This window comes from Erythranthe guttata, chromosome 14, assembly GCF_056151865.1.
Source record: "Erythranthe guttata isolate IM_541 chromosome 14, IM_541, whole genome shotgun sequence".
NCBI lineage: Eukaryota > Viridiplantae > Streptophyta > Magnoliopsida > Lamiales > Phrymaceae > Erythranthe > Erythranthe guttata.
In genome coordinates this window covers 20,096,012-20,215,884 of record NC_142546.1, presented here as the reverse complement: position 1 = coordinate 20,215,884, position 119,873 = coordinate 20,096,012, and the positions used below count along the sequence as shown (strand labels likewise).

The window sequence follows — 119,873 nt, the reverse complement described above, 5'->3', positions numbered from 1 at the left end:
CTGATTATAGAGACCTGCTTATTGAGCTCGGATGCTTGAAATTGATCTGGATCACATGGTAGTACTATTGAGTACCGTTGTCCTATTAAAATATTTCGGTGCCATACGTTAATTTTACTAGTACTATTGTAATTCAAATGAAATTTTCGGAAGAAAATCAGCAGAGTAGAACACCCCTATTAATAGGGCTGTTTGAACAATTCTCCACTGATTTTTTTTTTTTTTGGTAAATTATGAAAAACTCTCTCAACTAAAGTTGAATTAACCAACTGAACTTTAGTCTAGTGGTAATAGGAGTCTCTCTCACAATGGTGTTCGGTAAAAGATTGGGGTTTTGAATCTCTTTAAGTGTTGGATGTATGCGTTGTAAGGTTAAATTACGAAAAAACTCCTCATGTTTGGGTAATTACAACTACAATCTTCTTACATGTCCACTCTTATGGTGTCAAATTCAACATAATCTTTTAGATTCCGTGAAATGTTCTCTAGTTTGTACTCGTTTCGTGCAAAAAATGTAGTTTCTGATGTACCACAATTTGATATATAGGTACAAAAAATGATCATCTTACTTTAAAATGTGGAGCTCGAATGAGATAAAACGGGTACAAATTTGAGAATATTCCATATAATCTAGAAGATTTCACTAAATTTGACACCACATGAGTTGACGAGTAAGAAGATTCATAGTTGAGAGGGTGGTTGTAATTACTCAAACAGGAGGGAGTTTTTCGTAATTTAACCTTATCTCGAGGGACGACCGTAATTTATTCTATTTATTATAAGGCCACTTTTTTTTTCTTTTATAAAAAGAAAAAGTTAGATTACCAAAAAAATCTATAATGTATTGATAGTTAACAAGTTCCTTTGACTAACAATTGACTAGAGTTCTTAACAGAAAAATATGTAAAGACTATAATGTCCTCGAGTTAAATAAATAAGGGGTCATTAGCAATAAACCCCTCATATCGCTAAGAAATGGTGATATGTCCACCCATTAAATCTTTCTTTGTGATAACCCCCTAGAACTTTTATTTCCAATTTTACCCTTATGTCAATTATAATATGTTGCCTCAATTATTCCTTTTTTCTCTCTTCTCTCTTTCTCTCACACACGTTTAAATGCTAAAAAACTGCTACCAAATATAAAAAAAATATATTTTTTATTTTTATTATTTTCGAACTTTATTTGGTATTTTTTATTTATTTTTTAATATTTTTTTAATAAACATATTTTTTAATAAAAATATTTTTTTTATTTTTTTTAAACAAATAAAATTAAAAAAAAAATTCGACTGATTAACTACCCGAATATGACTATAGTTGAATATGACTATATGTGACTATATCAACTATAGTCATATTCTTTTTTATATTATTTTTTTACATTTTCAACTTAAAAAATCCAATTATATAGTGTGGAACAGTCATGTTTACTAAATAATATAAAACAACGAATATGACCTAATGTTTACGAAAACAATCCAATCAACATCCACACAAAAAAATCACTATTTTGAATCTTGTTATTACAAGTCAACTTGAAACGATAAGAAAAAATATATTCGAATATGACTACAGTCATATTCAACAATAGTCATATTCTAATATGACTACAGTCATATTCAACGATAGTCATATTAGAATATGACTACAATATGACTATATTACTGCTGTTCAAATTAGAATATGACTAGAATATGACTAGAATATGACTATAGTCATATTACTGCTGTTCAAATCAGAAATTGTATTTTTCAAAAAATACATAAATAAAGATAGAAAATAACGAAACAGAGGGAGGGCAAGTCGATGACAACGGCCGTTGCGGCGGTGAACGAAAGAGACAGTAAGAGAGGCGGTGACGACAGTGGTGAACAAATCTGGCAAAAAAAAAAACTAAGAAATCGAGAGAAATAATCAAAAAGATAGAAATAACCTTATGTGGAAACAAAGGAGGCAGCGACGACAAATGGTATCCACGCTCAAAGATTCTTAGATAAATAAACGAACTTGAACAACATAACGAAAAAAATAAAAATCACAACTCTTATCATGCCAATCCACAAGTGTCAGTGTATACAAACATGCTCTAGGATCCGAAATAACAAAAACTCTGAAAATTAATTAAATGCAAGATAATTGAAATCTATGCATTCATGACAAACAAATGATAAAATCGAAAAATTCAAACCCAGAACGAGCTTTACGGTTAATAAATTGGAGAAAAAATAAAAAGTAAATTCTGCCGATTAATATTATATATCTCAGCAAGCAGCGTAGGGAGAATGGATGCATAGTTCGAGTGAGACTAAGAAAAACTCAGAAAATTAATAAAATGCAAGATAATTGAAATCTATGCATTCATGACAAAAAAATGATAAAATCGAAAAATTCAAACCCAGAACGAGCTTTACGGTTCATTAATTCGAGAAAAAATAAAAAATAAATTTTACCGATTAATATTATAGATCTCGGCAATCAGCGGAGGGAGAAGGGATGCATCGTTCGAATGACACTTCGGAGTAGCGCGACGGCGGTTCTGGTGAAGGGCGGCGGCGGTGATTTGGCGGAGAGCGGCGGGTGTGGTGAGAAATTGGGCGGCGTACGGTAATTTTCAGAACTCCGTCGGTGTCTAGCCGCTAGTCCTTTACCGCCTCTGTTTGTCGACTCCGGCCACCGGTGATTTTCTGTTGCCTCTTCGATTTTGTAGTGATGGAAAGAGTAGATCTAGGGTTTGAAGAAGAAGAACAATGAAGAGAGAAAAAAGATCGGTTGAAAAACCGAGAGTGACGACTAATAGCGGAAGAAAAAAATTAAGATTTAAGGTTATAGGGTTGGGGGTATATTTGTCTTGTCACATAAGTCTAGGGGGTTTCACAAATTAAAACTGGAATTTGGGTGTATGCAAAAGTCATTAAAGTCAATTGGGTTTAGTTCAAAATATTTTCTATTTAAGGGGGTATTGCATATTTCCCCAATAAATAAATAAAAAATTGAGTACCAAATCCTTCCTTGGCAGATTTCGCCAGTAACCGTCGATGGTCGGCAAAGGCAAATGTTGAACTTTTTTTTGCAAATTCCGACGTATTATGTATTTTAAATTATCAGAAAATAAAAAAATAGGATTCCTCGACTATGATCCCTTTTCTTTTGGGTCAATTATTTTCATTTCAATTTTCAAAGTTTTGATATCCGAGTTTTCGGAATTCTTTTGCAACGAAATTTGAATTGTTATCCGCTTCAAAAGATATTGATATTTTCCAAAAGTACAACCCCCATGACGTGTTTTAGTAAATATAGGATATTTTATGGGTTTTTTGCAAAATCCACCCCTGTGTAATCTCAAATTGCTAAAAAACCCCTCGTGTTAAAACAATTAGCACATAACCCCCTTTGAAAGTTAGTCAAGGGCAAAAAGGACCCTGCGAGCTCGATGTGTAATACACTCGCGGTTTGTGCGACTGTGCATGTGTTTTTGGACGTGAAAAACCACAAATACCCTTTAAATCACAAATTTAGAAAATTACAGATTCACCCCAAACTTTTCACAAGCCCAAAATAAAGTTTTTAGATTTTTCAATTTAATCCTCGACATTTTCAAAAAAACCCTCTCTCCAAATCAACTAAAAACCTATCCCATTTTTTCATGAGTCTAACAGAAAGTGTATTCAAAACTTTGTCTAAATCATTATGAAAGAAGCTTTGTGTATATATTATAGTAGATACGATAATTAGTTTTGTTTGGGTTATTAAAGCTGCAAATTATAAGGATATAATCAAACTCCCTTCATCCGCCGGAGCAACGACGGTTGTGGCCAACATTCGGATTGATTAGAAACATACGCCGGAGGCCCATTACTCAATGGTACGGTGGATGCCGCAAGCTGTGAGATGCGGCCAATTATTTCCCTATTTCTAACTGGCGAAGAAATCAGCTCGATTCCTTTAATGGTAGAGAGGACGATTTCAGTTGTTGTAGAGGGTGGCTCTCCAACATGTGCGGCGGGAGACACACCATTATAGTACTCTGACAAGTAGTTGTTTGGATTTAGATTGGGGATGGGTTTTGGGTGGGATAAGGGTGGAGGGGCAGGTGTTTTGCTGGGGAAGAAGAACATAACATATTTTTATTTCATTTTTTTTTACTTTTTTTTTGGATTTTATTTTTCAATTTTTTCTTATTTTTTGGGTTGTTTTACTAGTAATCAGGGTAATTTTGTTATTTCATGTAGGTCAACAATCAAATATGATATAAGGGGCAGTGTGCTTTATAAAATAAAATATAGGGGGGTCTTTGCTAATATTTTTAACATAGGGACTTTTTTAGTAATTCAAGATTACACAGGGGGTTATATGCAATTAACTCGATATTTTATTTTAAAAAATCAAAAGCTAATATATATGCCATTTTATTGGGAGGTGCTATTCGCGGTTGCAAAATTACGAATGCGGGTTTAAAAAATCTACTATCTATCTTTCTTTCTCTCTCTACAATTTTAGCTTTTATATTAGAAATCATTCTAAAACTCATGTTATTGTAGTCATTTGCAAAAAAAAATGAGTGCATTGAATGAGGATCGAGATACGGAACCCAATGAGGTAAAATTTGTTCGTTTTTGTTCTTTAAATCGCGAAAATGCGACCCACGACTGTTGAGTGTAGATTTTACGCTCAAATACGTGTACTTTACGTGTATCTTTTGCTTAGATTTAATTATATTTATGCTTTAATTGATTGATTTTGTGTTTTATAGGTGAAAAACGAGAATTAGGTGTCCATGAAGGAAAAAAGATCAAAAAAGAAAGGAAAAAGTTGCAAATAAGGAAATAAATCAAATTGGAAGAAGGAATCTCGCCACAGACCAAAACGCGGGTCCTTACTAGAACTTACCAACTTACTTGACCAACTGGGCTACAGCTATTTTGATAACTAATATTTTTATTTAATTATATTCAATAAACTGGGCAAAAAATTTGAAAAGACAACCCCCATGACGTGTTTTAGTAAATATAGGATATTTTATTTTAAAAAATCAAAAGCTAATATATATGCCATTTTATTAGGAGGTGCTATTCGCGGTTGCAAAATTACGAATGCGGGTTTAAAAAATACACTCTCTATCTTTCTTTCTCTCTCTACAATTTTAGCTTTTATATTAGAAATCATTCCAAAACTCATGTTATTGTAGCCATTTGCAAAAAAAAAATGATTGCATTGAATGAGGATCGAGATACGGAACCCAATGAGGTAAAATTTGTTCTTTAAATCGCGAAAACGCGACCCACGACCAAAACGCGGGTCCTTAGAGCAACTCCAACCCGGTTATTAAATGGGGTATCAAATCCCTTAACTTCCATTTGACTCCCCAATTTTAAAAGGGGAAATATGCGATACACCCCTTACTTAGAAAATATTTTGAACTAAACCCAATTGACTTTAAAGACTTTTCCCATAACCCATATTCCAATCTAAATTAGTGAAACCCCCCTTACCAGCCATGATAAGACTAAAGTGCCCCTATGTGTTAGGTTTTTAATATAATACAATTTTATTTCTCCCTCAATTTCATTCTCTCGGTTCTCGCCTCTCTCTCTTTCATTATCTCGCTATTTCTCTCTGTTTACAGCTTTTTTTTTTCTTTTTTTTTTCTTTTTTTCTTTTTCCTTCCTCTTCACATCTGTAGACCGCCGCCGTCGGAGTCACCCTTCAAACGCCGCCGCCGAAACCCGTTGCAGGAGGCCTCCTACGCCGATGTTGGAGATCGTCTCCCCCCTCGTCGAACACCACCACATCGACGCCTGGTACAATTGGCGGTGGCGCCTCCCCACCCTTGTCTGCCTCCGTCGGATTTCTATATGGAGATTTCCCTTCTCTCAACGCGGAATACCAATATATACTATATTAATTGGTAAATTTTATTTTTTATTTTTCTCGAATTAATTGTCGAACTAGCAATAGAATATGTTATGGATCTGGATTTTCAGTTCTATTATTTGTTTGTTATGAACGAATACATTGATTTTCAATTATTCTTGATTTTATTATTTTTTGTGTTATTATGCATATTCTGAATGTTTAGATCTGGAAAATCCATTGAATTACGAGATTAGTCGGTTGTAGTGCAATGTATTTTACAGAGTAGTCACGTTTGACAGAATAGTCATGTTTAACGACTTAGTTATATTTGTCATTTTTTTTTGTATGCTGCATATGTTCAACAGTGTAGTCATATTTAACAGAGAAGATCAAACGGAAGATTAAGTGCAGTCGGTGCAACCGAGTTGGATACCGCAACAAAAAAACATGTTTGATGGCCATTGTTGAAGGATCACATTAGTTATTTTTGTTTTTCCGTAGTCATTTTTCTTTCTTTTTGCAATGTATTTTGCTGTTAATATTGCAAGTTTTTTCAAGTGCTGATTACTTGTAGTCACATTACGCAGTTGCTAGTCACATAATAGTCATATTCATGTTTCTACAGTCTGTTAATTATAATGTTTTACAAAGCACAGTCACATTCACATAGTAGTCATATTCTTACTGTTATATTAATAATTATGCTTCTATCATATGTTAATTACACTATTATACACAGCGTAGTCACGTAATAGCCATATTCAACTATAGTCATATTCGGAGTTGTATATCTGTCGAGAAAAAAAAATCAAATTTTTGTTTAAAAAAAATTAAAAAAAAATATTTTTTATTAAAAAAATATTAAAAAATAAAAAAATAATAAAAAAGTGGCTATAAAATCCGAAAATAATACAAAATAATAATAAATAAAAAATCCTATTTTTTGATTTGGTAACAAATTTTTAGAAATTTGGAAGTAGATTTTTAGGAATTAGATTATTCTTATGGAAAGAGTGAAAAAAAGGAATAATTGAGACTAATTATGTTAATTGATATAAGGGTAGAATTGGAAATACAAATTCTAGGGGTTATCACAAAGAAAGATTTAAGGGTTGGACATATCACCATTTATTATCTATATGAGGGGTTTATTGCTAATGACCCCATTTTAAAAACTCTCTCCTCCAATGGGGTTATTAAAATAGGGTTCTATTTTGATAACTCATCATTCGGGGAGTAAAAATACATCCCAAATAAATAGTTATCAAATATTATCCTAAAAAATAGGAGCACGTGAAAAAAGAAAAACCTCAACATAATTGAGTTTTCTTTTCTGTACGTAAAAATCTCAACAGAATAAAATAAAATTTTCTACATCTTCAACAAATTTCTGGAAAAAAATCTCAACATAATAAAATTAAATTTTCTACAATTTCAACATATTTTTTTTTCTTTCTCTAGAGCTTCAACAAAGTTCCACGGAAAAAATAATCTCTATTTATATATAAATTTTTTTTCTATTGAAAAGGTAAAAACTTGATTCATATTGATTTTGAAGATAGTTTACCAGAAAAATCGGTTTGTATGGTTATTTAAAATAGATTGAAAAATAAATAATATATAAATAATCATAAATTTGTTTGATAATTGTTTTTTTGATATTTGTGGTTGGAGTTCACTAGTTGTATAGAGATATCAAAGTATAATCCTGGTTATGGTTGGAGTTGCTCTTATGACAAACTGGGCTACAGCTATTTTGATAACTAATAGTTTTATTTAATTATATTCAATAAACTGGGCAAAAAATTTGAAAAGACGCGCTGTTGCCAAGAATCGAACACGGGTGTATGGTTTAATAGACGAGACACCTGACCAACTAGGCTAAAGCAAGTTTGTTATTTAATACTTATTTAAATATAATAACTCATTTTGTTTATACTAGGCAAAAAAAAAAAAATTGAACCGGACGACCGGTCCAGAACCGGCGTATGGACCTGGTTTAGGCGTGAAAACTGCTTTCACACTCCCATTTTGGGCGTGGAAAATTCGAAAACCCAACACTAAAAACAGTTCCAAATCGCGATTTTTGGGGATTTTCACATGATTAACCACAAATTCAATATATATAACTAATTTAGATGATTAATTACCTTTTAAATTGACGAGATTTTCGGATTTGGAAGGATTTGTGAGAGATGTTGAGGATTTTTGTGAATTTTGGGGCTTTTGGGGGGTTTTGGGGTTTGAGTGGATTTTGGGGTTTTTAGAGAGAGAAAGAGAAGACTATTGTGAACGACATTCATAATTTTGCTGCCGCGTAAATCATTTCAGCATTTTATTTTGTCAAATCCTTTTCTTTTAGAAGTTTTTAACGACATTATTTTGACAGAAGAGTTTTAGTAAATGTATATTTAAAAATTCTAAACCTAATATATCTCATCTTATTCTTTCAAACTTTTTTTTTATAAATATCTATCGACATTACTTTGGAAGAATATCACACAACTAATTTATCATCAATCACCAAGAACATGGATTTATTGGTTTTGGAGAATGATACGGTTGAAAGTGAGGTAAAAAAATCATTTCGGTGCAAACAAAGTTTCATGTTTTCTGTGCCAAAGTCCCTTTTTTGTTTTATGTGCCAGATTTTATGATAGATATTAATTTTGTTACTAATTTGGACGAGGATCATCACGAGACGTTCAAAGAAGTCGATTATTATGAATATTTTCCATCGGACAAAATTTTTTGTTGTATAAACAAATTTAAAGACTTTCTTCAGATGTGTTGGAGATTAGAAATTGTAGAGAATAAATGCAGTTCTGTAGATGATTAATAATAAATATTGGATGAGAATTAATTTTTATATTAAAATGTGTATAGCTACTAAAATACGTTCTAAAATAGGGATAAAAATTAAAATTAAAAAAAATATCCTACATTTACTAAAAACCGTCCTATATTCATCATTTCCGGAAAAAAAAATCACCAAGGAAATGTAGTAAGTAAATAAAAAAAAGAAAAAAAAATATATAGCATACACATTACATCAGTAACACAACCAAATAACCCAAAATATCACAAATAACACCCTCTTAAATGATAAACTTTTACAATAATACTCCTTTTAGATAACCACTAGGACAAAACGCCACCGCATATTGTTCTAACAAAATATATTACAATTACCCTCTCATAAAATAATGTTATCACTTATCACAATTACTTGATGAATATTCCATGAAATCAGAAAGATTCAATCAAAGTTCACACCGCGAGGGGCAATATGCAAAAAATAACAAACTTTGGGAGTTTATAGTAATTACTAGAACATGAGGGGCTTTCTCATAATTTACAAAAATAAAATCTTTTTCTTTTTCTTTATCTTTTTCTTACGATGATGTCATATTCAATAAAAGAGGGCCAAAAAAGTTTGTCGTTGAAAATTAAACTCACCACCGTGACTGGACTGGATCACGCCTCCCTCTCACGAGAATCTCATCCAATCCTCACTTGACCGCCGCCCCTCCTCTCCGTTTCCATCTCTCTCTCTCTCTCTCTCCTCTTTCTCTCTCTAGAAGAAAAAGCTTTTTGTTTTCTACGTAGACTGGCTTACGCGCGTTGTCGACCTGCACTTTTGAACTCCTCCCCACCATGTAAATAAAATACGTACAGTACAATCAAACGTGACAAATGGGGGTGTGGGGGAGAGTACAGTACTGTAGTTTTCGCAGCCAGTATTTCCAATTAATTTATTAATTTATATTTTATTTTACCAATTACTCCTCCTTCACACACACACACACACACCAACCACCAAACCCTTGATCGCATCGCCCACCAACTCTCTCTCTCTCTCTCTCTCTTATAATTGGAATTCGTGAGAAGAAAATGGGGAGTAGTATGATGGAGTTGCAGGGATCGGAGATTGCGAAGAAGATGTGGAAGAAATTGAAGAACGGAAGGGCTTTAGCTCTCTACAGCCCCTTTATAGTATGCTTGGCCTCCGGCACTTTGGACCCTAACTCTTTTCTCAGCTGCATCTCTCAAGATCTCTTCTTTCTTCAAGCTTTCGCCCACGCGTACGTACTCAATTCATCGTCGAATTTTGATGAAATTGCAATTTTAGGTCTCATTGGAGATCTGAAATTGGGGTAATTTGTTTGAATTTTGGCATAAAAAAATAAATTGTGTAATTACTGCAGGTATGAGCTGGCAGAGGACTATGCAGATGACGAGGAGGATAAGGAAGCCATTGTTAAGTTGAAAAAGCGCGTTTTGAAGCGATTGAGGAACCAAGACGCACTTATTCGTGTAAGCCGATTTTTTTTGTTTTTTTTGGAAATTTAATATGTATTTTGTTCCATGGTTGATTCCTTTGTGCAAATTGTGTTCAACTAGTTGTGGGTTTGCATCTATTTAGATGAAGGTGGTACAATGTTCGTTGGCTTTTCTCGATAAGTGCAAAAGTTTCGCGGAGAATTTGATCGTATTATAAGAATTACTCTAGAAATGCAAAAGTTTCATGGATTAAAACGATTAAATAATCTGACGAATTTGATCATATTTTAAGAATTACTCATTACATTGACCTGCTATGTTTTACGTCGACAACTATTAGCAGTGGCGAGTCGCCGAGTCCTGGAATTTGTTACAGGGTGGGCTTAAATTTTTGGGGGTTCGAAGGCTGCGTCCCTGAAATTTTTTTGAGGACTTTTTGGTGACAAAATCAGAAAATAGGAAAAGAAAAAAAAAATTAGAGCTTTTTTTGCATTAATTTGTATTTTCGTGGGCTAATTAATAAAAATTGGGGTTTTTTTTTTGCTTAATTTCGATTTTGGGTGGGCTAATGAATAAAAAATGAGGCTTTTTTTTTTTGCATTAATTTGGATTTTGGGTGCGCTAAATAGATATATAGGTATAATTTAGGGGATAAATTATCAATTGAGTGTGGACTTGAGTCCACCCTTGCCCAAGGGTGGACTTGCCCTTAACTATTAGGTGCATGTGATCTTATACTACAACTAAAATTATGGAGTTAAACATACATTCATAATTATTCAACCGAAGTCTTTAAGTATAGTACTTGAATGAAGAAGTTTCAATCCATATACTAATTATAAAATAAAGAAAAAAAATGAATTAAATCATTTTAGTCTTTGCCTTCCAATAAAAAAAATGATAATTAAGAAAAAAAAAATATATGTTCCAATTATAATAAGTACAAAATGTTTGAAAAATAACAGTGTACGGTTATATAAATTTTATTGAAAGGTATATCAATATAAGACTTTCTATTAATACGATAAAAGAATATTTCAATAGAAATAAATTTATCCGATCTTAACAGAAAATAGAATTCTGTTTGAAGAGAGAGATTAGTGAAAAAGAAAAGTGAGAATTACAGTGTAATATTCTGGTCTTGTTTTCTTACATTGGCTTATATGATCAAAAGAAGCATGTACAGTGTAATAATGTGTTTGTTCGGAGAAGTTAGTTAGATTTGTTATTACGTATTTGTCGGTTTTCTCTGTCATTTAAATTTGCGGGTTTTTCAGGAGTGGGGCTTCGAGCCACCCGAAGAGAGTATCTGCGAAAATGCAACTCTCAAATACACAGAATTCTTGAAGGAAACAGCCTCTGGCAAAGTCGGCGCAGAAAAATTCTCCGTCAAAATCGTTACACCTTTCGAAAAGACCAAACTAGCCGCCTATACTCTCAGTGCAATTTCGCCCTGCATGAGACTGTACACCTTTATCAGTAACGAAATCCTGGCTCTTCTACACCCCGACACTGACAATATCTACAAAAAATGGCTCAACAGTCTCTCCTCCCAAAAATTTGAGGTTCGTTCCAATACATAGAATAATAATAATAACCCGTCTGTAATAATTAATAGTGGCTATTGTTTTTTACTGTCTTGCTCCATTGTGACTGCTCAGGCTTCAGCTTCGAGAATTGAAGACTTGCTAGATAAGTTAAGTATTTGTTTGACCGGTGAAGAATTAGCTGTTGTAGAAAGGCTCTATCATCGAGCAATGAAACTCGAGTTAGATTTCATCTGGTCTCAGTCGGTGACTCAGCGAACCGTGGTTCCCTTTTCACGTCTCAACAAATGTGCTTCCGAAGAGAATAATCTCGTCGTTTTTTGCGACTTTGACTTGACTTGTACTACTATCGATTCCTCTGCCCTTTTAGCAGAGCTTGCAATAGTCACAGCAGCTAACGAAACTGCTGATATTCGGACAACATGGAGCAGCCTTTTCGGACAGTATGTTGAAGAGTACCAACAGTGTCTCGATATTATTATGCCCAGCAGTGATATAACGGAACAAGGTTTGATAAATTATACTTGTCTTATGTTGTAGAAAGTTAGTCGATCATAATTGCTAAAATTTTTTTAATCTAATTTCAGCGGAGGGACTGAATTATGATGGTCTGTGCAAAGCGCTGGAGCAAATATCTGATATCGAGAAGAGAGCAACTTCAAGAGTTGTTCAGTCGAATGTATTGAAAGGATTAAATGTAGCAGACATTAGAAGGGCCGGTGAGAGGCTCGTTTTGCAAGATGGATGTAAAAGATTCTTTGAGAATGTCGTGGAATGCAAAGATTCTGCGATGGAGATTCATGTGCTGTCGTATTGTTGGTGTAGTGATCTAATCACGTCTGCTTTTTCATCAGGTATGCTTGTGAGTTGTGACTACTTTTTTTTTTGTTTGTATTTTATGAATTGTGATTTTTCTTGGTTATAAATATTCCCCCGTGATCATAAATACTTCACTTTCGTTAAGCAGGGGATGAAACTCCGTTTAATGTGCATTCCAACGAATTAGTTTACGAAGAATCTATTTCGACCGGCAATATGATCACGAAAATGGAGTCTTCAATGGAGAAGCTTCAATCTTTTAACAACATTACCAAGAGCATCAACAATGAAACTAAGCCATTGACAGTATACATTGGAGGTTCAGTTGGCGATTTGCTTTGTTTGTTAGAAGCAGATATTGGCATAGTGATTGGCTTGAGTGCCACTCTACTGAGGCTCGCAAATCATTTTGGCATTTCTTTTGTTCCATTGTTCTCTGGTTTAGTAAATAAACAAAAAGAACTTGCGGATAGTGGAACTTTGGATTGCAAGAAAACATCTAATATTCTTTACACAGTCTCTAATTGGGATGAGATATACGCGTTCGTTTTCGGGGCAATAGATTCCTCCCATTCATCTACCTCGTGAAAGAGTGGCGGAGGCAGGGCTAAAGTCTAAGGAGGCCTCACCACTTTTTAAGATTAATTACTATGTAAAGATTTGTTATCTTTGGAATAGTATAGTAGTGTGGGGGCTCTTAAAGAATTTTTATAGCTTTATTTGTCCCCGCAAAAATAAAATTATGACTCCACTGTTGGAGTAGTAAGTTTTTTTGGAAGGTTATTTGTATCGGTAGGTGATACTCGATGGTAACAGGTGAGCCCTTGATCTATTTTTGGGTGTTGAGGATCACCTGGCCTGTGGCTGTTGCATTAGTGTATTAGATGGATTAGTTTGTAATGAACATAAGTAGTCACATACTTGTGATGTATGCAAAAACTGTGTATGGAATTTATGTCGTTCTTGTTGTACTAATAGAATTTTGATTATACCATGTTGTGTTGTGTGGTATGAAGATAATTTGGATACCGTTTTCAATTTCAGTTTCCCATTTCATTATTTACTCGGAATACTTGACAAAGTGATATAGTTAGAATCAACTTGATAACTGAAAATAGCCGTATATTTGCTCGGAATACTTGACAAAGTGCTATAGTTAGAATCAACTTGATAACCGAAAATAGTCGTATATTTGCTCGCAATACTTGACAAAGTGTTAGAGTTAGTATCAACTTAATAACTGAAAATAGTCATATATTTGCTGGAACAGATGTAACTATATATATATTTGCTAGAACAGATGTAACTATTTATTTGTGTATTTTTGCTAGAAGAGGTGGGTGATTGACCATTGACCCTTATCAGCATTTACTTGTTCCTAATGATATTATGTGTACAAATGTTATTATCTATGAAATACTTTTTATTTTTGTTCTTTATTTATTTTCAGATGGAAAAGAGTGCCTGAAAGATGGCCTTCAGGATAATAGATCACTTCAATATTGGGCTGGCCTTTCCTAAAGGCCCATATTTCAGGATAACAGTCCAGTTCAATGTTGGACTGGGCTTTCCTAAAGGCCCGTATTGGGTTTATAGCCCTAGCTGAGATTATATATCTAATGGCAATTATGTAGATCTGTTTTTATTTAATATAACCGTTCTAAATCTTGTTTATTATCTATGAAATATGTTTTATTTTTGTTTATAAAATCTTGATTATAAAAAATTACATTATGATCATGAGTAATTGTTGTGCTAGTTTTCAATAGTTTGTCCACATGAGTTATTGTCGCCAATCTGTTCCATTAACAATAATGGTTTCCAGTAGTTCTGAGTGTTGTTACCAATTTATTTCATTATCAAGAAATTGTGACGTCTTAGATCTTTTATGCCCCTCGTTATAAGTACTTTAGACACTTACAAATGAAACTCTAAGTCCTCATTTATACTATACTCCACATCCCTAATGAACGATCATGATCAACTTGATTTAATGGCTATGAATAGTTCTCTACAACATGCTCAAGAATCCCTTGAAAACATTTACATGGGTTTCTAATATGTTTCTAAAGTCTCTACAAGTTTTACATATGTTAGAATACTTGGAAAAGTATCATGATAAATTTAATTGTGTATTATTCTCTCAGAGTGCGTTTGGATGGAGAAATTTGGGAGAGGGATTTCAAATCCATAATAACAAATCCCTTGGACTTGTTTGGATTGAGGGATTTGGAGATAGATTTCAAATCACCACAACTCATTTTTAGTTTTTTTTTGAGCAATTGTTGTGGATTTGAAATGACACCAAATTGGAGTTATTTCAAATCTCTTCCCCAAATCAAATCCCCCTCCAAAATCCCTCAATCCAAATGGACCCTCATAGAAGTACCCTACGTATAATAAGGGATATAAGTTTAGTTACAATCTAACTAGAACTCATAATCTAATTATACTAGCAACTCCTCAAACTCAAGGTGGATGATAGACCAAGTTATTAACCAAATCGTAATGACGTCTCTTCAGATGAGGCACATAGCGTCGGGGAGTTCCGACACTTGAATCCGTGCAAAGTTTATGACAACTCCAATGATCGTCTGGTTTCCATTGATTGAATAAATCGGCTATAACGACGATCTTGATGATACCTTGATAGCATGTTGATTGGAATTTCTTGCACGGTGGCGAATGTAGGACAACAGTGATTTAAGTTATTTTTTCTATCTTTTGATTAATTGTCGAACTGTATGCCGTGAGTAGTTGTTGTCACATGACTAGCTCGGATGGACTATGTATGTGGTCTCACTCCGCTGCAATTTGTATGAGAATTGCTCCATGTTGATAAGTCTGGCCCAGTTCATTTGGTTGGATGCCAAAAAGTACGGTAGGTAGCTCTGGCTCGAGTAATGCGTTAGCCCTCTTCGTTTGCTCGTCGAATTGGTGGTAATAGTTAAGAAGCTCAACTTTGATCCTAAAAGTTTAAAGTGCTTCGTTTATAGCTTTCCCGTGAAGCGAGAGTTTTGGTCTCTCATTATACTATTATATCTCAATATTACATGACGCTCTTAAAGAATAACCTTCTCACTTTTTCAGATGTACACTTACTCAGGTCGGATGTGCTATGAACATCTTTTGAAAAATGATATATGACTAACATGATCAATCCAAAACTCAAAAATTATTCACTATTTAATTTGAGATAGATTTTTAAAAGTATTTGAACCCGGTTCGTTAATCAAACTTGAACATAAATTTTCATTCAACGAGATGCAAGTATCGATTGGAGCTCAATTTGGTTAGGGAAAAATGATAATATGTGTTAAGAAATCAAACTACTTGAGTTTGATTCGTGTTCGGCTCGATTAAGCTCGTTTGAGATCGATACGATTGATTATCAAACCAAACTCAAACACAACTTTTAAAGATTAGAAAATTTTCAAGTAAGTTTATATGTTCGACCAATTCATTCAGCTTACTCTACTACATCTGGGGGTGGAAATAAAAAAAATGGATTAGAAACAAATTTGTATTATTTTTTCGGAGTCGATTCCGGTTCTAGTTCTGAATGATGGAAAGATGGATTGAAACCAATATCATACTTAACGGAATTTTCATGATATTTTTATTATTATTATTATTTTTATTTTATTTTTTGAAATTGTGTTACTTCTGTATTTTCGGAAAGATGAAATGAAAATTTCAATTGTTTTGTCAAAAACATATCATTTTTAAAATGCAATTGCTATCCAATCGTTACATCAAGCGTTACTTCATCATAATACCACTTTAATATTTTATGCCTATATATTTATATTTCTTTACATATATTATATTTAAAATGCATCACATAGGAATGATAATATTGATAATATGATATATATTTTTTCGTAAAAACTCGGAATTGCAAAATCAAAATCAATTGGAAATCAAAATTTTCAATTATTTTAGATATTTTCTAATTCCGATCTGAAAGACTTCTCTTCAAAATTAAATTTTTTGAATCAAAATCGACAGAATTTGAAAAAAATATATTCCAATTTTCATCCAATCCTAGATCTCATGACCAATTGCTACAATGACCTTTCTATTAATTAATGAAAAACCTTCCAATTTATAAATAACAAAATATAATACTATACAAATTAAAGTATAGATCTTGAAAATGAGTTCACTATTCGCAGAATCACATTATTGTGGTCTCCTGGTGTCATCCAGTTAATCCATTACCCTCCATTTGATCTAATGGGCCCACGTATGCATGTGATGCCACGTGTGCATCTATACATGATTCTTTCTTCTCCATTTTCTTAATCAATTAATGATTATTGTTATATTATTAGACATTGTCACTATTTTAGAACTTCTCACATAATTGCCAAATCAGTGGTTATTCATATATGCTCCATATATATCATGTGTATGTATATCTATGTACTAGCAAAATTCTAAGCTTGTCTAATAGTACATGCATGTTATGCAATTAGTAGTAATAACAACTCCTCCAAAAAGAGTTAATAACAATAACAATAAATTATTAATGTTATTGTTTTATTTTGATAACGAAGGAACTCACGGTCAGCCATATTGGTGCATTGAGTAAATTTACACTCTCGGATAATAATTTGCAAACTACACGAGAGACGTAGACTACAATAGACTAATCATGTGTGACAAACTCAACCTAGTAATCGTTGACACGAGGATTTAAACTTGAATCAATTTACACAAACTCAGTTGCACCATATTATTATTATTATTATTATTATTATTATTATTATTATTATTATTATTATTATTATTATTATTATTATTATTATTATTATTATTATTATTATTATTATTATTATTATTATTTGTTATTGTATAATCATAATAAGATTTTGAAACATTAGATACCATTAGGTATTATAACTATATTTTTTTTCATTTTCCAATGTTAATTGTAGTAATTTGTAGCTCAATCCAACAAAATTGTTAAAATAAATAAAACATGAGACAAAATGGGAATTGGAACTTCAATAGTGTGAAGAGGCATGAAGAATCAATTATTATTATATTATCTCACTTAAAATATAATTAGGAGAGAAGAAATTAGTAGTAGTAGTAGTAGTAGTAGGGATATAAAGAATGTGTTGTTTTCACATGGCATCCATTATCCTTCCACTTTACTATCCCACACATAGTGACACTCCACTTCCCTCTTAACTTATAACTCCCACATGCTTGCATGTGATAATTATCAACACACACACACACACACACACACACACAATTATTTAGATTAAGTTGAAAAAATTAAGTCTTGATCAATAATTAACCTCAATTTTCTATGTTTAATTCTTGTTTCTTCTCAAATTTCGGTACGGATGGCAATTTAACGCGCCCCGCCCCACCCTGCCCTGCCCCGAATTCACCGGGTAATCCCCGCCCGTTAACTAATGGGGTGGGGTATGGGTTTTGAAAATTTCACCCGTGAGGGGTTTGAGCCGAAATCGGGTATTAAGTATATGCACATGTACCCGTCTAATATCCAACCCGCTTATATAATTTTATATATTTTCATATTATAAAATACTCATTTTTAGAGATCTTTTAGTTAAATAAATTTTAAATCTAAAAAATACGGGTTCGGAACAGGGCAGATACCCGCGGGTTTTATACGGGTGGGGGCAAGTCTTATAAAGAAATTTTTGTTTGTTAACATTTTCTTTTTCTTTTCTTTTCTTTTCTCTCTCTTTTTTTTTCTTTTTTTTTTTTTGTGGGATACAAGAATGAGTAGCCCTCATATGATCTTTGTCATTCTTGTAGGCTGTCTTTCATTACAAGATAACTATGTTTAAAATAAAATCCAAACCATCCACCGTCACTCACATTTTTTAACTTTTTTAAAAAATCAACCTTTTCTTTATCTTTTGACTTCATTTTCTTAGTAGTTCTTTTCTTCCCAGTTTTTTTTTTTCTGCGGTTTGTTCGACTCTTATCTAAGCGACCTGGGTTTTTGTCATTTCCGAGTTTTGCCGTTGAACCGAACCGGACAAGCTACTGGTTCCCGGTTAGACCGGTCAAAGTTCGAAAACATTGATCAAAATTGTTTTTCTCTTCTTAGCATGTCTCTTATTACCCTTGTTTGGTCGTCACTTATACAATCTTACCAAATATAGATTCCGGAATAAACTAAAAATAAATAAAAATTAAAAGAGCTTTTTCTTTGGACAAAGAAAAAAAGATATTGTATTCTACTAACTAAATATCAAATAAGTTGAATTATTTAACAAATCACAATTTATCTTATCAACAAAATAGGCCTTAATCTATATATAATATAAAAAGAGGATCTATGCCCTCAATGATTGACATGTGGCAAATGATGATGTCATTTATCAAAATTGCTTAGTTGGAGTTCAATTGATGAGGTGGATTCTTCAATTGGTGAGTTGTCAATTTTATTTTGGTATGTATTTAAGTTATTTCATATTTAGCATTTATACACTCATTTAAACAATTACCACATGTATATATATTAGTTCCAAATTTAATATTTTATAAATCCGAAATAAAAATATTTTATTTTTAATATTTCAAAATATATTTATTGAAAAAAAATAATGATACTCAATTTTTGAACGAATATTCAAATAATTTTCAGAAAAACACATTTTTTTAATATTCAAATATTAAAATAAAGGAATACAATTATTTTTTTTCTCAATATTTTGGAATATTCGAATATCCATTCAATTAAAAATAATTATAAAAAAAAAAATTTATTTTTGTAATTGTACTATTTAATAAATATACAATATTTTTTGTATATAATTTCTATTAGACCATATTTCAAATTATTTTATTATACCGTATTACAAATTTTATATATATATATATATATATATATATATATATATATATATATATATATATATATATATATATATATATATATATATATATATATATATATATATATATATATATATATATATATATCTAATTTCGAATTTAATATTTTTTAATTTATCAAATGAAATATATAAAATTTATATTTTATTAATATATATGTTAATCAATATATGTTAATTAATAATTCAAATGAATATATCAATAAATTAATTTATCAATATATATGGAAATAATTAAATATAAATTATATCATTAATTGATATAAGATTATATCAATCATATTAACCAATCAATTAAAAGTAATCATTCCTTATATTTTGGTGTCATACTAATATGGATTTATTTTATTTCCTTGCAAATATGTATATTTATGTATTTGGATTTTAAAAATTTTAATTACTTAATATGTTATTTAATACATTATGAAATTTATATTTTTATTACTATAATACGAATAAAGAAAAAATAAAAATAAATAGTGTGTATATTTCATATATTTTGAATTTTTATTAAAATTCGGATATGCATTTATTAACTAAATCATTTATATATACATATATATCATCAATATCATATCTATTATGTATTGATAACTTATGGAAATAAAATCACCCTAATTAATTTAATTTATGTAAAGTTTGACTTTTAATTATTAATTATTAATAAATCAATTACCGGATTTGTTGTAAATCATGTCTATCTTTATTTTATGGAATCAATTTACATTTATCTTAATTAAGTTCAATTATGGTGAAAATATATGTATACATGGTTTAGTATATATGTATTTATATATACACTAACTAATATAAAACATATATGATTTCCTTAATATTGTTTCATTTACTTATTTAGTGTGTGAAAATTAAGTATAAATACCCCCTATCTCAACTCCAACTCATTCATCTCACTCTTCATCTACAATTTTTTTATAATCATGCTAAACTAAGGTCGTCATCCTAAAACTTTGTTTTTTTTCTTTTGTAAATTCGTAATGCAATTAGCATTTCTCGATGCGTTCGCTTGAAGCATTTTATTTGTCGTGGAATATTTATAATGTTATACATTTATTATGTATGATATAACAATCTAATTTATTTTTGTTTTGCTTTTTTTTTTTGTTTTTTTTTTTTACAGATCCATGGATAGCATCGTCTGTGTTATACGCGCCGACATTAGCACGAGAGAAGCCATGCGACGTTGTTTAACACGCAAAAATATGATCTGAATACTGTAAGGATGGATTTAGAAAAAAAGTAGTTATGTATTTCCATATTTTGATTATACGTGAGATGATTGTAAGCTTGGTTTCGATGAAATAGAAATTGATATTAATGAACTAGAGCATGTAATAGATTTTATTTAGTGTTTACATATTTTTGTAACAATATTAATTTTGTGTCCATAATAATGCTTATTTTAATCTATTTTGTTCATATGTACATACATTATTATTATTTTGTACGTTCATATTAGTTTTTATGATTTTATTTCAATAAATTTGGATCATATATATTTTTTTTTTCATTATTTTGTAAATAAAAATGTATTTACCATTATTTTGTATTTTTTATTATTGTTTATTATCATATTTTCGTATATAAAGACAAGATACACAGTTGAAGTTTTACATCTCTTATTTTCACCCCACATTTTTTACTTTTACTATATAAATGATGTTAATATTGATATCTCGGCAAATTATCTTATTTATAAAATGTAATTAATAAAAAAATAACTTTAGAATAATTATAAATATATTCTATTTAAACAAAATTTGTATATTGTAAATATTTATTTAAAATAATTACTTATTAATTTATATAAAAATCTATTTATTTTCTTACTTACTTTTTGTATCTTAATTAATTAACAGAGTGAATTATAGACTGAATATATTTTTTTCTAAAACAAATGTTGATTACATTTTTACACTATTCACCATCAGTATAAATTTCAAGTTTCACTATCTTTATACGCCTCATGTCCAACAACAATTACACATAAAACAAGTTCAATTTTTTTTTAATTCTCATTTATATTATTACACGATTTCATATTTTTATATTTGACAAGTGTCATCAGTTATATTTGACATCTGTAAATTTTTATTTTGTTCGTTCTCTTTTAATTTGTTTTAATTATTTGCAAATTTTATTTTTTGGTAATATAAACTATTTTTTTGGTGTTACATGGATTTTTGAAAAAAAATTGCTTCCTTAATTAAAGAAAATAATTTATACACGTATGAATTCAAAACAAATCATATTATATTGATTTCTACTGAATATTTAAAATGAGGGTAATTTCACTTTGTATTGATTTTCTTTATTTTAAGGGTGCAAAATAAAAAAAAAAATTATTATTTTCTTCAACCCTCAATATAATTTCGAGCATACAAAATGCAAAAAGACAAAAATCACAACGAATTACTGAAAAAACTACATTTTCTTACAAAAACAATATTCTCACTAAAGTATTTGATTGAAGATTTTTGTAAAGTAATTAGTGAAAATATTTGGTAGCAATATTTGGAAGAAAATATAATTTTCAAATAATTTGATACCTAAATTGCTGTAGAATATTTTTTTATTCTTTTTTATTTTTTGAAAAAAAATTGTGAAAAAAAAATTAATATGTTGATTTATTTTTGCACTTTGTAGTTTTGAAAGAATTGATGAATAAAAAAACTAATTTGAAATTTGGCATCCTATAAAATAGCACCAAAAATATTAAATTACCTTCATGAGCTATAAAAAAATATTCGGGGTGCATATGCATAATAATTTGCGTTAATTTTATTTCATATTTCGGTTGTTTTTTGAAATTCATAACATAATGTTTATATTATATAGTTAAAGAATTATTTCTTAAAATCTAATCTATAATCAATATTTTAAAAATAAAATAGACTGAAATAATGATAAACATTAAATTATTTATTTTGTGATATATTTGGTGAAATGCCATGGGAGACCAAACCATTCTCTATATGCGGTGAAATGGTTAAATAATTTATTTTATTATTTGGTATAAATGAAGTGCATAGGATATCACTAAACACTATTTTCAACCAAAAATGGTGAAAGCGTAAAATAGTATGTTACGGGTGGGAGATGACCCATTTTTTCACCACCAAAATAGAATTTGGTGAAAAAGTAGGTATAACATCATATTTAAGACTGGAAAAAAATGGGAGATGGCCCATTTTTACTTTCTCTCAATACATCCTATTTAAATTTTAAAGGGTAAATAGCACTTAATCCCCTGTAGTATCACCTTTGTGCACGTCACCCCCCTTTGGTATCAATTTAGGCAATTAAACCCCATGTGGTTATCTATTTGTAGTAGCCATCCAATTAACTAACGGAAAATATTAAATGCCTGAAATACCCTTTTATTTTTCTACTATTTGCACGTCAAAAGCATGACTAAACTCTTATATTTTTCTTTTATGGAAAAATGTAAATTCAATATGATTTAATTATAAATAACCCAAATCCATAGGCCTAAACTACAAATTTTCAGACTTTCTTGAAAACCTGAATCCTAATCATCATCTTCTCCGTTTAGGCGTTCACAATCCCTTCCCTTCTTCTCCGTTCACATCCTCCACTACCTCTTTCCTTCCACTGTCTTATCTCCACAACAATCATTCATTCCATTCTTCTCCTTTCAATTGTTAACGTCGTCAGAGGCTAATCACCATTTTCTTTCTCCATTTTCCGTACTTGAACCTGCAAATTGGGATTCGGCTTTGAAGAGTTGAATCGGAGAGGATAAGGAGAAATACATCCCTCAAATGAGATTTGCGGAGGTTGGTGTGCGGCGAATTTTCTGAAGGAAAGAAGAAAGATTGAGGGGGCGTGTGTGAATGTTGGCGTCGCCGGAGGATAAGGTGAAAGGTTGGGGGTGTGTGTGCGTGCGGCGAATCTTCTGAAGAAAGAAAGGATTTTAATTAAGTTTTAAAACGTTTCAATTTAACCACTTTAGTTTCAACATTGTTTTCAATTTGGTCCCTTAATCTAAAAATTACCTGTTTAGGGACTGAGCGAGTGAAATGCACTCAATTTGGGAGATTGAGCTGCACTCTCCGTTAGTTTTAACAGATTCTTAAACGGCCGCTACACATTGACAACCACAAGGGGGTAAAATACTTAAATTGATACTAGAGGGGGTAAAATGCAAAACTGGGAAACCACATAGGGGTTAAGTGCTATTCCCAATTTTAAAAACTATTATATATTTTTTTACATTTATAAACATGAATTTGAAGATATATTACTATATGGCATGGAATACTTTAGTATTAGTACTGATATTGGTATTGTTATTTGTATTTGTATTTGTATTTGTATTTGTATTAGTATTGATATTGGTATTCATATTGATATGCGTATTGATCTTCGTATTGGTATTAATGTGAGTATTCATGTTAGTGTTAGTATTAGTGTTTGTTAGGTTAGTGTTAGTGTTAGTGTTGGTGTCAGTGTCAGTGTTAGCATTAGTATTAGTATTAGCATTAGCATTAGTGTTAACATTAGTGTTAGTGTTTGGCGTTGGCGTTGGCGTTGGCATTGACATTGGCATTGGCATCAGCACTAGCATTGACATTAGCATTAGCATTAACATTAGTATTAGTATCAGTATTAGTATTAGTATTAGTATTAGTATTAATATTAGTATTAGTATTAGTATTAGTATTAGTATTAATATTAGTCTTAATATTAATCTTAGTATTATAATATTAGTCTTAGTGTTACTATTAGTGTTATATTAGTATTAGTATTAGTGTTAGCATTAACTCTAGCATCATCATTAACATTAATATTATGTATTAGTATTAGTATTAGTATTAGTATTAGTATTAGTATTATGATTAGTATTAGTATTAGTATTAATATTAGGATTATGATTACGATTAGTGTTAGTGTTAGTGTTAGCAATTGTCCAAGAGTTGTAATTTTTGTTTAAGTAGTGGTATCGCTGATTCAACGTGGTTAATGATAAACCTATATGTTATTTTGCTTGAATTATCTGCTATCAAGTTCATTACTAAAGTTAGTTATTTTGCATAAGATTCACGTGTCGATTGCATTACGGGAAATATTTGTGTCATTTGATATAAATGATGTTATTAGTTTTTGGTCTTGTGGGTTGCATATTTATCTATGTAATATTTAATTGCACTTCATATCTTACAACTTTGCATCAGGATCAAAAGATAAATCATGTTCATTTAATTTCATTTGTAATTGATTCCCGTGCATCGCACCGTGCATCGCACGGGTGAAGTACTAGTATATTTAAATTTATCCTTTGAAGTTTTAAATACAAGAAAATTGAAAATGTCTTTGTCTTTTGGTTGAAGAAATAAAAAATATATTAAAATTTACAGTTCCATCCTTTACAAAGAAGTAAAATTAATGGTATATATTCAAGTTTTGACTGCCAATCATTAGGGGAAATTAAATTAAATTAAATAAAATAAAATTAAATTAAAAAGATGATGAAATTCAAAGCAACACATTCCATCCATGTTTGATGTCGGACTAGATTTCAATAAAAGCCAAATATTTGCTGTCACTGTAAGAGTTTTCACAGCTAATTACACTTCCCAAGATCTCACGACCTCTTCTGTAATCATATTTACTAATTAATCAATTAATTAATTAATTAATTAATAATTGAAAAATCACCATACAAATTACTCGCATTGTAACACTGCCATTCAATCTTTCCATCTTACTCCACTCCATTACTTCTCCGCCGCTACCCCACCGTCCACGTCACCATTATTTGCTGCTCCACCACCACCGCCGCCGCCGGTCCACCACCACAATGCTACAAAACTAAGGAAGTAAAAAAAAAAAAAAGTTAATATGAAGTTCAAAAACAAATTATCCCTCCTTTTCTTCTTCTTCTTCTTCTTCCTCTCGTACATTTGCTCGGTATTCGGCGAATCGAACGATCAATTATCGATTCTCCTATCGATAAAATCGACGCTGATCGATCCGTTGGATAATCTCAATGACTGGAAATTACAATCGCCGGAGTACTGCAGGTGGAGAGGAGTGCAATGCAGCTCAAACAATGGCCTAATCGAAACCCTCGATCTCTCTCACATGAATCTCTCCGGCAAAATCACCGACGAAATTCAACAATTACAAACCCTAACTTCACTCAATTTATGCTGCAATCAATTCTCACTCCCACTCCCCAAATCGCTATCCAATCTCACCGCACTCAGAACTGTCGATCTCAGCCAGAACTTCTTCACCGATGAATTCCCCGTCGGATTCGGAATGTCGCCGGAGCTTACAGCTGTCAACGCCTCCGGCAACAATTTCTCCGGCCAACTCCCCGGCGATCTGGCCAACGCCACCCTGCTCGAAAGCCTCGATCTCAGGGGGAATTTCTTCGAAGGATCCATTCCGAAAGCTTACAGGAGTCTCACGAGGCTGAAATTCCTCGGGCTTTCGGGGAATAATCTCACCGGCGAATTACCGGCGGAAATCGGCGAATTGGCGTCGCTGGAGACGGTTATTTTCGGGTACAATTCGTTCGAGGGCGGAATTCCGTCGGAGATAGGGAATCTCACGAACCTCGAGTATTTGGACCTGGCGATAGCAAATATTGGCGGGAAAATTCCTGCCGAGCTTGGAAAACTGAAGAAGCTGAGTACGGTTTTCTTGTACCAGAACAAACTCGAGGGAGACATTCCTCGAGAAATCTGCAACATGAGTATGCTGCGGTTTCTTGATCTGTCCGATAACATGTTGTCCGGCGAAATTCCGTCGGAGATTGGCGGAATCGAGAATCTTCAGCTGTTGAATCTCATGTCGAATAATCTGTCGGGCTCGGTTCCTCCTGGCATTGGAGGATTGGCTCAGCTGGAAGTGCTCGAGCTTTGGAACAACAAGTTTACAGGATCCTTGCCGAGCGATTTGGGCCGTTTTTCGCCTCTTCAATGGCTCGACGTCTCTTCGAATTCATTCGCGGGTCCGATTCCGACTTCTCTCTGCGAAAACGGGACCCTCACTAAGCTCATCCTGTTCAACAACAACTTCTCCGGTCCAATCCCGGAAAGTTTGTCCAAATGTGAATCGCTCGTTCGAGTCAGAATTCATAATAACCGTCTTTCCGGCTCGATTCCGGTCGGTTTCGGAAAACTACCGAAACTACAAAGGCTTGAGTTGTCAAACAACACTTTAACAGGACAAATACCGAGCGATCTCTCTTCCTCCACTTCTCTCTCCTTCATCGACGTATCGAAAAACAAACTCCAATCATCCCTCCCTTCTTCGATTCTCTCAATTCCGACTCTCCAAAACTTCGCCGCCTCGGGAAATCAATTGACTGGAGAAATCCCGGATCAATTCCAAGACTGCCCTTCGCTCGCCTCGCTGGATCTCTCCTCAAACGGCATCTTCGGGAATATTCCGTTGAGCGTCGCCTCTTGCGGGAGAATGGTCACCCTCAATCTCAGGAGCAACAAACTAAGCGGGCCCATCCCGAAACAAATCGCAACAATGCCCACATTGGCTGTCTTGGATCTATCCAACAACTCTCTTACAGGAGGAATCCCAGAAAACTTCGGCAATTCTCCGGCTTTGGAAACGATCAACGTTTCTTACAACAACCTCGTGGGCCCCGTTCCGTCGAACGGAATCCTCCGAACGATCAATCCGGAAGATCTCGTCGGAAACCCCGGCCTATGTGGTGGCAGTGTGCTTCCACCTTGCTCACACACTAATGCAGCAGCAGCTTATACATCACAAGAACAGAATCTCCATGCAAAACATGTAATAGGAGGGTTCATAATCGGAATTTCCACGCTCGTAGCTCTAGTGATAGCAGGTGTGGGAGCTCGGTCGATGTACATGAGGTGGCGAAACGGTAATTGCTTCGAAGAAAAAACGGGAAACGGGGATTGGCCGTGGAGATTGATGGCATTCCAGAGGCTCGGTTTTAATACCAACGAAATTCTATCTTGTATCAAGGAATCGAACGTGATTGGAACAGGGGCCACTGGAACCGTCTACAAAGCCGAAATACAGAGAATAAACAAAACCGTTGCAGTGAAGAAGTTATGGCGATCAAGAATTGATCTCGAAACGGGAGGACGAGGTGATAATCATGATCTTGTGGGGGAGGTGAATTTGCTGTCACGTTTGAGGCACCGGAATATTGTGAGGCTCGTGGGTTTTCTTCACAACGACACCGATTCGATGATAATATACGAGTTCATGGAAAACGGGAATCTTGGAGAGGCTCTGCATAAAACGGGGCGGTTGCTTGTGGATTGGGTTTCGAGGTACAATATAGCCGTTGGAGTTGCGCAGGGGCTGGCTTACCTGCACCACGACTGTCATCCACCCGTGATCCACCGGGATGTGAAGTCGAATAATATATTACTAGACGAGAAAATGGAGGCAAGAATCGCTGATTTCGGTTTGGCGAAGATGATGATGAAGAAGGACGAGACAGTTTCCATGGTTGCAGGCTCTTATGGCTACATAGCCCCGGGTGAGTTTACTTTTCTTAGTTTCTCTTACTATTTTAAAAAAAATAACGTATTTTTCGGGGAAGGGTATTTACGTAAATTTTCTCGACAGAGTACGGTTATGCGCTGAAAGTTGACGAGAAGAGCGATATATACAGCTACGGAGTGGTACTAATGGAACTTGTAACGGGGAAGAGGCCGTTGGAACGTGAGTTCGGAGAATGCGTAGATATTGTGGAATGGATAAGACAGAAGATGAGAGAGAACAAACCTTTGGAAGAAGCTTTGGACAAAAACCTCGGAAATATCAAACACGTGCAAGAAGAGATGCTCTTGGTACTGAGAATAGCAGTTCTTTGTACCGCAAAGAGTCCGAAAGACCGACCTTCGATGAGAGATGTTCTGACTATGCTCGGTGAGGCGAAGCCTCGGAGGAAAAGTAGTAGCAACAGCAGTTATTACAGTGAAGTGAATATTACTAGTAATAACAAAGACAATAAGCCCGTGTTTAGCACGTCACCTGTACATTAAACGGCCTTCTGTCGATGGTTTATATATTTTGTAACTAGAAGAATGTAATAATTTTTTTATTTTATATTATTTTTTCCTTGTACGTAAATTGGGATGCATCGACGGCCTCAGATACAAAAAACGGTGAAATAAATTCATTAAACATATAAATTTCATTACCAGTTCGTGTTGCAGCAAAACGAAAAAGGGTGATGTGCTGCAGTTTTTAAGTATGATATCGATATGTACAACCACTGAGTGATATTTGCCTCGACAAATGTCATCTGTAATATATATATATAGCAAGCATCTCTATTTCATCTGTGATGATTCCGAGCTAGGCTCGTTTCGGCGTATATTTTAGATTATTATCTATATGGGGCAATTATTAAGTATTAACACTCTCGGTTCATTCCACGAGATCTTGGAGCTGCAAGGAGAAAAATAAATAAAAAAAATTAAAAATAAAGGGCATGCAAATATAATTAAGATATCGAGTTTGTAACGAGAGATTAACAAAATGAAGAACACACGTACCAAGTCCGTTAGCATCGGCTGTTCTCCTGATACGAAGTCTTCTCACTGAGCTCAGAAACATCCTGTTACAAATCAAAATATACGCAACTGTCACTAAAAAAGGTAATGAAATTCATAAACGGGGTTTAATTTAGCAAGAAAGAAAAATGACGTACTCCCAAGGAACATCTCCAACGAGCATCCAGTCTCCGTCTTTATCTTCATAAGTGAGAACAAAGTCCGATGAACCATCCAACAATCTCATATGTCGTCCTCTACCACCTATTACAACTTGCTCCTCAACATTCGATCCTAATTAAATCACGCCAAAATTGTCATTAGCCAATCAAAATATCGAATCAGCAAGCATGTGAGCAACCATCACTTGACTAATTAAAAATCTACTTAAAAAATCGGAATTTGGAACAAAAAACTTGACAAGAAAAAAAAAATTTATATTAGACAAAATTCCCATCTTCATTTTATTTGCACTAAGGCCTCGTTTGGTTGCCAAGATAAGATTAAATAATCTAATGAAAACACAATTATTTTATTGGATCCCGGGACGTCCAATAAAAAAGCTCACTGGAAGGCAAGATAAGCCCATGATTACATAATATTTACGGGTCGACCCAGCAGGTTATTGGGGGTACCAAACATCAAACAAAGTCCAATTATTTAATTAAACCAAACAAGGCCTAAAGGGATTAGTCAATATAAGATACTTGCATTGTAATTAGGGTCCGATTGTATATATAGTTAGACTAGGGGGTTTCCACTGCACAATTCTCGAAAACAAAAACGAGCGAAAATTTTGGCCGGGCTGAAGATTTATTGCACAAACCAAACATCTAATAAGATCCAATTAATTAATTAACCACGACATATAAAACGAGAGGCCAGAAAAAATTACGTCTTGTTGCACAAGCTGATGCGTCGAGTGTGAACATGTGATCCAGCGCTTGACCTAAAGTCTCGTAGCAGTTATGGGCATGCAGATCGATCTTTCTTCCAATCGAGACCCCATCCTTGTTTACCTTCACGAACAACGATGTCTTGAGAGCCGGCCCTCTTTCCGATGAAACATTTTTAATCGTATAGCTGCTTCTATAATTGATCTTATCCATTGCAACAGTTGTGTTTTTACATTTATTATCAACGTTCGACGCACTTTCTTCGGTGATTGGCGATTTTGTGTGGTTTACTAAGCTGTTCATCCTGTGAGTCGCGATCGGAGGCCATCCACGAACCTGACTACTATAATAAATAGCATAACGGAAACAAAAAAAAAAAAAAAAAAAAAAAAACGTTTAAGTGGTACTATAGTTGTTCGAGAAACAATAATCGATAAATACAAAATAATTTTGGCGATCAGCCGATCACTAACTTCAGTTGTGTAACGATGTAATAAATCAACGATCCCATGATGTGATAAAATCGAGTTAACGAACTTATTGGTTTCGAAACCTAATTAAAGCTAACTAACTATTGAAACAATATTAAAGCTTCCTCAAAAAAAAAAAACACAAATTGAAGCAAAATTGTCAAACAACAATTACAAAATGAGAGTTAAAATTGCAGAAATTTAATTGCATAACAATCATTTACAAGCATAATAATATATAAAAACATTATTCAATTAAACTTTTATGATATAATTGTTAATACTTGAATAAATTATTTATCACCCAAAAATAAAAAAAGGTAAATTAGAAAGTGGAATCACCTGACAGCACAAGGGGCTGGGGGTGAAGAAGATGATGAAGATGATGAAGATGGGGCTTTAGCAGTCAAGATTCTAGCATACTGATCCCAAGAACCACCTCCGCCGCCCGCCGCCGCCGCCGGCTTTCCACCACCGCGACCGAGAGTCAATCCAAGGCCCAGCTCAGAATCATCATCCGGGTATGAAGAAGAATCCTCCGACGAGGAAATTGCCGCCATCGCGGCGTTCTCCTCTCTAGACAAAGCTGACAATGACCCGCCGGAATGAACCGTATTGCGCATCAAAGATTCAATCTTTTTTGAAACAAAAAGTTATGGAAATAGTGGTGGGATGAAAATCAAGAAGAGGAAAGTGTGGGGGAAAGAAGGATGTTGATGTTGGTGTTGGTGTTGGTGTTGACGATGAATTTGTCGGATTTGTGCGCCTCGAACAGTAAACAAAACATTGATGAATTATCTACTAAGAAACAAAGAAATCAACTTTGCTCTGCTTTGTTTTGACTTTCCTTTTTGCCCTTCCCTTTTGTAACTGAACTGACGTGATTTGATTTCGATGTTTATTATATTTTGTTAATATTAAAATAATTGGTTGCTTTTTTTTTTTTTTTATGAACAAAAAATAAATGTTTTTAGTAATAATATAATTGTTATTAATTATTCAATATTTCAATTTTGAAGAAAAAAAAATTATAATCGTTTAGTAAACCTTTTGACTTCTTTTAAGATATAACCGTTACTAATTATTCAAACCTTTGATTTTGAAGAAAAATCGTTTAGTAAACATTTCGTACGGTGATCTCATATTTATATTTCATTTCATGTATAATATTTTAATTACAATATTAATAAATAAAATGATTTATTTATTATAATTTCAATATCTCAACCTCACTACATTCATAAATTCATTGCAACTAGTGGCCAACTTGATTCCATTGTACACACATCAAATCAACAATCATCCTCTAAATACTTTCTTATATTTATAAGTTTATTGAATATATATAATTATCTCTCAATATAAAGTAAGTCAAAATATATATATTTTTCTCCTCTCATTTTAGAATATATTTTGTTCTATCATTTCAAGTAAAAGTACTTTAGATTGTAATGACATTATTGGATTACACTCACCAATCAAAAACTAATAATTCACTATCAAAACAAATAAAGAAAAAAAGATGGAAAAATTAACAAGCTCGTCCTCGTTTTCTTTTTTCTTTTTTTGAGAAATCAAAGAATTTCATTAGGCAATTTTCACCAACTTCAATGGGAGTTCCCCGAAGTTTTTATCAATAGAATGGGCTAGATGATTCCTCGAGCGCTTAATAAAACTAAACAAATAAAGAATAAAAGATTTTTCGCAAGATTTCAACAGTCCTGCACAAGCTCAAGCACTAGTGGAGCAAGAATTTTAAATTTAGAGGACTGATTTGTATAAAAGAATTATAAGAAGAGGGCGATAATAAAAAGCAATATTACACGATTTTTCTTAAATCTTTATATAGAATAATAAGAATTTAAGAAATATTGATATTTAAGCAACAGTAGAAAAAAATGGAATTAGTATTTATTATTTAATGATGCAGTTGAATGAAAGAGTCGTCTAGAATAGCCTGAATAGGTAATGCGGACAAATTAGACTTTATGCCAACAGACAAGCAGACAAGGTGCGGGGACCGCAACCGACAAAGTCTCCTAAACTTCCATTGAAGCTGTGGGCCCCACTTAAAACAATATCTTCCGTCGGATGGGCCTTTTAAGTGAAACTGGTTTATACTTTTGGGCTCAAAAATTCAGGTTGATCCACCGATCTGAAATAATTTGTGCATGCACCATTTAAACTTGCAAGCATTTTTCTTTTATTATTTTTAAAAACTAAAAGGTAAGTATTCTCACAAAGCTTTTAGTGTTCGATTTCAGATCCCGATCAAAACGACAACAGATCAAAGGTAATTTCTATAGTTTTTATTGTTTCGTTACGTAGAGTACGATTATTGGATTTTTTTTTGTAAAACAAAGCATCTGGTAGTAGGGGTGGTAAACGAGCCGAGCCGGCTCGCGAACTCGACGAGCCGGCTCAAAAAAAACTCGAACTCGAGCTCGGGTTTTTCGAGCTCGAGCTCGAGCTTCGGACGAGGTCGAGGTCGAGCCCAAAATTAGTTGTTCGGCAGCTCGCGAGCTGCTGCCTTCTTTTTTTTTTTTTTCTTTTTATATATATATATATATATATATATATATATATATATATATATATATATATATATATATATATATATATATATATATATATATATATATATATATATAATTCTTATTCTTATTATTATTATTATTATTATTATTAACTAAATAGTAAATAGTCTATAATAATAAATATATCTAGTATTTAAATAGAAACAAATCTATATTACTTAAATAATTTATAATAATATAAAATATTATAATAATAATAATACTAGAAAAAATAAAAAATATATATAACTAGATTTCATTATTTATTTTATAATTTTTTTGTTATTTTCCTATGAATAATTTTTAATAAAAAATAAAATGATTTTAATAAAAAAATTAAATAATAAAAAAAAAAAGAATATATTAAATAAGCTCGAGCTCGAGCTCGATCTCGAGCCAAATAAATTTGGCTCGATGAGCTCGAGCTCGAGCTCGGCAACATGGACTCGAGCTCGAGCTCGAGCTGGCCAAAAGAGCCGAGCTCGGCTCGAGCTCGGCTCGTTCCCACCCCTATCTGGTAGTACTCGCGTGATTCTACACGAGTAGAGTGGAGTTACTCGTGTAGAACTACGCGAGAAGATGAATGTATGTTTTATTTATTTATTTTTTTATTTGAAAATATTCGTATGTTTTGATTGAAAAAAAATAAAAACAATAGAGTTCATGTGTTATTAGGCGAACAGGGGGGTTGTGCTCGTGTAAAACAACGCGAGCTGATTTCATCGAGCTCGCCTAAAATCACACGAGCTCTATTTATTTTTATTAATTTTTTTAAAAAAAAATTCCTTATTATTTGTTGCTCGTGTGAAAATACGCGAGTGGGTCTATTGTCCTCACGTGCCTGCACATGACGAAAATAAATCTCCTCGCTCGTTTTCACGCGAGAACTTAAATTAATTCTTTTTTTTTTAATTAATACTAATTATGTTTTTATGTTAAATTATAGATGGCCGGAGGTAGAGGAAAAGTTTAATAAGTCAAGTTGCGGGAAAGGTAAGAGTTTGATGAAAGTTTTGGGTGGGAAGTCGAACAATCTGAGATCGGAGAGTTCTTGCAACCGGTCGTAGAAGGAAAGTGACGGCAAGAGAAGAAGCGAAGAGAGCGAGAGAAGAAGCTATTGCAGCCGGAGTCGAGCCTTCTGTACCTATTGCCGATGGTCTTCAAGTTTGGTCATGTCCATATTCCGTTGCAGTATGCGTCCGATGATGACGATGAGATGGTGGCTAATGACGACGATGACGACGATGAGATGGTGGCTAATGATGACGGCAGTAATGATTATGATGGTAGTCAGCCGGCACGTAAAAGTGGTCGTTGCGTAAATTTTTCAATTTTGGATGGTCCGCCGTATTTGGAAGGTCCATGCGAGGAAGGGCCGGAAATTTTGGAGTTTGTGCGTTGGTTCAAGTCGCATATAGTGATATATGTTTAGGATGAATATGTAAGTTTGTTTTTAATACGTGTTTTATATATTTTTATAATTTGTGCTTTCGCTATCTAATATATCCAATTTAATTTAGGAACGTCGTGATACTGGATGGTAGACGCGGCCACCGGGAAGGTCGGGTCCGGTTCCGGGTCCGACCCGCCGGGTCCAGTTCCGACTTTTAGGGAACCCGAAACCGACCCATGGGAAGGCGGGTCTGGGTCCAAACCAGTTTTCCAATTTTTTTTTTTTTTTTTTTTTTTGCTTTTGAAAAAACTTGAGATTAACTTTAAATTCAAATTTACATAAAAAAAGAAGAATTTAAACACTAAAAAATTTTAGAAAAAAATGAAACGATTAAGACATTGAGTCATAAACTAAATAAAATGAAAGTTGTGAAGATTAGATTAGAGGTATTTATAAGTGAAAATAATAATTGAGAAGTTTTTCAAAATTTAAAAAAAAATCAAAATTCAATCTTTCTTTTTAATTAAATCATAAATTTTTATATTTTTCAAAATTAAATATATATGCATTTGTTATTAGTGGAGATTTTTAATATTAATGATAGTGAACATGACAATTATAATTTATTAAACATTAGTTATACAATTATTATAATCATTTTACAGTGTTACTTATATTTATATATTTATAGTTAGGATTAGTATTGCATAAGTAACTTTGCCCGAGTGGTTAGCACTCTGGTAAACCAATCGTGCCCTAGGCGCCTACTTCGCCTCCCCTCAGAACTGACCCTGCCAATAGGGGCGTGTTTGTGAAGTTAGGTGGGGGTTTTAAGTTTTTTAGAGAGATCCCAATTTTTTGAACGAACAACATTCATAAAATTAATCCCGTTCGGTAAAATCCCAATCCGGAAAAATACAGTTCGTGTTCCTCACAGTAGCATTGATTTCACAATTGGACCCTCTTGTTCACAAAAAAACACAGTTAATCCCTCATGTTTCAAAAATTCAACACTTGGTCCTTTCGGTCAATTTTACGTCAAAACTAACAGAATCAAGTGTTTGCCCATCAATCAATGACTCAGCACAGAGACTAACGGTAAATTGACGAAAATGACCAAAACCGTTAAATTATTCAAACATGAGGAACCAAATGAGTTTTTTGTAAACACAGGGAGACCAAATGTTAAATCGGTGCAAACTTCAGGGATGAAAAACACAATTTTCCCGTAAAAATCATTTCAGATAAATGAAGCGGAGGAAAAGCAATATAAGCCAAAGGAAATCACGGAACACGTGTACGGCTCAGCAGAAATAACCCCAAAAAAAGAAGAAAAAAAACACCAAAAAGGGAAGGCATATGTTAAATTCACAAAACGTGTTGAGTCACACCTTCCATGCAAGTAGACAAACCAGATTCACGACACAGAGAAACCCGCCCCCCGGTTTCGCCATTTTGGCCCCTACAATAAAGTGGGTGGTCAATTTGTATCCATTATTCAACTTCCTAAATCTTTTTTCCTCCATTTAACCAACGGAGCATATGCCCTGATCTTTTTCTGCAAAATCCAGATTTTGCTTCATTCCCCTCCATACAAATATATCCACTTTTATTATTTGAGGTCAATAAATATACCTCCACCAATATCCTCCCTCTTACTTTCTATATATAAACACTCCATATCTTCTCCCAATCATCTCCTCATAATTATTCAAAATCTTTTCAAATCGAAAAAAAAAGAAAAGAAAAGAAAAGATGATGCTAATTAGGAGCTCTTCTACTCCACTTCTTGGATCTCTTCTTTCATCTCTCCAAGAAAGCCCTGCCCCGAAACACCCTTCGTCTTCTTCGTCTGTTCATCAGAATTGCGGCAAACTAGCATGTGCTAACAATGGGGTATCTCAAATTATCACCAGGTCTACATCATTGCAATCTCCATCTGTGGCTGAAATCAAAGGCTCGAGTGCGGAAAATGGATTTCGAAGGGTTCAATCGGAAGGGAATTTGGATGAATTGGCTATGGACTCGTATTGTAACCTTGATGAATTCAGTTTATCTAACGCCTACTCCAAGAAGTTCGCGCGGAAACCTAAGTGCAGCACTTTGGAGGCGATCCCGTCTTTCTCGCGCCACCATGTAGGGACAACTATGGAAGATTGTTACAGTGATGACGAGGAGGAGGAGGAAGAAGAAGAGGAGCTAGAAGTGGAAGATGTCAATGCATACATGGCTGCAAACTTTGCTTTCGAAGATGCGATAATGAAGATGAATTCTTACACTGGTACGGGATTTCAAAGCGAGGGAAAGATGTACCTTGCGATGGGACTCGGGTTCCCCGGAATAGCGTTTGTTGATAGTGGCGGCAGCAATGGCGGTGGTGGAGGCGGAGGAGGAGCTTTGAGGCCGGTTGATTTCAGTAGGGATGGTGGGGAGAGCCACGGCGTGGGCATTGAAGAACACTACAAAAGTATGTTGGAGGAGAATCCAGGCAATCCATTGTTTCTGAGAAACTACGCCGAGTTTTTGTATCTTGTAAGTCTCTCAACTCCAACACGCCAATTTGTTTCTATCGTAATTTGCGTCTCCTAAAAAAATCAAAGAAAAAGAAAAAAGAAGTTGCGCCGATAGAAAGATATATTCATAAATTAATTGGCAGGAAAGGAGAGACCTTGAGGGAGCCGAACAGTACTATTCCCGGGCCATCTTAGCAGACCCTAGAGATGGTGAGATTCTGTGTCAATACGCCAAACTGATTTGGGAGCTGCACCATGATAAAGACAGAGCTGCATTATACTTCAAACGAGCACTTCAAGCTTCGTCAGAAGACAGGTTTACAGAAAACACAAACTCTTAAATCACCACACACAACCACAAACACACACGCGCTCGCACGCGCAATTAAACGTCATAATACATCACCATTTCTATCTCTAAAATTCCATCATATCTAAACTCATTCTCAAATGTTTTTCTCTTATTATTATCAGCCACGTACATGCAGCCTATGCTAATTTCCTGTGGGATATCGAAGATGAGGAAGAAGAAAGTGCAGTAGCTAATTCACACCTAGTGACGCCAGTCTACCACCATGGAATTGTGGCTTCTGCAACTGTTTAGTGTGATACTGTAGGGGGGGAGGAGTATACAATATTATACCTAGTTTACGTAGAAAATGAGAAGGGTGGATGTTTAATACCATCCAACTTTTATATCAATTACTTCCGTGGAGAGAACATCTTCATGCTTGTTAAGAGGTTGGGATATATACACACCAAACAGTAAATCTCGTAAACTAGGAATTGAATATTGTTAATATTTTTGTGGAATTCTATTAAGTAATATATACAAGTTTTAATGAAACAATAGTGTGAGATGTGAATAGAAAGTGTTAAACCGCTTCGAATGAAACTGATAAACATTGTAAATTGATTGAGACATGTAAGCATTAATACTTACCAGTACTGTGCATGCATCCATTTTTTGTTCATACAAAGCTACGAAGTCAATTATCCGATTGATTCTGGACTGAAAATCATCAGAATAGAATCGCTGAAGACAACATTAGTTACGAAGAAATAATATGAAGAATATAACAGAATGTCAAAATTCTGGGAAGTGTTTCCCGTTTATCGATATATCATCGCATAAATATTTCATGAACAACACTGGTACAAAATAGAGGTAAGCCCACCGCAAATTGGAAGATGAAAAGCGACCAATAGGGAGAGAGCATAACAGATCAAACAAGTAAAATTGAACCCAAAATCACTCAGAAAAAAAGGTCCCTCATTTGAAGTTTTCATATGAAAAGAAAAGGACATAGAGAAGCACTTGCTTCTGCTATAACTTAAAAGTTATGGTTACATGAGTAAATAGAACATCAAGTGCGGCAGAAAACGGTGGTTCTAATTCTTTTGCTGTCACTGTCATTTCGTTCACCTCCCAAAAGAAGTCCTTCCACCACGCCCCCCTCTACCTCTTCCCCCGGTTCCTGATTAAACAACAAAGAGGCAATTACGTGTCAGCAAAGAACAATAATCATTTTGAAGACCAAAAAGAATTTAAAATTTATGATCCAGGCTGTCTTTCGGGGGGTGTTTAATGTTCTAAAATATCGGAAGCACCAAAATTTATTTGTAGAGAAAGGCCGGAGGTGCCCCTTAAATTGGAATTTCAGGACAAATACAGCCTGACAGCGTTGAATGTAAAAATAAGTGAACAGTTGGGATATCAACAACTTCACAGGACACCAAAAGCAAATTTTGGCAAATCCAACTTATAAAATATAGTAAAAAATAAGGTAAAAAATTCATACTTCCGCCACGGGAAGCACTACTGTTAGGTCTTCGCTCCTCAATGTAAACTTTCTTTCCAGCCAGTTGAATTGGAGAAGCCTAAAAAGGACAAAAAAAATAATAAGATAAAAAACCAAATGCACACCATTAATTCGAATTAATCAGAGCACTCAGTATAAACCGATATGTTGCTTATTTTTTCCCAAATTACACTCAGTATAATCCGATATGTCGGTTAATTTTTCACAAATTACAGAAAAATAGCAAATAGAAAGTAGCGGTAAGTTAAAATGGAAGCAACCAGTACATCCTCTAATAGTCATCTACACATAGATACGGACAACTCACGACCATGGACGAATCACAATATTCTGCAATTCAAACATTCTAACCAAGCTACGGAAACCCTATCCACGCTAAGGTGGTTAGCAAAAATATTAATACACATACAAAACTATAAAATAACTAATGGCACCGGATTCTTTTTGTGAGATGCACGATAGACACACCAAACAAACTCATCTAATGACGGATAACATAAATATAGTCAAACACGGACTTCTAGCTGCTAAATTCCGTGAAAACGCATATAACGAAACAGCTCCACCTAGATCACTGCACACTCCCTAAAACCTTCTGAAAAATCAGAAAATGGGAAAAAATAAAATCAAACCTTGATTGCATTTCGCACACCCTGAACATCTTCAAACTCGACAAAGGCATAGCAGACACCAGTATCCTGTCCAACATAAGCAGATTCAGACAGACAAATATATAAATACCAAATACTGGATTAGACAATTAGAAGGGAAATGCACCATGCGATTCCTCAAGAAGACTCCATCGTATTTAATTCTCCCAAAATTCTCAAACTCTTGCTGAATATCAAAACTTGTCACCGTCGAAGGCAAGTTCCTCACATAGACGGATTTTGATTCTCCTGAGAAAAAAATAGTTGATGGAGTCAAGCAGATTGAACCAAAGAATAACTAAAAGTGAGAGAGGATAAACTAACAATATTAATCATAATGCCTAGCTAATAATCATCAACCAATGAATGTTTTGTAGAGAACAAAAGCACAGATAAATAAACAAAACACTCAGAGCAGAAATACCCATTAAATATTGACTTGATACTATTATCTTATCATACTAACACAAAACATTCGTCGAAAGTTATCACCAGCAAATACATGTAGACATATTTGCTGTTTAAATGGCATATAGCACAGGAATATTTGGCTTTTGAAAGTACTTTTGATAAGCATAATCCTATAGTCAAATATTAAGCTCACAACAGAGGTATTTCACCAAGAGAAATATTGGCAGCCTTTACCTTCCTGTAATGAAAAGGCTTCTTCACCAGAATCCACACCGGAATTTGGTAGATTTGGGATAGACTGGTTCACGGAAGGCTGTGAAACTGGAACATAGTTCCCTGCAGCCGGTTGTCTCTGGGCTAAAGCTGGTTGAGAACTTATCGATGGTGGAGTTTTACCTTTAGCCCTTAACTGTGATTGCCAAAAGGTTGAAACAGACAACCATGAGACCAAGCAGAGATACCACAGAAAAATTATGAACAGAAAAAGAGGTCCTCATTGCAGTTATCTTGAAAGATGGAAGTTGAAAATATGATGACAAGTTTCACAGAGCTACAGTGGAGCTTTTGCGGCACGTGTTGGAAATAACATGTCCAGAGAAAATGTACCATACAAATCTTACAATCGAGGAAATAATGGGGAGGATGAAGGAAATCAACACATAGTAGATAAATAAGCTTCGAAGAAACTACAAACATATGTACATCAATACTCGCTGAATTCAAGTGTAGAGTCATTAGACGCAGTTGTAACATCAATATCTTTCATATTTATGTATAGGAGATATAGCCAAACAAAATAAAAAATCTGAGCTAATGTTAATCAAGTACTTGACAGATCACTTATCTTCTCCCTCACTAAATTCATTCGTATCATGCATCATGCGACCAAGCAATGCTGCAAAACTCGAGCTACCTTGCTACTATGTAGGATACTATAAGTTGCATGATTGGCATTACATATTAAGAAAAATTAACATGACGTAATAATTTGTAAAATTATATTTTTTTTAAATAGCTCAACCGGAAAATGATACTTACTATAGAAGCATAGGTGAACTTCTCAGGTTCCCCAACTGGTTCGTCCACAGAACGCTCAGGTTCATGCGAAGTAGTTACCGTACTTTGAAGCAAGTGTCTTGATTCTTCAAAAGGAGTTCCATCCTCGGTTTTTTCAACCTCTGCCTCAGGCTCGAACTCAGGCTCTGGCTCGAGATCCTGCTGAAGATGCTCTTGGTAACTGTACTCTTGAACTGGCTCATCTCCTTCAGTATGAACAGAGTTAAGATACTCCCCTTCATCCTCCTCCAGTGCATAGTCGGATACTGTTAAGAACAAATTATTTTAGCCTGATGACAACAAAAAGGTACTAAATGGCAACTTGGCATTTTAATATCCTTAATAAACTATTGTGTAGCAACAGTAGCATAAACTAATAATCCTAACAGACCGGACATATTAAAGATCTGGAAATAATCTAGAACTCCGCAAAATCAAAAGACTGATATATAAACTAAAATATTGAGTCTCAGACCGAACTTAGACTTTCATGATCATCAAATACAAATATATAATCTACGCATGAAAGAAATATCTCAGCTACTAACAAGATAAACTGGACGACTTAGACTGCATATAACAAAATATTACACCTAGTTTTAGAGATTTTCAAAATATTGTTAAAATCTAAGATTTGACCTTTATATACATCAGTAACACTTGGTCTGTGTAAATTCTGATAATTGATTAGAGATTTCAATCCTAGTTTAGCCAAAAAATTTGCATTTATAAATTTGATACCAGAGAAAATTGGTGGATTGATGAAACTGTGTGTAATAGTTGTTGACAATGAATTTGATAAAACAGTAGATGATATCCGGTCGAATAATGCCTTAAGATTATAGTCCAAACTATTACCAAAGGTTGATGGCGAATATATACTAATGACTCTTTTGCATGAGTGGTGAGCCCTTTACTGGTAGGGTTACTTCGAGCTCTAGAAAAGAAGCAATATTGAGTATTTAAAACATATGATAAGATAATTAGACAAGTCAACTATACCTGTCGGATTAGGAAGATGAGTAGAAATAGTTGGCTGGTAATCAACATTTTGTTCCTTTGCTGCTAATGGAGCTGCCACCTCATCATCAGCAAAATGGAACACATCATTCAGAACAAAATAGCCTTTGTCTTGTGGAGCAAGGAAAAAGGTCTGCACAAATTTCCTCCAAGAGTCGAAATCTCTTGACTTGACAAGGCCAGAAACAACTACAAGGACACCTCCACTCCACGAGTCGAGGGAATTTATTGTCTTAATCTCAATCATAGTGAAATTTTGTGACATGAGTAGCTGATGAATTTTCTGCATCAAAGACATGCGTTTTATCAGGGCTGATTTTATGCGTTTGATCAATATAACAAAAAACATATCAAAACCAGGTAGCACAATATTCAGATATTGGCCCTGAAGAAAATGGAAATTGCAAATATTATGTCTCCAAGTTTCAAAGCTATTTGCCAAAAATAAGAACGACGAAAGAATTTCACCCACTTCTACGTAATGGTTTAAGCAGAGAGATATCGATTGCCATTCTATCTAAACTTTTGTGTCTATATTTTAAAAATTCACTCCTGTGACAAATAGAAACATGCATAATCGTAAGCGGTAAGTCTTAAGTTCTTTATATTATTCCAACATTAAACTTTACAGTTCCTAACGGCCATAATTGAAACTTTTTAGTAGTTTAACAATTTTAAAATGGAAAGCTGCGCAATGTGATATACGTGTACCGCTTTCAACATGGTTTAAGATTAAGCTTCCATATCATGATTTTTCTTCAATTCAGTCAAGTCAAAGGCAACAATAAGAGAATGTATAACATCCCTAATTTCATCTTCCCAAATCACTCGCTACAAAATTCCCAAAAGATCCAATTTGAAATTGGCTAGGGATTTCAAGATTTTCTGCACAGTCATAATAACAATCGGGAAACGGTTATTCTTTAATTTCAACGCTCGACTTTTTATTCCTTAAACAAAAGAAAGAACGACTACAGCAAATAAAAAAAAACCACTAATTGTGGAATAAACTTCGACCGACTCGGTCAAAAACTAGGATTCTCTAACAGCTCCTACTTAAACTTCAAAACCATGCCCTTCTCTATGTCACAGTCTTATCAAAGTCATCAATCACAACAAAATCACCTTATCTATAGAAAGGAATCATTACAAAATCCCATCTCAAGTCCAAATTAAGAAAAATAAACAAAATCAGAAGTCATATAAAATGTCGTTACCACTATATCGGTTGCAGAATGGCTGGTTTCTCCATCAACTCTAATCATAGAACTTGAATCATTGTAAAACTTGTGCATATAATCCGGACTCTGTTGAAAAATCTCAAAGTAGTATTGCTGAACGAAGTATGAGCCGACCTAATACAAAAACCACAAATCAATTTTATAAAGAGAAGAACTACATGAGAAGCAGAGCTCACGCTTGTGCAGAAACATGCAAATATTACCTGAGATGCGGTGACCTGATCTGCGTACTGATTCGCCATCCTCTCTCTCTCTCTCTCTCTCTCTCTCTCTCTCTCTCTCTCTCTCTCTCTCTCTCTCTCTCTCTCTCTCTCTCTCTCTCTCGACGAACAGCTAAAACCCTAGATCGCGAGCTCTTATTCTAAAATTGAATAATTAAACAAGTTTATTGGAGTTGGGAGTATAAATGGAGACGCTGATTCACTCTGTGTATTTCAAGTGTGGAGAAATTGACCTTTGACCTTCTCTGTATATTTTTCCTTCCTTTCGGCGTTTGCTTTACCGTTGTAATCATGACGACATAATCTTGACCGTTCAGAGAAGGAGTTCTTTTTCAACGGCTGGGATGATTTCTTTTGATTGTAGTGTCGGAGAGAAACCGAAAATGTAAACGGATCTTGACCGTGGTGGAATTTTGTTTCAACGGCTTCGATCAAATTGCGTTTGGAAGGAAAGAGTAATTTTTCAAAAGCAATTACCAAAAGATTTTGGACTGAAATTTGAAAAACTAAACGAACACATATTAATTTTAAAAACAATAATGAAAAGTATTAAACGAACCCCAAACGACCCTATTTTAGCTCCTACATTTCCAAGGCAAGGGGCAAGAACGAGAAATTTAATGATTTTGCCGAGTACAATATTAGTTCTTTATATAAGGAGAAAGTGATTTTTTAATGAGCAGTGAAATCGAAAACCGCTAGTTCAATTCTTCAAAGCTGATCCGCCAACCGGTGACGGCCCAATCGATGGACAAGTTATGCCCTTGCTTAGAGCTAATGGCGAGGTCGGGGATTCTTGTGAGGGTGGACTTAAACATATCGAGGGTTTGGGGGCAGTGTTCACGAAAAAAAATTGCTATGAAAAATTTAAGATTAAAATTTGCTATGAAAAATTTAAGATGAAAATCTGCTATGAAATTTTTTTTCCTCCACTTTCAAAAGATAATACCAAAACGAATCGCAAAAACTATTATACTATGGAAATCCAATAAACGTGAACATCAAATAGATTATCAAAATTACACAATCGACTTCTAAGTGATGAGGGTTTTGAATAAGTGAACTAAAAATAAGTGGACTTAAATAATATAATTGAGTATGCTAAAAAACAAATAGGGTATTTTATATATATATATAGGGTAAATAGCACTTAACCCCCTCTTTGTTTGGACATTTTGCACATGACCCCACTATTGTATGAATTTAGGCACATAACCCCCATGTGGTTTTGACATTTTGCACATGACCCCCTTATGGTATGAAATTAGGCACATAATCCCCTTGTGGTTTTGAAATTTTGCACATAACCCCCTTATGGTATGAAATTAGCACATAACCCCCTTGAATAGAAAACTGGAAAAGACTAAATTATCCATATCAAGTCAAAAAATTCTTGTTTTAATTTAAAAATAATTATTCTATAAAATGAAAAGTTTAATGTATTTTTTTGTAAAATGAGAAATTAATATATTATTGTGTGTTTTTTTTTACTGCACAATTTTTTTTTTTTAGGGACTGCACAAAAGATACAAAATACTAGTTATTGTACGATTGACAATTTATTCAATTTTAAAAATCAATTTGAAAATCTTTAACATTATCATTAATTATGATTATTATATTATTATTTTCTATATAATATATTATATTATAGTTGTTATCGAACTTTAATTTCTTTAAGAAACAAAGTCTTTAGTTTTTTTAATTCTTTTGGAAAAATCTAAAAAAATTATTTCTCTAAAGTTGAAATGAAAATTATATTTAAAAAAATAAAAGAAATATATGTGCGGTAAAATAGAAAAAAACACAATAATATATTATATTTCTCATTTTACAAAAAATTACATTAAGCTTTTCATTTTATAGAATAATTATTTTTAAATCAAACAAGAACTTTTGACTTGATAGGGGTAATTTAGTCTTTTCCAGTTTTCTATTCAAGGGGGTTATGTGCTAATTTCATACCATAAGGGGGTCATGTGCAAAATTTCAAAACCACGAGGAGGTTATGTGCCTAAATTCATACCATAAGGGGGTCATGTGCAAAATATCAAAAACACAAGGGGGTTATGTGACTAAATTCATACCATAAGGGAGTCATGTGCAAAATGTCCAAACCACAAGGGGGTTAAATTACAAAAATTCCCTTCTTGTTTGGGCAATTACAACCATCCCCTCAACTATAAATCTTCTTACACGTCCACTCTTGTGGTTTCAAATTTAGTGAAATATTCAAGATTATATGGAATATTATCACTTTTGTACCCGTTTTATTCTATTTGAACTTCACATTTTGAAGCAAGATGATCATTAATATGTGTTTTTTGGCTTGTATATACCAGATTGTGGTACATCAGAAACTGTATTTTTACACAAAACGAGTACAAACTAGAGCACATTCCACGAAATCTAATAATACATAGTTGAGGGGTAGATGTAATTATTTAAACAAATGGGGTTTTTTTTCGTAAATTGACATACCTCAGAGAGGTGGTTGTAGTTTACCCTTTCTAATAATACATCGGTTGGTATCATCCAGAACGTTTTCGCAGTAGCCTTCGCTTCGGCTGCTATCGTTCCGGTGAACCATGAGAGTACCACATATTAGAAAACGGCAGACATCACACTTAAGGACTTGACTGTCGTATTTTTCATATTAAAAATTAAGGGTTCTTTGAGAAAACCCCCTCAAACCTTTCATTAATAGAAAGAGACCCAATTCATAATTCACTATTTTAGATAAACCCATACTCTTTTCACTTTTTCTCTAATCATAAATTGCCCTTTCACTATCTTCTTCCCACTACTTCCACCCCCATTTTCATTTTTCTTTTGTTGTTTTAAATATTTTCTTTTATATTTTTTATTATTATTTTATTATACTTTTTAATTTTATATAAAAAAGAAATTCAAACAACCAACCTCAAAAATAACAGAACACAACAAAAATAAAAGAAAGATCAACGTTTTTACAAAACAACATATATACAAAAAAAAATTGATGTATACAAATCGGATGATGGACACAAAAATACACCACCAATATGCCCTAAATTCAACTACATATGACAAAAAAAAAAATCAATAAAAAAAATCCAAAAATGAATTAAAAAAATGCAGTCGGTTAACCTTAATCGACTGCTGCACGTAGTCGATTAACCTCCACAAATTCCTCCGCCCGCGCTGTCCTTCGCACTAAAATCCTAGATTTGCCACCATTACTCAACCATCAGCCTTGTTAACACCACTCGGCCCTACAGTTGCACCCCCATCAGCGTCACTACCACCATCACCTCCTCCAAAAATATCCACCACCACCTAGACCACCGCCTACGCCACCGCCAAACCCTGCAACTATACCTAGACCACCACCCCGCATCAACGACTGAGTAACGCCGGCGGTGTTCAGAACTCTGGTCAGCGGAAAGAAAGGGGGTCGTCGCCTTGATTTCACCTCCATTGTGCGCCCCTCCGTCGCCGTATTCGCCCGTCTCATATCATGGATATGTCGTTCCCGTTGTACGACCCCAAGCTCAGTGACTCCGACGTCACAACAACATCATTTTGGCCCCTCAGATTCTTAAAGCGGGAGAGAGAAGAGAGAAGAAGACAAGACAGTAAAAGATAGAAATTTCAGATTGAAGAGAAGAGAAAAACGGCATAGAGAATTTAGGTGAGAAATTAGATTACTTCTGTTAATCACCTAACCTAATAATAAAGGGGTTTTCTCAAATTATTTATTTAAAACTGGTCTACATTATGCATACTTGAAATTGAGTCATTCGGCACTTTGCATCCTTGAAAAACAATAATAACACGTTGCACCTTCAAAGTGTTTAATTCCACTTTGCATTTTTGAAAAACAATAATAGCACAGTGCACCTTGAATTGAATAATACAGGCAAGTTTATTTTTATTGGAGATGCAAAATAAAATATTAAATATTATTGTCTTCAAACCTCCAACCTAATCTTGAACGCGCAAAGTGCGAAAAAACACACCGGATTATTGAAAAAAATATATTTCTTACAAAATAAAATAAAATAAACTTTTATCACGAAATTATACGATTGATGGATTTTTTTATTGTAACTGGTGGAAATATTAAGTAAAAATATTTTGAAGAAAATATGATTTTCAGATAACTTAATAACGAATTAGCTAAGGATTTTTTTCGTAAAATATTTTTTGTGATAAAAAGTATAATTTTTAAATATGTTGATGAGATGTATTTTAATTTATGCACTTTATAGTTTCAAAATGATTGATGAATAAAAAAAATTATTGACATTCGTCATCCTAAAAACTGCCACTAGAAATATTAAATTCTATTTATTAGTTTTGAAAATTCATTTGGGGTGCATTATGCACAATTTATTGTGTTTCGAGGCTGCAGAGTTCTATTAATTTATTTTGAGGGTGCAAAGTGTCAAAATAGTATATTTCAATGGTACAAAGTGGGATTAAGCAAAAAAAAAAAAACATCTGTATTTCATAATTATTTTCTAAATAATATAATATCATAATTACTATTTCCAGTATCATGATTTAGCTTACAACTAGTATTTCACCCGTGCGTTGCACGGAGGTGAGTTTCAAAATGAGAAAAATAAACTTATGTAAATGACTATCTTTTTATAACAATACCAATTCAAGTAAAACAAAATGAAAGGAAATAAAAAAACATAAACTTTATCTCTTAATTTAGAGTTGTAACATATGAAATTAAGTTAAAGATTACAGATAAGAAAACATGAAGTGCGCAAAATACGATATAAAGATTAAGTGAAATCATTTAAAACATATGGTATAATTCTATTTCTTGGATTGCAATTTACTACACCATGTGAATCTTCTAGAAAATAACTAAGGTAACAACAAACATGGTAGCAAAGAAGTAACACAATAGATATTCAAATAACCGGCAAGTTTATCACCAATGTCGTTCAATTAGTGATGCACATTACTCAAACAACAATAAAACTTATAAATATTGCACACAATTTACTACATTATGTGAATCTTCTACAAAATAACTAAGGTAACAACAAACAGGTGAGCAAAGAAGTAACACAATAGATATTCAACCTGCAAGTTTATCACCAATGTCGTTCAATTAGTGATGCACATTACTCAAACAACAATAAAACTTATAAATATTGCAAAAGAGATATGATGTATACGACGCCACTACCAGTACTAATACCAATGTTGATACCAATATCGATACCAATATTGATACCAATATTGTTACCAATAGTGATACTAATTCGATTAATACTAATACTCATACTAATACTGATACTCATACTAATAGTCTAATACTAATACTAATATTAATACTAATACTAATACTAATACTAATACTAATACTAATACTAATACTAATACTAATACTAATACTAATACTAATATTAATACTAATACTAATACTAATACTAATACTGATACTAATATGAATATTCATACTTGTACCAGTACTAATACTAATACTAATAATAATTAAACTAATACTAATACTAATACTAATATTCATATTGATATTAATATGTTAATATTGTTAATGTTAATGCTAATGTACATATTGTAATGTTAATACTAATTTTAATATTAATGTCAATCTTGATATGCTTATGCTGATTATAATTGTAATACTAATATTATCCAAATTCTTATCCTATTCCTAATCATATTCATAACACTAATCATGATTCTAATCCTAATGATAATTCTAATCGTAAACCTATTTCTAACATTAATTATAATCCTAATAATTTTACTACTAATAATACTAATGTTATGCTAATGTTAATTATAATAATAATTCTAACCATAATCTTAATCCTAATGCTAATCATAATCATAATACTAATACATGTCACTAATTGTATTGCGAATCAATAATTATAATCTTAATTATAATTCTAAGACTAATATTAATCATAATCATAATCCTAATACTAATTATAATACTATATTAATTCGAATCCTAATCCTAGTATTAATACTAATACTAATTCAAAGAGTATTAATTATAATCATAATTCTAATGCTAATACTAATCACAATCCTAATTTTGATCTTGCAATTATTTATTATTTTGTATCAAAAAAATTCTAATTCAATAATTCTATTAAAATACAAAATTTTCGTAACACCATCAATCATACAATTTTAATAAGTGAAGATTTCAAATTGAATTTAAATAAATTTAAATTAAATTAATTACTATTAAAATTAAATTAAAAAATAAAACTATTTAGAGTTTCCAAGAAAGTTGATATATTTAGAGGATTTTATAAATAGTATGATATAAATATATAATTAAATAATTAAATATATTTTTAATTTTGGAAAATGGTGACATGTTTTTTGATGATTTATTTTCACCAATCAATTTGCCACATGGGATGAAATTGAATACATGTCACCAATAGAAATTGTCAAATGTCAATCAATTAGGTGTGGAATTCAACTTTTATATATTAAGCAAAATAGTATATTTCAATGGTACAAAGTGGGATTAAGAAAAAAAAAAAAACATCTGTATTTCATAATTATTTTCTAAATAATATAATATCATAATTACTATTTCCAGTATCATGATTTAGCTTACAATAAATCTAAAATATTTGTATATCCATCAAAAGATGCAATTATTTTCCTTATATGTAACTTCTTCCTTTTCAGAGTCGAACAATTATTTTAATATTTTAATTTGAAAAAAAAAAGTGATATTTATTAATTATTTTATTGTTTGATTGATAATTTTTTTTTTTTGATAAAATAATTAATTAATATGGTAGTTAAATAAAACTTATTGGACTTTTTTTCTTGATACTTCTTGTTGTAATATATATATATATATATATATATATATATATATATATATATATATATATATATATATATATATATATATATATATATATATATATATATATATATATATATATATATATATATATATATATATATACACGCCTCTCTTGTTTTTTTCTTGAAAAATTGTAAAACAATGGAGGGATACAATATCTCTTTGATGAAGCAACAAGCGAACAATGTCATCGTCAATATCCAAAAGATCGAAACAAGCACAAAGACGAATATTGCAGCTCGCGAAATCACCGAATTCAAGATCACGTTCAAGTTTTATCTCGATTCCGTCTTCTCCTTGTGGATTTTGAAACAAGATTGTCTGCAACCAATACAACTTCTCAGAAGCATCACCGAACCCACGCGACAAAGCTCCGCGGTCCTCAACCTCGACGAATTCTCGAGCGACGAAAAAGCACGCCACATCATCGGCCAAAAAGTACTCGACGGCTGGATCAACGTACCTGCTGATCTGAGCGGACAGTGGATTGACATGGCGATGGATATAGCGAGAACAGTTGTTAAACACATGCCGACCACACATAACAATGTTTGCGTCTACTTGCACGCCGTCGTTACTTTCAAATTCTATTTCGACGAGAGGCTGTCGGGCCAAATCCATGATTTTATAAAGAATACGGATTGCAAGACTTGCTCTATCTGCCTGGAAGGTTTCGACGACGACGACTCTGAATTTGTTATCTTGCCGTGTGTGCACAAATTCCATCGGCATTGCATCAAAACGTGGCAGGCGATTCGTGGTTCTTGTCCCGTTTGCCGTCTCAAGATCAACACAATTATCTAGAGTTTATTAAAATTTAGATCTTATGTTGTAATTATATTCCTCTAGGATTAATTATTACATCTTTTTTTTTCTTTTAAATTTTTTTTTTGGATTGATTCGTGTGTGTTTGGACTTGAAGTCAGCAATAAATCGAGGATACTCTCCCCAAATTATTTGTTAGGGTTACGGTCATCCCTGAAGTAATGTTAAATTACAAAAACCCTCCTTATGTTTGGCTAATTAGAACCACTCATTAATTATGTATTGTCTTATAGGTTCATTCTCACACAATCAAATTTACCTACTGAAAGAAGAATTTTTTCGTAAGTCAATTGTAGAATTGATTATAAAGAATTCCAATAGTTTCTTATTATTTCCAACTTGCGCGTGCACATAATTCGTAGATGCTCATATGGAATCCATGTAAAATTACCGATGTTAATTTTCGTATTGTCTTCCTTACCGAATATTGGATTAATTGGTACGGGTTCTGATATCGATTATTCTTTACGTCTGATCATATGATATTACTTGTTGGTTGTTTAAATACTATTAATTATTTGTTCGCTACTTAGGGTTTTCTTTATTTTCTTATTTCTCGTCTACCTTTGTTGTCTGGCTATATACCACGAAATTCAACTTCTTAACGTTTCCGCGTTTCGGATATGTTTCGCGGTGGATACTAATTTGTAATAATTTTCTTACAACATCCCAGAAAATTTTGCTTTTAAAAAAATACTGATGTCCAACACACACGCGATATATATTTACATAATATAAAATATCTTTTTAAATAAAATTATAACGTGAATTATATCATCATTAACGAAAGAATTCCATTTTTTGACATACCTTACAAGTACAGCTATTTTAAACTAATAATAGTTACTTGACATACTATATTCACTATTTATATAAAATAAATTATTATTACAATAAAATTTTATTTATTAATAATATTTCCATAAGGTAGGTAATACCCCTTTAATAATATATTGAGTACCCTTCCCCAACCAAAATATTTCAATACGATACGATATAGTACTGTAATCATTCAATCATTAGATGAAAATATTTCAGTAGAGAATCAATATAGTTTGTTAGGACAACGAGTTAGTAAGACAATACAGTAAAAAAAAAAAAAACACCCAATTGATATGAGTTGGTCATTATTGTAAAGGACAGTATGAATAATTGGAATAGGTTCATAACCCAAAATAATACAACATAAATATTTTATAATTCTTTTCTAAATTATATTATAATTATTATGTCCACTATCATGATTTAGCTTACAATAAATGTAAAATATACATAGACAATAACGATTTACTTTCAAAAGAAGAAAAAAGAAAAACCACAACTCTTTTTTTCTTTTTGATATGGTGCAAAGTGAAATCAACTACCTTGACATAAAGCAACTACAATAATTCTCCATTCAACTACCAAACATTAAAATTGTGGATACGAATTAATTAATGTCACTAAACATAAAAAAAAAACAAAAAATTAGCAAATTATCACACTACTAACGCTCTACTACCATTTCTCATCGATATAGCTAATGTTCGGAATGGTTTTGGAGTTATTTTCATTTTATTTTGCGGAAATATATAAGAGAATAATTTGGGAAGAAAGTAACCATCGTCTATGATTTGAGATACACTAAATCCACAATACACTATAACAGTCAAATCATGATTAAAGTTGTTTGAAAAATGTAATTCAGAAGAAAATTTGAAAAATAAAATAATGTTTGTTTATTTTTAGTAGGACGTAACAATCAAATTTTTTTTTTACCGCAGCAGTCAAATTATTTATGGAGAAGAAGAAAATTTTCGAGGTTGTTTCGGAATTTAACAAAAAAAGAAAGAACTAAACACGAATTCGTGTGTGGAAAGAACAAAAGTTAAACGAAAACATAACCGAACATCGCCATAGACATCAATTGAAGCCCCCAAGAGATAAAAGAGAAACAAATTAAAAGAACCAAAGTATGAAAACTTGGAGATGAAGAAAACTCTGCACACTACAAACCAAAATTTCTACCCTTTTCCCACTCATATGATTTTTATATCAGCAATTAATTAATTAATTACTCCCATTTAATCTGAATCAACACCAAAATCCTCTGCAAATGTTATCTGTAAAAAACACATTAAATTAAAGAGGATCAAATGAGTATATATAATATAATATATATATATATATATAAAGAACACCAAGCAGTGTGTGTATATATGTGTGTGCAGAATGAAACATAATGAATTAATTAACCTGTTTAATTAATTATCCGCCATACTTATAAGAAGGAGTTCTTTTCTTGAAAGCTGATTTAGTGAATAACAAACACGCCATTACCAATCCCACGCTCATAAGCCCTCCCATTGCTATTGCCACTGTCTTCTCCGTACTGTTCTTCCCTGTACCTTATAATTTATAAACTTTAATTTGTACAATCTCCGATGCACACAGTACAACACCCTCATAAACACACTTTTAATTATTTATTATTTTTAATATTTAAATTAATTAATTACCTGATGATGATGAGAGCGATTTCTGATCGTTGCCGGGAACCCCACCGGGGTAATAGTTGTAGCTGATGTAGCATCTCTGGAAATACATCTGCGCCGAAACTGCGCCGCCGCCGCATTCGGACTTGGCCGTGTCCGCCGCACGCTTCACACAGTTCACGCAGTCGCCGCCGCCGCCTAAATCGCCTTCGCACTGACCCAGAACGTACACCGACTGAAACTCGCCGGCGTAAAACCCACTGCCGTTCCCGCTCGCCGCCACCCCTTTCGCTATCTCCGCCAACGCCGTGTCCAGTTTATCCTCAAACCCGTCCCCACTCGCCCGAGTCGACCCGCAAACCTTGTACAGCAACTCGGTCCCGCTCACCTGCCTGAACCCGGAAATCTCGTACCTCAGGTAGCACCCGGTGAGCTGGACTCTCGCGGCGAGCGCTTCCCCGCAGAGCTTTGACGCCATTTCCGGAGCCCTCTTCATGCATCTGTAGCAGTCTTCGTTCGAGAGGTCCCCTCTGCACTGGAAGAGACCGTTGATGGCGCCGCCGTCGCCAGAGGTGGTCTTGTAGAACTTCACGGCTGAGGATTTGGAGGTCAGGTCGTCAAAGAGAGTCTTGAGTATCTGCTTGTACATCCCATTAAAATCGTGGAAGTTTTGGTCGGCGCAGCCTTTGAAAACCAGGTTCGTGTAGTCGTCGCCGGAGGCGGCGGCGGCGGCGGCGGAGAAGCCGACGATGGAAAACAGAGCTAGAATTACAGAGGGAATCAGCTGAGATTGAGATGGACGACGACAACCCATTTTTGTGAAAAGACGAAGACTCAAAAATCCATGGCGAGATTTATATAGATAAATGATTTCTTGGAGAAGAATCGAAAAAACAAATGGTGAGTGTGTGTGTGTGTGTGTGTTGTGCGTGTTTTGTACTTTATTACGTACAACTGCTCAGAGGTCTCTGCCAAATTTCACAGTTGGCGAAAAACAAAACTGATATACGGTGGAGTACAATTTAATTTTATACGCTCCCATGCCATTTGCATTGCCTTATTTTTTTGTCTTTTCTTTTTTATAATTTTAAGTGTTGGTGTTTCATTTAACTATTTTTAAATCATTAATTCATACATACTTATGTGTTAATCATCATATATTATATGTATATGACATAAATGATAAATATATGAGTAAAATGCATATTTTGCGAATTAATAAGGGTGGACATCCGACGAAATATATTGAAATTAAAGTAGCAATTTCGAAAATAAACACAGAATTCCGATTTTCCCACCGTATATCATATTTTTTTCGTTTTACTCTTTTGATTGAGACCCCAACCCTAGTAATTTGGACGAGTGGGACCGAGTTTGAATAATTATGAGCCTAATTTAAGCTCACCATAGTTAATAATCCCGATTAAGTGGATAATTAAAATATTTATAATTATTATTTTATTATTGGAAATATTTTTTATTATTTATTTTATACATATGAAAATTACTTATTTTCAAACTTATATCAACTATTTATAAACATAATAAATAGTTGTATTTTTCATTGAGTTGAATTATTCAATTAATCTTTCTATAAATAATCACTTTAACATTTTTTCATAAAAAATATCATTTTCTATGCCATGTTACAACTATTTAAAAACTTAAATTAGTGGTATCATATCTCTACAACCTGACCTAATTTTTATTTACTAGATGTATCAAAGTTATATATTATAGTCCATTAAATACAATGAGGTCATTCACACATATATACTTAACAATTTGTAACTCTTTCTACAATGATTAAATACATTAGTGGTATAAGTTCGATCTGAGCAATGTTTAAGTGCACAACTATAAAATTCGATTCGATGATATACGAGTTTGAGCCCCCAGACATAAAATTAAATAGTATTTAAGTTTTAGCGTACAAGAGTTCGATTAATACGTGCCGATCGTCACCCCTAAATTTCAATAATTTAGTGCATAAATCTAAAAACACATAAACTCAATAACAAAAAACGAGATTTGGTGCACCATAGAAGATGTTCTTACAATAATACACTTTTGTGATTTTATAATTTTTTTATTTAATTTTCCGTTCAAATTTAATTTACTAAAGATTCCCCCAAATATTTCAATTTTCTTGTTTCCGCCGCTCCATCCGCGCGTGGTCAACACCTTTCCGCACTCCGGCTTGTAAAATTCACCCACACTCAGAACAACAGTCACTCTCTTAAATAAAACAACTCCCCTTTCCCTTTTCTTTCTCTCTCATCACTGTAACTTTCATCAGAGCTCATTTCCCTCTCAAACACACACAAACTGAAGCCCGCTTCTCCAATGCCGGTGAGAATTTTTTAGTTTTAATTTTTTTTTTCTCTTTTATTTATTTATTTGTTAATAATCGTACACACATGCGTCAATATTTCCGGCATCCTTCCCTCCGATTGTACCCTTCAAATAATTTTGCCACCATTTCTCTTAATTTAGCGTATGCTTCTTTCAATTTTGTTCTAAAAGGGGATTTTTCTTGCATGACGTTTCTTATGTTAATTTACTTGGCAGCATTTTTTTTCTTGCATAAATTAGTATTTTTTTGGGTTTTTTCTAGGGTTTATTGGTTCCTGCATTACACTTCAGTCGATTGTTCTTCCCCTATTTGTGGAGAAAAATCATGTACCCTATTTTTATGAGAAGGATTTGCAGTACATGTTTTCTTCTTGTTTTGTCTGACATTGTGTTGCATGGGTGATGGGTGGAACCACACAGTCAATGCTCTGTTCTAATTAATTACAACATTAACATATCAATTTGTTGGTTAAATCTATGCTACACCAACATGAATGTGTGTTTTTGTGTGTGAATGATTGGTTAAGATCTACCCAATTAATTCACCCGATGTTCTACGGAATAAACCGAATTTGTCTTAGTAGTGGATTATAGTTTATGAGATTGTTAAAGTTTGATTTTCATTGAACTGATAAGTTCGAGTCTTCATAGAAATCCATAGTCCAGCCGGATGAATATAAACCTAATGGTTTATTATTATTTCATTTTTTAAATCTCTCTTTATATACGTTAGTCTGAGTTTTAAGGCCTATTTAACTTGATTGATTGTTCATTTGCCAGAATTATTAGTTGAGTTGTTATAATTCGAAAAGACTTTAATAAGCTTTAAAACCTTGTTTTCTGTTTAAATGATGCAGGAGGTCATGGCTCTACAACAAATACTTCCATTCTGTTGCAGCTAATGAGAGTTTGGTACAATTATCTTAATTGCGCGGATAGGTCTGAAGGTATGAAAAGTGCATACTTCCGTCCCGTCCTGCTCCTTTATGTAATCTGTTTGAATTTCATTCAAGCTTTTAAGTCCAGAGTTGGTAGTGGAGTTGAGAACACATGGTCGTGATCGCTCCGAATTCCACCCCCCTCTTTCTCTATTTTGCGTGTATGCATATATTTTCATGTATACAGTGTATTGCATAGATATAGAGCGTATGCGTAGATTAGTAATAATCACATACTTTATGCATACAGTCACAAGTGGGTAACGTATGTATATATGTGTATATTTCTGGTTATTTATGTTTTTGTAATTACAGGTAGAGTTTAACTCAATTTTGTCAACTAAATTCTGACTGAAGTCTGAGTTACTAACCATATTTTCTTAGACTATCACATATATGGACTTAACTATTGTATCTTTCATGTTACAATTTATTATCCACCGCTGTTGCTCTGAAATTTTCTGGTGGCCACAAAATGTTGAGTTAGTGGATTTGGATTACGTGTTAATGATCTTTCTGTTTTTTAGTACTTAAATGAAGCGAAACTTTTCTTATTGTTTCTATATATTTATACCGCTAACTTCAATTACTTTCTGTTTAAATAAAATAATCTTATCCCAAGAACTCATTCCTATTTCTAATTAAGATGCTCCCACTTTTTAATCTGATTATATTAACGGTTTCCATAAATGAAAACCAGTACGTGCTTTTGTATGAGCACTATGGATTCACATTTTCCCTGCATCATCCACGATCCATGTGTGCGAGCATTGTTTCCCCATTTGCATGCTCAGTACGTGTCAAGTGTTGAGAAAATATTGCACCTGTAAATTTTTGTCTTTTGTGCTTTAATACTATTGACGTCTTACAGAAAAAGAGAATTCAATGCCCAATTATTTACTGAACATTAGGAATGTCAAGTGTTCTCTACCTTCTTCACCAGTTCATTACTGAACATCAGAGATATTAATTATTAAGTGTTCTCTACTTTTTCCATTTCCGTAAGCTGCCATTTCTTCCTATATGCAGGCCGGCCCCTGCCCCTGCTCTACTGATCTCCCGTGGATGTAATTTTCTGTTCTTAGAATCCAATTGTGTAGGACAGGCAGATAGATTCTCGGGGATTGTCATTTCACAGCAAAATCAAGTAAGTCTTATCGATATTATCCTTTATATTATTTAAATATTTTATATATATTTGCTCATAGATTTTGTTCTTGATTGATTGTTCCAATATGCGTGAACTTTGGCATATTCATTTTTATTTGAGCTTAATTTGCATTTACTGATCTGCATTCATGATACTTGACAGTAGTTATAAATGGATAGAATTTTTTATTTGACCCTGTTAGAATATAGAGTTATATTTAGGAGTTTATATCAGGTTAAGAATGTATTGCTGTTAGGTAGTTTGTATTTATCTTAGTTAGGACATTTGTGTCTGTCTCAGTTCGTACATTTTTGTTTGTCTTCTCAGGCAAAAATTGCGTATTTGGTTGGCAAGCTAGACAATTATAACAATTTACAAGGAACCTTGAATAGGGGTAGAAAGTGTTGCATACTGTCTTGTCTGATTACCTAGGATTTAGATTACATATTATCTTAGAAGAAATGGTGTTCTTTCCTAGGGGGTCTAAATGAGTAGAAATTGAGTCAAGCTCGCTTGAGCTCAAGTAAACTTTTATGAGCTCGAGCCTGAATTTTGAAAAACATTTGCAAGTTTCATCTTTGAATTTTAAATATTATTATTTATTACTATTTTATATATATTTATAGTAAAATATTATAGTATTATTAAGTTTAAGTTATTATTATTTTTTAATTTATAATAACCTTTTTTATTTCAAATATCTAGATTATTTTAGTATTTGAATATTTAGTATTTTTAAAACTATTTATTATATATTTATAAAAAATATGTAGAAAAAATCTCACACGAGCCAGCTCATGAGCTCTTGAACAATTAATGTTGAGCTCAATCTCGGATCATGGCTAAACTCATTCTGCTTGCTTACAAATCTAACAGTTCTTTTGTTTGGAACGTTTAGGTGGACATAAAAAATTGGTCGAAATGAGCAGCAAGGAAACGAAAATGAGAGTTGCAAATGCCTTTCGTGCTATGAAGGGTATTGGGATCTCAGAAGATAAGGTGAAGCCAGTACTAAAAAAATTGCTGAAATTGTACGATAAAAACTGGGAGCTCATTGAAGAGGAAAACTATCGAGCCCTTGCAGATGCTATATTTGAAAGAGAGGAATCTGAAGTAAGTACCGTGGGCTGCATAACCAGGCACAAATTCCTGTTTCTTGCTGTCAAAAGTTTTTCTGTGCCTCCTTTTCCCGTATATATGTTATTCTTGTAAATTAATATCTCTGCTCTTCTCTTTGTCTTCATTAATTTTTAGATGTTTTGATCAAAGTTTTGGGATTTGATTCTTATTGTGTACAGGCAGAAGAGCATTCAAAGAAGATCATGGAGAATGCAGCAGTATGTGTTACATTTGATAATTGTGTTTAGTATATCAATCTCTTAATATATTTGTGCTTCTACTGTTATTCTCTCCAATTATACAGAAAGAGAAGGTAAAGTGGTTAGAGTTTGACTGTTGTCCATCTGTCTGTCAGGTAGCTGAGCATCCAAAGAAGATGGTCAATAATGAAGAGGTGATCTTTTTTACTGCAGTCATGTTTTATACATCAATATTTGACTGAGAATATAAATTTGTTCTAATATTTTTCTTCGCTCTTATTTTATTTCAATGTTGTGACATATCGGCTAATTTTTTAAATAGAAAGAGGACTATTTGGAGAAAGAGGCTCAGGCACATGAAGAGCCTGAACGGCCCTTGAAAAGATTGCGACTTAAATACCAAGATGGAAAAAGTCCCGCCTCAGATGCGCCTCATAGTAGTAGCGGTGGCAAGATGCTTCTTATCAGGCCTAAAGAAGAACCAAGTGAACTACCTGAAACCAGTATCCCAAAACTGAATGCGTCACAAGGCACAGCGGGGACAGCTCAACCGAATGCTGAAAATAAAGGAAAACGACCTATTTCTCCCAGTGGCACAGGCAGGAATCAGCAAAAGGCAACTGAACCAAGATCTCCTTCCCATCCAATGAGGCTCAGAGACAGAGGAAAAGGATCTGTCTCTCCTAAAATACCATCGAGTGAAAAGACTTTAGTTCCAGCAAGTGCAGCATCTAATGCGGTATGTCTTAAAGAGCCAAAGGTTGGGCCTGGCAATGATCTGTCATCTAAACAGAAGAGCAATTCAAGTTATGTATTAATTACGCCTAAAGATGAGCCAGTCACTGATGACATGCCACGTTTGGAGGTTCGTACCGCTGTCAATTGTCCAGGTATGCCTTCCGTCTTGTGACTGAAAACCATTAGTATCCATAGAATGGATTCTTTGAGTCATTGAACCGTCATTAATCATCTTAACATTTAGCTGTATGCATTCAACATTTTGTTCATGGAGCAGCTGCCTCTCAGACAACACATGGAAAACTGAAATCTCCCCTTTTGATTCCCAGAAATTCTTGGTTTGATTGTCTATGCCTGAAATCTCAATCAATTGAGTGTAGCTACTAATCTAGTCTTCTTTGTAAATCTCGATTAACTGGGTGTAGGAATTAGTTTTTAAAGATTCTATGTTGATTCAAATTTACTAATTTGTATATTTTGTTCTGGATTTTAGCTAAGCATTGAAGGATGAGGTTGTTTTATAGCTCTTTTTATGTTATTGCGTGGATTTAGACTTACTTGAGATGCATAATTGAATTCGTAAAACTTCTCAGCAAGCATAGTTATAACATGATGTGTTAGTAGTTGTATCGTCCCACATCACCAATTTGTTGGCTCTTACAACGCACATGTGGGGAATGGACACTTTTGGAGATGGGCCATGCCCATTTATTTTATAGTTACTCGACAAATTAGTTATCACAGACGTTTTTATTGTAATATTCAGTCTCATAATCCTTGTTGAAACATTGCAGGTCTGAATAATGGAGGAGACTCGATGTGCAGCAATGGTACAGTTAGAGAACATGACAGTCTTGAGCCCTCAGTTTCACCCTGTGTCAATGAGAAAGAAAGGGCTGACGGCGCTGCCACCCCAAATGTATCGATGAACAACAACCAGCTGGCATTGGTCTCAGGTCAATGTTTTTCTAACCTAGAGATCGCTTCCTCGTCTTTTGGGGAAGTGAAAATTTCCTTGAGCTGCGATGTGGCTCTTGGAAGACCTGATTTCCATATGCCTACCCTTGAAACAGTCCTGAAATCAGTGGATGAAAAATGTCTGAGAACGTACAAAACCTTAGACCCAAACTTCTCCGTGATGAATGTTATGAAAGAATTTTGTCAGTGCTTTCTGAAATTGGGATCGGGTTCCAATAGCGAGTCTCCAGAAACCTTAAATGCGGGTCAGACCATTGGTTCAACAGATGATGTTGGTGCTAGAGGCCTTTTGAGTGGATCAGTGGCTTCTCATTTCGATGCCGAGGCAACTCTGCCCAAGACATCACCACTTCATCCTTGCAATGGCATAGATGATGATGACTCTCATTTGAAAAAGATGGATGGTGGAGATGAAAACGGGACAAATACAGAGAACATAGAGAATTTTGCAGAAAACCCGAATGAAATGAGCTTGGTGATTTCTCCTCAGCCCCAGGTAGTAGTACTACCTGGATTGCCTCTGTATGGTGTTGTTGACATAGCCAAGGGACGAGAAAAAAATGTTATTACACTTGTGAATGAAATGAGTAGTGAGACTCCACCATCTTTTCGCTACATAACCCAAAATACAGTTTTCAAAAACGCTTGTGTGAAATTCTCTCTCGCTCGGCTTGGAGATAACAACTGCTCTACTTGTGTTGGGGATTGTTTGTCACCGTCTACTCCTTGTGCATGTGCAAATGAAACTGCGTACACAACATATGGCCTTGTTAAGGAGGAATTTCTTGAAGAGTGTATTTCGATGAACCACAATCCTAACAAGCATTGCCAGTTCTTCTGCAAGGAATGTCCTCTTGAAAGATCAAAAGGTGAGGATATCACTGAACCATGCAAAGGACATATAATGAGGAAGTTCATCAAAGAATGTTGGTTGGGATGTGACTGTACCTCACAGTGTGGCAATCGAGTGGTACAAAGAGGAATAACTCGGAAGTTACAGGTAGGATTTTACTGTCAAGTACTGCATAATCTAGCCCCAACTCTTATACTTTATTCTGGAGTTATCTAGAATCGTGGTGCTTTTGATAATAACTACTTAACACTCTCTCTTTGTTTTCCTCGTCATTAGGTGTTCATGACCCCTGAAGGAAAAGGTTGGGGTCTGCGTACTCTGGAGGATCTCCCAAAAGGTGCTTTTGTTAGCGAGTATGTCGGAGAAATTTTAACCAATAGAGAGCTCGTTGGTCGTGTTTTGCGCAGCCCTAAAGCGGGAAAACATTCTTATCCTGTACTTCTCGATGCTGGTTGGGGTGCTAAAGAAGCACTGAAAGATGAAGAAGCTCTTTGTCTAGATACCACATATTACGGAAATATTGCAAGGTTTATTAATCATAGGTAAGGTTATCTGAATTTAGTATAACGTGTTTGGTACATTACTTTGTTGTTTTGCTTTAGATTCACAGTTGGGCAATCCTTCTCTTTATATCTAGTGCGATGTGTGTAGTAACTAGGTTCTGGCATGGATTTCAGACCATAAGAAATAGCTTTCTTCTCTTTTTTAAACTGATTGTGCCCTCTTATACTGAGCCTCATTCTCCCATCCCTGGCTAATTCTAGTCGTAGTGCCTTACCAAATTTAATTGCCATACAGTTGCATTTGCTCCATTATGTTAGCTCCTTTGTTAAATGATAATCTAATATATCTTCCTAACGTCCATCTGCTGGAAAATAAAACGATCCCATGTTCAAAGATTGAGACCCTTGTTCTGATATAATATGCAATTTTCTTAATGTTTTTTTTTCCTTGTCTGCAACCATGCAAGATGTTATGATCCAAACTTGGTCGAGATCCCAGTGGAACTAGAGAGTCCGGATCACCACTATTATCATGTAAGAAGTCACATGCTTTTTTATACATAGTTTACCATGTTCCATTTTCGAAGTTGTTCGAAGTCAAGTTTTTGCATAAAGTTTAATAGGATGTTACTTAAATAAATGCAGCTCGCCTTCTTCACAACAAGAGCAGTGAGGGCCATGGAAGAACTGACTTGGGTAAGTTTGTACAGTGTTGTTCATGCTTTATGCAATTTTTAGAGCGAGGAATTTATACAAATCACATTAGCTTAAAAAAGAAAGAACCAGGTTCGACAAAATTAGCCCTATTTATTGGCTTCCTAATTTATCCAAGCTAACCCCAATTTAGCTCTATGATTTAATATGTCAGCACACATTCTATAACACCTTGAAAATGCTATATATATCAATCAGGAGATATTATTACAGAGAAAAACAAAATCTTTTTTGATGATTAATCATGATGAATAAAAATGATGATCTTGCTGAAATAGTTTGTTTAGTTATTCAGCGGCAGCTACTTTCTTTTGGCATATCAGAGCATCAGAGGACCTTATTCGACTCGTTAACTAAGTTTAAGCAAACAACCTTTCTGTAAAGGCTAAAGTTTCTATGGAACTAATCATTTTTATATAATATATATTCAATATTAAATTGCAGAAATTTTCAACTCTTAAGAGTCGGGAGGTTTAGGGTTGGTTAGTTAATCTTTCAATTTCCTTCCAAGCTTGCATAATGCAGCCACGTGAAGATAATAAATCATGCATGAAATATGTATTTCGATTCAATATTTTCTTTGCTGAGAAATTCATATTATCACCCTTGCAGGATTATGGAATTGATTTTGATGACCACGATCATCCTATCAAGCCATTCCGTTGTCAATGTGGCAGCAAGTTCTGCCGCAACATAAAGCGTTCAAGTACGTTTATCATTGGGCATCACATTTATCTCTCACTTTTCGACCACACTTTGTTTCAAACAAGATATAAAGACAACATCTTTTTGTTCAGCAGAACATCTATCCACATTGAACCATATTTGTCTACTTAATTTTTAATGGTTTAAAAATTAATCTTAGCAGATTTACAATAGCCTGTTTACTTTCTCAGCTGCCGTTATGTCTCCTAATCAGGAGGTTTTGTGTGTAGGATCTAAAATTGGAAGAAGTTGACCGTGTGGCAGTGGCTGTCGTTTTTGCTGTAGTTACAGCCTTGTCCAGAATACTATAGCAAGACATCGCTAAAGATTTTCGGTTGACTTCGTTTTGGATGTAATTCCCGGGTTATTGATTTTGTAAGAAAACCTAATGTAATTTGTGTAAGAAACCTGTCCGAAAGACCTGTTCTAATGTTGATACTTTTGCATTTATGTAGTTTCCTTTATGCAAAAAATTAGCTGTATTTCTTACGCATAAACGTATTATCTAGCCAACCGGTGCAATCGTAAGTCAACAAGAAAAGCTTGAAATTCGGTATAATATTCAATATTAACATATAATACAGTGTAATGTTCTACACACAAGCTTCTACACAATGAGTGCATTTACATCATTTTCTTCAACCACTGACAAGCACTCTCTGTTGTGGGATTTGGACAGCATTTCATGTTCACAGGCGTGCGGAATGGCGGGTCCGATGCCACCTGGATTCAATGGGAAAAGGGTTTTGTAATAGCCATCCATAATTGCTCCTAAATTACAAGTAGCTGCAACTTTCGGAATCTGTACAAAAACATTATGTTACTTAACTTCAAGAAAATTGCTCCAAATGCTTCACATATACATACATGATATATATGTACATATATGTATGTATGTATGTATGTATGTATGTACCTGGTAAATATCTCTCATGTATCCATGAAGATTCGGATATTCGATGAGCTTCTTCTTAGTGCACTTGAACAAGACATTGTACACGGGATCGAACCTTATCAAAGTTGTAAACAAACACACATCTGCAAGTGTCAATTCGTCTCCACACAAGTACCTCGAACGTTCCAAATGCTCGTCTACCATATCTAATGTACTAAACAACTCATTCACCGCGCTATCGTACGCTTCTTGACTTTGCGCAAATCCACACCTAATCACCCAAAATACCCGTTATCGGAAATTTATACTAAAATTCGACGTTTTTTTTTTCGAGACGAGGGAGTAGTGATTAGATATACCTATAGACCCCGTTGTTGATGTTGGGGTAGATAATTCGATTCCATTTATCGATTTTGGGCTTCAATTGAGGAGGAGAAAGGTCTAATGTTGGATTAGTGGATAGATTGTTTAATCCGGAATTGAAGAATTGTATGATATCGTAGCTCTCATTGCAAATGACTTCTCTTTTATCAGCGTCCCACAGCATTGGTACGGTGGACCTGCCGTTGTACCCTCCGCTGCGGGAGTTGTACACCTCCTTCAAGGTTTTGCAGCGGTTGGCCTTATCCCAAGTGGGGAGGAGAGTAGTAGTACTACTATCCTTGTTTTGGAGAGAGGGATTCGTGAATTCCCAGGAGCCGTCGGCGCCGGGGGCGGCGATCGAGACGGGGATGGATTGTTCGAGGCCTTTTAGGGCGCGGACGATTAGGGTTCGGTGGGCCCAGGGGCAGGGGAGGCCGACGTAGAGGTGGAGGTTTTGGCGGGAGATGTTGGTGAGGGGGAGGCGGAATTGGGAGGCGGAGCGGGTGTAGCGGCCGGTGGGGTCGGAGGGGGCTAGCTGGGACATCATGAGGTGCCAGGTGGCGGACCAGGCGGAGCGGGCGGCGGAGATGAGGAGGTTTGGTGGGAGGGACTGGCCCCACAGGAGTTTTGTTAGGGTGGTGATGGGGTTTGGGTTGAGGGACATTTTGATTGTGTGGTGGGGACGGCGGCGGTTGGTGGTGGCGGTGGACGACGGCGGCGGCGGGAGGGAGCTGCCGATAAATGAAGAGCTCGGCATTGCTTTGCTACTTGCACACAGACACATCAGATGTGTGTGGTATCTATACTGATAAATTCACACATAAATCATAAATGTATTAATTCATGAAATAATTATATATATATTTTATATATATAAAGTCCTGAACTATCTGAAATTTGAATACTATAATTTTGTTTCTTCATTATTTTGAAATATCCTAAATTATATTTCTTCATTAGTTTACTCGGTTCTAACACCATTTTTGGTTTATGCCAATTCCGATCTGAATATTATTTTTTATTTTGGATAATTATTTTCCGTTCTGAATTTCACAAGTTCCGATTTCTATTTTTTTCCCTTTTTGTTTCAGAACGTAATCTGCATACATATTAGTTTTCAATTTCTAGTTCTATTTCAATTTTCAAAATATTTGCGAAATGAATTTCTTTTTCAAAAATTACACTTATTAAAAAAATATTGTTGTTATGTATTTTTGTATTACAGGTAACAATTCAAATTCCGCTCATAAAATTTTCGAGTTTAAAACAAGTTTTTTCATACCATTTTTTTTTTTTTGTTTTCTCCGGAACGATATTGAAACTCATTTCACACTTCCTAAAAAATAAAAAATAAAAAATAAAAATCAAATGTTCTTATTCATATTCGATACGTTTGATTTTCACCCATAATTTGAAGTTTGAAAGCATTAATAAAAAATGAAAATAAATAACCTGACTTCCAAACAAAAAAAGCGATGGGCTATTTATTGTGTTTATATTATAGAGTTGGGCTAAAATTGCGTAAGCCCATACTCAAAACCCTAGTCCCATCTTACGAATTCTTCTCACCATTGATATAAAACCCTAGCGCCTCCGCTTTCGGCTTCTTCCATTTCTTTCCATCGGAAGGAACCAGAGTCCAGAGCAAAGAGCGAGAGAAGCCGAAAATGTCGAAGCGAGGTACTATCACACTCTTCCAAATCCAGATTCAATTTTGTTTTTTTCGATTCGAAGTATTAATTTAACGAAAAAATGTATGTGGTGCGACAGGGCGCGGAGGATCCGCGGGTAACAAGTTCAGGATGTCGCTGGGTCTGCCGGTGGCGGCGACGGTGAACTGCGCCGACAACACCGGAGCTAAGAATCTGTACATCATATCAGTGAAGGGGATCAAGGGTCGCCTGAACAGGCTTCCCTCCGCCTGCGTCGGAGATATGGTGATGGCTACTGTTAAGAAGGGAAAGCCGGAGCTCCGTAAGAAGGTCATGCCAGCTGTCATTGTTCGTCAGCGCAAGCCATGGCGCCGAAAGGACGGTGTTTTCATGTACTTCGAAGGTACCATTCTTTTTTTTTTTTTTTTTTTCACTTTTTACATTCTATCACTGCACTTGTTTTTGACTTGATGAACTGTGATCTGCCTTATTTTGGTATTTTTTATATTAATTGATTGATGTATAGGTGTACGCTCTTTATGCGTACCTGTCGTAATTTGAAATTCAATAGTTGTTAGATGGATATTGTTATGTGAAGCAAGTAGCTAGGTTTTCTGTGGAGATTGCTTATTGGTATTATTTTTTCAAATCGAACGTTGGAGTTAAGTATTCCCTTTGGTTCGATTTTTAGGTCATCCCTTGATCTTGGTTTCCGTTGTAGGCCTGTCGTATTTTTTTGAGATGTTTGTTTTAGAATCCCGTTTTACCAACTTTAATGGGCCTGAAATGTTGTAAGAACTCTTCTCATAATTGTAGTATAATCTTGGTTGGACACATGATAATTCATAAATGTTTGTATATCATTACATGTATGATTAATCTAGACCTACAAAACATTGTCTTTGTTTTGCCTAAATGCTATGTTGAATCTCTTCCATCTCTTTTCTTGACGTAGTAACAACTTATGCTGAGTTGTATGAAGCTCGATAAAAAGTTAAAAGTTTTACCTTTTAGTATTGTGCTTTGTTAAGCAAATCATATTCGACTTTCCTTATTACCGACACTCCTATACATTTGATTGCTACACTATCTATTTCTTAGGCAGTCAACATATCCTTAGTTTATATTACCTTCATGATAGTTCTAGAGATATGTAATATTCATTCTATTATGAAAATTCAGTATTGTTTTTAGGTTTTGCTGTTCTTGCGTTGATTCATTTAAATCATATAAATTAATCGTAATTATACTATTAAATCATTCAATATTTTGTTCACACGAGAGTATACAAATTTTTTGCTAATTCTTGTTTGTTCGGCATTACTGCAGATAATGCTGGGGTCATTGTGAATCCCAAGGGTGAAATGAAAGGTAATAATGTTTGTTCATTCATTTTATGTCAAGATTCTCTTCTTCCTACACTTGCAAGAAACTTCATTGCAACTGTTTCAGTTGTTTTTTTTTTCAAATTAATAATTATTCATTCTTGTATTGGTTACTTTGTGTAGGTTCTGCCATCACCGGCCCGATCGGAAAGGAGTGTGCGGATCTCTGGCCCAGGATTGCTAGTGCTGCTAATGCTATTGTTTAGAAGTTATATTTTCGACTAGTTGAAATTTTGTTCTTGTTTCTCAGTTTGCTATATATCGACTTTTTGTTTTTGGGGATTTTTAAGATAACTTTTCGTTTATCATATTTGGATTGATTAATATTATTATGTGTTGTAGACCAAGTAGAACTGATTTCAGTTTGCTTCCCATTTTAGAATTGTGCAAATTTATAATAAGCCTTGTCGAACAGACAAATTCTAGAAGGAAATGATAAAATTCAATCGAAAGAGGAAAAAAATATTTGTTTTACATCTTCATTGTTCGAAATGTATACTGAATTATACACTAAGCAAAACGATGTGATATATGCCTATATGATATGAAATTGAATTATTGTGAAATGTCCAAACAGTCCACAAGTATCTCAATTGAGTTGAGTCCCATATAGCCTAGCAGCAGGTTTCAGCTGAAATTTGCAATGCTGTTATGTTAAGACTACAATGCAGTAGTCATTTTTCTGATTCTTGATTATTATTTTTCAGTTCAAAGAAATCTACAGCTGAGAATAGAAGAACCACCTACCACGGAAAACCCCCGTATAGAGTTGATGACACATGCAGTACCTGTTTCACCTGCCAAAGAGAATTATGGTGTAGAAGGTGATACGACCAGTGGATGAGGGTGACCCAGCTAATGTAGACAATTAGAAAACGGGAAACGCGATACAAGTAATCTTCATTATGGCTTATCAACTTCAAGAAGAATTGACTGTCAATCAAGAAAATCTTGTCCTTTATGAAATCCCATATTCAAGATTTTCACCGGGACAAGATTTTCTTGGTGGGTAGTCGTTCTTCTTGAAGATAATTGGCCATGATCAATATTCACATTGTGTTCCCCTTCCTTTTTATTCTAACTATCTGCGATTTTCAAAGAATTAAAAAGTTTCTCGGGCTTTTGCAAGACTGAACTGATAAATGGATCAGCAATTCTGTAAAGGACCAGAATAACGTTGAGAAGGAACTGAAATTCTGGTTCTTCCGTTAGAGGAAAGAAACCCGTGTGGCCGTTGGCTTGTTATTCGCAAATTTTATCATATTTTGTGTTTTGACCGAGTTCCCTGAATAATCAGGCTTTTGGTCAAGAAATGAGTAGTTGATCTCTCCAATATCGAATGCATTGGTTCTTATAGATGAAAATTGGAGCTCTTATAGACGTGGTTCAACAACCAAAAGTAAATAATTACAGCAAAGGAAATACGCTGAATTCTTTTGCATTTTATTGTATCTCGTCGACTAATATTCAAAAACATATACATTATAAACAAATTTACAATGATATATTATTATCTGATGTATATTTATCTACGCAAAATCGCCAACTTATCCTACTTTGAGAAACTTGTGGCTTCGTTTAGTTTTACTGTCGCCAGTGGCTTCAGCAGGTAAGCCTGATCACGAGCCGACAATTCTTGTGCAACGAAACGCATATTAGGCCGCGACTCAGGGTTTGCTCTTACGCACGATAATGCAATGGTGACTACAAACACAATTTCCTCTGCTGTTTTGCCCGTAGGAGATGAGAGCCGTTGATCAATCAGATCCTTCACAAACACATCCGGTTCACTATGCAATGCCGAGTTTGCCGACAGCGAACTTATGAGATCCCCCGGGTGCTTCCCCATCATAATTTCCAACGCCACAACTCCAAAGCTGTACACGTCAGACTTCTCCGTCACCTTCATTGTCAGTGCAAGCTCTGAAACGCACACAAAATAAAAAAGTTCACTTGTCGGAAAAAAAATTCTAACTTCACGATGCAGATTTAGTAGAGGAAGAGAAGTTAAGAGAATTTACCTGGCGCCATGTAACCATAAGAGCCTGCCATTGTCGTCCAATTCGACGAATCAGAATTCAGCAATTTCGCCGTGCCGAAATCCGATAGCCTCGGTTCGAATTCCGACTCGAGTAAAATGTTGTTTAGCGTTACATCACGGTGGACGATAGGTGGTGTGCAATCATGGTGAAGGTAGGCTAGCGCGTGCGCCACTCCTTGCACGATTCTAACCCTCGTCTGCCAGTTTAGTTGGAGGGCTCCGTTTTCGTCGTACAGAACTGATCTCAAGCTGCCTCTCTCTACGTACTCGTAGACCAAGTACATCGATCCTTTACTCGAGCAATATCCATAAAGCTTGATTATGTTCCTGTGCCTCACTTCCGTCAGTGTCCGGATTTCATTCTCGAAACTACGAATATTCGCCAGTGGCACGTCGCTCGATTCCGATACGTGGAGCCTTTTCACCGCTACACTCTGTCCGCTCGCCAAGTCAGCTCGATAAACGCTTCCAAATCCTCCTCTTCCGATGCAGTATTTCTCGTCGAAATTTTTCGTTGCTCGAACAATATCTCCAAATGTGAGTTTCCCTTCTCTTTCCCAAACGAGCGATTCCGAATCCTCGAACTTGGTCATGCTTTTGGTTTCTTCATCGAGTTGCTTTGATTTCCCTCGGCAAATGCAACATCCAGCTATAATGGTTGCCAAAATTACGAGGCTAACAGCTGGCACAATGGCACCGACAAGAATCTTCGTCCGATTATTACTCGACTTTGAAGTTAAAGAGGGGGCATCACAACGAGGTAATGCTTCTGCAGTTCCACATAAACCGGAGTTTGGAATATATGCTTTTGCGGGTGCTCTGCTGAATATATCGCCGGCTGGGATCGGACCAGACAGATTATTGTAAGAGAAATCGAAGTCTCTCAAACTAATCATTCCAGACAATGCTGCTGGGATTCGGCCCGAAAGATTGTTGTGCGAGAGGTTGAGAATCTCCAATGAGGTCAACCTTCCGAAGGATGACGGAATATTCCCCGAAAGTGAATTGTTACTGAGGTCCAACACGATTTGCAGCCTCGTCAAATCTCCGAGTTCCGAAGGGATCTCCCCTGATAATAAGTTATTGCTCAGCTTCAAGTTCAGCAAGCCTTCGCAGTTACCAACTTCCTCGGGAATATTCCCTCTGAATTTATTCCCCGACAAATCAAGATTCCGGAGCTTCGTCAGTTGGCCGATAGTTGTAGGAATTTCGCCACTCAACTGATTGTTGCTCAGGTTGAGATTAAACAGCTGCTCCAGCTTTCCGAACTCCACAGGAACTTCGCCCGTTAACTCGTTCGAATCCAAGGCAAGAACGCCAAGCTGTGTCAGATTTCCGAGCTCAGCTGGGATACGTCCGGATATTCTATTGTGATCCATCTGAATATTTGTGAGATTTCTGCATTGACCCCACTCGCCATCGAGCTGGCCGGTGAATTGATTTCTGCTCAGAGAAACGAAGTCGAGCAGCGGATGAACTCCAAACGCATCCGAAACATTCCCCGAGAACCGATTGTCTTCGAGGCGCACCCTTCTTAACCCCGAGCAGTTCTTCAAGCATTGCGGCAGAAGCCCCGAAAACCCATTGCCGTTCACCGTAAACTGATCGAACAACAGGCCGCTGCATATGCCAGATGGAATCTCCCCAGAGAAGCTGTTGTTGGAAAAGCTAACACTGGTTAACTGAGGAATATTCTGCCCGAGATCTGGTGGGAGAATCCCCGAAAGGTTATTCGTGTACACCGATAGAGTCGACAGGCTAGTGAGGTTGGAGAAGGAATCCGGTATCGGACCAGTCAATTGGTTTGTATTGATATCAAGAATCTGTAGTAAACTCAAGTCTCCAATCGTGGAAGGAATGGTTCCTGTAAGACTGTTTGAGAAAAGGTTTAGTATCGAAAGGTTTGCGAGGTTGCCGAGTGTCGAAGGTATGCCGCCTGAAAATAGATTGGTCGAAAGGTCTAGCATCAACAGGTGCTGCAGGCTGCCTATCTCCGGTGGGATTTCGCCGGAAAATGAATTGTTGTACAAAAACAGATAATTCAGATCCGTCATCAGGCCAATCTCCGGCGGGATTTCGCCGGTGAAGTGATTGTTTTGAATCTGCAGCGACGTTAGTTTCGTCCAGCTCCCGATGAACGGCGAGATATCGCCGGAGAAACTGTTGTCGGAGATTCCCAAGTTGGATAGCTCGGTTAAGTTCGAAAAGGATGAAGGCAACGGTCCAGTGAACGAATTGAGGGCGAATGCTAAGAAGGTGAGGTTAGTGCAGAGGCCGAGCTCGGCCGGAATTGTGGAGTTGAAGGCGTTCTGCCGGAGATCTAGCTCCTGGAGTTGCCGGAGTTGACCTATTTCCGGCGGGATTCCCCCCTGAAATGAATTGTTGAACAGATGAAGAATTTCGAGGTTTGGCATAAAAGTGACATAATCAAGAATGTGGCCGGAGAATAAGTTGCTCGACAATCGAAGATCCTTCAATTTCGACAGCTTCGTGAGGTTCGTCGAAAAGGACCCTTGTAACGAATTCAAGGTTAGGTTAAGGTACTCGAGTTGAACCAGATTGAACAAAGACTCAGGAACTTGTCCGGTGAGTTTGTTTTGCGACAAATCGAGAACGGTGAGCTTCTGACAAGCTGTGATGAAGTCGGGAAACCCTAACGTAAGCTCGTTGTAGTTAATCATGAGGTGCGTTAGAAGTGGAAAGCTCGGAAACCTAGACCAATCAGGGGTTTCCAAGTAATTAGAGCCCAAATTCAAATACCTTACCTTTTGGAGATTGCCGAATTGGTGAGGAATTTCTCCAATTAGAGAGTTGTTGAGCAAGGTGAAGTATTCAATCTCCCTCAGATTGCCGATCTCAATCGGGATCGGGCCGTCAAGCAAATTGTCGCTGAGGTCGAACGAAACGAGCTTCGTCAGATTTCCGATACTCGTCGGGATCGAGCCGTTGAAGGCATTGCCGTTGAGGTTGAGAGTTGTGAGGTTTATGAGTGAGGAGAAATCGAATTGGCTGATGGTTCCGGCGAGATTCGAATCGGAGAGGTCGATTTGAGAGACGGAGCCGCCGGAGTTGCATCGGATGCCGGTCCATGAGCGGCAGAGGTTTCGGAGGTTGGTGAGTGACCATGAGTTTAGTACAGGAGATGGTGATGGTAGTGTGTTCTTCCATTTCACCAGAGCAGTTGCTTCAGTTGTAGGTGAGGCTGCTGCTTTTGGAAGGGGCAATAGAGAAGTTGTTGTTGTTAGCAGAAAAATATGAAGGAGGAAGAAAAGGTATGTTTTCATTGTCTGTGTGTGTGTTTTTTTTGGTGAATTAATTTGCTGCTACATTTGCTTTGATTGTTATTGCAAACATTTGAATTGAAAACAACTGGGTTTGCTTTTTTTGTTTATTTATTTCTACTCTCTTGATTTGGGGTTGTTTGTGGTATTAATATATGTTTATTATGGTTGTTACCACTTGCTAGTGTGTGAGTACATTAAAAGGGTTGACTTTTTTTCTGTTTGTTCTTATTTGAGTCAATTGACAATTTGAAAAATAGACAATGAAAAGGTTGCTTGGCTCCTTCGGTTTCTAAATAATAGTCGTTTCTCATATTTGCACAAATCTTAAAAAATGTAATAATTTTAGGAAAATAGATATTGTTAGATTAAAATACTACTCCATCCTTCCCTTGGTTTTATCTACCCTACACCCGGTGAAGGTTACACCGGGTGATTTTTTACCGTTGATCTACACATACCAATGTGGGTGTGTGTGTGTTTGTGTGTATATGAATGGTAAAGATCTACCCGGTGTATTTCACCCGGTGTAGGATCTCAAAAGCCCCTTCCCTTAATATTTGATGTTTTAGGATTTTTCACACAAATTAAGAATTTCATTAATTATTCTTTAATTTGATAGAAATACCCCAGATTGTCCTTTCCTCTCTCCAAATAATTATTCATTAATTCCATAGGTACCTAGAAGCTGAAGAGTTAGAGCAATTAACAGTAAGGGCGAAAATGGAAAGGAAAATATAAATTTGCTTTGAATTTTAAAACGCCAAATAAATTGGAAAAAAAATTCATGGCCAAAACGTCAAATATAAAGGGAAGGAGGGAGTATTATTTATTAATTAATGCAGAGAAAGTGTTGAAGAGTTAATGAGGATATAATTGAAAAATATGCAATTAATGTACTATTGGAATTCTAAAGTGATAGATAATATGTAATAATTTTTTTTAAAATGACAGATATTGTTGAATGGATGGAGTAATAAATACGCATAAATTATAACAAAAAATAACATAGTAAATGCTAAAATACCCTTGTCTTTAATTTTTTTTAGTTAACTAATTAAAAGTGATAAATGAGCAAAATTGATAAAAATGCAATTAGTACTTTATTGGAGCTCTAACTTGACAAATAATTTTGTAAAAAAGAAAAAACACATTAAAAAGACATATAATATGAGACAAATGAATTATTTTTTATCGGTGGTTGTAAGAAAATCTCTAAAAGAATCCAATACTAGCAATGGGAACTAATTAAGTAATATAACTCAGCTACTATTGCTTTAAATTGAATCTTATGGGAAATTTGGTAAGTTTCCTATTTTAATAAAGCGTTGACCAAGAAAAATAAGAACTTCAAATATGAGGGCTGGCATTTCATCTGTCCAGACTGTCATCTTTGAGCAAATTGTTGTTGACTTGTGTGTGAAAAGTTGACTTTTTAACTCTCATATAAAACAATTGGATAGGTTGTTGGGTTCAAACAAAGTGGCCTTCTTTTAAACTTTATTATAAGGAGCTACTCATTTAAAACACAATCACATTTAAAATTAAAATAAACTAAAAGAAAAAAAAAATTGATGGAGGAGTAAATCATGGTGACTCAAGTGCTGGTGTTTGCAAGAGTTTTTAGAAACAAATTTTGAGCTTTTTTCAACCGTTATTTGTTTTTAGATGTTTGAAAAAATGATCTTCTATTTTGACGTCTATTAAAATAAGTTGATTTCAGATATAATTTTAAAAGCGTCTCTGGACTTGTCTTTTTCTATTTAAGTTGATTTTGAGAAATTTTCCAAATATTCCCTACTTTTAAAAATAAGCATTTAATATCAACTTAATTCACAATCACTAACTTAAGTTTTTAAATAAACTCTTGCAAACACCATCTTAATTCGTTGAACTAAAAGTCGATTTTCCTATTAAAATTCATTACGGTTAAAAATTATAAGAAATATGAAATGCTTTTCGGAGAGGCATTTTTTGAGAACGACATTGATTGGAAAAAAAATTGACATGTATTATCAATTTTTATTTTGCAATTCTCGTTAAACTCGTCTATGAGATGCTATATCTGGTGAAAAACATCGGGCGATTTTGCACTATTAATCTATATAAATAACTATTCACTTAGCACACATATATTATATATATGAGTGTTTGTCATTATTTATTATGTATAAATCAATAGTGTAAGATCACGCAATGTATTTAACTGAACGTAGCATCTACAAAAAAATCCATTTCACGAGAAAACTTGACCTTATCTCGTTATAACGATGATATCAATGGTAAAGTAGTCACAAATATATTTATAGAAAAGTAGTCAAAAGACTTCTAATAAATAATTTGTGCAGAAAAACATAATCAAAATTGAAAGCGTGTCCCTCTTATTAATAATTGCAAATACCTAATGATTTTAACTAATTTTCCCTATTAAAAAATAAAAGGAGAAACTTGAAGCAAGTAGTACTATCATCATCACATCTGTAAGCATAAATTTTTTAAAGGGTCAAACTCACCCACCCCACTTTTATGACATCTTTAAAAGTGCACTAGAACATCGATAAATTAATACTCGATAACTTAATAACATCATTTAAATAATAAAAAAAAAATCAGTTTTGGCTCGGGGACAACATACTAAATTAATACTTCTCTTTTTTTTTTGTAAAATAATACATATTTGAAAATTCTAATAAATATCATGCATCTAATATATAAATTAATAATGCATATAAATAAATCTTCAAATAATACATAGTACAATTTCATAAATCTATAAACATATAGCAAATATGTTTTAATTTTCTTTTGCTTCTCGTTGAAGTTGACATTACTTGAATCTCATTCCTCATCTTAACATTGTAAGAACTTCGATTTTATTTCGTCGTAACTCACTTACAGAAATATTAAATATATTTTTTATTTGAAGAGTTCTCGACCGAGGAACGGGTTTTGTTGTGAACTATCATCTTCAACTTCATCATCTTTATGAGCTTGATTGAGTTTATTGAAAACAACAACAACAACAACAACAACAACAACAACAACAACAACAACAACAACAATAATAATAATAATAATAAATAATAATAATAAAACTAATTTCACAAAGTAATGATAAGTTATTAATTAAATAATGTATAAAACTAATAAATATTAAATTTTTCACTAATTTAAAATTTTTTGACAAAATAATATTTTAACTTTTTTTTTTTTTATCCTCTGAGTTCAAAAGTTCCTCAATCCAAAATTCAAAAAATAAAAATAAAATAAAATAAAATTCTCAACCTCTATACTCTATAGTAAGAAAACAAACAAAAGCAGAAAAAATGGGGATGAATCGTATACGCTCCAAAAACGCGCGTGATGAACAAACGGGGGCATAAAATATTCGAAGAAGCCAAACCCAAATGAAAATGCGCAACTCGCCACCGTCCAATTCTATTCACCACTCGCCGGTGCCGGAATCCCGTTCCATAAACCCTTATGTTATCGTTCTATCCGACAAGTGATCGGCGCCCAACACCGATATTCCGTATGCTCGTATAGCTAGTTCATATATCATTGCTTTTCCTCTGCTCTGTAGTTGCACATGGAGTTCTTCTCCGATCCGCTGTTTCCTTTTTTTTTTTATTCCAGGTAAGGGTTTCAATTTTCATGGCTTCATTTCTGATTGATTTCTCAATTATTTAGTATTTCTGTGAATTGTATATGCATGCTGATTATGTTTATGTGCTAATTGAATGCTGGGCATCATTGCCAATGGAAGAATTATTATTTTTTAGAATAGAAAAAAAAAAAATACTGTCAAATCCTCCTCTACATTAGTTTCCGTACAGATAACTATTGTGTACATTAGTTTCCAATAAAGACATAATTCCCCTGGATTTATGTATATGCAGAGTCCAAGCATTGATTATGTGATTATGTATACTTATCGCGGCAAATCACGAACTCCTCCTAATTTGAGAAACTTGTTGCTTCGTTTAGTTTTACTGTCTGCAGTGGCTGCAGCAGGTAAGGCCGATCACGAGCCGACAATTCTTGTGCAACGAAACGCATATTAGGCCGGAACTCTGGGATGGTCCGTACGCACGATAACGCCATGGTGACTACATACACAATTTCCTCTGCTGTTTTGCCCGTGGGAGATGAGAGCCGTTGATCGAGCAGATCCTTCAGAAACACATCCGGTTCACTATGCAATGCCGAGTTTGCCGATAGGGTAGATATGAGATCCCCCGGGTGCCTCCCCATCATAGTTTCCAAGGCCACAACTCCAAAGCTGTACACGTCAGATTTTTCCGTCACCTTCATAGTCAGCGCAAGCTCTGAAATGTGCACAGAAAAAAAAAAAAAAGGTAAATTGTCAGAAAAAAATTCTAACTTCGTGATGCAGATTTAGTAGTGAAAGCGAAATTACGAGAATTTACCTGGAGCCATGTAGCCGTACGAGCCTGCCATTGTTGTCCAATTCGACCAATCAGAAGTCAGCAATTTCGCCGTGCCGAAATCCGATAGCCTCGGTTCGAATTCCGACTCGAGTAAAATGTTGTTTATCGTAACATCACGGTGGACGATAGGTGGTGTGCAATCATGGTGAAGGTAAGCTAGTGCGTTCGCCACTCCTTGAACGATTCTAACCCTCGTGGGCCAGTTTAGTTGGAGGGCTTCATTTTCGTCGTACAGAACTGATCTCAAGCTGCCTCTCTCTACGTACTCGTAGACCAAGTACATCGATCCTTTACTCGAGCAATATCCGTAAAGCTTGATTATGTTCCTGTGCCTCACTTCTGTCAGTGTCCGGATTTCATTCTCGAAACTACGAATATTCGCTAGTGGCACATCGCTCGATTCCGATACGTGGAGCCTTTTCACCGCTACAATCTGTCCGCTCGCCAAGTCAGCTCGATAAACACTTCCAAATCCTCCTATTCCGATGCAGTATTTCTCGTCGAAATTTTTCGTTGCTCGGACAATATCTCCAAATGTGAGTTTCCCTTCTCTTTCCCAAATGAGCGATTCCGAATTCTCGAACTTGGTCATGCTTTTGGTTTCTTCATCGAGTTGCTCTGATTTTCCTCGGAGAATGCAACATCCAGCTATAATGGTTGCCAAAATTACGAGGCTGACAGCTGGCACAATGACACCGACAAGAATCTTTGTCCGATCATTATTCGACTTTGAAGTTAAAGAGATGACATCACAAGGAGGTAATGCTTCTGCAGGTCCACATAAAGCGAAGTTTTCGATGTAGGCTTTTGCAGGTGCTTTTCTGAATATATCGCCAGTCGGGATCGGACCAGACAGATTATTGTAAGAGAAGTCGAAGTCGCTCAAACTTATCATTCCAAGCAACGCTGTAGGAATTCTGCCCGAAAGATTGTTGTGCGAAACATTGAAAATCTCCAAGGCGGTCAGACTTCCGAATGATGACGGAATATTCCCCGAAAGTGAATTGTTACTGAGGTCCAACGCGATTTGTAGCCTCGTCAAATATCCGAGTTCAGAAGGGATCTCCCCTGATAATAAGTTATTGCTGAGCTTCAAGTTCAGCAAGCCTTCGCAATTTCCAAGTTCTTCCGGAATATTTCCTCCGAATTTATTCCCCGACAAATCAAGATGCTGTAGCTTCGTCAGTCGGCCTACAGCTGTCGGAATTTCGCCACTCAACTGATTGTTGCTCAGGCTGAGATTAAACAGTTGCTCTAGCTTTCCAAATTCGACAGGAACTTTGCCCGTTAACTTGTTCGAATCCAAGACAAGAACACCAAGTTGTGTCAGATTTCCGAGCTCAACTGGGATAGGTCCGGATATTTTATTATTATCCATCTGAATATTTGTGAGCTGTTCGCATTGTCCCCACTCGGCGTCAAGTTGGCCGGTGAATTGATTACTGCTCAGAGAAACGAAGTCGAGCTGTGGATGAACTCCAAATACATCCGAAATATTTCCCGAAAATCGGTTGTTTTCGAGACGTACCCTTCTTAAGCCCGAGCAGTTCTTTAAGCATTGAGGCAAAAGCCCTGAAAACCTGTTGTTGTTCACCGTAAAGTGATCAAAAGCAAAGCCACTGCATATTCCAGGAGGAATCTGACCAGAGAAGTTGTTGATGGAAAAGCTAACACTGGCTAACTGGGGACTGTTTTGCCCAAAATCCTGTGGGAGAATGCCTGATAGGTTATTCATAAATACGGACAAAGTCGATAGGCTAGTGAGGTTGGAGAAGGATTCTGGTATCTGACCACTCAATTGGTTTGTATTGAGATCAAGAGTCTCTAATAAATTCAAATCTCCAATCGCAGATGGAATAGTTCCGGTAAGATTGTTTGAGAAAAGGTTTAAGAGCAAAAGTTTCGTGAGGTTGCCGAGTGTTGAAGGTATTTCGCCTGAAAACTGGTTGGTCGAAAGGTCTAGCTTCAACAAGTGTTGCAGGTTACCTACTTCCGGTGGGATTTGGCCTGAAAATGAATTGTTGTACAGATACAGATAATTCAGATTTGTGAGTAGGCCTATCTCCGGCGGGACTTCTCCAGTGAAATGATTGCTTTGAACCTGCAGTGACGTTAGTTTGGTCCAGCTTCTGATGAAAGGCGAGATATCGCCGGAGAGACTATTGTCGGAGATTCCCAAATCGGTTAACTCTGTCAAATTCGAAAAGGATAAAGGCAAAGGTCCGGTGAATGAATTGACGGCTAATGCTAAGAAGGTGAGGTTAGTGCATAGGCCGAGCTCGGCCGGAATTGTGGAGTTGAAGCCGTTTTGCTGGAGATCTAGCTCCTGGAGTCGCCTGAGTTGACCTATTTCCGGCGGAATTTCTCCCTGAAACAAATTGTTGAACAGGTGAAGAATTTCGAGGTTCGGTAAAAAGGTGATGGAATCAAGAATGTGGCCGGAGAATAAGTTGCTCTCCAAACGAAGATCTTTCAATTTCGGTAGCTTTGTGAGGTTGGTCGAAAAGTTCCCTTGCAGCGAATTAAAAGCGAGGTTAAGGTATTCGAGTTTCACCAGATTAAACAAAGACTCGGGAATTTGTCCAATGAGGTTGTTTTGTGACAAATCAAGAAGGGTAAGATTCAGACAAGTGGTTATGAAATCCGGAAATTCCAAAGTGATATTGTTGTCATTAAACATGAGGTGTGTCAGAAATGGGAAATTCGGAAATCTAGACCAATCAGGAGTTTCCAAGTAATTAGAACCCAAATTCAGATACCGCACGTTTTGGAGATTGCCTATTTGATAAGGGATTTCTCCGTTGAGACTGTTGTTGAAAATACTAATGTACTGTATCTCTCTCAGATTGCCGATTTCCAATGGGATTGAGCCATCCAACAAATTCTCGCTCAGGTCGAAAAAAACAAGCTTCGTCAGATTTCCGATACTGGTTGGGATTGTCCCGTTGAAGCTATTGCCATTGAGATTGAGAGTTGTGAGATTTGCGAGCGAGGAGAAATCGAGGTGGCTGATAGCTCCGGTGAGATTCGAATTGGGGAGGTTGATTTGAGAAACGGAGCCGCCGGAGTTGCATTGAATGCCGGTCCATGAGCGGCAGAGGTTTCTGAGGTTGTTGAGTGACCATGAGTTTAAAACAGGAGATGGTGATAGAGTGTTCTTCCATTTCACCAGAGCAGTTGCTTCAGTTGTAGCTGAGGCTGATGCTTTTAGAAGGCACAATAAAGAAGTTGTTATTAGCAGAAAAATATGAAGGAAGAAAAGGTATGTTTTCATGTCTGGGGATAATTTAGGTAAATAATTTGCTGCTACACTTGCTTTATTATTACAAAGATTTGAAAGAAGTGATGAGTCTGCTTTTGAACAAATTGTAAAAAGAGCATGTTTAATATATATATATATATATATATATATATATATATATATATATATATATATATATTTCACACCTCTTATCTTTGGCTACTGGGATAGAAAAATATAGGGTAAATTACGAAAACTCCCTGAACTTAGGCTAAATAACAAATAACAGCCCCTCTGATTAATTGTTGATCGAAATTTTTTAATAGAAAATGTGTACAATCTATTATACCTTCTATTAAATAGGTGAGAAATAAAAGAAAATATCTGAAATTGTGTAAAGCAATGTTTTGAAAACCGGACCGGACCGGCCGGTCCGACCGGTTCAACCGCGAACCGCCGCCATTTCCGGTCCGGTTAGATGTTAAAACCCAAAATGCTCAAAAAACCGGGTTAATCACTAAAAATCCGGTTCAACCGGTAAGAACCGGGTAACCCGGAAACCAACGGTCCAACACGAAAAACCGGTTTTTAGCTAAAAAAAATGGCATCGTCGGATCTACGTCGTGGGTTACTGAATCTTGTCGAAAATGTTGCTGGTGAACGGATCTAGGTAGAATGTGACCCAATCCAAGTGTTAGCTGCCATAGCTATCCACCAAAGAAAAGAAAACGAAGAAGATGAAAATGAAAATGAAAAAAAAATGAAAAAATAAGTGGGAAAATAAAGTAATGCTTGGGTGGAAATGGGAAGAATTAAGAATAAACAAGGAGGAAGAGAAGAAAAGAAGGACGGAAGAACAGAGGGCGATGGGGGGGGGGGGGCTGTGCGTGAAAAACGAGAGGAGTAAAGAAAGAAGAAAGAAGAAAGAAGAGAGAGCGAGAGAGAGAGAGGAGAGAGAGATAAGTGAAAGAAAATTAATAATTTTTTATTCTTGTTTTATAAAGTGATCAGAGAAGAATAAAGTATAAAAATAATAAAATATAGGGTAAATTACAAACACCCCTGAGGTATGGTAAAATTACAAAACACCTCTCTTGTTTGGATAATTACAACCACCCCTCAACTCCTCAAATTTAGTGGAATCTTCGAGATTATATGGAATATTATCACTTTTGTACCCGTTTTATCCCATTCAAACTCTACATTATGAAGAAAGATGATCATAATATGTGATTTTTAACTTGTATATATCAGTTTGTGGTGCATCGAAAACTGTATTTTTACACAAAACGAGTACAAACTAGAGCACATTTCACGGAATCTAGATAATTACGTTGAATTTGGCACCATAAGGGTGGAGGTGTAAGAAAAAATCATAGTTGAGGGGGTAGATGTAATTATCCAAACAAGAGGGGGGTTTTGTAATTTGACCATACCTCAGGGGGTGTTTGTAATTTACCCTAAAATATATAATACATTATAATTGAGGTATTAAATAAATAAAATAATTATAAATAAAAAAATGTACGAAACCCGGTTGGACCCCGGTTGAACCGGTCCAACCGTGACCCGGTAGCTTGACCGGGTCGATGTCCGGTCCGGTTTTCAAAACATTGGTGTAAAGTCTATTCCCTGGAATAAAAAAAAATCGTGAAAAGTCACACTGTAAGAGAGTTGGTGTAAGACAGAAACAAACCTCATGGGATTTTTGGTGATAACGAATAGAAGGAGGTGTTTTTTGTAATTAAATCTAAATTTTGGGGGGTTTTCGTAGTTTACCAAAAATATGTGGTTGTTAACCGTCTGAACGCATTACAAGGGGTTGGGTTGAGTGTATCTCTTTGTTCTTGTTGAAATAAAGAATATAAATTATGAAAAAAAGACAAGCTACCATGTTTTTCACAGTGCTAGTTGCAAAAAGACAAGCTATCATAAATTATGAACTTGGTGTGGTTTAAATTGAATATTTGGGAACTTTGGGGACTTGTCATTAAACTTGTCTAAGGTCACGGTTAATAATAAGAAGTTAACTGTCAACTTTCAGAAGTTTATTACCAACCCTCTTACTGATATATTTACTTTAAATACACATAATTTTAAAAGTTCAATCCCAATTTCAATAAGTTTCACCATCGTATTTTATTAAAATAATCAATAAATATTGTTCAGTTAAAATAAAAAAAAAAAACAAAAATCTGCAAATTCACCAAGAAAACATCCCTACCCCAATCATTGGTATTTGTGGTGCGGAGATGATTTCGAGTCACCATCTCCTTGACTATACTTTTACTTTTTATCATGCAAATTGCAAACTACTAGCATGTATATTTCGCATTGACCAAGTCAATGGTTCCTTCGACCCTATACCCGGTGATAAACACGGAGTGAGTCTTCTGTTGCCACATGTTCATTTTTTTATTTTTTTAAAACCCCTAAATGTAAACCCTAGTGGGGAATCTATTATAAAATACAAAAAAGAGACACGTGGCAGCAGAAGACCCACCCGGTGTTTATCACCGGGTGTAGGGTCGAACAAATCCAACGTCAATGGTCTATGCAACTATAAAATAAAATAAAAATAAAGTCAATGATAATGAACTATGCTACAATTTCTTTCAAGTACACTTATTCCAAGTGTGAAACTAATTTAATCTATTAACACCTATTATTGTCAAATGACTTTTCGCATTGACCAAGTCAATGGTCTATGCAACTATAAAATAAAATAAAAATAAGGTCAATGAGAATGAACTATGCTACAATTTCTTTCAAGTACACTTATTCCGAGTGTGAAACTAATTTAATCTATTAACACCTATTATTGTCAAATGACTTGACTGGTACTCCGACGATCAAGTCAGCGAATTAAAGACAGTTTTAGTGGTGGAGTGTTTGTAGTGAGTTTAGAAGAGATGGATAGAACCTGGATGTTGGTATGTGTGAACCTATATTTATAATACCTTGACATATTAGGCCTTGCGTAAATCCCGGACGAGTTGGTGTAACCCGCCATTCTCATACCTTTACCGAGTGACCCGAATCATCATTATCCTTGGGACAGTTATGGCCGTTCTCTCCGTATTATTAGGAGTAGCCTGATCCACACGTCTTCCACTCTTCCGGCGGTCTCTAGTCATTCAAGCATTAAATGCTGGTGTCAGAGCATTTAATGCACCGGTGGCCGGTGGGAGCATAAAGTATGATTGTCGGCCTTCCGTTAATGTGCCCCTTGCGTCTGTCGCAGCCGCTAATGTCCATGGTGGGACCCTTGCACCTCCTTGCCCGAACGTCAGATCTGCTCGGACCCCTCGGGTGCTAATCCTCTCGTCAGCTCGACCGTGACAAAGGGAGTTTAGGTTGGGCTTAAGCCGTTTGGGCTTTTCTTTGGTGGTCTTTCCTAGGGGGCCGTGGCCCCCTTTTCCCAATTAGAGTTTTAATAATTTAAAGCCTTACATTAAAATAAATTAGTAACATTATTTTACTGTTTTATGCTACAGTTCTTTAATTTTAGAAGGAAACAAATATTTAAAAAACATATCACATTTAGACTGAATGATTTGAAATGAATGGATTTGCAATAAACTCAAATATAAAGGATTAAAAAAAATTATTCATGTCCTTTCTAAAAACAAATGTAATGTTTTCATAGATACTCTATATCAGAATTTTAGTTATCTTTGTTTTATGGGAGGAGTGAGAGAGAGAAAGAGAGAAGTGTGCAAGAGAAGTAAGCACATTATTGTTTTTTGGGCTAATTACGAAAACCCCCTAAACTTAGATTAAATTACAAAAACCACATCTATCTATTTGTAATTACCAAAAAACTCCTGAGGTTGTTACCGTCTTACACCAATCACGGATTTTTTTTATTCCAAGAAATAGACCTTATACAATATTAGATAATTTCTTTTATTTCTCACCTATTTAACTGAATGTATAATAGACTCGATCAACAATTAATCAAACGGGAATTTTTGTTATTACAGATAGGTAGTAGCCTAAGTTCAGGGGTTTTTCGTAGTTTACCCTTGTTTTTTATGCTACCGCAGAAGTTGTTCTAATGTAAAGCACGCTTTGCATATTCAAAAGCAACACTTAAATCCATTTCAACAAACAAATAAACTTCAATACATAGAATAGAATGTACAACAAACAAATTAAATTTTGTATAGATGTCCCCTGTAGTAGAAGAATTCACACACAACAACAAACCTTCTCTTTAAATAATAAAAAAATAGTAGAAACAGATAAATAAATCAATCTCACAAGCTCCACCCGGTATGTATGTGGTTTCGAAGTGTTCGAAATCCAAATCGACATTCTCATTTCATGAATACCTCTCTCTTATAAAAAGGGGCTGAGTTATAGCGCATTGTCGAAGCCGAGTGATTCCAGTGGGTCTCGGCAGTTTCAATTGGCCGATCTTGGAAGCTTCTGAAACCGGTAGTAGAAGAACCTTCTGGAAAGTTCTTTCCAGATGATGATGATGTTAATTTATCATCATCAACAGGTGAAACCACTAACCAAGAAAGACTTGCATCAACTGCTATTTCTCGATTTTCTTTCTTCTGTGCAGCAAATTTCTCCTGTGGCTTCACTTTCAACTTTGCAGCTTTCCACTGAGAAATATTCTCTATAGGGTTCAGCACTGAATTAACGTAACCTCTTCTGTCTCTAGCACTATCTTTCGACTCAAACGCAGCATTGACTTTCTCCACTGATGTAGTTAAAACCGATTCGTTCCACACTTCTTCATCAGAAATCATGTCATCATCGTCGTCATCATAATCATATTCATCATCCGAGTCATCAAAATCGTCCAAGTCACTATCTCCGTACTCTTCAGCTTCATCGTCGCTTTCTCTTGCATTATGGTACCTATGATTCGGTGGGTATGACACTACATTTTTGGTTACGACTGAATTTTCATCTTCAGATTCTCTGTCAACATCTTCGTTAGAGTGTGGTAGAGAATCGATGCTTTCTTGAACCGAGACGTGCTCGTAGGTTGTGACGTTTGAATTGAATGTGACTCTTTTTCTGGGGCTAGGACTCAGTTGTACCTCTCCAGTCGGTTTACTTCTGCGCAAAAAAAAAAAATTTGAATTTATTGGATGGACATAAAATAGGGAAGCGGACCCGATTCTCAATGCAGTGAAAGAAATTAGTTCAGAAACCAAATACATATCAAAATTCATCATAAATATCTAGACGATCTATTATATTCAGTAGATGAATTCCGCCTTCTTGAAAGTAAAGTGCAATAATCTAAAATTCAATCAAATCAAAGACTCGAGAAGAAAGAGCAGGAACTTACTGTAAGTCCGAAACCAAGTTGGTTTGAGGTGTTTCTGCGACGGTCGGTTCGGCACTGGCTACGGTTTCTTGTTGAACACTTTGAACTCTGTTTCTCTGTGTCAAAATTCAGAAATTTAATTATTGACTCACCTCAGAATATAAAGCACCAATATAAACAATTTAGAAAAAAAAAAAAAAAGGATGGGCAATATCAGCTTATCTATCATCACTAATTTCATAACAAGAGAAAATAAGGCAGTCAAATTATCGACCCGAAAAACAATTTGCTAAAGGAAAGACGAAAGTAGGAAACCCTTTCTCGAGTTCTTTTCATTGATTTACCGAAATAACAAAAATTAGGAAAAAAAAAACATCATCGCTAAAACCAATCATACAGACAGGGCTAGATTAACAAGCAGAAAAGGAGTAAAATCTTCGATTAAATAACGCAATTGGTCCAGCTCCGGATAATCGAGGAATTTATCAGATAAGCATCAAAAGTATAACATCATTAATTTAACCCACACAATCAAAACCCCCCGATCGAATCAATCCAATTACTGAAAAAACCATAAAATCAAACAGCAAACGCAATAATTTCACCGCTTTCCTACGCAATTCTGCTCCACAATCATGTATAAAGGGAAAGGAGAGAGAGAGAGAGAGAGAGAGAGAGAGAGAGAGAGAGAGAGAGAGAGAGAGAGAGAGGTCTTTACTTGGACACGAGGACTTCCGCCGCGATGAGTCCTCTGCTGCCGGCGGCGTTTTTGATCCTTCGCACCGCCCAAACATCCAAGAAAACACCCCATCTAGCAAAGAAAATTCAATAATTTCAGAGAATTACCGACGATGGAAGAGAGAGGGGGAGATGCTAAAGGGGTGTTCAAGCTAGGGTTTAGGTGAAAAAGGAAGTGACCGTTACAGAATTTGATTATTAATAATAATGGATGGGGGATTTTAGTATCCGTTGCTGTTTCCTTTTTTGTTCTTTATAGTAGTATCTCTAATCAGTGGGGCCCACCATCCCGTCATTAATTACTTAATCCCATAATTAATTATTACCGAATCCAAAGTTTCCAATCATTCCTTTTCTTTAATATTTTCAAAATCAAATCCTGGAACTTTACTAAATTATCTTGTAGATACTAGATATTATACCCGTAAAATAAGTAGAATAACCAAAAATAAAAAGAGGAGAAAAATATATCCTTAAAATAATAACTTAATTTTGTTATGTAAAATATTTTGTAGACTTCTTACTTAAAATACTAATATTTACCAATTTTAATTCAAGATCTAAACTAAAGGAACCAAACATCTTAATAAGTAAATAATTATTTAATAAGTAGGCAATTAATCTAGTCTTGTTTAATTAAATCTAATCCAGTATAGGCAAGCAACGAAGGAATTACCTAAAACTAAAAGTGTATAAACCCGAATTTATCAGTAAGTCTTTTTAAATATTACTATTAAAGAGCAGACATTAATTTGAGAGAAAACCACACGCGTTTTTCTTAGTTAAAAAACCGTATACCTCTAAAAAGGGTACATATTCTTGACTATACTTGGATTAACTAATCGATATAAACTAATATATGGGGTTTATATGAAATCTCGTAAATGTATTATCTTATAACTTTAAAAAAATATTAGCTTACCACAAATTTTCCTGGTCGAGACCAATGACAAATATTATTTAAGCAAATTGTTAACTAATCAATTATTTAATGAACAAGTTTCTACTGTAGATATAGATGGATTGCATTCTAAATTTAGGGTGTGAACGAGCAGAGCTCATATATTTTGGCGACTCATTTTAGGGTTTTTTTTATAATTATTAATTTTTTATTATTAAAAACTATTTTGATTACAATAAATAAATTACAAAATAAACAATAAGTTGTAATTATACATATTTTTTTTATATTAATATGTTCTTTTTATAGTATTTCTATATTATTATAAATTATTTAAATAAAAAATAGGGCTCGTGAGCTCACCATCAACTAAAAAAATTCGAGTTTAAGTTCCAGCTTTTTTCGAGTCGGCTTAGCTCGTTTACCACCCCTATTCTAAATACATAAACATCAAAATGTGGAAAAATCGAAATTATCAAAACCCGAGTGGGAGGTTTCTTGAAATTACAGAAACTATGGGGGGGTAAATGCAAATTACCGTTTCTTGAAATTACAGAAACTATGGGGGTAAATGCAAATTATCGTCTTTAATTTTGTCATCTTGACTTTGTAGTTTGTATAGGCACTCGGAAGCCTCAGTCAAACACCCAATTATTTTCCGCCACGTCAGAAAGCGATCTTATTCCCAAAACAAAACAAAATTATTTACAGCTCAAAATTCTAATTTTTGCGCAACTCAACCGTCAGTCCGCCAAACGCAGCCTTCGCCCCGGCCAATGGGAGGGCGTCTCATCGTACTCCTAACCGCCTCCTTTCTCCTCCTCCTCCTGACAACGGCGGAGAACGGTGGAAGCAGCGGAAGAGACGGCGGCGATTTCATCGGAAACTATGGGAAGCTGTCGGGGATAATCATACCAGGCTTCGCTTCCACTCAGCTGAGAGCGTGGTCAATTTTGGACTGCCCCTTTTCCCCTCTCGACTTTAACCCCCTTGATTTGGTTTGGCTCGACAGCACTAAAGTATGCAATGGTTCTCTAATTTCTCCAAATTTTGTGGCGTATTGTGTTTTTTTTTTTGGTTTCCTAACCTTCTTATGTTATTCAATTTTTATTTATTTTTGGCTCATTTGTTTGATAAATACAGTTGAACCTCGATAAATTAATAATCTCGCGTAAATAATAATTTCTCCTGGTCCCGAGTCGTAGTAAACGTATTAAATTATTAGTTCGGTAATTTAGTATTTTGCTAAATTAATAGAATTTTGCTAGTCCCGATTGTATTGATTTATAGAGGTTTAACTGTGTGTTTTATCTTCTTTCCTCTTATAATTTTCTTCTGATTACATTGCATGATTACTAAATTTTGTGAATTAAATGGTTGTTCCGAGAGAGTTAATGCTCCTCTTGAAGATGTTGCGCCAAATACACCTGTGTCGTTTTCCATTTTTTTGTCTACACACTATTACATAAATATACATGTGGATGCATGTAAAATATGTATGTATGTATACATATGCATGGTAGGATATAACCGGATGACTTTCACTCGGTGTAGCATAGAACAAAGCGTCAATAATTAGGCAGTTTGGCTGTGGATTCCAGCAGTATTCAAAGAGAAAGAAGTATATATATTAATCGAGGGTTTCGGGACTTTATTATTGCATAAGGATTGCTAGCATACTTTAGTAATTAATGAATGGAGCCTCTTTATCTTGAGTGATTCGCGTCTAATCCTTTTCTTTTATGTTATGGATAATGATTAATATTTAGTTCCTCATCTCTCCCATTTTTCAGCTCCTATCTGCTGTAAATTGCTGGCTGAAATGCATGTTGTTAGATCCTTACGACCAAACGGATCATCCCCAATGCAAGTCGCGTCCTGATAGCGGTCTCTCCGCTATTACAGAGATCGACCCAGGCTACATTACAGGTATGTTTAATTAGTAATTTTTGTGATTAATTATTTCTGCAGAAGCAGCCATCGTTATGTTATTATCCGTGTTATCTTCCATTAAGGCCTCGTTTGGTTGGGGAGATTAGCCATGATTAACTAAATAACTGGACCCAATAACTTCCCGGGTCGACCTGGATATATTATGTGATCATGGCTTATCTTGCCTTTGAGAAACTTTTTTACTGGACCTTCCATGGTCCAATAATACAATCTTGGCTAATCCTACCTTGGCAACCAAACGAGGCCTAAGAAGTTCGAATTCTATACTGATGTTTCACAATTAAAGTACTTCACGTTTTGAGTTTGTACTACTTTTTCACTGTGCATTTATGTCTAAGTAGCGGCGTAAATATGGAATTGGATGTTTGATTGGTGGGAACCTATTTAATCTCTTTTGAAATGATTTCATCACTCGTAAAATAGATATATAGTCTGTACCTGGTTAAATGATTTGATTTATTTTTCATTTAGTTGATATCATCAAGATCATCTGTATTTTGCAGGTCCTCTTTCTTCAGTGTGGAAAGATTGGGTCAAGTGGTGCATTGAGTTTGGTATAGAGGCTAATGCTATTATTGCTGTTCCGTATGACTGGCGACTATCACCATCCAAACTCGAGGAGCGCGACCTTTATTTTCATAAATTAAAGTATTTACGTTCAACATCTCCTATTTTTTGTTAGCACATGTTCTTATTGCTGCGTCATTTGACGAAGAAAAAAAATTTTCACATAATACTTAGAGAAAGAACGAAAAAAAAAGTGAGATCAGTAGTGTTGGTTATGAAGAGTAGGTCTTATCGTATCGAACTTAGGCCAATTATAAATTTATTACTGAGAATGCTATGCATTTATTTAGATTAAATTGAAAACTAAATATGCATTGAATTTTGCAGGTTGACTTTTGAAACGGCTCTCAAGCTACGTGGTGGGCCGTGCATAGTTTTTGCTCACTCGATGGGAAATAATGTCTTTAGATACTTTCTGGAGTGGTTGAAACTGGAAATTGCCCCTAAACAGTACATAGCATGGCTAGATGAACACATTCATGCGTTCTTTGCTGTTGGTATACTTGTAACTTGCTTTGACTAATCGATCAAATATTTAGAACTATTGTAGCATGCATTTAAGCATAAGTTGCTCCTTTCAACTGGCTTCAGGTGCTCCTCTTCTTGGTTCAATCGAGACTATCAAAGCAACATTATCAGGATATACATTCGGTCTCCCAGTTTCCGAGGTCCATAAATTTACTTTTGGTGCCTGTATTTCAATTTTTTTTCGTTCCTGCTTATTATAAAGTCTCAAATATCAGGGAACTGCTCGATTGATGTTCAACTCGTTTGGCTCTTCAATATGGATGATGCCATTTTCAAAACACTGTAGAACAGAGAACGCTTACTCGAAGCATCTCTCTGGCGGGAGCAAAAAGGCTCGCTTTGCATACGTTTGTGACGAACACGAGTTTCAATCTAACTTCTCTGGATGGCCAACAAATATAGTCAACATTGAAATTCCTACAATTAGAGGTAGGAGATGCAGCCTTGCACGGCATGGTATATTAACTTTCAAATTTCAATGGTTTAACATGCTCCATTTACCGACTCGCCAGGAAACGAAGCTTATCCTTCGTTTTTGGAAGTAGCGCAGGCTAATAAGACCGACACGGAGTGTGGATATCCAACTCAGTTGTCGTTTTCTGCTCGTGAAGTGTCAGATGGAACCTTCTTCAAAGCTATAGCAGATTATGACCCTGACAGTAAACGACTTATGTACCAGTTAGACAAGTAAGTTGCCATCGTCCGTTACCACCATTCTTTTGCTTCTCTGAGCTTCCATTTCAGAATATTTCGTTGATATAAATATGATGTCAACCAGAGCAGCAAAATATATATGCAGACGTAATTGTTATATTTGTGATCTATTACAGTATTGACGTTCTTCCTTGAAATATTTCAGATCATATCACGGTGACCCGGTTCTAAATCCTTTGACTCCTTGGGATAGACCTCCGTTGAAGAACATCTTTTGCATATATGGAATAGATTCAAAAACGGAGGTATACATGTTTCTTAATGGTACTTTTGTATTTATATAGTTCATTTAGGCTGTATTTGGATGGAAGGATTTAGAGTTAACAAATAAGTCAAATCGAGATCCAAAAATTTTAGATACTGTAATATAAAATTAGTTTATCCAAACGAGTTTATTAGTTATGAACTTGAAAGTTTCACCTTCAATCCAAATGAAGTCTTATAGAATTGACCCTTATTGAGATGAACTCATTTGATGCCCGACTTTGATGTTGATGATGTCTTTGGTGTTTCTTATCATGTTATATAACAGGTGGGTTACTATTTTGCGCCAAGTGGGAAGCCTTATCCTGATAACTGGATAGTAACTGATGTAATTTACGAGATTGAAGGATCTTTATACTCGAGGTGAATTGACATCTGAAAATCATTAAATGTTGCATACTTAGTCTATGTTAATAGTTAATACACACACACAAAAAAAAAAAAAAAAAAAAAAAAAAGATAGAGTGTTTGCTGTCTCGTTGTTTTGCTTTCCCAATCATTAAAAGTTTGGGCCTTTGTTTATCGTTATCTCGTCATGTATAGATTTGTACATGCGGGAAAACCAAAGAATTGACCGATATCCTGATTGCCTTGGGTGAAAGTTCATTATAATTCATGATAAACTAACTGTTTGCACTTCAATTTGTTTTCTTGAAGCCCCTTGATAATATGTGCTTGAAAACGAGCAGTACAGAGTGTTGATACAACACTGCAACTATTAACAGAAACCCAAAGTTTGAGAACTTGCGGCCATTCTATGATGCAACAACTATTGAATCTATTCGTTTTATGCACTCCTTTTGACTTGCATTGACTGGTTGTTGTTATAGACTGTCTCGGGTTTTATGAGTTATTTTCGTTGATTTAGGTCAGGCAATCTGGTTGAAGGAAACCCTGGTGCTGCAAGTGGGGATGAAACGGTATAATAAGCATAGAGTTGAAATTCTAGAATGTTCTAATGTTCATTTTGTCGTTTGTCTGTTTCACTTACTGAGGCCAATCTCGTATCTAGGTACCGTATCATTCCCTCTCTTGGTGCAAGAACTGGCTTGGATCAAAAGTAAACATAACAAGAGCTCCTCAGGTGTTAATATATATATATATATATATATGTTTTTTTTTTTTTTTTTTTTTTTTTCTGTAGCATCTACTGAATCTAATGAGTTTAGTAGATATTTTACGACTACTTTCCTGATTACATACCTTTGTGTTACTTTGGTTAAACGATTGGTTAATTCTCAAGCCAAATGATGCTTATGCTATCTGCCTCCTAAGTCCTAAAAGCAGCAGTTTGTGTTCTCAATTACTCTCGAGACCTATTAGTTTTGTTTGTTTTTGCTACATATATACCTCTCATTGCAGTAAGTGCGATATGTTAGATGATAAAATAAAAGATCGAACAAGGATGCAACTCATCGTGATCAAGCTTTTCTCCAGTTCAGCTAATGATGTGTTAAAACATTGCAGTCGGAACATGATGGTTCGGATGTGCAAGTGCAATTAAATGTAGAACACGAGCCTGAAATGGATATAATTCCCGACATGAAAAGATCTCCTAGAGTGAAGTACATAACCTATTATGAAGACTCTGAAAGTCTTCCGGGAAAGAGAACAGCTGTTTGGGAGCTTGACAAAGGTAATCCAGCTGTTTAGGTCCTAACTCTTATGTTTAATATCATTAGGCCTCGTTTGGTTGGGGAGATTAGTCATGATTAACTAAATAATTGGACTTTGTTTGATGTTTGGTATCCCCAATAACTTGCCGGGTCGATCCACAAATATTATGTTTTCGTGACTTATCTTGCCTTGTAGGCATGTTTTTTATTGGATCATCGAAGGTCCAATAATATAATTGGGTTTTATTAGATTATTTAAGCTTCTCTTGGCAACCAAACGAGGCATAGGTTTGATCTTGTCATATTTCCAGTTTATTCATTTCCTGTAATTTCTTTCGTCTAATCAAATGATCTTATTGACAGCAAATCACAGGAACATCGTTCGATCTTCAGTATTAATGCGAGAGCTGTGGCTTGAGATGTGGCACGATACTCATCCCGATAAAACATCCAAATTTGTCACAAAAGGTTTAACTATCGCAACTTTTTTTCTTCCGTCACCATCTTCTTTTCTTTTCTTTTTTCCCTTTAAATGATTTTACGTAAACAGCGACTCGTGGTCCCTTGAGAGACGAAGACTGCTACTGGGATTATGGAAAAGCTCGGTGTGCTTTGCCCGAGACTTGTGAATACAGGTATAATTCTTCTTCCGATAAAAAAGCAATTCATTATCCTATAGAAGAATGCAGGCTATTGGATTATGATTTACGAATATTGTAGGTATCTTTTCGGAGATGTTCATTTAGGACAGAGCTGCAGGCTAAAGAATTCTTCGGCTGACCTATTGTTGCATTATGTATAAACTACAGGTATTATAAAAATTCTCGAGCACTGTGTTATCGAAATTATGGGAAATTCTTTTAGCTAAAACTTTTACTTGTTAATTCCTACAGTCGTCAAGCTTTTCGGATTCTTCTCATGGCAGACAATGGCAGTAGATAATCCTTGATCTGCATCTATTTTTTCAAGCGGGCCATAACATGTAAGTATTCGGGCCGGGCCCTCTCTCATAACTGTTTACTAGGTTCTAAACATGTTGCTTATTTATTTTTTTGGCTCCAGATAAAATGTGTTATGGTGAAAGTAAAACATGCACAAAAGAGGAGGCACTCACAAGAGACACATAATTTTTGCTGCTCAAAAAAAAAAAATATTAATTGTGAACTATCTTTTGGTTCGGCTCGGTTTAACGATACAATTGTTTGATCGAAAAACCATCTACGAACCGAAAATTTTGGATTTCTAAAGTAGAAACACCTAAACCAACGATTTTGATTGTACCTCAGGACAGTTAATAATGGTTCGATTTTTTTATATTTGGGTCGAGTTTTCGGTTTTTTTTTTTTCTCATTGCCATGTTTATGCAAATACAATTCCAAATTATTTTCGTCATTGTAAACTTTGACCAACTGATAACATGGCTTTAAAAACTTTGGATGAACCGTTAGATAGTGAAATTAAAGAATCCAAAATCTAATATTATGTAATTGAATTATCTTAATAGAATGAATGGATGTTGAATATCTTTTGAACGACTTGAAAGAAATTATGTATTTTCAAAGATGTTGATTTACGAACATATAATTGAGTGCATTGAAACTGATAAAACTTAATATAACTGTAAAACAACAATAAAATTAATAATTTAATGTTGAGCTCTAACAAAATTACATTTACACCAACACATTTTTATGAGTTGAAAAAAAATATTATTTAAGCAAGATTATTAATTAACTGAATATTAGTCACCATGATTTACTTCTTCTATCAAATACACGTCGGACAAAGGAATGAGGGATCTAGAGGCGAGAAATTTCGTCTTTTGGTGCAAAATTTTGGTATTACCAATGGAAATTTATTTTTGTTATTTTAGCCAATATTTTAGATAAAACATAGAAATTGACTAACCTATCAAACATTCCGCTGTAGCACTTGGCAAATATCCCAATCTATCGAGCGTTGATATTCCGGGTTCGAATCCCGGCAGCGGAAATCTATTTTTAGTTTTTATGCATTTAATATTGAAATTTTATATAAGAGGTTTTGGAACTTTGCGGATCAGTTTAAAGTTAAAATAGTCATAGTATATTCATCAAAAAAATTAATAAGAGCAACTCCAATGGCAGATATTAAAATGAAGCATTAAATATTTATTTGATGTTTGATATAATACTTTGATACATTTTAAACAAAAATTCACTCCAACCACAATTATCAAATATATTATCAAATTTTTAGTATATGAATAATTATATTTTTAAATGTCATGTGTCAAATAGTTATAGGTTAATTGGGTGGTTATATTTTTGAGCCCTCATTTTTCAGCGAGTATTTTTGCACCTCGGGGTAGTTAAGTATCAAAATAATTCTCACTTTAATGCCTTCATTGGAGAAGGATTTTTTTAATTTTAGAGCATCAAAGTGGTAGTTTTTTAGTTTGATATGAAGTTGCTCTAATCATAATATATTTTTCAGTTTTCAAATACTTATTATCTTATCTCTCCAAAATTCCAAATGTGATTGTTTGCTAATGATTCATAGTACGGACACGAAAACGGTGATACGGGAAAATGGCATGTCCTGAAAATGTAGATACATGAATTTTACCATCATAGAGATCGGACCACAAAGGACCACCGAGCCTCTCACCTGGAGCTCATCGAGCCGCCGCGCACCAAGCCTCTAACAAAGGGATACCATTGTTGGGTCACGCCAGGCTAGCATAAACTCCACATTGGTATAATATTGTCCAATTTGGGTCGGGCCAAATTAGTTTTGCTCTTGGATTTTCCCAAAAGGTCTCACACCAATGGAGGTGTTATCCTCTCCTTATAAACCATTGATCTTTCCCATATTAAACCGATGTGGGACATTGTTTGCACTTCAACATACGATTCATCATGTTTCAGTTATATAAAAAGTATTACGAGAAAGTTTAATGTAATAGGAGATTTTTTTAGCAATTTAAAATAATATATTTTTAATAAGAACTCCATATATTTTTGCTATAGTGCAACTCTGAGTATTTATTTCGGAAAAGAGAAAGAAAAATGAACAATGTAAAATATAAAATGGAAAAATATAGTTTTCATTCTTCAAATTTGTATCGATTTCACATTTAATCCCCCATGTTCATAGAAAACATATTTGGTTCCTCGTATTTTAAAAATTGGGTAAATTACACCTACACTTATGAGATATATTAAAATAACTTTAAGGTCCATCTAGTACCGGTAATTACAATTACCCCTTAAAACATTGTTAGAAACTCTAGCGGAATAATGCATTGGATAATTTATTCCGTAAGGGTTCTAACGAACTATTAATTTCAGGCAGTGTTGAAGACAATATAGAGTTAGGGGCTGTCATGACTCTCCTAAATATTTCTTAAATTCTTATTATTTTATATAAGATTAATAATTTTCGTCTATGGTAGCATTAACGGCCCCACGGAAAAAAAACAAATATAGTTCCTATCGGTCCCCAGGACATGAAATCTTGGCTTCGGTAATTGTTTCAGGGGTGTGGCTGCAATTACCAATATCACATGGACCTTAAAGTTATTTTAATATACCTCAGGGGTATAGGTGTAATTTATCTTTCAAAAATTCAACAATTTTAATCATTTCCGTCATTTTTTCGTAAGTGCTAACGGAATCAAACATGTCCTCATTACTGCCTTGACTGGGCTAACGTCGAAAATTACTAAAAGTGCATAATTATTAAAATATAAGGGAGCAAATATAAAATTAGTACAAACTTAAAGAAATGAAGTCTGTAATTTTACCAATACAAAATATACTTGGTATTAAACGGGAAAATTACAGTTTTGGTTCGTATATCTACACCTTTTATGATTTTGGTTCTTAAATTTTTTTTGCCACGAAATTGGTCCTCAAATAACAAGTTTTTTTACACTTTTAGTCCACCGTTTGATTTTGACATTAGTTTGGATAGAAAAAGCACGTGAACATGCTATTTCAACCCCCTTTTTAAATCTTTTTATGATTTAGCCCCAATTTTATATATTCCTACAATTTTGCACATAAAAAGAAAAAAATGTGAGTACCAATTGGTACTCCTGTTGCGTAAAATGTCCTTAAAATAATTTGCAAAAACCCTATGAGTGTTTCTCACTCTCCTGATTCCTTCTTCGTCTTCTTCTTTCAATACTTTTTGTTCATCTCAAATATGAGTTTTTTTTTTCAAGCGACACCCATATTATAGGTCTAACTATAAAAAAGTACCCGTGTTAAAAAATATTAATATTTACCCCTATATTTTTTAGTCCAAGACAATAAAACCCTTATGAGTAGATCGCGTGTTTCACTCACGGCTTGTATGAGTATTTCTTGATTTTTTTTGTTTTTCATGTTTGGATTAAAAAAATATAAGATACAGAAATATATAATATTTTTAAATAAAATATAATGTACCAATTACTAAAATTCCTCCAAGGTTATTTATGTTATTTTACCTTTTTAGTAGATTTATCCAATTTTATTTTCTTTAGACAAAATTGCAAGTAAAAATATGATATTAGGGCTAAATAAATAATACAGGTAAAATGGGGGTTGAAGTGCATTATCACATGCCTCGTGAGTCGTGACTTTTTCCATCCAACTTAACAACATTTTCAAACGGCAAATTGAAAAGGGTTTTTGGCACTTTGCACCCTTGAACTATACCATTTTGGTATTTTGCATCCTTAAATTGCAAAATTGGCAGACTGTACCCTTTAAACATAAATTGTTTGGCATTTTGCACCCCAAATCACTTTTGGCTTAGAAAACTTACCTGCAACTTGTTGGAAACCTTGAAAAATGGATAAATTCATAATTTTCTTATTATTTATCCTTTTTCCCCAATTTGTTAATCACCCTTCCAATATTATTATCTTTCATCCCTTTAATAGAAAGTCATAAAATCTTTTTAGCCATTTCTATCAGTAATAAATTAGTACAAAAGACAAAATATTAATAGTAAATTAACTTTTTTTTCTTTTGAGTTTGTAAAATAATGTAACTGGAAATTTTAGGTCGAGCCCTCAATTTTTTTTTTGAATAGTCAAATGACAAAATAAGACTACTGGAAGGTTTATTTGGTGGCAGAGAGGTTGAGCCTATTAATTTCATGATGGGAGGAATTTTGTGCTCCCATTGAATAGCCTGAATTTGAAAAATGATTAAAAAAATAGCATTACAATGGAGTAAAACTTGATCTTCTAAAGGTGTGTTATCGGACTCTTGTCTATGAATTCCGATCATTCTTGAGTTTTAGTTCAGAATTTACATATTAGGGTAAGAAGAATTTAGGATTTTTTGATTAAAAAGACAAAAGGTAAAAATGGTGGAACGACGATTAAGAATTGGGGGAAGATGGATAGATAATTAGAGAATTACAAATTTGTCCATCTTTCAGGTTTTCAGCAAGTTGCAGGTAATTTTTCTAAGGAAAAAGTGATTTGGGGTGCAAAGTGCCAAACAATTTATGTATAAAGGGTGCAATCTGCCAATTTTATAATTTAAGGGTGCAAAGTGCCAAAAAGTGTAATGCAAGGGTGCAAAGTGCCAAAAATCCGATTGAAAATGTAAAAAAACTGGTTATTTGAGGATCAATTTCATGGCAAAGACCAAAATCGAAAAGATGTATAATATAGGAACCAAAACTGTAATTTTTCCGATTAAACCACACATTTCTCCTCTTCTTCAAAGTGCACGCAATTACCGACACTAACATCTCTCAGGCATCAGCTCTCGGCTCTCTGTTTTACACCCCAAATTTCATCCTCCTGAATCCTCACCGCCAGCTGTTCAGCGGCGGCGGCGGCGGCGGCATATAGTAAAGGTAGGGTCCCAATTTTTTTACTGTGCCATTTTTTTTTATTGTGATCTAAGCTTAGTTTCATTAATAATTTATACGTCTACGTTTTTGCCATTTTCATGATTAATGGAGATAATTCTGTTTCTGCAAATCCTCCCTTCATCTCCATTTTCACTCCTTTTTGTGTTAGAATAAGTAGGATGGTACAAAAATGAAGATATGCTAAAATAATTTATTTTGGTTTATTGTTGATGATACTGGTAAATTAAATGTATCCTGATTCAAAATCAGTATATCAGGTTATTGGTAAAAAAAACTAGTGATGTAATTGGTTTCACTAATTGAGCTATTTTAGTTGGAGAAGCTACTGCATTAGATACTGGAGTTTATACCATTAGATTTAATGTTCGGAATAAGAAATTAGTGATTTTTCTTATAATTGCATTCATATTTATGAAACGTGATATATTTGAACTTTTAAGGTGTCTGCATATGCTGATTTGTGTATGTATATTTTGTTCATTGCGTTTCTGTAGAAGATATAAAAAGTGAGAAAGCTTGTTATATAGTCAGTTTACTGACTTGTTTTCTGCAATTAAGAATGCTGTCATTTAAACCACATGGTGGCTGGAATCAAATATTTACGTTGGGATTATGTGTATGCACTGGTCTGTAATTGGAGTCAACATACAGTATTAGTTCCGTAACTTTATACAAGCAAGTGTTAATATATTGTTCTGAATGATTTGCATGATTCCCAATTAGAAGAATCGGTTGTGACTTGTGTATCAAAAGAGAACCAAGAATAAGGCAGTTTCAGCACGATTGCCGTTGATTCAGTACTTTGATTCCATGTCTAGGAAATAACACTCCCTGAACTTTTTGTGAATTCAACACATGTCCATGGGAAATGTGAAGTAAGCTAATAAAGTCCATGAATGATGTCCTCAACTAGCTAGACCAAACCCATACCTCCTCCTTTCCAATTCTTCCACCTTTTTTCTCTGTTATTCTTAGATTTCAACGGTAAAATTCCTGTCGAAAATTATCGCATACTTTTTGGATTCTCAGTTTCTTGGATTCGAGTTCAATCGCCATAAAATCCGAATTATGTTGCTATTCAATTTTTTGATGTACAAGCTGTGTGGTAGTTCTAAAATTGTCAATTAATTGAAGGAAGTTAGCTGTGTGCAATGTAATGGAAGTGTCGTTTATTTTACCAGATTAGGTCCTTCCAAAATCTAATATTACCATCAAAGAGCAGATATAAGTTTACCCATATCGATCATAATCCAACCTGGTTTGATAGATTTATTACCCAATAATCATGTGCAAATGGAAATTATGTAATCACTTTTGTTGCTTGTGGATTAGCATGTCCATTTTGTTTTCTCTGGATTTATAAACATCAGAAAGGAAGCCTTCTTTATCCACTGCTTCATAGTACAGAAGTAATACATATTTTCATTTTCTTTTGTTTTAGGTGCTTAGGTGTAGTTTCGACACAGATAGGGAGAGAAATGGTAAGAGCATTCTTGCAGAATACAGCTGTTAAGAAAAGCACTGTCGATGCTGCTTTTTCCCAGTTTATTACATGGGTGAGTTCGTTTATTATAGTCCAAATATTATCTTTTTTTTTTTAATTGAAATATGTCCTATTTATATTTCAATACGCTTTCATGACTTTGTTAGATCTTTTTCTTGTTCTGTTCTTACACGCCTTTCCTTTGCTTCCTATCGCAGCGAGGAATGCATAGTAGGAATAAGATGGCAATGGAGTTTGTAGCCAAAGGTTTTAGCACTTTGAAGGAAGTTGATAGAGTTATTGACTATTGCGAACTTAAAGACAAGCGTCTCCTCGGTCCACTTAGGGTAATGTTCATGCTTAAATATGAAAGGAGAAATCAAATATATATTCTTATCCTGTGTGGAAGCATTATTGATTATTCTGTGTTACGTTTATTGAAACGTTTCTTGAAACTAAGATGGGGGCTATTGGATATAATGCTCACCTCATATTTGGTGGGATTGTGGTAGTATATTTAAAAGGAAATCTTGCTTTAGTTGAAACAAATTGAAACCTATTCATCAGGTAACACTTTCTTTTGGTTCATGTTTTCAGAAAGCGAAAGAATTTTTTGAGTTGGCGCTTGAAGCTGACAACTCGAATACTCATGCTAGATATTGGCTATCCAAATTGCATCTCAAGTACCATGTCCCTGGTGCAAATAAAGCTGTGTAAGGAACATGACTGTTTTAACTAGATCTTTGTAGCAGGGTTTAATTGTCACGTACTGTTTCCCCTTACATTGTGTGCGTCTTTGCGTGTATTTTATGTCTCTTTTCTTTTTCATCTTCAACTGATACTATCTTTCATACTTCGCCTTGATTATCTCTCTGTCATCTGCTAAAATATGTTTGCTGGAATATGTTTTTGGACTTTGGTTGTGATTTGGCAGAAATGTATTTTTTTCAGTATTATTCAGTGCTTTTCTGAACTCGATACATTCATCTACGCTTAATTTTCATAACAGTGGGGCTGCTTTGCTAGTGGAAGCTGCTGAGATGGGTGATCCGGAGGCACAGTATGAACTCGGTTGCAACCTAAGAGCTGAGGTTAGACTTTTGTAATAAACCAAAAATATTAACTTCTTAATTGCTGTTGATATTCTTTTTACTAGACTAGTTCTCGAATAAGAGGAGAAGAATAGTGCGGTAAGGGATTTTATGCAGTTTGAAACCACAGCTCCAGTCTAGAAATTAATCAAGGTTCATACCGTATAAGTTCAAGAAACTTAGTGGACCTCTTGCCTTCATTGAATTACCTATGTTTTGCACTACTTTATTGGCTCATGTCTGTTTAAATGAGAGTTTCAATCCAAAATCTTCAATTGAGAGTATAAACTGACGCTAATATATCTTTTGCTGCACAAATAGATATATAAATGATCCCTTGAACGGTATAAGACCATACGCGGTTTCAAAACTATATTATGTATCCATAAATATCCAAATTTGGCAAGATTATCTGGCTAATACATATTATGTCCTATCCAATCCAAAGCTTGTCTTTCTTTCCTACGAGAAGCTCTTGACCTGAAGATAATTGTTTCCCTAGATATGGCCTGTCAATTCAAAACGTTTACGAGTTCTCAAGAAGTTGCCTATATTGAGCTTATAGACTTCTGGTTGCCTGTTTTTCAGATTATGAGGAATATAAATTCTCAGGTTAACCGTCGTAACTTAACCTTTTTTTCCTGTCTGGGAGCTCCAAGATTTCTAAAGTGGCAGGAATTTCATCTGCAATGTTACTTATAGGCTGTGTCCGTGTTTCAACTTTCAAGTATATTGATTAGTCATACTACTTGGTCTATTTTCACACTGCATCATCTTCCCTTTGAATTTCCTAGGACGTATAAAAATGTCACCTGAAGCTTGGTTGTACGGAAAGATACTGAGCTTGGAAAGACGTTAGTGTAAAATCTTTTAAATTAATAATTTGAATATCTTTCCTTAGTAGAAATGTTAACTTTATTCGCAACTACAGTTGAGGGTATAAAATTTCATGACCATACTAACATTTGTGTTCCGTTCTTTATCTCGATCGGAAGAGATGAATTTGTCTTCTCTTGATATTTTTGTTTTATATATTTTCAGAATGGTTATGTGCAATCTGATCAGCAAGCATTCTATTATCTGGAGAAGGCAGTTGACCAGGTAATCTATTCTGTACAAGATATGCATAGAAGAACGTGTTTTCATGCATTCTTACTGTCTTGTTGGGACAAATGTTGTGAAACCTTAACAGAACTATTCATGTTCTAGTTGCATCCCGGTGCTCTCTACCTCTTAGGAGCGGTATATTTGACCGGGGAATGTGTGAACAAAGATATTCCCTCTGCAATATGGTGTTTCCATAGGGCATCTGAGAAGGTAAGCCTGTGATTTATCGAAATTTCACTGCTTTTCGTTTTCAAGAAACAAGGTTACGTTTTTTGACTGATTCTTTTGGAACTAAGAGTTATTTTTATATTGAGAAACTCTGCGTTAAATTTACTTCCTCGCCTTGATTTCATGCAGGGCCATGCAGGTGCTGCCATAGCTTATGGATCTCTGCTTCTTAAAGGTTAGTTTTTTTTTGTTTCCCATGGAAGACTGTGATCCGTTGTTTTCAATATTTTCGGGCAATTTGGAAGTTTATATATGTTGGTTTAGGAATTTTAGTGATGGCTTGTTAGTTATAAATATGATTGCACCTTATCCTATCGCGGGCAAAATTTGGCGAAAGGAGTCGAACTATTTTGGATCTTTTGGTTTGTGATTGTTACTTCCTACAAATTGGGGCCGACGTGGATAAATCTTGATGTAGAATCGTATATATATATATATATATATATATATATATATATATATATATATATATATATATATGTGTGTGTGTGTGTGTGTGTGTGTGTGTGTGTGTGTGTGTGTGTGGCTCATAATCATTGTTAAGGTTCCTTGTTCACTCATCAGTTTTTTAACATTTCCATTATAAATTGTCTTAGGTGTTGAACTTCCAGAATCATTAACCAAATTCAATCAGAAAGCATTTCCGAAGAGAAAATCGAGGAAGAACATTGAAAGCCCGGAGTACACCCCAATTGAGCTGGCAAGAGAACAGTTTGAAATTGCTGCCACTGCAGGTTGCAACCTTGGATTGAAATGGTTGAAAAGACTCGAAGAGGAAGAGGAAGCGCTTTTGACTTCTTAATTCAGTGAGTGACTTGGTAAATTTTGACGATCGTATTTTGCATAGCAAACACTCTAGTTCATCATATAATATAATCTTATTCAACACAAATTAATCGGTGTAATTTCACAGTTTCCCTTGAGATTTACGATAAGTTGTTCAGCTCATACGTGTATTACTTGGCTGATATCATATTCTTGTATCTCTTCAAAGAATACGGGGACGATGGAAACCTTGCCCACAGTAGTAATTCATATTCTAAAGCTAGCACGTGAATAAATCCATATATTTCAGTTTTAAAGATCGACCGATGTCTCATGCATAAAACAAGCAACGGATACATTTAGAAGAAAATAAACTGTTCCTTTCCTTCGCATGTAAAAACATATGGAGAAACAACTACTAAGTATGTGAGAGTAGGCTAGCGTCTCTTTCGTATCTCGAACGAGTAATTTAGCTCCATGTGGCGCTTTTTGTCATCGTCCTCTAACTGCGCAAGTGACATTAACACAAACTAAAACAACGATAGGATTGGACTAATTATTAATAATTCATTTCTCCATTTAGAACAAACGAATACTACGTTTCCATTTAAAGCGAACAAATAAAAAATAAATCAATTAAACGCAAAAAATAAACACCTTTAGTATAGCTGTGTAGACACTTCGTGCAAGCACCCCAGACGGAGCGGTCTCTTCCTCTAAGGTGTGTACATACGGTTCTCGTTGAGGAACAAAAGTTCCTAACATCCCTCTGTTTTGATCGACTGCAATCCCAAACCAAATGAAAGTGTGATGGGAAAAAAGAAAATGTGAACCTTGTTCGACTTATTAATTGGTCATACTAGACAATAATCGTTAAGCACCGCCACAAACTCTCATCATCAGTCATGGTTTCCTTTAACATAAGAACGAACACATGTTTACATCATCAAACATTTCTTGAAATACGTCGTAACAAAATTTCGACGACTAGAATCATCAATGTTTTCATTTCTTATAAACAAAATTCGAAAATTGGATTACAAACCTTGAATCCCGCCCTTCCAAACAGTATTCGTGTAAGCCAAGCCAGAAACGATGTTATGAAGAACGGAGAATGTTAGCTTGAGCCGATACTCAGAGCCCTCTTGGAGAGCGAAAAGTATGTGCTTGCTCTGAGAGTCTTCGTTAATAGGAAAGGGAGTACTAATTTACCCAAAATCAGACGAAACTATTCCGATCGTGTGGAACTTAACTTCCGGCTCCATTTGACCTTGTAATACAAACTTCGGACATGTCTTGCTAGGATTTGGAATAAAGACAATTACAAACACACGGTGTGTATAACCTACAAAAGTCATCCACGCAATCATTATCTCCTGTATATTTGTCCAACTCTTTAGCAATTTTGTTATGTTCGGAGCCTGAGATTGCTCCACTACATAGGTGACTAATAGTGGACGAAGATTCATTCATCAAATTTATGTCAACATAGTGCCCCTCGTGGTGCAATTCCAGCATTATCTAAAACTCCTCCGAGAAAATGAGACCCGTACTATGTTTTTTTAATCTTCCCCAAATACGAACTCGTTTGATTCTTGAAGATATCTTTTCAACAGATATTACACCTTGGTAAACTATGACCCAATTTTGGCATGTTAAGGAAGTACTTAAACATATTTGACTTTAGGGCATTAAACTGCAGAGCCCCCATCTTTTGCTTAATAGAATGCATTACTTTTGTGAAGCAATATGGCGAGAATCGAGTATTTAGAAGTTTCCTTCTTGGGTTCCATCTCTGCAGCAAGTGCCAGCAACAAACAAAACACGATGTTGTCTTCGTTCGTATATGATTTTAGTTAACAACAACGCGATAGTAAAGAATCAGTAAAAGTATTGTACTCTACACACATTAAAAATATCAAATAACACTCATACTATTAGAACAACTTGCAAAATTATACAGTGCTATGTAAATGCATTCATTACGGCCAAAAAATATAAACACTCATACTCTAGAAATGAAATATTGAATGAACCAGAACAAATAAATCTCTACCAACATACCAAATTGTTGAAATACAGTACCCCACTGCAAAATTCCTTCAAATCGTGCGAATTGAAGAAAAAAAAGGAATTATCAAACTCCAACAACGAAAGAATAAATTTTACTGTAATGTTAGGTTTTAAAATTGTGGTCTAACTAATTTTCAACAAGTTTAAAATTTGTTAAGAACAAGAAATCGAACCTTAAAAATAGGGTACGCAATAGAAACAAATATAAAGTTGCTATCGCGAGAATACAGAACGTTGTGACTTATAGTGATTTCAAAACAAAAGAATACAAATATAAAGTTGTTGATGTCCGAAAATATTGTCAAACACGTTTTTTCAAAAATGTTTGTTCGAACCATCTTTGGAAAACTTTGTTTCACGAAAAAAACATTGAAAATCGTTTTGAGGGAAATAAGTAAATAAGTATTGCAACGTGTTTCGTTAGAGCACATTTTTATGACTAGTAACGTTTTTTTAATGAAAATGAAGTGTAGTCATAATCTGATATAAAGTTAAGGTCATTCAAGACATTTTAGGGCATGCATGGAGCTAACTGTAAACGAAACTTAAAAAAGGGGAGTTCAATGTCTAAAGTATCGTATTGGGGACTGAACCGTGTATGAAACTAGCAAAAGAGATTTACGCTTTAAAACCCCTAAATAAACAAAAATGTCAAATAACACTTACTCTTGTCGTTTGAACTTTGTGCACATTACCCACTTGTACTTTTAATATAGCAATATAAGCACATAACCTCCTTCTACTATCAAAAAAAAATTATTCCTAATGATCATGATTATTTACCAAATGAAATACCATAGAGGGGGTTATGTGCTTATATTAAAAGTACAAAGGAATCATGTGCAAAAAGCTCAAATCATGTGGGGTTAAATGCAATTTACACTAAATAAAAAGAGGACAAAATCAGCAGAAAAGAAAAGGATAAAATAGTAAAACCATCACATCTATGGAAGTGGAAAATAAGGTTTGAAAAGTAGAAAAACAAAAATTGAAGCGTAATTAGGGTCTGCTCTTTCTTCTCCGACGTTGCTCACTCTCTTTCCTCCGGCGCATCCGCTTTTACCGCTCTCTGCCTACAGTTTTTATCGCAGTTCGATCTAGGTCAAAAGGATTCTGAAGAAAGAAAATGGTGAGAGGATTGCTGGGAAAGCTCGCCGGTCGCTCTCTTTCCGTCGCCGGAAAATGGCAGCAGCAACAGCTCCGCCGCCTCAACATCCACGAGTATCAGGTATTCGATCATACACATGAATATTTTGAGGCATATATACGCGTGTGGGTCGTGTATCCTAAGCAACCTTAGAATCATATCTTACATTTGCATATTTTGATTCCGCAGTGGATTCTATTCAAAATTGTAATCTGATCTAATTCATTTATTTGTTTTACTCCAGATCATTTTATAAATGTGATAATTTAAAAAAAAAAAAAAAATTGGATGAGAATTGCTTCTAATTCAACACATGTGTAAACTGTCTATTAATGCAAGGGGGCTGAATTAATGGGCAAGCATGGAATCAATGTTCCAAGAGGTGTGGTTGTTGGTTCTCTTGATGAAGTCAAGAAGGCGTTGCAAGATCAATTCGTCAACCAGAGTGAGGTAATAATTCAGGCAAAACATTCGTAATATGTAGTTAATTTGTTAATTTTTTTTTTTTTTAAGAAAGTTAATTTGTTATTAGAATTTCTTTTTGGTGGGGCAAAGACTTAGGATTCTCATGATGCAGGTGGTGGTGAAGTCACAAATCCTTGCTGGTGGACGAGGGCTTGGTACGTTCAAGACTGGTCTCCAAGGCGGTGTACACATTGTGAAGGCTGATCAGGTTGAGGATATAGCTGGTACGATTGGCAACCTTATGCATTTTCATAATGATGCATTTAAGAACCTGGTTTTTACTTGAAATATGTAATGGCTTGTGGACGGGAGAAGAATTTTAACTCAACGGCAGCGCATTTTTTTCTCATTTTTTTATCCGTGAAAGAACTGATGTAATTTTTAATGTTTTATTTTTGTTGTTACAGGTAAAATGCTTGGACAGATACTTGTTACCAAACAAACTGGGCCCCAAGGAAAAGTTGTCAGCAAGGTTTGGAATTGATTATTTATTATGTTTGCAACAAATAGGCTTAGACAGTCTTGCCCGACATGCAAAATCATCATATTAGTGGGATGGCAATCACTTGTGCTCCACATATGTATTTCATGCTGAGATGTGATTTTAAATCCCCTATTGGTGTTTGATGTTCTTCTCATCATTAAATATGAGGATTGGCTTACATTACTGTGAATATAAATGATTGTAGTTCAAGTTCCTTCACTAATAATGGCAAATTTTCTTTCCTGTTAATTATTGTATCTACTTTGAACTAGTATTTTGATCTTCTTCAAGAACAAAAGAGGAACAAATTGTCGAAAGAATTATGGTAGTTAAGACTTTTTAACTGAGTAACCATACTTGAAATTAAGTCACTTTTGCTATTACTTTTTCCTCCTAAGACTTGCTGATATGTTAGTGTATGTAAAGATTACCGTCTCTAAAATGTTTTAAATAGGTGCCTTTAGCAACTAGACTTGTATGCTTCCAATACATGTTAAACATAAATTCGCTAGCCCCATCTCCCATAAGTTATTGGATCCATTTTCTGCTTAGTGCTTGGATAATATTTGATATTTATTCGTAAAATATGTGAGACAAGTAAATCGTTTGGCGTTGTTGCATATATTCTTTGTTTCTCATATCCTTTGTGTCATGTTCTAGCGCTTCATTGTATTGATAGGTTCATGGTATTATGGTTGCAGGTTTATTTGTGTGAGAAGATGTCGCTTGTCAATGAGATGTACTTTGCAATTACTCTTGATCGCAAATCTGCTGGTCCTGTAAGTTCCTAAAGATTATTAACTAATGTGCATTCTACAGAATTTTGATAGTTGACCAAAGTTTTCATTTTATTTGAATTCAAATGTGGCATGTATCATGAGCATATATGGCTTGCGCTATTTGATGAATTTTGTCTAGAATCGCTCATTACTTGTATCATGGCCGATATGGTGACTGTATCTGATTTGCTATCCCATCATGTAGCCTCAGATAATTCTGCTGTGTATTGTTAACATTTATCTTGTGTGAAATTATTGTGTTTTCATTTAACTTATACCAAGTGAACAATGCAAGAATTACGTATTCAATAATTGGATCATGTTTTTTCTTGAAATAATCACATTGCAGCCTTTCGTCTTTACATGAACTAGTAAGATTTATCTGACACAAATTTGCCTATGTTTTCCTTAGTATAACAAAATTCCTTAAACATGGACTTATTTATTGGGAGACCTTTTTTTATAAATGACTTTAATGGTGACCTTTCTTGAAGCTGTTTGATGTTTGACCATGATTCTACAGTTGCAAAAGAAATAAAAAAAAACACATACGAGGCTTTTCCAATGTTTTGCTCTTCTATGATGAATTTGCAGAATAAGCCCTGACTAATGAATTGCGATAAGAGCTATTTATGGCATATATATGCAACTGATTAAGTTTTGCTATGTTTCCAATGTACTGATTTATGATGTGCTATATGGAGTTCTTTGTCTGATGTGATTCTTTTAGTAAGTCGAGACCAAAACCTATCTACTTCGCCTGGCTGAAAAGATTGTTATCATGACTCACTAGACAGGATTTTTGCCAAACAGAATTGGGCCATAAAATTAGTTATCTTGAAAATTGATGGCACGTGGATTCATGTAAATTAAATTATTAAACCTTTCCTCATAATATTTGTGTTTGAATAGTGCTTTGCAGTCAGTCACTGGGTAAAGTATAAGATAATAAGTTGCCAATCAAAGTCCCTACATATTAGTAATTTGCGGAATATCATCATCTATTACTAAGCTACCATGAGCTTTTGCAACAGAATTGGATCTATGCATTTATTAATGAATGTATCTTTTCTGCTGGCACTTAATTTACTTCGAACATTTTGCAGCTTATCATTGCTTGTAAAACTGGAGGAACCAGTATTGAAGATCTTGCTGAGAAACACCCAGAATTGATTGTAAAGGTAACAATTTTTATATGCTGATAGCCTGATATCTTGCTTTTGATGCTGGAAACTTTCTTTCGGAATCTGATTCAGGGTTCAAATATTTCATTGTTTCCTGAGCCCAGGTACCTATTGATGTTTTTACTGGGATTACCGATGAGGATGCTGCCAAGGTAGTTGATGGGTTGTCTCCTAAGGTGGCTGATAGAAATTCTTGCATGGAACAAGTGAAGAAATTATATGAACTTTTCTGCAAATGTGACTGCACAATGTTGGAGGTGATTGCGTGATTAGTTTACAGGTTTCTACAATTAAAATCCACCTCTGCATAAACTCTTATTGCATCTTACTATGGTTTTAATGTTTTTACAGATCAATCCAATTGCTGAGACATCTGATAATCAGTTGGTAGCAGCTGATGCAAAGTTCAACTTTGATGACAATGCTGCATTCCGGCAAAAAGAAATATTTGCTCTTCGGGATCCAACACAAGAAGATCCTCGTGAGGTAAATGGCCATTGATATACTTGAGTTCCAAATTGATATATCAAGTGTTTACTTCTTTTAATATTGCATTTTCTAAACATTTTCAGGTTACTGCAGCAAAGGCCGACTTAAACTATATTGGTTTAGATGGAGAAATTGGTTGTATGGTGAATGGTGCTGGATTGGCCATGGCTACGATGGATATAATTAAGTTACATGGAGGAACTCCGGCCAATTTTCTTGATGTTGGTGGAAATGCTTCTGAAGGCCAGGTAACTCTTGACTTTTGTTTTTCTTCATGATGTTGTCGCGTTATGGTTGACATCTATGGTTTAATACACTACTCTCGTTATCATGAGAGTATAGATAACTTCTTTATTACAACAGAGCTTCATGCTTGCCTTCTCTATCGTTTATGTTGGAGTATTTGTTGTGTTTATACGTAGCTGAATATGGTTACAGGTTGTGGAGGCTTTCAAGATTTTGACTTCAGATGAGAAAGTGAAGGCTATTCTTGTGAATATTTTTGGTGGAATAATGAAGTGTGATGTAATAGCCGCTGGGATTGTTAATGCTGCTAAACAGGTATGCGATGTCTGCATTGATTGGGGTTTATTGAGCGTTTTTTCTTCTTCCTTTATTATAAAAATGTGACTCCACTTCCCATGCACAGCCAATTCTTCATTAAATTCGAGTTATTCTCTCATTTTAATGTTACAAGTTTCTGTAAAATCTAAACCATGACAGTGAAGCTAAAAATTATGATGCACAACTTTGTCCACATATTTTCCTTCTTTCTTCCTCTCCTTTTCGTTTTTTTATTATTAACTAACAGTTACTGAAATATTCGTAGTTTCTGCATTTGATAAGAGCCTGCCCTAATTAAAACTTTATTGGACTCGTGTTTAAGGTTCAACTCAAAGTACCTGTGGTTGTTCGTCTTGAAGGCACAAACGTTGACCAAGGAAAGAGGATTCTGAAGGTGAATCTGAATTTCAGAGGAAAATTTTATTTGATATCTAATCTTATAACAAGGTGATAAATCGTTCGGAATTTTTTGGTGATAACAGGAAAGTGGTTTGACGTTGATTACTGCTGAAGATCTGGATGATGCAGCTGAGAAAGCAGTTAAAGCCTCAGCTAGCTAAACATGTTATCGTCTATTTTTGGTCTAAACTGCCTTTCGGCCAATCCTTTTTCCCCTTGATTTTATTTTTTGGGATAAAGTCTCATTTGTTTATCGTCAGTTGAGACGCAAAGTTAGAGAGTTTCAGCAGAAAGAAGCTGATAATCTCCATTGTTACATGGAGAAAATTTAAATTGTTCTTGATTTCATATAAAGAAAACAATCTCAACTTTTGTTTCAATCAGCCTCCATTCATTCATGGAGAATACTTCATTAAATTGTTGGTTTAGAGTCGTACAGCATTTTGGTTTCGTTCGAGTTCGCCTTCTATCCCCATGGGCAATTTATGGTTTTTATACTCGGTGAACTTCAGTGAATTATATCATGTGTATGAATCCATCATATTTTTCTCCACACATGCATTTATGTACATGTGTGTGTGTGTGTTTGTGTGTAAACGAAATGTAGAAAACTACCCAACAATGGGTCATCAAGTATAGCTAGCATCTAGAAGATGTAAATAAATACAATTTTCGCAAGTTTAAAGTCTTATTGATTACCATAAAAAAGGGGCAAAAGTTTCCACTCGCAATGATGTACTCAACTAATCAATATAAACAACATATTTGAGGACCAAGAATCATGTATGTGTATTGTATATACTAACACCCCACCACACCCCCCACCCCTCGACTCAAGAAGTCGAAATTAAATTATTAATTTCGAACAGCGTGGTATCCTTAAGCACATACTCTGCTTGTTATATAATGCACTTCTCGGACATGCAATCATAGAACTGCTTTTCGGATATGCAATCCTAGAATTGTTTTCCTTACAAGGTCCGATGATTCCCGGAGAGAAGACTCCACGGTGAGGCAATGACAGTACGTTGATAGAACAAGAAGTTATTACACGAGAATTTTTCGAATTCTGTTTTGAATAGGAACTCAATCGCTGGAAGAACATTCCTTCATTGTTCGGAAAAGTCTTGCCTAAGGAAATGACTTCATGTGAAACCTATAACATGGAAAGGAAATGTTTTGCTCTGTGTCGCCTTAAAAAATGTTCTCGTTCATTGAGAACTTGTATTCCATAAGACATTTATAAAAACTTCGATAAGTACACGACCACAACAGTATTCAACTGAAGGAAAAAAAATAGTTAAATTAGGGGAGCACCTAAATCATCTTCTACCTTGTTATCTTTGCATCTCTTGAGCATAAGTAGTTGGCCTCGCAAATGCAAAATCTGACCACATCCATAAAAAAAAAAAAAAGTAAAAAAACTGAGTTATAATAATCGAGAAAATAAAGTCAACTACGATCATGAAGTTTTGTGAAAATAAATATGCATGCATGCATACCTCTTCCTGAAGTAATGGAGGAAGTGCATCTGTCGAAACTAAGCCAGAAATTGCCTCCAAAACCTTTTCGTCTTTAATACCGGACCATGTCTGTGAGGGCAATGCCAGTAAAAGTGCGGTCAATATGTCATTGCTAGCCGGGTGCATACCGCACGAGCCAGAAATGCAGCAGCTAAGCTCTGTTTGAGATACAGGGACTAACATGTCAACTCCTTGCTCTCCATTACCATTGACCACTGTTCCAGAAACTACTGTAACAGGCTTGTCCCCATTCATAGCTCTATAACATCTCACGCATGTTTCCCTACAGCAAAACCTATCCGACAAGCCAGATTTCCCGGTCAAAATTCCCGCCCCTTGGCAGCATACACTAGCAGCTATATTAGACAAACTATCTCGGTCACCCGATGTTTGTTTAACCTGGCAAACAAATTTTTCTGAAGATAAAATATCAGTCACGTGCTTGTAAAGCCCAGTTTCTTGCACTTGTTTCAACACGTCCTCCTGAAAAATTTCAACAAACACTTTTGGTTGAGAGACAAGAATAGATGTGCACGGAAAATCTAGATTAAAGGTTTTTCTTTTTTTGAGTTTTTTGAGTTTTTACCTTGCTGGTAAGCCTTCCTTTCTCTTCTTCGCTTAAAACTTGATCACCGTCTTCTTTTCTACGAATCTCAGCCACCCACTTGATGAACTCTGCAAAATCAGAGGGCAGGGATGTGAAGACGGCTGATAATACGTTCTCGACATTCTTCATATCGTCTGAACTTAATAGCGTTGGAACGTCGTCCATCAGATATTTTGCAGTTGTGATCCAACTCTCATGTTTGCAGCTCTGTCAAACAGTACCAGGGTGTCAATGAAATGGAGTTGCTGGGTAAAATCAGTTGCACGTGACCAAACACTTAATACCATGTATTTAGAAGCAATAAGATACGGATTAATTGTTCATATGAATGAAAAAAAAGTCAGTGTGACCTTTGCAGTACCTAGACTTAGATAGATCTTTTGTAAAAGACAAAATCTCAAGGGTAGTTTATGTCATTATCCTAATCACTCCCTGTAAAGGAATAAACCATAATAATATTGACCGTACCAGGGTGTAAAGCAAGGCTGGTGCTCTCTGGCGCCTAGACACGAGCATGAACCTGAAAATTACAACGACCATTGTAAATAAAAATTAGGAAGCACGTGCATCTTCAACAACAAAAATATAATGTTTTCTCCACTTCAAAACATTGCCTACACAGATATACAGACGTAAAGATATCTTATTTCAAAATAAGCTTCCAGTAAGATCAAGGCTTACCTCAGCAAAATAAATTACAACACAAGGATATCCTATCATCACAACAGTACATAGAAAGAAGAATTGGCATCACTCATACCAATACATATATTATGGACTTTTAAATAGTCCAGAAAAGCTTGTTATTAGAAAATTATTTACTTTAGAAGCAAATGTTTAGGCATGTCTGTGTATGCAGCTTTGGCCTCTTACAAAGATAAACACAAGGAATTACCGATAAGATGGTGACTTGATTTAATAAATAAAATGAATATAATAATCAGAGGCAATCATAGATAATCACAGAATCAGAGGAGCACAAAGAAATGAAGGTGTACATACCCTCGGTGTAGTCCAGTTGATTCGTCAACAGTATCCATAGCTTCCCAAAGAAGACCAAGCGGAACCCAGTGAGGAGGATATTTAAACCTTGCAACATCTAGAATCAGTGCCATATCCCCTTCGGCATGATATCCACCAATAGGTGAAAAATGACCTGTTCCTGTCTGTTACGTATATCATTCAATTCATCAACACTGGATAAAGGGGGAACCAGAAAGAGATATATCATTTACATAGCTATCAGAAACAGAATGTAGTTTAGAATAGTAAATTCAAACAAAACTCCCAATTTCGAAGATTGACAAATCGAAAGAGGATCAGAAAGTTAGACATCTATGCCAAAAGCATATCAAGTGAGTCAAAATTCAGAAATGAATGCCAAAGGAAAAATAAAAGTTAGAAACTTCATGAATAACCTCATGTTTTCCTGAGAATGAAGCTCTGCAAGATGGTAGAGTGATTACAAATGTTCTCATTGCTGCTTAATTTATTAATCAGAATAAGCTAAACTAACAACTACAAGACGCAGATACGATATGAACCCAAGAGTGTAACACCACATACTAGGATACTTTTTTTCTGTTTTTCATACATCTTTTATCCTCTAAACCAAGCAACGTGTCCTACAACACAGGGAATCGGGAAACACTACCACCTCTATTGATATTTTTAATGGAAAAGTAGAAAAAGTAAATCAAAGGAGAAAAATTCTATGGTGGTTGTTCCATGACATATTCGGTATTCCTTTTAGCAAGATGAAGAGTGGAAACACGAAAAGCTCGAAACACTTCTAGTAGAGTTTTACTTATATCAAACAGATGAATAGACAGATGAATCGTATATCACTGGGACAATCAAAGAAAACACAGTCTTAAAGAAAATGATTGTACGAGCAAGAAAGAAAAAATAGGTCTCAACCTGGTAAAATGTTCCTCTGTTATATGATGAGATCACATGGCAGTCATCTGAAGAGGAACACGCCATGACATATTTCCGGAAATCCTCTATGGTACTCTGATTTGTGCGAAAAGCTTCAACATTAGCTCCAGCACAGTGCGCCAAGCATACAACTTTTCCAAATGGAATACCTTTATCCTTAACCTTTTCCAGAGGCTCACAGCAATCTAACATATTTTCATCAAACCATCTCCAAGGACCTGTATTTAATTTCAATAAGCTCGTGATAGAGAAACATAGTTTGGGAAAAACAAAAGTGAATTCCATATTAAGAAGCTCAAAAAATGAAAATAAATTTGGTTACAAAAACTTATTAACAAAATAACGAACTATGCAATACACGACATGCACCAAACCCCTCCTCTGCCCCTACTCCTTTTCCTAGTTTATTGCAAAACCGTCAAACATGTCTAAAAAGGTTGGAGTTTCACATCCTTCTAATCAGAAAATTAAATCTTTGCAGGACGAATTTACTCGTTCAAATAAATTGGAATTCGAAAGGATTTAAGTATTCCATAGTTCTCAACACAAGTAAGATTCACGAAATTAAGAGTTAAATTTTGATGAATGCATGAAAATTGAAACACAAACTTGACTAAAAACAATATACAAATAAACTCTTTTTTACCCCAACTTTGACATTCTTCCGACAATAAATTTCAAAATCTCACAGTCAATGGGCTATTTTGAATTTCACAGTCAAATTGGGATACTAAATCACTACTTCCGACACAACTCACAAATCAACTCAAGTCCTAATTAAAAATTAACGAGATACAAAATAATGAAGGAGATGCAATGAGTAAAGCTAACATAATAAGCTAATGGACATTCCCAGAACTTCACGTTCACACACAAAGAGAACTCTCCAAGGTAGTTTAACATAGTGCTCGGCAATGTCTCTTGAAATATCAATGGAAGTGTTTAAACTACTAGCTAAAGCATTCATAAATGAAAGTGTTAACTTCAATAACCTTTCCATTTTCTACCAGGGTCGATAGCAAGGGCATTCAAAACCATCGAAAGGCTAGCCAAACCGCAGTAAGCAGGCTCAGATTGTGTCTGGAAATAAGAGATCAGCTTGAAAAATCCTTCCATGGTTCCATTGTGAATGGCCTCAGTGAACAGTTTCTGCCGTGTCAGACAACAAAATAAAAACATCAATGAACTGAAAAAAAAAACAGTTTCCATAAACAATTTTAATCTACAACAAGACCCCCCATGCTAAGTGCTAATTATTAATCCGTTTATGCGATGAGCGGCTTAATTTCTCGAGCTAATAGAAATGAATAGTAACAATAACCAATTTCTGCTAACAGAAAACCACGGCATATTAAGTAATCTCAACAATATGATATACAAAGAAGAAACATCTCAAGCAGAATAACTGAATTATTTATTTTAAAAAAATACAGCAGCCAAGAAACTTACTTACCCCCCACGATCCAACCCCTGCCCCCAAAAAAATCAGAAATTTTGAAAATAAAAAATATACCAAAAGCAAATCACCGAAATAATAATAAATAAAGAAGAAGAAGAAGAAGAAGAAGAAGAAGAAGAAGAAGACGATGGGAATAATTACCTTGCCTTCGGAAGAAGCAAAATCAATTGCCGGAGGAGAAGGCAAAATACGCCTGTACAAACCAGCCATCGCCATCGGAGCACACAGTACACACTTTTGTGTGTGCGGGATTGAGTTTCCTCCGATTTGACTTATTCCCCAAGAATTGGGGATTTGATAAACCCGCGTAAATAAATAGTTTCAAAAAAAGAAAGAAAGTGATGAATTGGGGAATTGGAATTTCTTTCTTTAGTTAAATCCTGCAACTTGACTCCTAGTGGATGTTAATTCAAATAAATAATAATAAATAAATAAATAAAAAGGAAAATCCTAGTGGATGTCGACATGTCGTTGTAATTACGAGGGGACCACTGAGGGTAGATGTGTAATTCACTTTTCGTGGTCAATTGGTTTGTGGGTCAGAACTCGGAAAATATTACTATAAATGGAATCTTTTCATGTTTTTTAACAGATACTCCCTCCGTTCCATATTAACTGTCGTTTTTGGCTTTGCACAAGTATTAAGAAACTTAATAAATGTGTCTTGATTTTAGGTAAAATACATTAGAAAGACTAAAATAACCTTGATTATTTAATGATGTGATAGGAGAGAGTTAATATTTATAGTTGAATTAATAAGGTTAAAATAGGAAAAAATGCATTTAATGCAGTATTGGAAATGTAAAGTGACAGATAATATGGAACAAAAATATTTTAAAAAAGAGACAGTTATTATGGAACAGAGGGAGTATTATTGAACATTACTAATATTACGTAAATATGAATAGGGCGGTTTTGCAATCTCCGTCCTAGCACCACTTATATTTGTGTCAAGTTTAATTTTTAGTGAGTTCAGCCGAGTTCGGCCGAATTTGCGTCATTTTACTACAACTTGAGTAACGTCCGACCTATCTTATATATAAAAGAAAGACACGCTAAGGTAACCTAAGAAATATTTGTAAAAATAAATTAATTTGTGTAAATATATTTTTTTATTTCCTATTTTGCAGCAATTTTTTTCTAATTATTTTAACACCAAATTTCGGCTAACACAATCATAATTCACTACATCTATATTTTTTAAATTATTATCATTATTTTTCAGCCTTATCCACTACATCTATATTTTTTTGATTATTATTATTATTTTTCAACCTATTTTTTCTAATAAAAAATATGCTTCATTTATTTAATGATTCACCATTAAGTTTATATAGTTTTTCTTAATGAGTTTATATTATTAAATATGTATAAATGTTGATGTTGTTATCGATATCATTAATAAATTTTATTATAATTGTTATTATAATGTATTAAACTAATTAACATTTTCATTTGAAAATGTTATCCGTGCATCGCATGAGTATATACAGTCATTATATATTTCAAACACAACAATTGATATTCTTAATCTTTGGTATTAAAATATATATATAAAATCTAAAAAACCCTAATGGTGTTTCTGTAATTATTTATTTTTAATATATTTTTATACTAATTTTTTTATTATAATTTCGACAATTATCAATCTCCTATTTTTCATCAATATATCTCAAATCTTAAGAGATAAAGATAGAAATTCGATTTGTTAAATCTTAATCTATATATTTGAATTATAAATCTTGATATGCAATATTTAAAAAAAACTAATGTTATATATAATATAAATAATACTACATTATTAAATTTTACTATGCACTATATTTTCTTATTATATATTAAATTTATTATTTTTTTCACTTTTCAAATAATATCCCGTGCATCGCACGGGGAAAAATGCTAGTTAGGTTAATAATAAAATATATAATCTATTTATTATTTTAATGATATTACTCAACATTCAAGTTACAACTTACAATTGTATAACCGTATAAAGTTATTTTATTTTACAAATAAAGAAAAAAGTAAAAAATGAAAGGAATTCAGTGGTGGCGGTAACAATGGATAAAATAGGAATTAAATGCAATATATCCATCCAAACTTAATTACTGAAATTTATCACCGAAATTTGAGAATATAAATATTTCCAATAATAAAGGATAAGAATTTTTTTTTATTTCTTCCCGTTATGTTCTTAGTTTTTCTAATAACTTGTAAAGATAATTTTGGATTTCTTTGGATTAGATTCAATTGTTTATCACTTGTTTTTCATTAAGAAAAATTATTCATTATAGTTCTACAGTATTGAGGCTCGATACAAACCCGAAACTCGAAAATATACATGAGCCGAGTTTGTGACCTATACTAATGAGGCACGATATTATATGAGATTGAGCCTATAGTCATAGGTGGAACTTACAAGGGGTTGGGGGCTGTTGACCCCCCAAGATTAGGAAATGATTTTTTTTTTTAGGTATTTTGGCACTGTATTTTTTGAATATTACTTTTGGCCCTCCTAAAGTTTTTTCAAATATGTATCTTAATCCTTAATTTTTTTTTCTTTTCCATATATATATATATATATATATATATATATATATATATATATATATATATATATATATATATATATATATATATATATATATATATATCATATTTAATATAAAAATATAAAATAAAATG

The 119,873-nt window shown here is 34.6% G+C and overlaps 16 protein-coding genes and 1 pseudogene across 28 annotated transcripts; 8 read left to right on the top strand and 9 right to left on the bottom strand.

Moving 5' to 3' along the window:
- Nucleotides 1-9,264: 9,264 nt before the first annotated feature.
- Nucleotides 9,265-13,500, top strand: LOC105950191 (bifunctional TH2 protein, mitochondrial). The gene is made up of 6 exons (XM_012973523.2): nucleotides 9,265-9,941; nucleotides 10,065-10,173; nucleotides 11,418-11,705; nucleotides 11,802-12,195; nucleotides 12,275-12,541; nucleotides 12,655-13,500. Exons 1-6 carry the CDS (start codon nucleotides 9,751-9,753, stop codon nucleotides 13,092-13,094), a joined length of 1,689 nt encoding a protein of 562 aa, XP_012828977.2. The 5' UTR covers nucleotides 9,265-9,750; the 3' UTR covers nucleotides 13,095-13,500.
- An 11,500-nt stretch (nucleotides 13,501-25,000) lies between these two features.
- Nucleotides 25,001-28,598, top strand: LOC105950121 (uncharacterized). The gene is made up of 2 exons (XM_012973439.2): nucleotides 25,001-27,929; nucleotides 28,019-28,598. The coding sequence occupies exons 1-2, from the start codon at nucleotides 25,283-25,285 to the stop codon at nucleotides 28,435-28,437; spliced, it is 3,066 nt and encodes a 1,021-aa protein (XP_012828893.2). The 5' UTR covers nucleotides 25,001-25,282; the 3' UTR covers nucleotides 28,438-28,598.
- Nucleotides 28,550-31,109, bottom strand: LOC105950192 (auxin-responsive protein IAA12). The gene is made up of 5 exons (XM_012973525.2): nucleotides 30,659-31,109; nucleotides 29,846-30,189; nucleotides 29,109-29,244; nucleotides 28,954-29,015; nucleotides 28,550-28,846 (listed from the first exon to the last, which is right to left on the bottom strand). Exons 1-5 carry the CDS (start codon nucleotides 30,937-30,939, stop codon nucleotides 28,812-28,814), a joined length of 858 nt encoding a protein of 285 aa, XP_012828979.2. The 5' UTR covers nucleotides 30,940-31,109; the 3' UTR covers nucleotides 28,550-28,811.
- Nucleotides 31,110-35,674: 4,565 nt separating this feature from the next.
- LOC105950190 (uncharacterized) lies at nucleotides 35,675-37,645 on the top strand. Its single transcript, XM_012973522.2, has 3 exons — nucleotides 35,675-36,817; nucleotides 36,942-37,114; nucleotides 37,273-37,645. The coding sequence occupies exons 1-3, from the start codon at nucleotides 36,041-36,043 to the stop codon at nucleotides 37,400-37,402; spliced, it is 1,080 nt and encodes a 359-aa protein (XP_012828976.1). The 5' UTR covers nucleotides 35,675-36,040; the 3' UTR covers nucleotides 37,403-37,645.
- A 238-nt stretch (nucleotides 37,646-37,883) lies between these two features.
- On the bottom strand, nucleotides 37,884-43,743 carry LOC105950189 (nuclear transport factor 2). The gene is made up of 9 exons (XM_088814640.1): nucleotides 43,203-43,743; nucleotides 42,976-43,113; nucleotides 41,741-42,041; nucleotides 40,721-41,004; nucleotides 39,917-40,091; nucleotides 39,399-39,520; nucleotides 39,254-39,319; nucleotides 38,601-38,679; nucleotides 37,884-38,276 (listed from the first exon to the last, which is right to left on the bottom strand). The coding sequence occupies exons 1-9, from the start codon at nucleotides 43,239-43,241 to the stop codon at nucleotides 38,221-38,223; spliced, it is 1,260 nt and encodes a 419-aa protein (XP_088670766.1). The 5' UTR covers nucleotides 43,242-43,743; the 3' UTR covers nucleotides 37,884-38,220.
- An 8,992-nt stretch (nucleotides 43,744-52,735) lies between these two features.
- On the bottom strand, nucleotides 52,736-54,398 carry LOC105950158 (plasmodesmata-located protein 3). 4 transcript variants are annotated; one of them, XM_088814331.1, is made up of 3 exons: nucleotides 53,421-54,398; nucleotides 53,183-53,309; nucleotides 52,736-53,024 (listed from the first exon to the last, which is right to left on the bottom strand). In XM_088814331.1, the coding sequence occupies exons 1-3, from the start codon at nucleotides 54,208-54,210 to the stop codon at nucleotides 53,021-53,023; spliced, it is 921 nt and encodes a 306-aa protein (XP_088670457.1). In that variant the 5' UTR covers nucleotides 54,211-54,398; the 3' UTR covers nucleotides 52,736-53,020. The 4 variants fall into 4 exon arrangements, with proteins under 4 accessions (XP_088670457.1, XP_088670454.1, XP_088670455.1 ...); XM_088814328.1 differs by having other exon boundaries at nucleotides 53,158-53,309; nucleotides 53,421-54,338; XM_088814329.1 differs by having other exon boundaries at nucleotides 53,158-53,303; nucleotides 53,421-54,338.
- Nucleotides 54,399-55,503: 1,105 nt separating this feature from the next.
- LOC105950184 (putative inactive histone-lysine N-methyltransferase SUVR2) lies at nucleotides 55,504-64,123 on the top strand. 2 transcript variants are annotated; one of them, XM_012973512.2, is made up of 13 exons: nucleotides 55,504-55,748; nucleotides 56,609-56,698; nucleotides 57,719-57,836; nucleotides 58,738-58,952; nucleotides 59,138-59,176; nucleotides 59,314-59,352; nucleotides 59,481-60,048; nucleotides 60,691-61,874; nucleotides 62,004-62,269; nucleotides 62,698-62,764; nucleotides 62,876-62,926; nucleotides 63,557-63,650; nucleotides 63,880-64,092. In XM_012973512.2, exons 4-13 carry the CDS (start codon nucleotides 58,761-58,763, stop codon nucleotides 63,900-63,902), a joined length of 2,523 nt encoding a protein of 840 aa, XP_012828966.1. In that variant the 5' UTR covers nucleotides 55,504-55,748; nucleotides 56,609-56,698; nucleotides 57,719-57,836; nucleotides 58,738-58,760; the 3' UTR covers nucleotides 63,903-64,092. The 2 variants fall into 2 exon arrangements, with proteins under 2 accessions (XP_012828966.1, XP_012828968.1); XM_012973514.2 differs by having other exon boundaries at nucleotides 55,520-55,748; nucleotides 63,864-64,123.
- A 55-nt stretch (nucleotides 64,124-64,178) lies between these two features.
- LOC105950185 (Glutathione S-transferase family protein) lies at nucleotides 64,179-65,752 on the bottom strand. Its single transcript, XM_012973515.2, has 3 exons — nucleotides 64,904-65,752; nucleotides 64,566-64,815; nucleotides 64,179-64,451 (listed from the first exon to the last, which is right to left on the bottom strand). Exons 1-3 carry the CDS (start codon nucleotides 65,689-65,691, stop codon nucleotides 64,257-64,259), a joined length of 1,233 nt encoding a protein of 410 aa, XP_012828969.2. The 5' UTR covers nucleotides 65,692-65,752; the 3' UTR covers nucleotides 64,179-64,256.
- Nucleotides 65,753-66,384: 632 nt separating this feature from the next.
- On the top strand, nucleotides 66,385-68,268 carry LOC105950222 (large ribosomal subunit protein uL14). Its single transcript, XM_012973567.2, has 4 exons — nucleotides 66,385-66,587; nucleotides 66,678-66,962; nucleotides 67,889-67,930; nucleotides 68,068-68,268. The coding sequence occupies exons 1-4, from the start codon at nucleotides 66,575-66,577 to the stop codon at nucleotides 68,148-68,150; spliced, it is 423 nt and encodes a 140-aa protein (XP_012829021.1). The 5' UTR covers nucleotides 66,385-66,574; the 3' UTR covers nucleotides 68,151-68,268.
- Nucleotides 68,269-69,366: 1,098 nt separating this feature from the next.
- Nucleotides 69,367-73,432, bottom strand: LOC105950173 (uncharacterized). Its single transcript, XM_012973496.2, has 2 exons — nucleotides 69,966-73,432; nucleotides 69,367-69,867 (listed from the first exon to the last, which is right to left on the bottom strand). The coding sequence occupies exons 1-2, from the start codon at nucleotides 73,267-73,269 to the stop codon at nucleotides 69,497-69,499; spliced, it is 3,675 nt and encodes a 1,224-aa protein (XP_012828950.2). The 5' UTR covers nucleotides 73,270-73,432; the 3' UTR covers nucleotides 69,367-69,496.
- A 3,633-nt stretch (nucleotides 73,433-77,065) lies between these two features.
- On the bottom strand, nucleotides 77,066-81,102 carry LOC105950174 (uncharacterized). Its single transcript, XM_012973497.2, has 2 exons — nucleotides 77,697-81,102; nucleotides 77,066-77,594 (listed from the first exon to the last, which is right to left on the bottom strand). The coding sequence occupies exons 1-2, from the start codon at nucleotides 80,989-80,991 to the stop codon at nucleotides 77,224-77,226; spliced, it is 3,666 nt and encodes a 1,221-aa protein (XP_012828951.2). The 5' UTR covers nucleotides 80,992-81,102; the 3' UTR covers nucleotides 77,066-77,223.
- A 3,960-nt stretch (nucleotides 81,103-85,062) lies between these two features.
- On the bottom strand, nucleotides 85,063-87,222 carry LOC105950137 (uncharacterized). 2 transcript variants are annotated; one of them, XM_012973454.2, is made up of 3 exons: nucleotides 86,973-87,222; nucleotides 86,276-86,370; nucleotides 85,063-86,040 (listed from the first exon to the last, which is right to left on the bottom strand). In XM_012973454.2, exons 1-3 carry the CDS (start codon nucleotides 87,063-87,065, stop codon nucleotides 85,281-85,283), a joined length of 948 nt encoding a protein of 315 aa, XP_012828908.2. In that variant the 5' UTR covers nucleotides 87,066-87,222; the 3' UTR covers nucleotides 85,063-85,280. The 2 variants fall into 2 exon arrangements, with proteins under 2 accessions (XP_012828908.2, XP_012828909.2); XM_012973455.2 differs by having other exon boundaries at nucleotides 85,063-86,037; nucleotides 86,973-87,188.
- A 1,301-nt stretch (nucleotides 87,223-88,523) lies between these two features.
- LOC105950241 (phospholipid--sterol O-acyltransferase) lies at nucleotides 88,524-94,847 on the top strand. Of its 3 annotated transcripts, none has more exons than XM_012973588.2 (17): nucleotides 88,524-88,912; nucleotides 89,687-89,822; nucleotides 90,350-90,494; nucleotides 90,741-90,910; nucleotides 91,005-91,081; nucleotides 91,157-91,370; nucleotides 91,454-91,628; nucleotides 91,801-91,900; nucleotides 92,188-92,282; nucleotides 92,788-92,839; nucleotides 92,932-93,003; nucleotides 93,387-93,555; nucleotides 93,899-94,003; nucleotides 94,086-94,170; nucleotides 94,256-94,344; nucleotides 94,429-94,517; nucleotides 94,598-94,847. In XM_012973588.2, exons 1-15 carry the CDS (start codon nucleotides 88,670-88,672, stop codon nucleotides 94,335-94,337), a joined length of 1,920 nt encoding a protein of 639 aa, XP_012829042.2. In that variant the 5' UTR covers nucleotides 88,524-88,669; the 3' UTR covers nucleotides 94,338-94,344; nucleotides 94,429-94,517; nucleotides 94,598-94,847. The 3 variants fall into 3 exon arrangements, with proteins under 3 accessions (XP_012829042.2, XP_088669317.1, XP_088669316.1); XM_088813191.1 differs by having other exon boundaries at nucleotides 88,604-88,912; nucleotides 93,909-94,003; XM_088813190.1 differs by having other exon boundaries at nucleotides 88,605-88,912; nucleotides 91,487-91,628.
- A 4,378-nt stretch (nucleotides 94,848-99,225) lies between these two features.
- On the top strand, nucleotides 99,226-104,391 carry LOC105950246 (binding protein). The gene is made up of 9 exons (XM_012973597.2): nucleotides 99,226-99,382; nucleotides 100,842-100,956; nucleotides 101,102-101,230; nucleotides 101,481-101,596; nucleotides 101,893-101,974; nucleotides 103,016-103,075; nucleotides 103,184-103,291; nucleotides 103,439-103,484; nucleotides 103,906-104,391. The coding sequence occupies exons 2-9, from the start codon at nucleotides 100,879-100,881 to the stop codon at nucleotides 104,109-104,111; spliced, it is 825 nt and encodes a 274-aa protein (XP_012829051.1). The 5' UTR covers nucleotides 99,226-99,382; nucleotides 100,842-100,878; the 3' UTR covers nucleotides 104,112-104,391.
- Nucleotides 104,363-105,640, bottom strand: LOC105950120 (rho GDP-dissociation inhibitor 1-like; annotated as a pseudogene). Its single transcript, XR_016029672.1, has 3 exons — nucleotides 105,120-105,640; nucleotides 104,732-104,856; nucleotides 104,363-104,580 (listed from the first exon to the last, which is right to left on the bottom strand). The product of XR_016029672.1 is annotated as a rho GDP-dissociation inhibitor 1-like (transcript).
- Nucleotides 105,641-107,028: 1,388 nt separating this feature from the next.
- LOC105950187 (ATP citrate lyase (ACL) family protein) lies at nucleotides 107,029-112,038 on the top strand. The gene is made up of 12 exons (XM_012973520.2): nucleotides 107,029-107,375; nucleotides 107,634-107,744; nucleotides 107,872-107,983; nucleotides 108,167-108,231; nucleotides 108,945-109,022; nucleotides 110,129-110,203; nucleotides 110,311-110,463; nucleotides 110,558-110,692; nucleotides 110,779-110,943; nucleotides 111,134-111,256; nucleotides 111,582-111,653; nucleotides 111,742-112,038. Exons 1-12 carry the CDS (start codon nucleotides 107,274-107,276, stop codon nucleotides 111,817-111,819), a joined length of 1,269 nt encoding a protein of 422 aa, XP_012828974.1. The 5' UTR covers nucleotides 107,029-107,273; the 3' UTR covers nucleotides 111,820-112,038.
- Nucleotides 112,039-112,327: 289 nt separating this feature from the next.
- On the bottom strand, nucleotides 112,328-117,599 carry LOC105950186 (phytochelatin synthase 1 (PCS1)). 5 transcript variants are annotated; one of them, XM_012973519.2, is made up of 9 exons: nucleotides 117,330-117,599; nucleotides 116,722-116,878; nucleotides 115,709-115,947; nucleotides 114,791-114,954; nucleotides 114,257-114,308; nucleotides 113,768-113,995; nucleotides 113,161-113,664; nucleotides 112,976-113,045; nucleotides 112,328-112,814 (listed from the first exon to the last, which is right to left on the bottom strand). In XM_012973519.2, the coding sequence occupies exons 1-9, from the start codon at nucleotides 117,402-117,404 to the stop codon at nucleotides 112,804-112,806; spliced, it is 1,500 nt and encodes a 499-aa protein (XP_012828973.1). In that variant the 5' UTR covers nucleotides 117,405-117,599; the 3' UTR covers nucleotides 112,328-112,803. The 5 variants fall into 5 exon arrangements, with proteins under 5 accessions (XP_012828973.1, XP_012828971.1, XP_088670764.1 ...); XM_012973517.2 differs by having other exon boundaries at nucleotides 112,992-113,045; XM_088814638.1 differs by having other exon boundaries at nucleotides 112,669-112,879.
- Nucleotides 117,600-119,873: the final 2,274 nt, after the last annotated feature.

Bases quoted from the DNA above. Each gene is read 5' to 3' on its own strand.
- LOC105950191 (XM_012973523.2), top strand. From the start codon at position 9,751: ATGGGGAGTAGTATGATGGAGTTGCAGGGATCGGAGATTGCGAAGAAG. The intron at 10,174-11,417 runs GTAAGCCGATTT...CGGGTTTTTCAG, and splicing joins ACCAAGACGCACTTATTCGT to GAGTGGGGCTTCGAGCCACC. The intron at 12,542-12,654 runs GTATGCTTGTGA...TTCGTTAAGCAG, and splicing joins CACGTCTGCTTTTTCATCAG to GGGATGAAACTCCGTTTAAT.
- LOC105950121 (XM_012973439.2), top strand. From the start codon at position 25,283: ATGAAGTTCAAAAACAAATTATCCCTCCTTTTCTTCTTCTTCTTCTTC. The intron at 27,930-28,018 runs GTGAGTTTACTT...TTTTCTCGACAG, and splicing joins TTATGGCTACATAGCCCCGG to AGTACGGTTATGCGCTGAAA.
- LOC105950192 (XM_012973525.2), bottom strand. From the start codon at position 30,939: ATGCGCAATACGGTTCATTCCGGCGGGTCATTGTCAGCTTTGTCTAGA. The intron at 30,190-30,658 runs GTGATTCCACTT...TATTTATTATAG, and splicing joins CCAGCCCCTTGTGCTGTCAG to TAGTCAGGTTCGTGGATGGC. The intron at 29,245-29,845 runs GTAATTTTTTCT...TGATTTAATTAG, and splicing joins ATCAGCTTGTGCAACAAGAC to GATCGAATGTTGAGGAGCAA.
- LOC105950190 (XM_012973522.2), top strand. From the start codon at position 36,041: ATGATGCTAATTAGGAGCTCTTCTACTCCACTTCTTGGATCTCTTCTT. The intron at 36,818-36,941 runs GTAAGTCTCTCA...ATTAATTGGCAG, and splicing joins ACGCCGAGTTTTTGTATCTT to GAAAGGAGAGACCTTGAGGG. The intron at 37,115-37,272 runs GTTTACAGAAAA...TATTATTATCAG, and splicing joins CAAGCTTCGTCAGAAGACAG to CCACGTACATGCAGCCTATG.
- LOC105950189 (XM_088814640.1), bottom strand. From the start codon at position 43,241: ATGGCGAATCAGTACGCAGATCAGGTCACCGCATCTCAG. The intron at 42,042-42,975 runs GTAACGACATTT...TCTTTGATGCAG, and splicing joins ATTCTGCAACCGATATAGTG to AAAATTCATCAGCTACTCAT. The intron at 39,521-39,916 runs GTAAAGGCTGCC...TTTTTTTCTCAG, and splicing joins AGCCTTTTCATTACAGGAAG to GAGAATCAAAATCCGTCTAT.
- LOC105950158 (XM_088814328.1), bottom strand. From the start codon at position 54,210: ATGGGTTGTCGTCGTCCATCTCAATCTCAGCTGATTCCCTCTGTAATT. The intron at 53,310-53,420 runs GTAATTAATTAA...ATAAATTATAAG, and splicing joins ATCGCTCTCATCATCATCAG to GTACAGGGAAGAACAGTACG.
- LOC105950184 (XM_012973514.2), top strand. From the start codon at position 58,761: ATGAGCAGCAAGGAAACGAAAATGAGAGTTGCAAATGCCTTTCGTGCT. The intron at 58,953-59,137 runs GTAAGTACCGTG...TATTGTGTACAG, and splicing joins TTGAAAGAGAGGAATCTGAA to GCAGAAGAGCATTCAAAGAA. The intron at 62,765-62,875 runs GTAAGAAGTCAC...AAATAAATGCAG, and splicing joins CGGATCACCACTATTATCAT to CTCGCCTTCTTCACAACAAG.
- LOC105950185 (XM_012973515.2), bottom strand. From the start codon at position 65,691: ATGTGTCTGTGTGCAAGTAGCAAAGCAATGCCGAGCTCTTCATTTATC. The intron at 64,816-64,903 runs GTATATCTAATC...TTGGGTGATTAG, and splicing joins ATCAACAACGGGGTCTATAG to GTGTGGATTTGCGCAAAGTC. The intron at 64,452-64,565 runs GTACATACATAC...GTTTTTGTACAG, and splicing joins ACATGAGAGATATTTACCAG to ATTCCGAAAGTTGCAGCTAC.
- LOC105950222 (XM_012973567.2), top strand. The intron at 66,963-67,888 runs GTACCATTCTTT...GCATTACTGCAG, and splicing joins TGTTTTCATGTACTTCGAAG to ATAATGCTGGGGTCATTGTG. The intron at 67,931-68,067 runs GTAATAATGTTT...TACTTTGTGTAG, and splicing joins TCCCAAGGGTGAAATGAAAG to GTTCTGCCATCACCGGCCCG.
- LOC105950173 (XM_012973496.2), bottom strand. From the start codon at position 73,269: ATGAAAACATACCTTTTCTTCCTCCTTCATATTTTTCTGCTAACAACA. The intron at 69,868-69,965 runs GTAAATTCTCTT...TGTGCGTTTCAG, and splicing joins TTATGGTTACATGGCGCCAG to AGCTTGCACTGACAATGAAG.
- LOC105950174 (XM_012973497.2), bottom strand. From the start codon at position 80,991: ATGAAAACATACCTTTTCTTCCTTCATATTTTTCTGCTAATAACAACT. The intron at 77,595-77,696 runs GTAAATTCTCGT...TGCACATTTCAG, and splicing joins GTACGGCTACATGGCTCCAG to AGCTTGCGCTGACTATGAAG.
- LOC105950137 (XM_012973454.2), bottom strand. From the start codon at position 87,065: ATGGGGTGTTTTCTTGGATGTTTGGGCGGTGCGAAGGATCAAAAACGC. The intron at 86,371-86,972 runs GTAAAGACCTCT...ATTTTGACACAG, and splicing joins GCGGAAGTCCTCGTGTCCAA to AGAAACAGAGTTCAAAGTGT. The intron at 86,041-86,275 runs GTAAGTTCCTGC...TTTTTTGCGCAG, and splicing joins AACTTGGTTTCGGACTTACA to AAGTAAACCGACTGGAGAGG.
- LOC105950241 (XM_012973588.2), top strand. From the start codon at position 88,670: ATGGGAGGGCGTCTCATCGTACTCCTAACCGCCTCCTTTCTCCTCCTC. The intron at 91,901-92,187 runs GTATACATGTTT...GTTATATAACAG, and splicing joins GAATAGATTCAAAAACGGAG to GTGGGTTACTATTTTGCGCC. The intron at 93,004-93,386 runs GTGTTAATATAT...AAAACATTGCAG, and splicing joins ACATAACAAGAGCTCCTCAG to TCGGAACATGATGGTTCGGA.
- LOC105950246 (XM_012973597.2), top strand. From the start codon at position 100,879: ATGGTAAGAGCATTCTTGCAGAATACAGCTGTTAAGAAAAGCACTGTC. The intron at 103,076-103,183 runs GTAATCTATTCT...TTCATGTTCTAG, and splicing joins TGGAGAAGGCAGTTGACCAG to TTGCATCCCGGTGCTCTCTA. The intron at 103,292-103,438 runs GTAAGCCTGTGA...GATTTCATGCAG, and splicing joins TCCATAGGGCATCTGAGAAG to GGCCATGCAGGTGCTGCCAT.
- LOC105950187 (XM_012973520.2), top strand. From the start codon at position 107,274: ATGGTGAGAGGATTGCTGGGAAAGCTCGCCGGTCGCTCTCTTTCCGTC. The intron at 109,023-110,128 runs GTAAGTTCCTAA...AACATTTTGCAG, and splicing joins ATCGCAAATCTGCTGGTCCT to CTTATCATTGCTTGTAAAAC. The intron at 111,257-111,581 runs GTATGCGATGTC...CTCGTGTTTAAG, and splicing joins TTGTTAATGCTGCTAAACAG to GTTCAACTCAAAGTACCTGT.
- LOC105950186 (XM_012973517.2), bottom strand. From the start codon at position 117,404: ATGGCGATGGCTGGTTTGTACAGGCGTATTTTGCCTTCTCCTCCGGCA. The intron at 114,955-115,708 runs GTTGAGACCTAT...TATACGTAACAG, and splicing joins ACAGAGGAACATTTTACCAG to ACAGGAACAGGTCATTTTTC. The intron at 113,996-114,256 runs GTACGGTCAATA...ACTGTTTGACAG, and splicing joins CAGCCTTGCTTTACACCCTG to AGCTGCAAACATGAGAGTTG.